A 144,179-nucleotide genomic window follows, 5' to 3' on the forward strand; every position below is an offset into this window, starting at 1 on the left:
GATTTCAGGACCTAGTGCCCCTTCAAACTTTTTTTTTTCCCAACAGAATTTAATGTAAAAATATTTCAGTCACAAATTAATTTTATTAATAATAAAAATGAATAAAGTTAATAAAAAGGTAAATATTACGGGTAAATGAATACAGACTTGTTCACAATTCCATTGTTATGGGAGCAGTAACATGGTGGACGGTGACTTCACTTCCAACAGCCAATGGGCTATCCAGATTTGTTTATAGAGATGTGTCACATCAATGACTGACTTTGTTGGGAGTCAGTCTTCAACCATAAACCCATATGTGCCATTTCACCAGGTATCAAAAAAATTACGAAGCCACCGACAAAAGCAAAGAGCTCCAAACCTAGGAAATACAACACACCCAAAATGTAAGCTTTATTCCCTCAAAAATGACACTTCGTGACATTACTCTGATAAATTGTTTTGCTCTGACACTACCCAAGAAAAATAAAGGTTTCTTTCTACAATGCCAACGACAATAATCTATTGCTAGTGCATGTTTTCAATTGCAGAAAAAGAGGATAAACTCCAGTTTGTTCAGTTTCGGATTGCTCCCACAAGCGCAATCTTCCATGCGTTGGTCCATGGTTTGTTTTGCATGGGCAGCCGTCATGCCGTTTTAACTGCCATACGATACGCATTAAGCTGATGGAAATACAGATATACAGCTGGCTACCACATGGCATCTTTGCAAACTAGGGAGAAGTACATGTACATGTGTCATGGCAGTGTTTAATAAAGATGTTCATGACTTTCCAGTTATTACCATGTGTTTTAATAGTTAAGATAGGAATGGAAAAAAAAAAATGTGTTTGAGCTAATGCAGGGTACCGGTAGGGGTGCGCATTTACAGGTAGTATGGGAATCAGGTACCCGATTGAAAAATAAACCCACACAGGTACCCAGGTACCCGTTAAAGAAACTCAACCGTGAACCCCAAAATTTAAATTTTGGAAATTGCTGTACAGATTCTTCATAAGGGTCTGCACGATAATACTACCACATCGGTAGGTCAATACAGCAAGTTACAAGTGTGTACAGTGAACTCATATTATGAAGCTTGACGGTGTACATGTTTTTTGTAAATTGAATTTCGTAAGCGTCATAAAGGTGAATCTGTTTTGCTTTTCAATGACCATGAAGCCTTGGTTTTCATTATGAAACTTCTCCAAAAATGACATTAGCCTCTGGTAAAAATAAAAATTCAGCTAAAGCTAAGTTTTTAGGGAATTTAAGATGGTAGAGCTCATCAAAAAAATTTAAGTATGAAGATTTTTCTTTTGGATTCTTGCACAGTACAATGTTTGATTTTAGAGGATTCAAAAAAGTTCCCTGGAAAACAAAATCCCGATGTTAATAGGGTTATTAGATGCCGAGTTGGACTTGAGATAAATCAGAAACGGCACCAACCTAGGCAGAGAACAAAATAAACTGGAGGAAATGTTATTTTATTGTAGTGGGCATCATGGAGTTAAAACCTTGCTGATAGCATGATGATACTCAGCAGTTTTTCCATTTTTTTAAAAAAAAATAATTTATTTTTGAAACAGCAGGGACTTTAGTTTCGCAAATACTCAGCTTGAAGGAAACAATCAAATGCAACAAGATGTATGTCTATTTTGGGTAAAACCGCAATGAGCACTAGTCTGGACTCCACTTTCCATTGGTGTTTTTTTGGTGAAAGTATTGACTCAAAAAAAAATCTTCTTTAAGTGGATGTGAAAGGTTGGAGAATGACTCCCAGAGTAGCAATTTGCCTCCAAGCTACGACTGGGTGACTCCAAACGCAGTGAGGTGGTTACGGTTGGAGTGGTGTGAAAATGGGGTTCTGCAGTTCCAATACATGGACACATGTCTGTACTAGGTTGAATCATACAGGAACAAGAAGGGATTCGTCCATGGGTGAATGGTTGTGCAAAAATTAAGGACTTCACACTGGAGATGAAAGTCCTAAATTAAATGGGAATGTACCGCCCTAGTTTTCAGATGCCGCTTCTTTGGTTGTGTACAGTCTACATTGTATGGAGAGTTGAGTACATTTTCAAAGTATTTTCTAACAAACTTGGAAATGTTTCTCTGTCCCAGATCATTTTTGCAATGACTGACCTTCATTGAGATGATAAATGTTGAAAAAAAAAGTGGCGTCAGAATGCAACATTCTTTCCAGTAAGTGCACCGGTAGTTAGCTGAATAGTACTACACGTAATTTACAGCTGTTCTGATGGTACATTTTCAGATAGACCTTAGTCCACTCTGAATACACCAAATTGGTAAAGCATTATAAGTTTATTTACAAATGTATTCAACCCAAATCAGCAAAGTTAAAAATATTTGGTACATTTACATTGTATTTTAAGCTATTTTGAGTACATGAATTTAACTATGTTCAAAACTAAACAATTCACAAAGAACGTGTGCAATACTCATTAAAGAGTTGAGTTTGCTCTACAGCTACAGACTGAATTGTCATAATTATGTGTACTCTATCAAAAGTTAGTTCTCATTTTACAAGCTCAGTGTCAGATGATAAACTGAACTACCGTACATGGGTAATTATTAGAAGTTTTGTAATGTAATTCTAAGTGAGACAGGTGAGTATAAAAAAAACACACAAGAATGTTCAACTGCCATTGTTACAGATATTCAATAGTGTTGCTTTATTCACTTTGCTGGGAAAAAAAAGATGTTCAGCATTCAAAGACATGCTCTAACTACATGTTTCTCTCATTTGAGTGTGCCAAGATTTTTATCCAAAAAATTTCGAGAGTAATTTAACAACTTTTACACGTTTGTAAATTACTTTACAATGCAAGACATAAACATCACCAGACAGAAATACTATTAAAGGAATATACAACATTTGCAAACATCGAAAAATAAAACTACCAAGTTTTTGCGAAATACCTTAATAGGATGTTGGTAAATGACAGTCTAAAGCATCCTGTAAAATTATGGCACCTGGTATACTGTCATTTTCAAGAAAAGTGGTATTTTTGTATCAATTTCCAACGCTGATCGGCGGATCAGCGTTGGAAACAACTGGCTTTTTTTTCAAATACTGGCCCCAATTGACCATTGCACTTGTTTGCAATCGATTACAAACCTATGAACGGGTACGAGCCAGCTAGACTGGTTCCCTGACCTTACAATTCCCCAATGTATGTAAACTGCTCTGTTTCTTCTTATATGGAGTCAGGGAACCAGACTACAGGAAATGATCGTTTTTCTTGGTTTTTATAGCATTTTCGAACCCAAAACCTCCAAAAAGTCAGTGTAACTATATTTGCTTTTTATTTCCAACCCCCCAATTCCATCCATTTCTGAAAATTACAGCAAAAGCAAATGATGTATATTCCCTTTAATTAATATGAGTATTAATCTTGCATGGAAAACATCAGTTCATGGATATTTTTTTTCTTTGAAGGCCAAAAAAAAAAAAAGAGCTAGAGAAAGAATTCAGAATGCCAATTCCATGTGCAACACATTGCTGCAACAAATCACAAGTTGTCAGAAACAGACACACACATGTCAATACTCAATAACGGTGACTACAGAAAACACTTGACAGTAATCAGTCATGATCACAGAGAAGTGAATTCTCCATGCAGGGACAACTACCAGCCAGGTCAATGCAAGAGCAAATCATTAGGACATTACGGTGAGAAGTGCAGGGCACTTTCATATTACACCTTTCGATCCGTTTAGTTGCCAACTTGAACTTTGGTAGTGCAAAAATCTCCTGAAATCATGGTACAAGATTGAGGTTCACCTCCCGGTGTTTATAAAACAAAAACTTGGCAACAACTGGAGCGCAACCCAAAGTCATAATACAGCGCCACGATGAAGGATGACTGGAATTGTGAAAATAAACATCTCAAAGAAGTAACAGCAATCACTGAGTATACATGTAGGCCCTATAAATGCAAGTGACCTTTGTGTACAGGTAGAATATGATCCAAGTTTCCATAAGGCCCCCCCAAAAAAGTCTCCGGTTTCTGGTATGCGCGCGTCGCCGTAGCCATGCGCATTGGCAATATGAAAAAAAAAATTTCAATGTAAGATGATGTCTCAAAACCGCCAAACTCACTGGTTCAACTGGAATCCTGACGTGTTTTGACGTGTTTGTACAATAGATGGGGTAACGATCGAGTATAAGCTTTATGTGGCCTCTCTGGACTCCCATATATTTTGCACTAAATTTAGTCTGGCACCATTTGCAGTCATCAGCCGACATTTGAAGAAAAAAAAAGAAAAAAAAAAAAAAAAGCTGCGCCGCCGCACCACGTTTGGTGCAAGCTCCATACCAGAAACTGGAGACTTTTTTTTGGCCTAATAAGCAGACAACTGTATATTTTGGAAAGCGACAGTAGCTTTCTGTTCCTTGTTCCGTGAGGATCATTCCATGCCAACTATTTTTTGAGAAATTGTAATGTCACCAACTCAGATTTGGATGAAACGTTTTGTGTTAAAATACCTGCGGTTCTTTAAAAAAAATGTATTTACATAGTAGCTTTCTGGTAATGGAACAAGGATGCCTCAAAAGCATCCTATAGTAGCTCGAAAGCCACAGGAAGCCTGTAAGAGAAGACAATGGGAATAAACTACCAGTACAGCTTTAAAGGTGGGAGGAAAACCCCAGAAGAATATTCTGGGGGAACCCACGGGATCAGGTAGGGACTGAAAACCCAATCCAGATGTGGCATGGCAGAAATCGAACCCGGGTCACAGCGGTGGAAAGCGAGGAAAGTAACCAGTGCGCCAACCTGACTTCCCTTAAGAACACACGTGGAATTGTAGCCGCAAACTCTAAATTTAACATGCGTTCACAAGAACCACAGAAGTATGTTGTAAAAAAAAACTCCTACAAAATTTGAGTCAGTGACCTAACAAACTCTACGACAGTTGCCACAGAATGACCCATGAACAATTTTAAGGTCCTCCCCCCCCCCCTTTTTCAGGTAAACAAGTAAAAAGTAATGTGAAATATGTTGAGAAAGGAAGGGGCAGCAATTACCCTCAACAGAGGTATTTTCCCCCATCCCTACCCCCATTCCAACTTTTTTTTTGACATGAGAAAGAAGTTAAAAAAAACAACTTTCAACTGACAAGAATATGCAGACATTTCTCAGCCAAACATTACTGTAGCTCTGTAGACTACATTCAAGCACATCTGTCAGCAAGCATCTCAGCACAATTAAAGTTCCATCATTCCTTGGAGTGTAATTACAATTTATATGTATCAGTTGCACCCTATCTTCAACTTGAGGTCGTAATTAAAAATGAGACATCAAGGCCAGACATTAGGCAAGCATGTGATTGGAATTACAGAAATATTGAACGAGCTTCAAGAGTTAATTCAACGACAATACAAATACATAGCATGTATGTATCATCTACACGTGTACATATAACAAGTGCAAAACATGTCTACAAACAATATACATTTTTTTTCTCTTGTGTGTGCTTTGGCACCTTGTAAAATAATATTTGTTTTAATTGAATTGCTAAATATTTTTATCACTGGATAAAGTATGAGCATTCCTGTGAGACAACACACGCTAAAAGCCTTAACAAGTTAAAACCTAAATAAAGTGACCATTTTCAATTGAGTGTCCTGCTTCTTCATCCAACGGATGCAAAAGATCAATCCTTGGGCAAAACACAAAACTACAACATGTTTGGAAGTCCACAGAGATTGTGGAGTGAAGTGTCCCTTATTAATTCAAAAACAAGCTCGATCGGATCTCGGAAGCTGCAGGCCAACGAATTTGTGTTCATGCATGAGTCACGTAATTGTGCAAAGTAATTTCTGGAAGGAGTAGTGTTTTGAGTAAAAAGAAATCAGGGTATTGACCCCAGTGATCCCATAATGATCTTTGACCCTACATGTAATTTGGTCATGTGAAATGTCCGGGCTGAGCTACTGATACTTTTGACTGTGCAATGTAGTTTCTGGAAGGATCGAGTAGTGTTTTGAGTAAAAAGAAATCAGGGTTTTGACCCCAATGACCACATAATGACCTTTACCCTAGTTTGGTCACGTGACATGTCGGTGCTGGGCTACTGATACTTTTGACAAAGTTTGGTTGAAATCGGTCAAAATAGGAACAATAGACAATATCAGCGTTTGTTACTCAGTTCTAACTAACTAAAGGAGAGACACATGATGATTTGCTGAGCTGCTATACCCTCAGCTAAAAATAGCGCTTTCTTTCACAATTTGTTTAAATTGATCATTTTTTCTGCTGAATGCCTGAGAGGAGCTCAAAGTTTGGCCCTCAATGCAATTTGTCTGAAGCACACTAAAACAAAGTCAAACATCTCAAAACTCCCATTCCATACAACTAAAAAAAAAAAGCCAGCTGTCTAAAGTAGCCCTTTAAAATCTGAAGGTCACAACCAGACTTCAAACAGCATGGCGCAATTTCTTGAAACTTTGACAGTCCTGTTAAATGCAGACCTGTGCATTCTCTCCCAGGGCTCAAAAAGTATGTGGTAGTGAGTTACAGTGTGATGGGATATATACTTGCCATGTTTAGAACGCCCTCTATTGGTGTAAATGAGAAAGTGGCAGGTATATTGTATAAAGTTGGGGGTGTGGGGGAGGGGGGGAGGGGGTTGAGGGGGTGGAAGGGGGCAGCAAATGGCGCCCTTTCTGAAGGCGTGAACTTCCACACAATGCACATGTACATTGTAAATGTATACACTGATAACATGACCTCATGCCTAATGAGGTGACTGCAGGTATGCATTCTTTCAGGTCATCCAGGGGACTAAAATATCATCCTGGATATTTGATGCCCCCTGCGTGTGGCTGCATTCAAGTTGGAACATACTGTATGTACCTGTACATGTTTAGCATAATTATTATAACAAACACCAGTTCACAAATATGTATTATTCTTACAGATGAAGACAAGAGGTTCATCAAGAGTTCCTTAGAGATACTTCAGATCTGGATTAATTTGATCCACCGTAAATAGATGAAATACACAGATGTCCAAAAGATGTCAAACTGTCCCAATGTACATGTACACTCGAGTTACAATGTTCTATCTAGTTCAACCGATGGGACGGTGTGAATTCAAACCTATTAAATGTACAGTGGATAACTCATCAAGATTATTTATTGTTGCTGACAAGTTCAAGCAAGCCTACACACATGTGTGTGCGTCTCTCATGATTCAGAAATGCAATGTTGGCTCTTGGATTACAGATGTCTGCGAATCGTAAATCATGCCCATTTTATAAACCCTGCTCAGCGGAATGACATCTGGGGTGGCAAAAGAGAAATATATTGCTTTCTCCATCCTATCACAGATGGAGAAACTCATGTTGTTTTTGAATGATTGCTGTAGTAAACACAACCAAATGAAAACCAATGGTCTTTGTTTCGGTGCCATAAATTCCACAATTCAGAACATGCAAGTCCAACACCACTGTGTAAACTTGTCCATGTATGGTGATCTTCCGCGGAGACAGTCCCAACATGTCCAAATCCTTCTATTTTCTCTCACTTTCCTTCTGTAGTATAAACACTCCAGCTTCATTCATTCATACTCCCAGCCAGTGAAAACAAACACAGGGTGTTGTGCAGCATCGCCCTAGGTGAATCACAGACACACAGCTGTTGGTTGTGACATACATAGGGAGATTTTTTTTTATCTCCTGCCTGCTGTCTTGTCTGAGTCTCTTCTGCATTTTTGTGGTCAACAGCATTCCTGGACATGAATTCAACCATGTACCGACCATGTCGTTTTTTTTACGTGTTTAGAACTGTAGGCCTACATTTGCTTCAGGTACTTACGTAAAGTTATTTTCCATTTATGACCCTCCAGCTCCAAACCAGCCTCTTGGCCCAATTTCTGAAAACCAGGATTTTGAGCTCATTGGAAAGGACATTAAATAAGCTTTCCAATTATGTGTACAAAATCTAAGTTCCCCGATTTTCGGGCCTCATCATCATCATGTCGGGATCGCCTGGGTTGTGACGACATCACGAGCCAGTCCCTGAGTCCTCTTCCTCCAACTGTCTTGATCAGGCCTCAGAAAGTTATTTAAAAAAATTGTGTCATTAAAGTTCTCCAAATGAACTCCTTAGGAAATTGTGTCATTAAAGTTCTCCAAATGAACTCCTTAGGAAATGCACACATTAAGTTAATTTCAAAGTGAAGTTATTCTACATGTACATTGTAAGTGAAATTATTCTAGTTTCCAATGCCTTAACTTAATCTGAAATTTGAAATTGTTTGCCAGTACAATGTATATGTATTACACTACTTAAGACTGTATCTCAAAATACGGCAAGTTTTCTTGCTGGGGGGTCACATTTTACGACCTGACAGATTTCAAAATTTGATGACATTTCTGTTATATGCCAGCTTGACATTACTACTGGTACCCCCCCCCCCCCCCGACTAGTATTATTGGGCTAAACTCCTAAATATTTCAAGTTCATAGGGGAATGGCTACTAGCCAGAACCAATTCCACGATTCACTGAACTGATTGCAGTAAAGCTCCTTGCTCAAGGACAAAATAGAATTTAAATTGGCCCATGATAACTGTCAGATATCGGCATACCTTTGTGCTTCTTTTTCATGAAGTTCAGAATACTAAGTATATTATTTGTATGAAATTGGTAAGGTGCACAAGAATCCCTCAATCATGAAAAAAGAAGAGCAAATGAAGATCACTGGATTTGGGCCATTGCTGCCAAGTATACACACTCTATTTCTTTGAAAAGATAGTATGTATTTTTGTACAGTATGTTATGCATGTCCTCTCCATGGGCTCCGTGCGCCAACGAAAGAGGGCGCCCTTTTACCTAGCAACGACGTCCCATGGGCGGGACATTTAGCTGGTTAACGCGCACCATTCCTTGTACCGGTACATGTACTTTGTGTGTGACGCACATACACCAGGGGATTTGTACTACATGTATGTACACGCAGAGGTACGGCTGCGCGTCGCGGCAAAATTGCAGTCGGGCAAGATGGCGTCGGTTGGTCACCCCCAACTGTACTTTCTTTGCCAGTGAGGGGGTACTTGTGAATGGAGCGGATACCCATGCAAACTAGTGTCAGGTGATCAGATCATGTCCCAACACAAAGGTTCTTGTGTGTAGACCACAGATCACCATCTACATGTACTCTTCCTACAGTACATAGAGAACATCCATGACAAAACACAATGTTCCTCACGGATGACCCCCAACAAGCACCATTTCCTGCTTTTGTTCATTATGTTAAATCCACCATATAATTTTGTTCACATGAATCATTATTTTGCCAGGGATTTGTTGTTCCCTGCTGAGAGCTTTTCAATGGCCACACAGGTGTGTTTGTCCTCCAAATCATTTCTCACATTTAGAGAGAAACCAACCTTGAGCAGGCTTTTTATTCAATCTGCCAACAACTTGAGCCCCATAAAACCCTGGTTCTTTCACTGAAGCACATTAAATCACTCTACAATCACAGGAGCAAGGACTGCCAGTGGTCACCAAGGTGATTCTTTATGAAAACTTCCAATTGTGGACCACCAATTTGGTGGACAAGGCCCAAATGGTTTGCTTCAATATGATTGCAAGTGAACTGTGAATATGTATCCTGTCTTCAAAATATAAAGTTTTTCTCTGAAAGAAGTGATTGAGGGAGTGTTTTTCTCTGTTTCTGACTATAGTGGAATCCGGCAACCAGAATTAGAAGCTTTTACTGCAGTGGTGTCCCGCTCACTCGCATGCTGCATACGTTATGTTCTTAAAGACGGGGCGCACACGTATTTTGGTATTCCGGGAGTGCGTGCGTACTACCTGAGCGCGACTCGCGCGAGCCTGGTGCCACCGCAGAAAATGGCTGCCGTCGGATTTGTCTATACATGTATTTTACCCAGTGTCCTTAGGAGAATGCTGAACATGGAATATACTTCCATTTTAACCACTCTTGTTTGCATTATTAAGTTCTTTCTCTTTTTTGCAGACAGTATTTTTTTGCCTTTTCATTTTTAAGCGACATCTGACGCAAACATTTCTTTAAAAAAAAGAAGATTTTCTTTACACAGGAGGTGCCTGTTTCGTTGAGTCCCACCCGAGTACTTTGCTCCAACCATCATTAAAAAAAATAAAACATTCAATACATGTACATCTCCTGGATGCAGTACAAAGACAAACTTTGAAAAGAAATTTTGATCAAGAAATCAATGCTAATGTTGGATCACGCATACTACAGTACATGCCAGACTGCATTGGGTCGGTTCATTAGCTTCCAAGATTTCTAACACAGATTGCAATGTGTCATTTCCAATCAGTTGCTAAACTGTGTCAAGTGAATCCAAGCCCATCGCCTCCATTCCACAACCATTACGAACAAGATTGATTCTTGAGCCTGGAGTGGTCAATGTAAATGTTCATGAAGTCTGGTCGTCAGTTTAAAATATCTAGCACGGGGATCTCCACATATGCTTGGAAGTCTTTAAAGTCTCACCAAAATGCTCCGGCTACGATGTTATCAATTGGGGTGAGAGTAGAGTTGAAACTGATGCAGTTCAAAAAGGCAGCACACACTGACTGTTGTATGACCCTCGGCACTGCACGAATTCTGCCTCACTGGTTTTTTTTTCTTCCAAAGTCAGTTGCAGTATTTTTTTTTCAACAAATCATTTAATCTTTTTCGCAGGTTTACTTCATGGGTCTGCATGGAAGTTATAGCATTACAAGTAGGTAGTAATTACCAGAGTTGTAACAAGTCACTGATTTTTGTGACTCGAGTCGAGTTGAGTCATTTGCTCGCAGTGACTCGAGTTGAGTTGAGTCATTTACCCTTAGGGACTCGAGTCGAGTCGAGTCACCAAAAAATTTGACTTGAGTCGAGTCATTGATTCGAGTCATTACAACTCTGGTAATTACAAAGAAAACATCCCCTTACTGACTGACTTTCATGGGTCTACATGGAAACTGTAGCAGAAGGTATGGATAACAAAAAAAATATCCTCCTCTCAAGAGTTTGTTACCTTTCCCTTCTTTATCAGTCAAGTTACTGCCACAAAAAAAAGAGGTTTAAAAAAAAAATTGATATCAGAAAAGATTTCTTGTTTGGAGGAAAGTGTTCTTGTCTTACAATAAATAATTAAAAAACATACTTTCTAGAAACAGAAAGAAAACGATTCTTGAAATGAGAATGTTGCTGGTCTTAAAGGGGTAGCCTACATTCCTCTTTGTAGTTTGTTACCAAGCTTTCTCACTGACTGACTGACTGACTGACTGACTGTCACTTGTACATGTAAATAAGACCTGCTTAAACCACACCTTGCCCCCAAAATTTGACTCAGATGACCGCCTCTGGGTGTGTTCGGGTAGCTCACCCGGATCGACTCGGGTAAAAGCAGACGGATTAGCCAGGACAGTCAGGCTAATCGAACACTCAACCACTGAAAATCACGATCCTCACATGATGTCCATAGCTGAGGCCGTAGCCACTGACAAAACACCTGTTTCAGACTGGGTCTTAGTTTGATATTTACTGCTTTACAGTCAATTGCAAAACTCAACAAAGTTGGGCTGGAATTATAGCCTCTAAAGTCGCAATGAACTCAGTAAATAATTGCCTTTAGAATTCAAATAAAGTATTTTTTGGGTCCACTTGAGATTTCCGCTGTCCGGCCGCCACATTTGTCCGTTTCTTTGAATGAACAATGCATGCGTGTGAAGTACATGTAAATCCACCACTGCCTCTGCTCCACGAGCAGGGTTTGTGGTGGCTGACCCGGGTGAGCCCCGAGAATGACGTCAGAGCTAATCAAACGGCATGGGGCTGACCCGAGTCGGTCAGGTGAGCTACTCAAATGCACTCTGGGACCAGCTTTACTAGGCTTGCCAAAATTATTTCTGGTTTTAGGAAAATCATGAATATTGGCAATAAGTGTTTGGCATGATTGAAATGATAAAAAAGTGATTTCATATTCAATTTAAAGATAATCAAATAAAAACACTGGTACCGGTACCTTACCACACTATCTACTACTAGACAAAATCATACTGGACTGCCATTAGGGTCATATTCCACAAACTTGGGGTCCAATTTTGTGTGTGTTCTTGTTTAATTTGAAGCCAATTTTAATGCAAATTACACACGTCAGGTCTAAACAGGGACACAAACAAATGTTTCACACTTTCAGACCCCAAAATTGATGGAATGACCCCTTACCACAGGGCAGACACACTTCTGTGCAACTTTCACACTTTGATGTCTGAGTGGTACCTGGAAATCTGCAAAAGGTGCGCCAAAACATGACCCCCTGAACCGTCTCCATTTCACTTGACTCTTTCAACCCAGTCAGAGCCGGGATATGTTTGAAGCAAGATAATAAACAAACTGTAGCATGACACGCACATGCATCATTCGAGAAGTCCCAAGTTCAACGGTGAAACACAGGTCCCTGATGAGTGGTTCAATGACAACCAGGAGGGGTAGGGTACCGGTTCATCCAGCCTCCTCTTAGATTTAATACGCTAGGGCTGCGCTGAATATACGAACATTCAAATATTCGATCATCAAACGAATATCCAATTTTTTTTTTTTCTATTCAAATTTTAAAAAAATGTGAGAAATCTTGAGGAGATAATGAAAAATGTGCATGCTGTTGTTTCAATCTTGTAAAAGTTGCCTGGTTCAACCTTAACCACCCCCAACCATTTAAAATCCAACTGCATGTTTTGTTTGATTCTGTTGGAGTGAGAACTAAACTGATTATGCTTTAATACTGGGGGGCATACCACCATAATCAGAGTCCAACAGTTTGGGTGTATGAGTTGTCATATGGTGTTGGATTTTGCAAGAATGAGGGAGGATCCTACATGTAGTATCACTCAAGGGGGTTGGGTAAATGTTTGTCAAATGCCACATTTTTGTCAAAATTTACTTTCGCATTTGATTTGAGAACTTCTATGAGGAATATGAGCTCAAATTTGTGCTTTAAAATCGGTCAAATAGCAAGCAGTTCCATTCGTTCTTCTTCATGTTACCTTGACTCAGAACTTTGTCAAATTTTTGACAACCGCATGAGGATGCAAATCCCAATTGGCGGCTAGTTGAGGCTGATGCATGATCAGCGCATTTCGAATACTCGATCAAGTCCAAGTTGGAATAATCAAAATCAAATCAAATACTACATTTTTCACAAAATGCACAAACTTATAATAACACCCCCTCAATAACTTTTTCCTAGTAGCTTTACCAAGAATAATGACAGCAAATTTTCAACTGGACAAACAAATTTTCAACTGGACAAGATGGAAAATACATGCCTGAAAAAGTATAAAATTTTGTAAACAAGTTGTATTTTTCACATTCGTCTTTGCTCTTCCAGTACATCTTATCATGGAGATATAAGACAAATGATCTTACAACTATTACACTGTCCCCTTTAACCATGGGTGACCTGAAAACCAGTGCACTGTATTAATTGCCTGCTCTTATCATCAGGTCCATTAGATGGAGTCTAGACAAGCACCAGGGGTCAATGACCCACTCACTGGTAATTGATTACAGCAGTGAGGGACCAGTCTAGTGTCTACTGACAACTGTAGCGATACTTCAAAACGAAAGGAGGTCAAGACATTTTTGTTTTTTATTTCAGGATGATGAAAAGGAGAACCAGGGTTTCAATTAATGAACTTCCTCAACTAAATGGTGGGGATTTGTTGGATAACCCATACTTGGACTCCTGGAGTTGCTACCAATGACATTTTCCACACTTCATGTATAATTATACAAATTTCACAAAGGAATAACAAGACTGTTGACACTTTTTAAATGGTTACACCTCTATGTTCCGACACCCCTATGTTCCGACTGCACATATTCCTATTCCTAACCCTAACCCTAACCCTAACCCTAACCGGGAGTAACACAATCTAGGTTGTCGGAACATAGGGGTGTCGGAACATAGAGCAGTCACTTTTTAAATTAATACAAGCATTTGTTTGAATCACCATGAGTCTTCTCCTCTATAAAAATGAGTCTTCTCCTCTCTAAAAAAAGAAAGAAAGCCAATTCTTCCATAATCGGTGGACAGTGACAAGCATAGAACATTGAGGAAGTTTTAGCCTCGTGTTCGGTTTGTTCTGAAAAAGATCAAGAAAGCAAAAACGGCAGTATCAAAACCCTATTATACTTGACCTCAACTTGACCTCATAATTTGCTCATCAACACATTATGGTGAAAATTCACCAGGTCAGCTATCGGATCAATTTTGCACTTTATCAATAAACAGAGTCTACTATGGGCACACAGGATAAATGAGATTACTTCACTTTCAAGTGCCTTTTGATCCAATAATGGCTGCTGTCAAATAGGGGCAGTCTGGAAGCTCTCACTGAGGGCAGTAACACAGATGACCCACAGATTACCAGCCAGTGGGTTGACCAAATTACAGTCAAGTGGAGAGGACTGAGCTATAATCTACCAACTTTTATTTTTCAGTTGCAGCATTGCAGACAGCATGTACCATAGTTGTATGCATGTACACCTCATGTGTATTGCATGACTCAAACTAACTGTAAATTTGTCAAAACTTTGCTGCTTAAAGCAAAAATTTCTTTCAACAATTTCTTTCCATCTTAGCTCCAATTGGGGAGGGGCACTCAAGGCCTGTAACACCTTATTAACCCTGCTAATGCTATGCAAACATACATTCTGTGCAAATCTGTCCTTTCAGTCAAAATCAATCAAGTGACTGTTTTTAACAGTTCAGAGCTCCCAGCCTACACAAAGCAGGATTGACTGGCTGTGACTGTTTATGTAACTTGATACAGCCATGCTTTGACTGTAGGTGATTGATAAGCCAGCTGCGCCTACCACTCGCCTGATTACCGGTATGTCTGTTGACCGAATTTGACTAGTTACATAGCTTACTTGAAATATGATCTGACTGTTGGTGACTAGCCTGTGTAAAAGGCATGGCAGGGGAGAGGATTGATTGTTGACTGTTCAGACATCAGGAGGTTAGAGGAAGTAAAAGAAAAAAGGCCGCATCACTTCCCACCCCAAGCAGATGGGGTCATAGTTAAATCCCAATGAGCATCTCAAATGCAAGCCCATTTTGTTTATAACTGACTAATCTAATTTTCTCATTTAATTAGCCAAATAGGCAAAAGGTGTGGACTACATGTGTACATGTCTATTTTTGGTTACAAAAAGAAAACCAATAAAAATCAAGGTAATACTCTTCTTCCATTAGTCAGAGCATAGAGCAAGGAAGCTTCACGATATTAAAAAAAAAAAGATCACTGTGATGATCCTACATCATACCATGGATGCATGCAAAAAATTCAATATACAAACTGTCCCTGTTTTACATCATTAGTGTAGAAATGTTGAGTGGGATAGATTTAAGTTATCTGGACAAGTGGATGCCAATCAAGTATGGTGCTCCAAATATCGAAGTTCACCTCGTTTCAAACAGGCCAGTCTCCTATCCACAGCAGCAAGGCTAAGAGGTCAGAGTTCAGCAGAGGTTAGAGTTCATGTCAAGTCAGCCCTGTTATGTGGCTGGTAATGGCCTGTCATTTGGGTCTAAACAATGGTCCTGGTCATGTCTTGGTAATGAGTTTTGCCACACTAAATTACTGTTGTCTATCATTTGTACGGTTTGTGTATGCCCTTTGTCCCATTGATCTTTAAATTTGAATCCCTTTTTTAGATTTTTCAAAGCTTAAAGGGGCAATTAGTGCAAAGGAATGACCAACAAAACGTAGAACTGAACTCAAGATTGTCAACTTACCACTTAACGCCCAGATGTGCCGTGCGGAGCCCCAGGTGCAGATATTCTGAAGCCTAACGAGCTAATCATGCATTGAAATGGAAGCTTCACACCGGCAAATGGCCAACTCGCTATGCATGGCAAAACATGAAGTGATTGCTCCTACGTGTGAGTCGTGTGACCAAGAACATGCGCAAGTTCACTGGACGCAGCCCCTGCAATCGAGCAAGCAAGAAAACCACAAGACATTAAACAGGAGAAAATGTCAAGTTGCCGAGAGCATCCTGAATTACAGATGGCTCGTGTTGTGACTAAAACGAAACTAGCATTGCCATAAATCACATTCACCACTGGAAATCCTAAACAGAATTGAGTAAGATTTGAAACTTTGCATGGTGGTAGTGTAAACTAGTGAAGGTTTATGGTAACACCATGTGGAAAATCTCTTTTGAGAAGATGTGTGGTTCTGAAAAGAACCAGTTGGTTGTGAAACTCGGCGTTCCGATCAGTATGCTCTGATCTTCTTCTTCTTACCGCAAACCTTCACTAGAAAACAGGCATGCCTATAGTCAAAACAGACCCGGAAGTCTAACTTAAGAAAATATGTACTCGGTCAGTCAGTCAGTTAGCGACTCAGTCAGTCAGAGGACAAAAGGCTGATCCTTGGATCCACCAAAAATAAAATTTGTTAATAAACTTTCTTGCGTAAGCATGAAACTCAGGCCAAAAAACAAAAATAGTTCTGCTTCTGATTACATGGCATTTGAAAATAGGGTTGGTAGGTAGGGAAATAATTTTTTTTTTTAGGCCAATTTTTTTTGTGTACGATCATATGGAGGCATCTGCGGGTAGTCAAGGGTAAAAGGTAGAAATTGATGGTTTTGGGTGTTTTTTTCTCATTTTTCAAAAAAAAAAATTAGGGTAGGGGCTGTCAGAATAGGGTACCGTAGGTAGGGAAACCGGAAGCAGAACTATTAATTTTTTTGACCTCATCCAAGAAATTCCATTTTACAATTGTACATGACAAAATATATTACACCTAACCCAGCAGCTTACAAAAAATGTATGTAGAAATTGGACATCATTTTAAGAAATAAGAGTATCTAAATTTTGTCTCAAATTTTGCATTTTATTTGTTACGCTCATTAAAATTTAAGACCTGTCAACATTTGACACAATATTAAAATTCAATTTTGAAAGTTGATATCAGGCAGTTGGAAACTACATCTACCGGTACTCATCTGATGAATGTTGTCCATTCAGAAAACATCTGGCCGCTCTTTTGTTTATGGATGGCAAAACAAACATTATACCCAGCCATTCACATTCGGTATAAACATTATTAACTGCGTGGAGCCTTGTTTACATTACAAGTATATCAGCACAGTATTTTTGTCAAGTGATTTTATGAAATACAATGATACATACTTAATTGGCAGCAAATATTTTGATATTGGACAAACATGTAGACAACACTGCATAAAACTAATGACAATGTACACAAGACATAAATTCAGTACTGGTGGTTCAGAAAAACAGAACTTGCATAACATAACTACAAACCCAAAGGCTAGAAAAACATAAGCAATTGTGGCAAATAAATCATGGATCTTGACATTAATTTACGAGCAATTACCGGTATATGATCATAAACTCAGTTTTGTGATCATAATTCTGACCGTCATTATTCATTTGGCCTTTATTTTCTTTAAGAATTCACAATATAATTTAAGAATTCACAATATAAATGCACTTGTCCTGTAGGCATTCTAGTAAAACAACTTACATGTATACCTGGAATGGGATATTCTTTCCAAAAATTCAAATCAAAGTTATAAAGAAATAAATGGAATGACACATACATTGACACATACAAAAGGGTAACCCTAAATTTATAACACACAGAGTAAAAGGAGGACATAGTAAACCAGATGGTTTTTGTTAACAAAAACCTTCTGGTATCAACATTTTACAAAGAACAGCGACAGTACTTTGTATAAATGCAGAACTCATGAAAATGGTGACCTACTTTTCAGTGGCTTGTCGGACACCTATAGTTTTGTGGTGAAAGATACATCCACTCACATAAATCTTGGTAATTTTTTCCATGACAGGTCTTTGAGATTGGCTGTCAGCGAAAGCGGACCTACCGTATTTTGAGAGAGAGCTCATGAATGATTTGGACATGGAACCACGTGTACATGTACATGTCTGTTATCGAAGAAAAATGTATGCACTCAACATTCATGAACTATGGTGCTAATAACATGTTACATACTTGTATATAGGCCTACTTGTTCTGTAGTTGTGGGGACTACACAAGAGTTGTCAATGGTACTATGGGGACCGAAGACACTGTGGGAACAGCAGAAAGTCCCCATAACTCGGTCCTAATTTGCTTAACAATAAACTTCCCCATAACGCAGTGACGGCCGCCTATGTATACCTGTTCTGTAGTTGTGGGGACTTCACAGGAGTTGTCATGCTGTGGGGACAGCAGAAAGGCCCCATAACTAGGTCTTAATTTGCCTAACAATAAACAATTTCCCCATAAAGCTTTGACATGGCAGCCCATGTTTACTTGTTCTGTAGTTGTAGGGAAGTACACCTGAGTTGTCCCATGGGGACTGAAAACAATGTGGGGACAGCAGAAAGTCCAACAATAAAAAACTTCCCCAAAATGCAGTGATGGCTGCCCATGTTTACTTGTTCTATAGTTGCAGGGACTACACACGAGATGTCCCATGGGGACTGAAGACTCTGTGGGGACAGCAGAAAGTACCCATAACTCGGCCCTAATTTGCCTAACAATTAAAAAGTTCCCCACACATGTGCACATTAGCTGGTAAAACGACTCAGCCAAAAAGAAGTTCAAGTTTGGACAGTTGCATTCTTTCACTAGCAAAGTATTACTAGTAGCGGCCCTCAGATGGCAAGCTGCTTCTTTTCACAATCCTACTAATGTATCACCGCTCCTCCCCACCCTGGCTACATTGTCCTGGGGAATTCAGACCACAATCACAGCACACACATGTACATGTATGTCCTCATGTCTGGCCACATTGGGGCAAATCAAGCTAAAAGCTTTTAGCATCAGACAGCTAGAACCGCGAGTGACATTACATGCCATCGAGACAATCTCTTGCCTCTTTTTGTATCTTGGGACATCAAACATCTGTTTCTAGACAGCAATGCATCACAGCATTTGAAGCAGCTCATCTCATATGGGGGGCTGTACTGGTAGTGCCTTAGGATAGCTATTTAATTTTGTTAAATATATTTGACGGTTATTCCCTGTTTGATGATGGTTATTAATGGGAATAATGAGGTGGCCATTAATGGAACGTTCATTGAAATTTTGAATGCGACACATTCCATGGACGGACAGACGTACTGGTATGCATGAACATTGAAGATGCTCTCTCCAGAGCTTCAAAGTTATTTCCGAAATTATTTACGAGGTATTTATGAAAATGTTTTTCGCATACAACACCTCTCACAAATGACTGTCATTCAAAAGTACATTATGTGTCAAGATTACCAAATTTAATGATTCTAAAGTTTTGTGAGGCACTAAAAGTAAAAGTAAAACTTGAAAAAACTTTTTCAACGTTCTATTTTTACAAAATATACAAAATTCGTTGTATTTTTCTCACATCTGGCCTTCAATACTGGAGCCTACCCAAAATAAAATTCTGGCCACCTAAAATAAGAATCACGTCATCCAATAAAGAAAGAACGGTCCAGGACACACCCATAACAATTTCAAAATCTGTCCAAGATTGCTTCTATACATGTAGGCCTATAAAGAGGTTCAAGTATGGCACATACATGTACATGTACATGTACATATCAAAAGGTTGTAATATAAACCCTCCCTTGCCTTAACTTTTTGTCTCAGGATGAGATGCCAAGTGAAAATTTGTGGGTGCTACCGGTACCGGTACTTTTATAGATCCAGAGAACATGTTTATTATCATATCACCACACTTACATGTATCTGAGCCCATGTATATCCAATCAACCAAGGCCGAGAAGACAAATTTAATTACACACTTGCACTCAGGCTGAGCATAGTAGCCAGCATATATCAATCTTTTTTAATTAAAACTTCATCATGTAAATGTGCATGGGCTTGCATGGTATGAAATTAATGACCGCAGATAGTACATGTATATAGCATAAAAAAAAATAATAAACAGGAGCTCCAAAATTTAATTCAAGAGAGTTTGACAGGTGCATACATGTATATGACTTGTATGTTGCCATGCCGTCTTATTGTTGCCATGCCGTCTTATTGAAGGTGTGTTAACTGATGAAAGGAGATTTTTGAGAATGCACTTGATGACTGATGTACTATCTCAATGACACGCAAACTTTTGTGCATCTTTTACATGCGGGGATAAGGAGGTTTGCACTTTTCATCACATATTTTCACTAAAGAGGCCCAAACCATGCAATACCCAACGATGTGTCCCGAACCTGAACACCTGAACAAAAATCAGGGATTGATCATGGCCTATGAGTAAGAGAGATCCCAACAGACATACACACATTCTTCTTGGGGCGGTAACTGGGACATTTCTCAAATGTTTAGACAGTTGTTTGCAAACATTTCAAGCACATGTTGACACTGAGGGACATATCAGTTGGACAGAATCATTCCAAGGATGTCGTCATGTGCATTGGGAATATTCATGGTATTTGTGTTGGATGAACCATCGCAGATTGTAAAAGAAAAAACAAAGGCGAAAATTGGGTTTACTATTACTTGTGTGATGTATGTTGTTTTCAACAACTTGAGCTATTAAAAGTTAAAAGTTTTTTGTTGGATTACTACCGGTAGTCTAACAAACAATGTACTTTATTTTTACATCCTCTAGATTCAAGACAGGCTTCCAATTTAAACAAAAAAGAAAAAAACTTCAGAAAGTTTTCTGCTATGCGTGTACAGTATGTACATGTAGTTACATGTACATGTATTACAGCAAACAATTGTAAAAGTTCTGGAATTACAAAACATGTAACCAAAGAGATACGTAGATGATGAAGGTATTTGTGCCAAAAGGTACCCGGTTCAGGCATAACAATCTTCCATGAATACATGTAAATCTAATCATTTTATAGGTATTTTTCAAATAATGCGGTGCTTATAGCATGTTTTATTATCATTTAAGGTCTCCTAGCACTTCACAATTATTACCCCTGCTCATCAGGCCATGAGACCAGCAGCAGCTCGAAATCAGCACAACACTGGTCTCTAACTTCACAGGTACCTATTTACAATGTAAACATTTACCGCACTCCTAGGTAGAGAGACAATGGTACAGGCATGCAACTGGGAATTTAGAAAAAACGAGTAAAATTCCAAACAACAAAAGATTTTGTACAGTGTTTTTCAATTTGTAATGGCATTCATGAGAAGTAAAAAACGAGGAAATCAGCGGATCCAAGGAAAATTTGCATGACTGATTGTAGTGTCTTGCTCAAGAACACAAGCTCCATGTTCCCTGTCAGGGTTCAAACCCAGGTATCACCACACATGAGTGGAACGCCACAACTACCCGGTACATCATGACCACAGTGCGCCACATGAACAGCTCACCTGGATCATTTGAAAGTCCTTGGTGAATCACCCATAATAAGCACCTCCTCAACCCAAGTGTGGACAGGTTTTGAGAGCGTACCCTTCCGTTGGTGCCACACTGCCCTCAGCTGTCTCACCACACACTACCAACCACAGCCTCTCAGGGCCAGCAATAACCCATCATTCACCGGGGCCATTCACAGAGGGTAACCCAGGGCCAACTTTACCCTCTGGTGCTGACCATCTCATAAATCAGCAGTTATTATTTTTCAAGGGCCTTTCAATTATTGGCCATAACCCGCTGTTGCTATTTGTCCAGGGATTAAAAAGAAGCAAGGTTATGCCTGGGTAGTGGTGGGGACTCTTTCAAACGATCGAAGGCTGTTTTTAGTGGATGTGCATGTTGTCCAATGACACTTGGCAACATGTTTTTAATTAGTTTGAAAAGCTTGTGGATAATGCTGAACACTATGGATGAATCAAGGCATGTGATCACTGCACATGCACAAGGCCCTCTTCAATGGAGAAACCATTGTGCACACCACTGTACAAGGCAAACGCCCCGTGACGGATTGTCTGCACAATAGCTAGCAACATGTGTCCCGCCACTGAAGGGGGTCCTGCATGATGTTTCCTAAGTTTATTGAAACTGAATTACATTTGGTGATGGATCCATGTCCGATTGTCCATTCATTTGTAAAGGACTGAGCTGTAAAGTGGGAAGCATACATAACATGTTACAATGTATAGACCTTTATCATGCTGCCACCATTTCTGTCATGTTCCCTGTATCCAATAACAGTACTGAATGATGATTTTTTTTGTGCAAAAAGGAACCAGACTATTTTTCCTTCCAGCCTCGCTTTAGTTACGTTGATTTACACGTATACATGTAAGGGGAAAAAACGCGATGGCCGCAACATGATAATGGACTATTGTGTCTCACACTGGCTAGATTCCAGCAAAAGCCCGAAGTACATACATGTACCGGCACTTCACAAGTTGTAGACTCAGCAAGCATGAAGCACAAACCAAGACAAATTTACAACCCAACATTAACTGTGATTCTCATGTTGCTTGATTTATTACATGGAACCTGCTGAGGCTGATATCAAACTTGCTGACAAGAACAAATAAATTCCAAAAGCGCTTGCTCCTCAACCTTTCCAATTATTGATGCTTACCGCAAATGCATGTGATAGACTATGTGTATGGCAACCTGGCTGGATTCCCAAGGTCAACATGGAAAACCAGGGGGCATTTCAACTGGGCCATCCATCATTTTTCTGTAAACACTGGTTTCTAGGGGATATGAAGCACGAATCACAGCTTGAAATTCTCTCAATTGAAGAGTTCGACAGATAAGTCTGGGTAGCTGAAAGCAAGATGACCTCATGCCTGGCCCAACACTGCAGAGCGGTACAAGTTTTAAAGATGGTCAAATGAACCAGTTTCCCTTTGCGGTTCATTTTGAAAATTTATAATTAAAAGCCGTATCCTCTCTGAGTGATCCCCATTTGCTGTTTCCCAGGTCTAGTGTAACTTTGGGAATGATCCCTGGCTGTATGGCTTCTTCTTCTACTTCTATGCAGCTACTCATTTACAGCCTTTTCAGCAACTTAACGAGGACTGTGGTGTGCTGTCTCAAATGGTGGACACTTGTGCAGGGTGCTCTGATAAATGTATATACAAAGTTGGTGCAAGTAAAAAGTCAGCTCCTATGATCTAGGCGCTGATGGCTCCCTTGAACTGCTCCACAGTGGGCAGCTCAATGGCATACGGGTTTATGGCTTCTGACTAGCGCCCCTTGAACAAAGATATTGACTAATTGGGGAACCGCCAACATGGTAGGGCTGGATAGCTCAGTTGGTAAGAGCACTCATTGGAACGGTAATCCGGAGGTCGCAGGTTCAAGCCCCACTCCAGTCAATTTCTTTGTTCAACTTTTCAAATTTTAAAGAGTTAAGAGTTTTCAGCTGAAACAATAAGTGCTTAGGACGTGTGGAATTTGTACTAAACTAGCAAAAAGCAAGGTCAAAGTAATGATAGATGACTTGTCCATCATGCTCAATAATGTCAACTAAAAAGGTTTCATAAAACAACGACTAGAGGGTGGAGACGGATCACCTACAAAACAAACCCAAAGATAGACGGCCTGTCTCTGCATGATTCACTTTGTGTAAAACATCTCCTCTTTCATAGGTAAAGTGGGAAGATGCCTTTAAAGTTTACGTGTAATTCCATCACATCCGTTTTCGGAGAGCTCTTTATCAGGCCAAGCTGTGCCCCAGACACAAGAAATATTGGTATCATTATCAAACAGCAATTGCAGTGTGGCAATTTCCCCTGTGGCCTTCTGACACCAGGTACACCTGAGAAAGCTTTTACCAGGGACGTCTTGAAGGATTTACAGGTAAGGAGTGCAACAGGTAGACAGTGGGGTCTCCCACTGAGACACAGCAGGCCTCTGTACTCTTTTTGAGTGTAGTGGCTTAGGGAGGAAGGGTTTCGCCGTCTCTTTGTAAAGTGGATTATCAACACAAACACTCATTGGACAGTTATGGTAACCTCTGATCTTGTCGACAGGTGAATGTGTTACGTCTAGATGATATGGAACATGCAATAACAATGTTCTTGGAATGGCAAATGACAATTTGTAACTGATATGATTCAAGGCCAAAGTACAGAAATTCATGTGCACTTTTCATCAAATTTTTATTTGGCCCATAAGAAAGTTCAACCATTTTGTCAATGGCACGCAAGTGTTCTTCAATTACACAATGTTATTGTTATAAACAAATTATAGTAATGATTATACAACACCTGAATAAATCCCCGTCATCTGATTGGTGGATCGTTGATCACATGTCATTGAATTATTCGTCCCAACACATAGCGCGCGCGCGGCGCGCAGTGCACGGTGCAATGGAAGTTCTATTGCACGGTGAATAGAACTTCCATTGCACGGTGTCACTGCTGCTGGTGGTGGCGCTGTTTTTAATCGAGATAATTTGAATATGATGGTTCTCAACCTGCAGTGTTGAACAGTTTGCATAAATCAAATATGATGAACTTGTCGAACTTTTAGACAGTTTTTAACCTGAATAAATTGGCTATTAAAAGTCAACCAATCAGATGACAAGGATTTATTCAAGTGTTTATTCGCCTCGTGGAATGGAACATTTCATCTGTCACCTCATGAAATTATTCTTGCCATTGCACTCACAAACATTTATTACTTGTATACGTATAGTAACGAATAAAGTCAATTGGACTACAAATTTAGTCATTACCATCAACTAACCATACCGGTACATACAAATTATACGGTAGAGGACTAGAGGAACGATAAAGAAAGGTCTGGTTGTCAGGTCTAGATGCAATTTCCCCACAAGTGGGGTGCATTTACGGAAACCGGGTACCTTATTGAAGTAAAACAAAGGTACCTGGGTTCCCGTAAAAGAAAATCCAAATCCCAGAAGTTGTCTGAAGGGCTTTATAAGATTTGCGGGTTATGCAACTTTCACGAGCGTCATCTAACATGCCTTAAAGGGACACTCGGTCCTGGAACAGCCCAATTGGACTACAAAACGCGCTTTAAATGAGATCATGTTAATCAGAAAGAACATTTAAAAGTAAGATATAAACATCCACACAACTATCCTTTAAAAACTGGGCGTTTTTGTGTTATTCCTGTATTATGCGTGCGAGAACGAATTTCGGGGTCCACTTTTGCGACACCATAAATTCGAGCTGTTTGGATGCTAGTTGTGATTTCATTCGTAAAGTGTTCGCCTTTTGCAGACGTTGAAGAAACCACTTTTTTTGCATTGGTGATTGGTCACCGCTGTTCCCGAGACACACAACGTGTATATCGTACACTGTATGAGAACGACACGAAAAACGTATTCGTACTCCGTCGTGTCCGATGTAAGCAACCAGGGATTTTTCCTCTTTTCTCGGGAACGGTAAGACATTAGGTTGGTTTCCTTTCAACCACATGTTTGAAATAGGATAAGTAAACAATCCAAAACATGAAATTTTGGGGGATTTCAGGACCTAGTACCCCTTTAAAATGCACATAGACGTGAAATTTGTAATGGTCTTTCAAGTAGCCTGGTTTTCATTTTGAAAATTCCCCACAAATGGCATTCAAATTTTTCTTTTACATTGTTTTAAAAGTTAATAAGTAATTTGTAAATTTGGGTATGGGTACCCGATCCCAAAATCTGGAACCTGTTGTTACTGACATTCAGTGGTCCGGTACTCGGGTGGCTGGTTCTGATGCAAATCTATTCCCTACATTATCAAGTAATACCAGAATCACATGTGGCCTACATCAGCACGGGAAAAATTACAATCTACAGGTACCAATAATCCCACAATATTGGTGAGCCAAGTACCTACCTGTCACGCTGTATCACATACCTGGAGCAAAGATCCCTGGAGATATTGGTTTACATATTCAATCTGGCCGACTTCAAAAGCTTCACTAGACCGACCTACAATACACTCTACCTCCCAGGGTAGCCTGTTGAAAAGTGATTCAGTACTGATTACTATGGCCCAGTTTCAATCTAGGTCAGTGGTTTATCTTATTCATGATCGGGAAATAATAAAACAAGATCCCTGGAATAGTCAGATAGTCATGTGCCTCCTATAAACTCAAGACACCTTGGCTCAAATTACATTGAGACACGACATGAAACTTTTGCACGGATCATACTTAAAAGAAAGTTGTCAGTGTTTTGAACTTTGAATGAACTTGAATACCTGGGAAGAGTTCACAGATGAAACTGGGTCTTCACGTAAATCGAATTCATGACGGCAGAGAAAACCAGGTCATCAGGGACATAATTCAAGAGATCTCTGCATGAATTAGAATAATGACTTTAAAACAATTTTAACAAAGTACATAATATTATTAACATACCTTGGACCTTTAGAAAATTGTTGACATCGAGACTTTTGTTGAGATTTCGGACTCCGACCTTCAAAACAAATTTTCCAAAGACCAATAATAAAAGGTTTCAGGCAGAGTGATGCCTGTTATGGGCATCTTGCAAAGACAACTTTAACACTACAGTGTACCTAAAATTTATCTACACGTACTTGAACACCATTTCATTTTTAAGACAGATTTGGACGATAAAATGCTGACTGCAAGAGAACTCACGAATTGGGACCTTTAAGAAAGTTCTACAGAGACTGAACTCGGACCTTTAAGAATATTAAGCCAGGGATTTACCTCCAGACATTTAATTGGGTTTCAGCACAGGTTTGTAGGCTGCCAGAGTGCACCCTTCCCCTCTGCAGCAACCCTAACACCTGTCCATGCTTGAGTGATGTTTAGTTTATGGCTGCCTGGATGACCAGGGGACAATTTCATGGTGCAGCTTAACAGTTAGCAGAAAAGTTGTGCTTACTATAGCAGAAAATTACGATAACCTTAATCCTCCTAGATGCCAACTTTATACACGCTATGCAAAGTTGTCCTTTCAGTCAAAATCAATCAAGTGACTGTTTTCAACAGGTAAGAGCTCCCAGCCTACGCAGAATTGACTGGCTGTGACTGTTTATGTAACTTGATACAGCTACAGTGTCTGTTTTGACTGTAGGTGATTGGTAAGCCAGCTCTGCCAACTTCTTGCCTGCTTTTGTCTGACGACTGAATTTGACCGTAGAATAATTCCTCCATGATTTGACTAGTAACAGTGCTTGCTTAAAATATGATCTGACTGTTGGTGACCAGCCTGTGTAAAAGGCTTGGCAAGGGAAAAATATTGACTTTTTGACTGTCTGTAACTGTTCAAACAGCAGGAGGGTTTGGCACTATAGATTTCAAGGTGTGGATCTGCTAATGGTCGCGCGCACATGGAAATTTCTATTGTAACATTACCGATTTAAGCAACTTTTCCTTCTGATGTAAGCGTGCCTTTTGCTGTTCTTACTGCTTACCGTCTCCATGAAATAGACGAAGGCTCTGTTGCTTAGCAGCGCCATAATTGGGCCCAGGGGCTTATTTTCATGGAGCTGCTATAAGCACAGAAATCTGTTAAATCATTTGCTTAATAGCAAAAACAGGTTACCAACCAAAGTATCAATATATTATTGCTTGATACTGGTTCTCAGCAAATTTTTGATTAGCATATGATCTGCTAACCAAACAATTCTGCTTAAAAAATATTCCCCAAGAAATTTTGCTCCGGCCAAATCTCACGGAAATGCTTAAATCAAACAGAAAATTTTACTAACCAAAATTACAAGTTTGCTGAACAAAAAACTGTGGCTGGTAACCTTGTTTCGCTAAGCAAATAGGCTAATGTCTGTGCTTAGCAAATCTCTGGGCTTCGCTTAACATTGGCGTTTCAATGTCTACGTGTACATCTTACGAGTTAGCGCCGAGGTGTAAGGAACGAGGATTGCATCTGACAGCTCCTCCATCACGGAAGAAACTGGATATAAGGCTGGAGTGCAGCTTAATGCCCCATCAATGACTTGAAAGATAACCAGACATACATCATTCAGGAGGCTCTCTCCAAGTGAGGTCCATTTCTTCGAATTATTCAGACAGGAACGGGAGAACTTCAACATAAAAAGCATTTCTGCCATGAACATTCCTACCAGAATTTGATTACTAATGGGCTACATGTACGACGTTCAGTGTGGGCACAGCAATTACACGTATCATCAGTGACTTGATGTGATGCTCCCAGAAAAGGTCAAAAGGTCTCTCGATGGGACGTTCGAATACAGTCCAATTGCCCAGATGGAAACTTAATGACTGAGGAATAGTTCAGGCCTGCACATGGAGAACCACTAACACTGCATTTAGGAAAGGCTAAACAGACGAGCATGGCAAGAAAGACAATCCCTTAAAAATGTTAAACGCTTGTAAACAAAATCATCAGGTAATTTTCGAATGGAATATCGCTCAGATGAAATTCCTAACTGGACAAGCAACTTCAAGTCACGCAAAGTTGAGTACAGATCCCGCAAGTGATATTTTCGTAGGCGACATGTTCAAAATGGTCTACACACATGCATTAGTACGTGTACAAATATCCTAGTACAATATTAAGCGATCACTGTACAGTGTACACTCACAGGGCCCCCTTCAATGGAGAGCAGCATTGTGCTAGCTATTGTACAGAGCAACTGTTCCAAGATGGATTACTAGAATAATAGATAGCACAATGCTTTCGCCACTGAAGGGGGCTTTCGCCATTGAACTTGGGGCCTCGGTGATAGAAGTGATAGCATGCCGGGAAAGGTCTATACCATGACCAATAATTTTAAAACAATTTTTCAAAGGAGAGGTCATAAAGTTCATGCCTTGCACATCACATCAAGTCATTGCATTTGTCCCTGGCCCTCCCCACTTTGGACCCCACTCCAGAGACTAGTATTCGATCCAGAGGGGGGGGGGGGGGGGTGGTTGGTGAGTTAACCCCCCCTCCCCCCCCCCCCCGACAACTGTCAAAATTTGTATAGATAATGATAACGTACATGTAGGATTTCCTCGTTGCTCCCCATTGAAAATATGGTACGCCCCCCCCCCCCCCCCCCCCATTGCTTTTCGGAGGCCTAAGTGTTCAGAGAAAAAAAAAGGTCTACATTTCAGCACGCCTACCTGCAAAATTTTCTGAATCCACCCCTGCTAGCCCCCCTAAAATTTTGGCTCAACATGTAGAACCGAGCCTGGCCCCTACATATGCCCCAAACATGCCTCAAGCTACATGTACATGTATACATGTATGCATGTGATTTGATGACACACTTTGATCCTGATGAAAAACTGATGACACCCTGATACATACACATCCTAGCCTTTACAGGTTTTCCTACATGTAATGAATATCATCAATTCCCAAGCTAGGGACTGCACAATATACATGTCGCCAGAGGCAGAGGAGATAATGACAGAAGACACTCATTCTTCTCTGTCATTGCAGGCCTTCATTTTTAAGGAGCGCGAGCGCGATCGCGCTCCTACGCGCTCCTCAACACGGTTTCTGGCGCGCGAATAATAGCGCTCCTAGGTAAATTTGTAAGCTTATTGTCGTCTCCAGTTTTTGTCTACATAAAGCCAACAGTAAAATCTTGTCAATCCAAATTTTATATACTTGATTTCTTAACTTGTCATCCCGATGTTTGAACGATTTTGTTGCAAAAAAAATTAACAAAAGTAAGTCGAATACCTGCGTAAAACCACCCATAATCATCGCAAGGATTTTGTAAACATCGGACTTCGCAGTTACTCGAGCGGGTCCAACCCGTACATCATGTACAATGGACACATTAGCCATTTTCTTTTCGTCAACGACATGTAGCACGTTCCATTATGATCAAGGGTACTGGCAGGATCGTCATTCAGACGTGCACCGCCGTTAAGTGAATAAAATGAAATAATAATTACGGTTGAGATCAGTTTATAAATTAGTTTATAAATATTTATAATGTAAAACTAAATAAATAAACCTCCGATGAACTGAAAACACAAAACAATTATGAAATGGATGGGCTGAGCAATTAAAACCACCTACTTTGTAATACCAACACCCCTATTTTCGATAAAATGGACGTGGCCCAAGCACACGTGTTGAGTGTGTGAGCGATGTTGTGCGGCATCTAATACTGTGCAGCCAGACAACAGTGGTTAGGCCTACGTGAAATTACACCGTTTTTCTGGAAGTTGTGATATTCCAAAGGGAGCCAGAGTTTTTGAACGGCATTTTGAATGATCTCCGGTACATCTACAAGAAACTAGCGTTCATTTTTGACAAGTTTGGGTTGGAAATACCTTACGAAAGGTTGAGCTCATTTGTCCCACAACGATAGAGTGCAGAGCGATTTTCCGTGTGTCAACTACCGGGCTATGCCCGCAAGCGCGGCCGGTCAACAGGCCACCCGTGCACGGTGACATTGTTTGTGCGTAGTACCATTGGACATTTTGTAATGGCGTTACTTGTACATTTCTGTGACCTTACTTTCGATCATTTCGATTACTTTCGATCCCGATTTTTTTGTGCCCAAAACCAAATATTCATATAATTATTTTCCTTTTCTATTTTACTAATTTTGAGGATTTATGTGACAAAAAAAGTATTTCTTTGACAGATGTATGACCGGACTTAAATTAATTGGATTTTTTTTTTGGGGGGGGGGGGGGGTTCTATTCATCAATTTGGATATAAATTTAGAACCCCTCAAAAACACGGTTACACCACATGATACATATAAAATGCAAATTTAAACAAAAACAGGTTTTTAGTAAAGTTAGTAAACCAAAATAATTAAACTATTTGATAAAAAAAAATCAATAAATATAAACTGAAATAAACAGTAAACAAAACAAAATTAAAATAAAATAAAGTGAGTATAATAAAAACGAAGTAAAATAGAACAAAATAGAAACACTAAAGAACCACAAGTCAACTCCAATTTGTTTTTCATTTTTATTTCCACATCTGGATGATTCACAAACAAGTAAAACTTAAACCTATTAAATTGACATGGATTAAGCACTCAATTTGTAGTGAACAGTCGCATCTGTTTCTCAGTTCTGATGCAAGTGTGTGTGCATGATATGAAAGGCTTCAGGAAATGATTTGGATTCATTTTTTACTTTGAGCACAAAACATGCAAATCGAGCTCCTCGGACTTTTCTAGGAGAGCAATTTTGGGTGCTCAAATTGAGCTCCCGGATTTCCCAGGAGAGCGATTAACTGAGCTCCACGAATTTCTAAAAATGAAGGCCTGCATTGCCTGGATTGAAACAAAAAAATTGTGATATCCCCACGAGCAGGAATATCATTTGAAGGCACACATGGGATGGGACATTCACATATGTATGAATTACCGTGGGCTGCCAAAATAAAATGGCAGAAGAATGTGCCTCCACACTGTTTTGAAAAAAAAAGAAGTAGAATTTAAAAACTTGTCTGTTACTTTTACTAATCCATTTCAAACCTTCAAACTATTCACGGATGTGCAACTGATTGCAAACAAAATGTGGACCAAAACGATTTTGTAAATTGGAGGCAGTTTTTGAAAAAAGTCAAAAGATGGTCAGCCGACCATTGTTGGAAATCGATATTAAAATTCCACTTTTCTTGAAAATGACAGCACACCAGGTGCCATTGTTTCACAGAATGCTTGAGATAATTATTTACTTAGTCAAGTAAGGTATTTCATAAACTTGGTAATTTTGTTTTTTGATGTTTGCAGATGTTGTATTATTACCTTTGAGAGATTACACCTCTATACCGGTAAATTACCTTGCAGTCAGTGAATTAGAACTGTAGTTTATTAGTAATGTGGAGGTTTTCTGCTACAGTTTTAACAACACGGAGTCGATTCCTACTTGGAATGGTGACTCCTGGACAGAATTGGAATTGATTCCAAAAATGTTGGAGTTGCCTAAGCTTACGTAAGAGCTGAAGAGAAAAGAACAGTTAACTGAAAACTTTTAATTAACAAGATACTGGGTCTCTACGGCTTTAACATAAATCTGCAAAAATATTGCAGACTGTGTTTGCCTCTATAGATGCGACATATTGTCGATGATTCATCACAGAGCCCAGCTACAGGAACAGCTTGCACATTAAATGCTTGAGGCATTATTCTAGGTTTGTAGGCCATGATAGCAAACGCTTTTAGGCACGTCTAGGGTCAACTCCACCGATTCTATAATCTTACATCAACCACAGACGGGACGGGGGGACGGGGCACGTCTGGCGGGATTGAGGGGCACATCGTCCGATGGGACTGGGGGCAGTCTGCGGTCGCAAATACGATGCTCATGATCCCCTTCAGCTGTTGTTACACCCTCGGGGTAATTACTAGCCTATAGTATTGTGAGGTTCTCTGAATATGAAATTCCCCTGGTCTTAAAACTGATTAAATTGAATTGAAAATGAATATGAACATTTCCAGACTGCACTTAACATTCTTTGAATGAGATCACCAATTTGTTGTCAATATGTAAAGAATAGCATTATGTGACGGAGATGACAGCAGTTATATTTCAGGCTGAAATCCAGACTAGTGGGTACTCTGGTGTCATGCGCTTTGGGGGTAGTGTGCGTAACATAATTTTCTTCAAGTCTTTCAATGAAAAGCTGCAGTTTTCAGTGTCATTCGAACAACTGCACGGAAAACAAAGGAGTACAAAATAAGTAACAGTTTTGGGTTTCAGCTTGATGCTACAGAGTTTTGGACTGTTTTCATTTTGTTGTTGTTGAAGATTTGAAGCATTTCCTCATTTTAACACTAGCAGCCGCAGATTAAGGGGGCAGGGGGAAGGACGGAGAGGGGCAGCCAACCCCCTGGGTCTACAAAAAAGCCCCCCCCCCCCCCCCTCCAAATAAAGTAAAAATTACACAGGTGATGATACCCTCTCATATAATAAAGTGCTCAAAATTACCGACATCAGAACTATAATACGTTCAGCATGCTCTCGGGTCTGATGCCCCGAAGGAAGACACCCCCCCCCCCCCAACACACTTGTGGTGTTTTAATGAAAGCAAAAATAGTAAATATCCATTTCGCCATTTTATTCCTGCCTAGGGCAACTCCCAAATGACACTCCCCGTTTTTGTTTTAAAAAGCACAAATAATTTCAATTTAGAACGACCACAAAAGGACCGACCAAATCTTGAGGCTTACCGCACGTGTCTACTGACGCACACAGAAGTCACGAAGTTGAGCTCTGCTTCCCGGCTAGGCTGCGGTCCTTCAAGTTTTAGAATCCAGGGGAAATTGGACACAGCTGATCCCAGCTGGACTCGTCACACCTTGCGAAGAGGGAACTGGGGAACATGAAAAGAAAAACATCATCAGTTGTACAAACAATGAGGTGTTGTAGCAAGCAGGAGGTTGTGTGCTTTAGTGGGGTCCTTGAGGCCTGTTGCCTGCTAGGGTTTGGATTAACTGTCGGTCGGTGTCCACTGTCTAAAGCTTATGAGGTTTTTGACCCTTGGCTTCACCTTACTTTGATTTCGGGGCTCAATTTCATAGAGCTACATGCACTTAACTAGGCGTGTACGACAAGTGCGACTAGTCGACTAGACGCCAAAGCTAAGCATTTGTAGTCACGACTATCAATTTCTAAATAGTTGACTAGCCGTTTTGCCGCAACTAGTCGTTATGCCGCGACAAATGATTCCGCTATGCTGCGACTAGTGGTTGCGCCGCGACTACCGATCTTTGCCCCGCGACTTAGTAGTCGTACCGTGCTACACTGCAATTACGAAGCGACTACACAGTCCTTTAATAGTGCTCGTGTAAATGGTTAATGCAGCACACACCGACAGCCACACAATGTGACTGCACATACATGTACAATGTATGCTCCGTTGTATACATAATGGTACACTTGTAATGAGCAACGTGGTTACACGCAAAGACGTACATGTAGGTAGGCCTGCCTGTACAGAAGCAGTCTTCGAATTTCCAAAGAAAAGAAAAAAAAACGATAATTCCTGGAGAAATTGTGAGAAAATGATCAGAACATTTGTACCCCGTACATTTTCAAAAGACCACTTTCACTTCTTGCCACCAGGCCATTTATGTGCATGCGCACGTACATGTACATTTAAATTTATTAGTAAAAAGGTCTGTTGACCAGAAGTATTCCTGGATTATCGCAACTAGTCGCGACCAACGCCTTAACTTAACAGAAAACATTGCTTAGCCAAATTTATGTGCTGATCAGAAATCAGCCGGGAACCAGTCACATGCCAGTGTATCCTGTTATGACATTTTTGGCTGGTAACCTGTTGTTGCTCAGCAATTAATTTTGTGCTTAGACAATGTATGTGCTCAACAGCTCCATGCGATTGGCGACAGGACATTTTAGGCCCCTCGTTTTGGGGATTCAGAGGGCCTGATTTAGTTCATGGCTCTGCTAACCACAGAATACACGAACGATCGCCATTCTGTGCTAACAACGCTAGCAGAAAAATTCTGCACACAATCCTTGACTACAGGATGTATGCATACGCAGAGCCAAAGTTCCTCGCTAACCTGTAAAATACGCTTACCGAAACCACAGCATTTTCTGCTACAGTAAGCTGAGCCATTGGGCCGTGATCCAACACCTTTTTACAGCTCTGTATTTTATTCGGGAACATCAAATTGTGGTTTGTATAAAACAAAACGTTGTGAGGCTTCATTTAGACTGTAGTACCAGCAATTCTAAATGACAACATGTAAAAAGTACAAAACAACCAAAGACTTTTGCTACCAGCAAGGTCAAACTCGTTTTCTTTTTATCACCCCCATCTTTTATGGACTCTGTGAAAACAGAGAATAGTGAAACAGGGAGAGTCTGGGGAGACCACTGGGAAGATCTCTTGAACACAATTGCTGAAGGTGCCCGACACTCACACAACGTTACGGTTAGGCATGGGCGAGTAGTAGATTTTCCCACTCAAGTACTTGCAGAGAAATTACTGGCAAATAGTCAAGTACTCGCGAGTAGTTTACTTAATTCCCATAAAAACAGAAAAATGGCATAAATAGTTAATACAAAGAAGGAAGTTACTACGAATAAACACGCATGGAAGACAAACCGCATTCGTCAGCACTGAGATATCCTTACTATGCAAAATTTTGGCTGATTTGACTCGAAAATGTATTTGTTGAGAGTGCTATTGGAATCTCAAGGAAACAGATGGAGGTAGTGATTCCTTTATTGTGGAGGACTTATATTATTTTACATTAAGTTTGTAAAAGAGATGGGTGGAAACCGTGCACAGGAGTGTGAGCTCGTATTTCTGTAAAATTCTCATGAAACTGCGCCCTAAAATTGCTCCATTTTGCAACGGAGCGCAAGCATATTTTTTCAATATGGCGATGGGCCACACAGGACTACTTTCCGGGGTGATCATCTTTGGATGGAATTTTCTCCCAAAAGTTATCAGAAACCGGAACAAAAATCGAACACAAAATGAATTTTGAAATAAGCCTCCATTTGATGGGTGTGTCAAACACATCGGAGAGTTGTGAGTATTTTTAATAATTTTTGAAAGTATGCGTAATTATCACTGAAGTCTATGGGAGTCAATTTGCAGGTCTGCACCCATACAGTTGAGCGAAAGGAAAGGTGAGGTATTTCTCTCAGCAGTGATTTATTACCATTTCGCATGTATACATGGATCCACAATAACAACTAGAGGATCACTCAGCAAGGCACAATTCAACTCATGTGTTGTTGCTAGGAGTATGAGTCATGCTAAGACCTAATGGAATTTTTGTAATTAAATTTAATCAATCTGCCAGTGGAAGGAAATCTGCAACCCCACCAGAATTAAAATTCATTCGTCATCTACGTATCATGATGCTATAGATCTGATAATCCTATTAGTAGCAACCATGGATACAATAAATGTGCACATGAGTTCATGTCTATTAAAACAAAAATCATTAAGTACATTTATATCAAATAAATTCACAATGTATAAAATCATGCAGCAGTCATGGAGGTGCCGAGAAACGTCCAGGAGACCAAATTGGTGTGCATTTAGTTGTTGTTAGTGAAGCCACTATCAAATGGAAAAACAAACAAATTGAGGCCAATTAACTTTGAGGTCATTTGGTTTTAAATGTGTCATATCCCAGCTCCTAAATTCTTAAGACTATGCTTAAACATACAGTGGATGATTTACAAAGCAAAGTTCTATCATTGAATTTGCTATAACAGAGGGCGCTGTTTCAATCTACTGGTGCATACTTTTCCTGTACATGTGAAGTACATTGTTGTGCCAAATGTGCTATCATTCTCATACAGGAGGAAATAATAGAGTCTGTTTAAAAAAAAATAATAATTGTGTGATGTTACACTGAATAGTATTTCAATTGGGGAGGGGGAAAAAATTACTACAATCCCCCAAAAACATCTCTTTGTGCTTTCTTTAAAATAATTTGTAAAGCAGCGGACTGGGTGGGTATGGGGCAGGACAGAAGTGGCATTTATAATGGGTAAGACCATTACCAAAAATTATTGGTTGTACCTTTAATGCTTTGGGACAACTTTCCATCTCGCTTTTACTTACAAAAAGACAAAATTTACAAGCTCTCAGGGAAGCTAGGGCATGGGTATAATCTTCAAACCCCAGCCCAAGTAGAAGGCAAGAAGAATACCATCGAAGCAATACACATTTGCCAGACCTATAGAATTTGACTATTTATGATATCAATCTGCTCCAGTCTTAAACATGTTAAAAGACTGTATCTCATGCACTTGCCTTTTCTAAAGTATCTAGTGAGTTTACTGCATGTGCGAGTATGAGGAGAGGACACATGTACATGTACACAGCTTGTAATACGATGCCGGGTGGAATCTCCAGTTAGGTTTAAGGTCTCACATCTTCAACTGTATTGCCCAGAGGTGTTTTGTCTTCACACCAGTTTTAGTGGGTTAATCTGGTTTTACCTAAGCTGATCCTGATTTATGTCAACTATGTAGGCACACTGACATTAAAATAGCCTACGGCTGCCTACATGTACACCAAGTACCAGTAAACACAGGCGTCCCCAAGGAAAGACTTACATTTTCCATGAAGCAACGTCTATCTACCATCAAATTAATAAAACTCCAGTTGCCATTTCATACACCACTGATTATTTCATAGGCTCCTTCCTTCAAATTCATTAAGCAATGCCGTCACTGAATATCATTAACGGCAACACAAACGGGTCTGTAAAAAGTGCAAGAAAATGTCAATATACTTTATACGCAGCAGGAAAAGAGCTTTGTCAAAATTACAAAAGCAGACGTAGATGCGGCAAAATTTCTTTTGATATTTTGGGTTTTTTTGTAGAACTAGCAATTACCAGATGGCAAACTTGACCGCATATGGTTTCTTTTGTCAATCAAGTATGCCAAGTCAAAAGGCAGCTTAAATCACTTATTCTGTAGGCATTTTTAATTTTAAATGGAACTTTAGAAACTTGAGCCGGCCAAAAAGTCCTCCACTATAGAGGACCCAATGGCAATTTTTTTGTTACAAATACATGTAATACGAATAGGAAATTAAGGCCAAAAAAAATACTTCTGCTTCCAATTACATGGCATTTGAAAATAGGGTAGGTAGGTTAGGGATTTTTTTTGAGGGGGGGGGGGCAATATTTGTTTGTGTACTATCATATGGGTAAAATGTAGTAATTGATGGTTTTCAGATTTTTTCCTCATTTTTCCCAAAAAAAAATTAGGGTAGGGGCTGTCAAAATAGGGTAGGTAGGGTAACCGGAAGCAAAACAATTTTTTTTTGGGCTTAAGAGATCTGGTAGCTACTTGGGGGGGGGGGGGGGGGGGTGGGGGCTAAGAGATCTGGTAGACAAGGGTTAAGTTCTAAATGTATTGTTTCAATGCAGCTGAAAATTTAAAAATCAAATTCACAGAATTTAGAGTGGTTTCATGGAACAGAGACACAATTTTATTCAGGGTATGTTTCAGATTCTGTGTCCTCTACATAACTTGAGGATTTTTTTTTTAAATTAGTCATCAATGGGAACCACGATTTTGAATGAAACTGATCCAGCAAATTTATGGAAGAGAAAGACTTGTGAAACACAACCAGAAAATGGCATGAAGTGGGGAGGTTTTTCAGGAGGAAAATATGTGTACAGACTAAGGGAAGAAATACTCTGTGGCTTTTGTATGTTTCAGTTTTGCACAGAGTCTGTGCAAAACTGAAACATACAAAGCGTTAAATCTTTGTATTCTGATTTTTTTCGTTTTTTTTGTTTTTGTTGGGGGGGGGGGGGGTTATAGACATGTTAGTCACGATACCAATCGATTAAAGCTACCGGTATATTGGATAATGGATATGAAACAGACCATGCCACTTGATTTTATTTATTTAAATACATTAACATAAAACTATGAACCAATACATTTATTCAATTTTAGGTTCATTTCTTCCCTATCCATTTGTCACAGATACAGTATACACGTAAATAACCTACTGTACGAAGAAAGTACGCAACGTAAAATGCATGTGATATGACAACACATTGAAAAAAGGTTTTCTAGTTCAATGCTACACAATGTAACTGTACGTATACATATGTACATGTAGACCTACATTTTCCATAAAATGAACATACCTGACTGTTAAACTCACCCAGAGTATCTCACTGCACGGAACGACTCCCAAATTCACGTGTGCACTCGTAAACAAAAATCACACAGTACTTTTCCTAAAAAACAGGTACTCCTGAAATAATGCCGACAGCATGAATGGCAAACACCGGACGCATCTAAATATCACCCTCACAGGATGATTATCAACAACACCCCCTCAGTTAGCATCCGCCGACACCCGTCCTTGTCTCTCCGCTTAGGGCTAAACCTCTCGGATGTTACCAAAGAACCTACGTGGGTATAAGCACGCCGTACGTAGTACATACATCTCATTTAGCTGGGCATCTCCGGGGAGCGTGAATCCTGATTTATGAATGAAATAGTGAGTCACACCCCCCTGAGTCGGGAAGGGTGATAAAGAAGGCGTACGCGCCGTTTTACATAATGGCCAGACTGATCAAGTTGTCTCACTTCCAAATATTCAGGAGACAGAATACTCAACTTGGGAATGATTGGATCAGAATTATTTACACTTGACAAATTACTGATTGCAGTAAATATATGGCCCATGTTTTTTTCAGTTTTCCTGTTTTTCCTCAAAACATGTCCCACTAAATTCTGTTATTTGGTTGACAACTAGTGCACAACATTGCTGTGCATGTATGTACATAGTGATCATGTGAATTTTTACATGAATTTTTTTTTTTAAGATTAACGTATCACTCTCGCGGTTCAATTGATTTTTTTTCTGCAATTTAATTTCTGAAATTAAATACACAATAATTAAATTCCTATTGAAGACTTTTTTTTAAGTAAGTCCAATTCACAAATTACAAAAGGCACATCTACACATAAAATTGTCAATTCTTGCACAGTGAATATATTTGTACATTTACATGCACCGGTACTTAGAATATGATCATGAATTATTTCGCAATTGTGCATTTCATATTGTGATCCATTAAATTATTAAAAACTCTGCCGCATAACTAATCAAGTAATCTACATGTACGCATCAGCAATTTACACACTCAGATATTGCCATCTTAATCTATTGGACGCTATTTTTATATGCACAGCGTGCATATTAATAGATACCCTGCGGCATATATGATCCATTATGGAGGTAATGATGTACATGTAACTATGCATGTGAACAACTGTGTATTTGTACATGTACGATCAATATGGAGTTAAATCAGAACCCAACTTGCAGTAAAGCAGTTGTTATCTGCTCTATTTGACAAATTTATTTAAAAAAAGGATAATGTCACAGAAAATGTATGAATGGACAAAATACATTAATTTTTTTGAAATAAAATTAAACGACAATCTTAATAGTAGGGCCTACACATGACACTACATGTACATGTGGCTCTGAAATGTATCTGGTACCGTGTGTCCGGCATTTCCAATTTTATTTGTTACATACGGATACAGTATGATTTATAAGGCCGTAAAAAAATTATCTGTTTACGTTAACGCCCTAAAAATTATCCAGGTAGGTACATGTAGAGGAAAAAAGTTATTTTGTATTTTTTTTAATATAAATTTGTCTGTTGGTCTTTTGTTCTTAATTTGTTTACTTTTGGATACCTTTAATGGTATACATGTAATTAAAGGGCATATATACAACATTTGCAAACATCGAAAAATAAAACTACCAAGTTGTTACGAAATACCTTACTAGGATGTTGGTAAATGACAGTCTCAAGCATCTTGTAAAATTATGGCACCTGGTGTGAAGTCATTTTCAAGAAAATGGTATTTTTGTAAACATTTCCAACGGTGATCGGCCGACCAGCGTTGGAAAAACCTAACTATTTTTCAACTACTGCTCCAAATTTACCATTCTTTTCAGTCCAAATTTTGTTTGCTATTGGTTACATGTTCATGAACGGGTGCAGGCCAGCTAGACTGGTTCCCTTGCCTTACAATTTTCCATCATCTATAAATTGATCCATTTTATCTTTTGTGGAGTCAGGGATCCAGACTACTTGAACATTTGTGTTTTTCTTGGTTTTTCCAACCTTTTCGAACACCAAACTTCAAAAATGTCAGTGTAAAAATATTTGATCTATTATACTAACCTCTCAAATAGTTCATTTCTGAAAATTACAGCAAAAGCCAATGATGTACATTCCCTTTAACCTGTTTAATTTTTTAACTGTATAATGAACCTGTTTTAGTAGGGGAAGTGGATGGAAATTTTGACTGTCTGTGACTGTTTAAATAGCAGGAGGGTTAATACTTCATATCCACTGATTGCATGTGCACTATTTCATGACAAACCAGAATGAGATTTTCCTGTCAAATGATGTACAGATAGAAACAACTCGTGCAAAACTTTATCTCTGAGAATGTTTAGTCTGACATGGACTTGGATTGACGGGAACATTTTCTGATGTGAGGAATGGTGACTCATCCCCCGTAAATTTCTCTGGAGACGGCTGGAGACTTCGTGATTGGAAAATATATCGTGGTCGTAAATTCAAACGGACAGACCAATTTCCACGTGAAATTATTTACATCAAAAAAAAATGAGTCACTCGGTACGCACGTGTGTGGACGGGTTATAAATCTTGTTTAATATGAGAAAGTTCAGCTGTGCAAACTGCCAAAAATTTTGATCATCATTCAAAAGGCTTAGAATTGATTTTTATGGGGTTTTTTTACTTCTGGACCCTCAACTCGATTGATGTTGATAACATTGCTTTGTGAACCCAATTAATTTTCACAATCAAGCTCTTCAGTGGGAAAACAGCCAGAATTTTTGACAATCGTTTTGTTTGGGTCAAATTGTTGATGCAAACTCTATACACAGAAGAGGAAATAGGGTATATAGGCCTACATTAAAAAAAATATATTCTTCACAGAAGTAGTACCATGCATGTAACTTGATACAAATATGTTAGGCATTCTGGCAACATGAGACAGAACTGGGCAGAGGTCGAAATGAGGGTTTTTAAGTATTAGGAAATAAAATAAAATCTTCCTTGCAATTCGCTCTTTTCACGCTCGGCCATAGGCATGCAGAGCCTCCATCTGGCAACTTTACACAATAAAAATAACCAGTTTAGTAATTCCCCTGTATACACAAGAATCACTGAACCCCGACGCGGGACAATAAAGTTAAATACTAAGAAAAATTGCCTTATAAAGTTTCGAGTTTTTTAGTCGTGAAAATGGAAGATGCCAATTGGTTTTCCTTAGAAACACTTTTATTCCATGATTTTTATACTGCTTCTTTAAATAATGTGTAGAAGATGTCTACTACACATAATTTGAAATATGTAAAATTTGAAAAATTTAAAGTGCATGTGAAATGCTTTTTTTTCCTTCAAAATAATGTTCCATTTTCTATTGGTTCAAAAGGGTATTCCAGATTATCACTGAAGGAAAAACATTTGAAGTTTTAAAATGCCTTTTTTTAAAATATAAAATAAATTAGCATTGGAATGCTTTGGATCTATGACTTTTGTAGAGTTCTGAAGTTTAGGCTCCGCTCAGGTAAATGACATTTTTGAGCACCTTTTCTTGTCTGGTAGTAAAGGGTCAAATTATCCACCTTCAATGTTCAGACAAGTCTTTTTAGCAAAATTAACATTTAAAGGGAAGATACAACATTTGGAAACATCACAAAACGAAATGATCAAATTATCACAAAATACCTTACTGGATTGTTAGGGAATGACAGTCTAAAGCATCCTTTAAAATCGTGGCTCCTGGTGTACTGTCATTTTCAAGAAAAATGGTATTTTTCCAACGCTGGTCAGCCGACCAGCATTGGAGAAAACTGGCTTTTTTCAAAAAGTGTTCCTCTTTTTTCATAATTAGTTATTCCGCGTTTTCTTTGCAATTGATTACACATCTGTGAAGGGGTACAAGCCTGCTAGACTGATTCTCCGACCTTACAATTCCCCAAAGTCTTTAAATTTCTCTGTTTCATCTTAAGTGGGGTCAGGGAACCAGACTACAAGAACATGATTGGTGTTCTTGGTTTTTCCAGCATCTACAAGCCCAAAATGTGAAAAAAGTCATTTTAACAATATTTGCTATAACATACTAATCCTCCAAATCCATTTATTTCTGAAAATTGCAGCAAAAGCAAATGTTGTACATTCCCTTTAAAAAAACCCAATCTATTTAAATTAGCAAATCTCTATGTTCCTCGCACCATGGAGAAAGGAACACAGTCCAACCACACCCACCACACAAACACATTTAAATTTACTAAATGTCCCTAAAATCTCACAAATTGACCGTCCCTCTGGCTTTGAAAAATCAAAGAAAACCCCCCATGTGAATAAATCATGGTCCCAAAGCGCGCATGCAAAAGTCATCATGCGTTTCTTATTGCAAGAAATCTGGAAGACATAATCGATCCCGACAGCGTGGAAAATTGACTCTAATCATTCCATCTGACCCAATGAAGATGATTTTCATCATCATTGAATGCTCCAGAGCACTTGAGTTAACGCAGGAAAATTGGAGAAACAGGTGTCTCAATGGGTTCGCCATCTGTGCTACAAAACAGTTACATGTGTACATATGCATGTACATGTACATGTATTGAGCATGTACATGTACTTTGTACTTTGTACACAGTTGTTTGGACCTGTGCCACTACGGAAAAAAAAGAAAAAAAACGCTTACTGAATTGGGGGGGGGGTGAATGGGGGGGGGGTGAATGGGGGGGGGGGGGATGTAGCAAACCCAGCTTCGGACTTATTGGGAAGCAGGATTATTGCATAATGAAAAAATGAACTTTTCTGGTTTTGTTGAATTCTTTGCAGTAAAAAGAACACTTGACCACCCCCTCATTGCCAACATAATTATTCATTTAATGTCATCAACCTGTACGGATGTTCCTGGTCTTGTGTAACGACTTGTACAGCACATATGTGTGCATTCTAGAGGCTGAAAGGACAGCCATGGCCAAGTTCGGGCAAGGACCATTAGTCGACTAGTGGTTGATTTGTGACGTACCTTACGCCTGCGCACTGATACTATAGCAACGTGCGAACGTCTCTAGTCAAACGCTGGTCAAAATGTCATTGCAAAACGTCTGGATCCTGGCTCCCTGCTGTACGTTATGAATGCGCGCGGCTATGGTTACCAGCGATGCAACCAGCCCCATTAGGTTGGTTCCAAATAGTCGACTAGCGTAGTCAACCATCGTTGACTAGACAGAGTTCGGGCAAGCGTTAGTCGAACAATGGTTAACTATAGTCCTTGCGCGAACTTGCCCCATAGTGAAGATGAAGTGACGATAGTGATTATACCGAACCTTGTTTGAAAGCATACAGTTGATTGGCTGATCAAAGTTGCATTTTTACAACACAATCTCTCAATGGTTGAGAGTGGGAAGGGGAGTAACCATCGGGATAGGCCTAAAAAATGGCATTCTTTCCAGTTCACAAATGTAGGTTTACATACTGAGGCCTACAGTAACTGGCTAGAACATAGAGGCGTCATTTGTTTTTTAAACGCGTGAACATTGTACATATTTGCGATGACAGTGCCAGTGCAGTGGGACTTGTTTAGAGATGAGAAAATGCCACAAACAAGGCCTACTGTTACAGATAAATGCAGTGTTCTTCAACCTGTATACGTACAAGCCGCTGCCAAGCTTTTTTCGCGACTGCTGAGAAGCTAAGAAAGTCGGTGGTTTCAATTTTCATCTGGTGCGATGTCGTGGAAAGCAAGACATGTATGTGGTATACCCACATAGTATACATCGCACACACTGCATGAAAGTACATGCAGACGACCAGTGGGTGAAGCGATTTCAAAAATCTATTGTGATCACGCGACGCTTCATGGGTATTCATGATTTGTACAGATGACATGCACGACAGCCGCAGCAATGGAGGTTTTCTGGAGAATCGCTAGCCCCAATTGTGCGACCTCCGTATTGCTGCGCTGTACGTTCGGCCACATGTGTGGTTTTCCAACCTACTGAAGAGTTTAGTCCAAACACTGGCGCACATTTTGGGGGCACTTTTTTTTTACATACCACTGGCACTGCATACGGTTGTATTCTAGCATGATGTCTCATTTTTTGCCCTCCGGGTAGATTAGGTAATCTTTCTTCACAATTTTCGAAAAATTTAGACATCTTTCTGGAGTTCATTAGTCCTTTAGAGTTTATTTTTCTGATTAACGTCGGTCAGCATCACATATGGAATTTCTGAATCCCCCGGATCAATAGATAAGGACACATAGAGTATGGAGGCGTGAAATAAGCTTCTTTAACGAGGTAAAACGTAACAAAAATCTGGTCAAAATTTCGGGTGGTATTACGTAGAGAATTCTCATCCTGGACATCAGTCGTAATGCAATAAAGACTTTGTCCAACCTGGGCTAACGAATTACCATGATTTTTGGATAACTAGACCTCTGAAGGTACCGAATTTAACGATTTTGTGCTATTTAGCAGTCATACTGTATTACTGTAGCTGGGTTGATTTTCTGCTGACAACATAATTTCGATCTTTAATTAATTTTCGGCTCCCCTAGCAACGGGACGCTCCGCTCACAGGCCGTACGTGGCTCTGTGACTGATATACGGAGGTAGTCCAGTATTTCAGTCACATTTATGGGACTAGGAGTTCATATGCGCCAGTTTCGGACTAAACTCCTCAGTAAATTGGAAAACCAGATGTGTGGCCTAACGTACAGTGCAGCAATACCGAAGCCACACAAGTGGGGCTTGAGTCAGAGAATCGCCATCAAAATAATCCACAAATTTGGTAATCCTAGGACCTCGTTCCTATATAAGGTTAAAAGACTCACTGAAACAGCTGACTAAATGACACTCAAAAGTGACATTAATCTGATATTTCTTGACACATTTGAACAGTTGGCAATGACACCTTCTTGAATATCAGCAGGTTTAATTTTGTGGAAAGAGGGCAGGGCTTTGATTAGCCCCATAAATGTGGCCAATTTACTGGGCCACCTCCGAAAACATAGGCCACACGTCCACATGTACACATTGTCAAATTTTGATTTTCACATTTAGGCTTAGTTTATAGTTTATTTTTGCTTTTAGAAGCATACTCACCCTCGTTAAAAGCTAATCAGAAAGTGCTGCCTTTTTCAGATGTCTATTTTCGTGAAATTTAATGATGGCAAACGTTTTCGTATCAAAATTTCAACATGAAATTTCACGAAAATTAGACATCTGAAAAAGGCAGCACTTTCTGATTAGCCTTTAAAGAGGGTGAGTATGCTTCTAAAGCAAAAATAAGCTATAAACTAAGCCTAAATGTGAAAATCAAAATTTGACAAAGTGCGACATGTTTTTGTACATGGTGGACGTGTGGCCTATGTTTACGGAGGTAGTCCAGTAAATTCAAATTGGCCACATCTGTTTATGGGGCTAGGCTTTGATTTACAAATTTCATATTTTACTCTCTTAGTCTTACTCTTACTCTAGTCCGAGCATGGAGCTATAAACACAACTTTTTATAGCTCCATGGTCCGAGTAACTTGGACCCAACTTATCGCCTTTTTTTAACATTTTGGACATGGTCTGGCCAGACCATGTCCAAAATGTTTTAAAAAGGCGATAAGTTGGGTCCAAGTTACTCGGACTACTCTTACTCTTAGTCTATCTACAACCAAATTTAGCTGTGGAAAGAATGTTGCGACCTGACGCCACTTCAGCGGCTGTGAACAAAGTCTAAGAAGAGTCAAGAAAATTTTCTAGGTATTTTCCTATTTATCATCATTTTTGCAATGAATGACCTTCATTGAGGTTGAGAATGATTTACAAATTAATATTTGAAAAAGCAGCGTCAGGTTGCAACATTCTTTCCCACTAATTACAACTTGTCATGCTTGTCTAAAATATTTTCCCTTATGATTACATCAAATCATGATCTTTGAAATAGAGGCTGAAAATCGCAAACCTTTTCGCTGGCAGGTAAAACGGGATTTTGGAACAGAAATCCAGGCTGTACCGTGTTGATGTTGAACGTGTTCCCACTCAGTCTCATGGTAGCCCGCCCTCTTCGTCAGAGGAGTGAAAGGGACTACTTTGTAAACTTTGTGGAATCAAAGATACTAAATTAACTGAACTTGAGAGGAATTCAATTGAAATAAATGGAAATGTATTCCCTGTAACTTTGGCGGATAGATGGGGAAAAGGGTTATATTTAGGGGACTTTAGATTTCTTGATAGTGCCGCGTTAAAGCCACGCAGGAATATTTGCAATGACCCGATAAACATCGATCTTATAACAGAACCTTGCCAAAATACTGGTATCACGAAATACTATTTAAGCTGTGAAATTATTCCTTCTAAGAACCTTCTATGTATCGTTTGTAACACAGCACATGTACTCTTAACAGTGCCACGAAATTACTTTGATAATGACTGAGCTATGCACGTATTCTTTCCTCATTTTGTTTTTTTTTGGGGGGGAGTTAGGAAATACTCAAGAGTTTTTGGGGGACTTTTTGGGGGGTGCGTGGGTATTCTTTTTGTTAGGAAGTTGTTTTTGTGTTTATTGGGGGGGGGTATCCACCATTATTTCTTTACTATATTATTGTTTAATTCTTTTTTTTTAAATCTGTCCTTTATGTAAAAATGAATATCAACAATGTAGATCATGTCATGTAGATCAATGATAATTATTTTAGGGGGGGGGGGGGCGCCACTGCGTGTATTTCTTGAGTTGTTGGCCTCCATTAGGATTGTATTTGTTGCAAATAAAATCTTGTATTGTTACTTTCATAATAGCTTGATTATTTGACGTTTTTTTTCTGAAATTAAATCTTTTGATACCAAACATCATGACAAATGAGTGTACGAAAATTCATTTTAATGTAACGTTTATTTCTTGAGTTGTTGGCCCCAAATCGAGTTTGGTGGTGGAGATCGAGACCACTATAATAGAGGGCGCGCCACATAAATAGTGGTCTCGGCAACGCATCAACACGGATGCTGCACAAGTGAAAAAAAAAAACAACAACCTCGTTTCCGATGAACTACTCAAGAAATACAAAATGGATTAAATTGAAATTTCGTGAAATTAGTTTTCGCGATGTGTAGCATGAGTAGTTTGAATGGCGTGAGAAACCGTGGAGCTATAAATATAATATGATCGTAACAATCTAGTGTTTTAAACGTTTAAACATCCATGTTGACTTCCATTAGGATTGTATTTGTTGCAAATATAATCCTGTATTGTTACGGTCATAATAGCTTGATTAATTGACGTTTTTTTTATGAAATGAAATCTTTTGATGCCAAACATCATGACAAATGAGTGTATGAAAATTCATTTTAATGTAACGTGTATTTCTTGAGTTATTGGCCCCAAATCGGGTTTTGTGGTGGAGATCGAGACCACTATAACAGAGGGCGCGCCACATAAATAGTGGTCTCAACAACGCATCAATGCGGATGCTGCACAAGTGAACAAAAACAACAACCTCGTTTCCGATGAACTACTCAAGAAATACAAAATGGATTAAATTGAAATTTCGTGCAATTAGTTTTCACGATGTGTGGCATGAGTAGTTAGAATCGCGTGAGAAACCGTGGAGCTACAAATATAATATGATCGTAACAATCTAGTGTTTTAAACGTTAAAAATCCATGTTGACTTCCATTAGGATTGTATTTGTTGCAAATAAAATCTTGTATTGTTACTTTCATAATAGCTTGATTATTTGACGTTTTTTTTCTGAAATTAAATCTTTTGATACCAAACATCATGACAAATGAGTGTACGAAAATTCATTTTAATGTAACGTTTATTTCTTGAGTTGTTGGCCCCAAATCGGGTTAGGTGGTGGAGATCGAGACCACTATAATAGAGGGCGCGCCACATAAATAGTGGTCTTAACAACGCATCAACACGGATGCTGCACAAGTGAAGAAAAAGAACATGCTCGTTTCCGATGAACTACTCAAGAAATACAAAATGGATTAAATTGAAATTTCGTGCAATTAGTTTTCACGATGTGTAGCATAAGTAGTTCGAATGGCGTGAGAAACCGTGGAGCTATAAATACAATATGATCGTAACAATCTAGAGTTTTAAACGTTAAAAATCCATGTTGACTTACATTAGGATTGTATTTGTGGCAATTAAAATCCTGAATTGTTACGGTCATAAAGCTTGATAATTTGACGTTTTTATTTTGAAATGAAATCTTTGATGTCAAACATCGTAACAAATGAGTGTACGAAAATTCATTTGAATATAACGTGTATTCAGTGGCGTAGCCAGGAATGTTTCAGTGGGGGCGCTGGGGGACCTGGAACATTTCATGGGGGGGGGGGGGGGGGGAGCGTCATGTAGATCAATGATAATTCTTTTAGAAACTCAAAATCTCAGGGGGGGGGGCGACTGGGGGGGGGGGCCACAAGATTTCATGGGGGGGGGGGGGCTATCGCCCCCACGCCCCCCTCTTTTGAAACCCGGAAGGCCAGTTCTCTTTATTGTTTTTGATGAATTTACTCTACAAGGTATACATTTTGGACTTTTAGTCTGCCCTTCATGAATATAAAAATATTTAATTAGGTTTAATAGATGATATGTGAACACAACGTTTCGATTTGGAGTACGGTGAAATCTATCGCGATTCTACCGCGATAGGTCAATACAGCGGCGATGCATGGCGATGGCTCTCGTCTCATTGATACAACGCCTACTTGGATTGGTCTGTGTTGCCATCATAGCGCTAACGACATTTCCTATTGGATGAATTTCCATTGTTTTTGGAGATGCATATGTACACATGTGATAATCACTGCCACATATCTTGCAGCATGTACTGGCGCGCGCGACACGCTGCTGCTCTCAGTATATACTGCATAGGGACACATTTACCAGGGGGACACTTTCACCGTTGGGCAGGGGGACAATTTTACCTGGAGGGGGACAAATCTACCTAGGTAAAAGTGTTCCCCTCGGACACATTTACCGGATCACGAGCCGGTAAATGTGTCCGGGGGAACACATTTACCAGGGGGACAGAATTACCTGTCACACCGGCTACGTCGGAGATAAACCAAAGAGCCGAACCGCGGTTTCGAAAACGACCAATGATTTTAGCGCCCTCTATAAAGTTGTACGTCGAGCGAAGGCGCTCTTTTACCAGTTATTTCCCGCGAAACCCGAAGTTTTGGACGGACAGTGGCAGAAAACGTAAGGATTTCTAATCGAATTGTTTTACATGTTCTGTTCGTAAATCAAAACCCTGCCATCTTCATCCCGAGATCTAGAGTAGAACTAGAACTTTAGTCTAGCATGGAACTTAACATCCACACCTGTCACATCATGATCATGAAATCTTTCTGGCGCGGCGATTGTGGACTAGCCCCGGCCATAATGTGGCCAATTTACTAGGGCATTGTACTAGGCATGCTAGGCCTACCTCCGTAATAAAGGCCACACTTCCACCATGTACAAAAACATGTCAAACTTTGTCAAATTTTGAATTTCACATTTAGGCTTAGTTTGTAGTTTATTAAGCATACTCACCCTCTTTATATTATAGGCTATTAAATCAGAAAGTGCTGCCTTTTTCAGATGTTTAATTTTCGTGAAATTTCATGTTGAAATTTTGATACGCAAACGTTAAACGTGTGCAAACAAATTTGGAAATGTTACGAAAAATATACATCTGAAAAAGGCAGCACTTTCTGATTAGCCTATTAAGAGTGTGAGTATGCTTCTAAAGCAAAAATAAACTACAAACAAACTAAGCCTAAATGTGAAAATCAAAATTTGACAAAGTTCGACATGTTTTTGTACATGGTGGAAGAGTGGCCTTTATTTACGGAGGTAGTCCAGTAAATCGGCCACATTCATGGGGCTAGACTAGGCCTAGGCCCTAAGCATGCTAAGTAACAAGTTAGAGGGGCACTAGGCCTAACTTGTTTTACTTGCTTACTTATCCTTTTTCAAACATTTGGTTGAAAGGGACCAACGGAAATCTCACCGTTCCCTGAGAATTTTTTTTAAAAACCTGCCTGTTTACATCGGACACAACGGAGTACGAATACGTTTTTCCTGTTGTTTGCCATGTACAATATACATGTACACGATGTGTGTGTGTCTACCTTGTCTACAGCACTGCTCGCGAGCATCGCTGACCAATCACCAGTGCACAAAATATGGTTTCTTACACATGTTACACGTCCGCAAAAGGCGAACACTTTACTGATGAAATCACAACTAGCAGTACTAGCACCCAAACAGCTTGACTTTTTGGGGTCGCAAAAGTGGACCCCGAAAGTCATTCTCGCATGCATAATTGGTAACGAGCGATGCAACCAGGCCCAGTAGGCTGGTTCCAAATAGTCGACTAGCATAGTCAACCATGGTCGACTAGGCAGAGTTCGGGCTAACTTAAGTTGAACTATGGTTAACCATTGGTCAACAATAGTTCTTGCGCGAACTTGTCCTTTAGTTGCCTGCATTGATTATCCATATGTACCAATGAAATACAATGTGTGCAGGGGTGTGAAATCTCAGCTTTAAAGCTGATTTCAGCTTTTTTTGTTTTGGATTTCAGCTATTTTCCCTCACTTGCTGTGTACAAAAGTATAGGAGATTTCCAAAGTTCAGCTTTTTTTTACACCTTTTTCAGCTGTTTTCAGTTATTTTTGTCAGAGGTCACTCACACCCCTGTGTGTGTGATATTTCTTTGTCTCCTGGCCTTCCAGAGTTAACTATCAGTCGTCAGGATGCAGTCCATATCTCTTGACATGGATGAGGTACATGGGGCCGAGGATGGTTATATCAGTGACGAGGAGTTCCCCCCTCTGGCTGGTGACTTGCCCCCGCTGTCGCCCACGAGAAGCACTGCTGGACACGTGGGAGAAGATGACAATGCCTTAGGCAATTGGGCAGGTAAGTACGGTGTATAAGGATTAATAAAGGGTTGTTCTATAAATTTGGGGTCCACTTTTTGTCACTGTCTTAACCATACCAAACCCTTGAAAATACAAGTGCATGTTTTGGAGAATTTACTAAGTAATTTGTCAAGTTGGTCAGGGTACCTGATCCCATAATCTTGAACCGGTTCCCGACATCAGCGGTCGGGTACTACTCTGGTACCCAGTTCTGATGTACACCCCTGTCGCTTATAAAAAGTTGCAATCATTGTTATTAATGAGCTAAGTTTGCAGACAACAAGCATCTTTGGTCTTTCGTGGGCAACCTCAAGTCATTTTGCATTTAGTTAGAAGTTGTACGACATTAATTTTTTTTTCTTGGATCTTTTAGGAAGCGATGCAGACAAGGAGAACCAGGGAGACAAAAAGCGCCCTCGTAGGCTCGTCAACAGAAAGCCGCAACCCAAACTGGATGCTGTACGGTAAGCCAAAGCGGCCCGATAATTTTCTTGTTTTTGTTTTAATTCTAATTCTTTGAAGAAAATAAAAAGAATCAAAATTCTTTGTTTATCTTCAGTTTGAAGGTGTTCGGGAAAGATTTGTGATACCAAATAAGTGAGTTAAAAACCAAAAAAACAAATATCACTCGGGGGTTTAAGACTGGTTCGTACTTCTTGGATACAAATACGAAACAAAATTCAACACCGGCATGAGACTTTTCAGACGTTTGTCTGAAATCAGACTTTGAAAATCTGAGAGAAAGACATTAGTATAGAAAGATATGTATTTCTCAGACATTTAGTCAATTTTCAGACTTTTTTCAATTAACAATCTCACCCCTGTCAACGTCATGAAGCAGTTTGCAACAAGATTTGGTTCTGAGCAATGTGTTCGACTCTTGCAAATTTACTTTTATGTCAAAATTATGGTTTCATGCCAAATTTCAACTGGCCTTAAAGTAGATGAATCCTTTGTGTTAAACTGAGGGTCAAAACTTGTCGTTTTTTTCCAGGCTGTGCTCGGATAGAGGCCTGCCCACCCTCAGCAAGCACTTTGAGCAGGTCAAGTTCAAGGGCAAAGGTCACGAGGTCGGTGACCTGAACCGCCTGATGTCCACTATGGAGCACTGGGCCCACCGGCTCTTCCCCAAGATGCCGTTTGATGAGGTCATCGAGAGGATCGAGAAGCTGGGGAAAAAGAGACAAGTTCAGGTATGGCTCTGTGTGTTATTTCATGGCAAGAAAAATAAAATAGGTCGGGCTCGTACTTTCAGAAATACTTGATCTGACATCACAAAATGAGCATAAAGTCAGACTTTTTTTAAGAATTCAGATATTTGCATATCTGGATTCTGCAGAACAAGAGCTTTCCAATGGTGTATAACATTTGGGGTACTGAGTTTAGTAAACAGAATTGTTATACCTCTGTCTTGAATACTGTATTTTCATTGGCCTAGAACAATCACGTGTTAATGTTATAAAAAGTCATGGTACACTCTCTGTGGGATATCACGTACATGATATCCCACAGGGAGTGTGCTATGACTTTGTACATATGGTACGTACGGTGTGAAACGCTTATATCGTTGGTACCCACGCTATTTTCACCATGTTTTCACACGAGTGAGAGCAGTGAACTAGCAGACGATCAGCTGTTTCGAGCACGCGACATGCATGTGAGTTAGCGTTTGATTGTCAAGATTGTTGTGTTTACTGCTGTTTGTTTTCGTGATTTTTATATCAAAATCCAAAGAATCCAAGACAGAGGTATTCGCCTCGGGTGCTTTGCGCCCCTCGGGTGTTCAAAACGTCATATCCCACATCACAGCTGTCAACAATTGTTAAATATAGACCGCCAACTAAATTTTGAGAAAGTGGCATTTACAAATCCTGCTGTTGTATTACAGTGAGTTATTGGAATTTCTGTTTGTTTTTGCAAGACCTGCATCAAGAAGATCCGGCTGGACATGCCACTAATGGACGAGGACTACGAGGAACAAGAAGCAGGTCAGGCTAACTTAATTAAAAAGGAATACGAAACAACGCTGATTGATGATTCAGTTCAGAGCGTACTGCATGCATATTACAAAGGCTGCACGCACTATATGCGCTCGCGTTATCTCTGCACGTCACATCACGTACGAACATATTTTTTTCAAGACTATGCAATGCCTCTACGATCTGGAAAGTCTGGACAGCTCATTTTTCACCAAAAATACCTGTTTTTTCGTGTTGGAAAAGGGACAACAGAGGTACGCACATTATAAATTTCAGCAACACGACATCGAAATGTCACTTTTTGAAAGGATTGATTCTACAAAAATAAAGTTCAAAATTGAAAGCACTGATTTAATTGCTTGGAGCAGTTTTCCATAAAAATCTGCCGTGGGTCCCTCCGACGGAGTTCTCAAGTGTTGTCATGAAGGGCCGTCCATCAATTGTTCATGCATTGAGTCCATATTGTTCTTTTCCCTTCTTGTACAGAACCAGAGGGCAGTGATGCCCTAAATGGCCGCGGCGACGACGAAGTCGAGATGGATGCTTTCAGCCAATCAGCTGCTCCACCGTCGCAAACCATGGCAACAGCTGTTGCCGACACTAGTGTAAGTTTGCCTACTAAGTTCAAGGGGAGTCAGGTTTGCTTGTGGTTCTGTCCTCGCCTTCCACCTCTATGGCCAGGGTTTGATTTAATAGACGTTTGTCACCAGTTAACTTTAACCCTCTTGTGCAAATGTACATGCCGTGCCAAGTTGTCCTTTCAGTCAAAATCGATCAAGTGACCGTTTTCAACAGTTAAGAGCTCCCAGCCAACTTAAAGCAGGATTGACTGGCTGTGATTGTTTATGTAACTTGATACATCTGTGCTTTGACTGTAGGTGATTGATAAGCCAGCTTTGCCTACCACTTGCCTGTTTTTGTCTGTTAACTGAATTTGACTAGTCACAGTGCTTGCTTGAAATATGATCCGACTGTTGGTGACTAGCCTGTGTAAAAGGCATGGCAAGGGAAGAAGATTGAGTTTTGGACTGTTCAGATAATTTATATTTTATATGACCAATGTAAACCATTTTTCAGGTAAAAAACAATACACATTTTTTCTCGTGCTGGAGTTGCTTTTTAAACTGATGCGATTCCTTTATGAGAGGGTTTTTATCCTTCAATAATTGACACAGGTCTCGCTATCTGATGAACAAAAGGAGAGAATGGAACGGAACAAGCGTCTGGCCATGGAACGTCGCAAGTCCAAGGGGCCGGCCACTCCGGCCGGCCACCAGGCACCAATCACGGCCGACGAAATCCAGGACCTGGAGAGAGAACACGCCGACGAAGAGGACATGGAAAATGAACTGTGGAACGACATCGCCATGTTTGAGGCTGACCAGAGAAACATCTGGAAAACCTCGCCGGCAGAAACGGCTGCAAAAGAGACTGATTCAGTACAAACGCCTGCCAGTAAGGAAACGACAGGGATAGCAAACAACCCGGCACGGCCAGAAGACGGTCAAAGATTGTCACAAGAAATCATCGACATTGATGCACAGGTCTTGGAGGAAGATACTGAAATTGTTCAAGGAGAAAAGGAAGCTGGATTTGAAGAGGTGATTGATGTAGACAGAGGGGCTGAGGAAGAGAAAACTAATGTGCTGAGGAAAGATTCTAAGGAGGTTGTTGACACGGACGACGAAGACATGGATGAAGAAAGAGGAACGCTGGCTGAGGAGAAGAGAGATGAGATTGTGGAGACTGTCGATGTGGATGCGGAGAACCAAGGAGACAAATTGGATGATGAAGCAAAAGAGGATGGAGAAGGGAACATGAGCTCAGATTTGGTTCTGAAATGGGACTCGGAATCAGCAGACGAGAGTATGATCATTCAGGAACCACAGGAATAAATAAAGTGATGGACAGGACAGGACAGAATGTAATGGGCTCCGTGCACAAGTATCCTCTCAACAGCAAGACAAGAAGAGTTGGGGGAAGACCACTGGGAGAGACTTTTCATGCATAGCCCGACACGTGATTGTGTAGTGAAGGGCCAGTTTTGTTTTGATTTGATAAAATTAGAATCAAGAGGTTTTTTTAATTACTCAAAATAACATTTTCAACTTAAAGCAAACTTCTCTCAATAAAATGACACCTACTTGTAATTTTTGAACAGTTTCTTGGGGTAGAAATTACGATTTTGCTACGCGGTTTTTGGTTGGTTCCGTGCGATTTAGCACGCCTTGCGCGCCCACGGTACATTGCGCGGTAATCGCTATCTTTATTTTCGAGTTGCGTTTTGTCGTTGTCATCGTCATTTTACCAGCAAATTTCCCTCAAAAATTCAAAATCCTACCATTTATCTATGACATACCTGTATGTCATACATATCTTAATGTCGCCAACTAGTTTGGTAGGTCAAATAATTTAAAAGTGGATTTTGCTCCCATATAGGAACCGGGCCCGTAGATACATGATCGTCTACGAGAAGATGCTATGACTTTATGCACTTTCAGAATATATTATCAGCTGTACGTACTTCACGCTGGGTGACAACTGGGCTCTTGAAAATGGCAAAAAGTGCCCCCTCCTGGTCACACACAGAGCCCATAGGTTGCAGAGTTGCCATCCAGGATGAACAGGCTGAAACTTCAGGCAAAATAGATGGGAAAGCTGAGACAGTGTTGGCAGAAAGGGGGAGGGGGGGGGGGAATGCAGTGGAAGTTTTATTAGGAAATGTTGAGGCAACATTAGTAACCCGGCCACTTACCCTATACCCAACTCACTGAAAAGAGAACAAAGCTGCCGAAGCCAAAAATAAGGCTCTGGTTTTTGGTTTGCGCACGCAATTAAAAAGTTGTTTTGAATGTAAGTTGATGTCTCAAAACTGCCAAACTCACTGGTGCTGCTGCATAATTTTAACGTGTTTTTAGATGGGGTTACGATTTGAGTATAAGCTTATATACTTATATCAAGTATAAGTATGTAGCCTCTCTGGGCTCCCATATATTTTGCACTAAATTTAGTCGAGCACCATTTGCAAAAATATATTCTAATAAATGCAATCACCAGTATCGTGCTGAGCAGAACCAAAAAAAATTAACAAAAATTGTGAGTGCTAAATTTCATTTTCATTGCATAGTTTTCAATGTTAATTTACGATTCTGTCACTGACAATGTACAATACATGTTATTGGCAATTGTGTAAGGTGTCCTGAACGTAATCTTTATTTGTGTAAATAAACAGCAACGTCAAGTGTTGAAAAACTCTTTAGCAGATGTGCAACCGCCATTTTCTCACGGTCGTTGACATGACAATAGTTCATCAACTAGAGTTGTTCGCACTTCCACTTTAGTGCACATGCGCTAGGTACGTCACGAACCAACTTCTAGTTAACCAGTAGTCCTTGATCGTACTTGCCACCTGCTGATTTCTCCGGATGTCAGAGTCTAATTTTTTTGGTCTATTTCAGATATATTTTTTGTTATACCACACAAAGTGAAGTTTGCCCTTTGTAGGCATTTTGACACGGTATAAAAGGTACTTGTGACATCAATGATATGCATTATATCAAAGGCAAAAACACCGACTCAATGTGAAGCCATTTAATATTTCTTTAATTTGATATTTGTTTAAGAAGAATAAAAAAAGATGATCCCTGAATTATTTTCTACAATTCGTCGTACTCTCTCCTTCCATGGGCAGGTGTATTGACATATCAAAATACCCACAGCCTTTCGTCCATGCCTTTTTAGGTGTGGTACCCAGAAATATAAATCTTGAAATTTAGTCGCAGACTGCGTCTCAGTTTTTTATTTTTCTCAAATGCAATGAACAAGCAACTGAGAAAATCAACAGCTATGGCCACCCACACTTTTGGACCACACTTGCTCGTTTCCCATTTTCAAAACGATTGGTCACATTCATTGAAATGGCTAGACTGTCTCAGAACTGACTGCAGAACAAGAGACATCTCACTGTCAGAAGCAAGTCGGCTGGCGTCCCACAGAAGTGTTTGGCAGGACATCATGAAGCAGAAGCCATCACGCAGCCTGCTGGTGTGGAAGGCTTAGGTCAAGGTAGTTCGGTCAATCTTGGCCAAGTTCACGCAAGGACTATAGTTGACCAATGGTTAACTAACGTTTGCCCGAACTCTGTCTAGTCGACGGTTGTTGACTACGCTAGTCGACTATTTGGAACCAGCCTTCTGGGGTTGGTTGCTTCGCTGGTAACCAATAGCCGTGCGCATTCATAACGCTAGCAGAGAGCCAGGATCCAGAAGTTTTGCGATGACATTTTGACCAGCGTTTGACTAGAGACGTTCGCACGTCGCTATCAGTGCGCAGGCGTAAGGTACGTCACAAATCAACCACTAGTCGACTAATGGTCCTTGCCCGAACTTGGCCCAAACGTGTGGCAGAAGTGCCAGAATCCACTTCCCATACAGGTGTGTGTGTTATTGCAAGTCGTAGCCAACTAATTCCGACACGGCCTGAGCCCTAGCCGGGCCCAATCTCTTGCAAGCCCATCCCTGCAAACTCCTGCAGAAGACAATACAAGCAGCCGAATCCACTTAATACAGACGTGTGTGATGGTAAGCCGTAGCCAAGTAATTTGGATGCAGTCTTTGCACCTTTCGACTCTACTCCCCATAGATGGGTGTGTTACTGCATGTCATAGCCCCGAAATTTTGGACAAAGCCTTAGCTCGTTTTATCCAGTCTCATCGTCTTGCAAGCCCATCGCTGCAAAGTCGTGCAGTGGAATCCACTTTCCATACATGCATGTGTTACTGCAAACTATAGCCAAATCATTCCAATCCGCTCCCCATAGACAGATGTGTTATTGCAAGTCGTAGCTAATTGATTCTAGCCCAGCCTGAGCCCTAGCCGGGCTCACTCTCTTGCAAGCCCATCTCTGCAAACTCCTGCAGAAGGCAATACAAGCAGCCAAATCCACTTCCCATAGACGTGTGTTACAGCAAGCCGTAGCCAAGTAATTTGGATGCAGTCTTACATCATTCCAGTCTACTCCCCATAGTCGCAGCCAATTATTTATTCTGACCCAGCCTGAGCCCTAGCCCTAGCCGGGCTCACTCTCTTGCAAGCCCATCTCTGCAAACTCCTGTAGCAGACAATACAAGCTCTTATGGCTCTCCGTCTGGCCATACTCCTGCCTGAGCTGACCAATGCTGCTGCCCAGGACATCCGTGGTCTCATACATGTCACCCGGTGGTGTCTCATGCTGCTCTCCCGATATGCTGGTAACCTCCTAATGTGACAAAAACAGAAAGATTAGAAGCACATAAAGACGTTTTTTTAGGTCACACCAATCACAAGTCAAATCAGGTCACATCATAAGTCATCACAAGTTAAATAAGTCGATCTGTTTCAAGTCAAGTGACAAGTTATTCTAATGAATTGTGACAAAAGAATTCTCTGTTATTTTTTACTGAGTTGTGATTTCACTTCAGATTTGACTTGCAATCGACTTGTATTGACTTCTCATTTGACTTACTTTGACTTCTGATTTGATTTATATCGACTTCTGATTTGACTTATTTTGGCTTGTATTTTAACGCAAGATTTGGGTGGCATGGGTGGCATGGGTGGCTAGTGTGTAAAGCGCTCGCCTCTCACCACTGTGGCCCAGGTTCGATTCCCGGTCAGACCATGTGAGTGGAGTTGTTCTTTGATTCTCTCCTGTGCCAAGAGGGTTTTTCTCCGGGCCCTCCGGTTTTCCTCCCTCTGCAAAAATCAACACTTTTGATCTCTGGCTGTGCCCCATGGTCAGACATGGGTCGTATGGTGTCAGCGTAAGACCCCTTTAATTCATGTACATGCCTAATTTGGCTTGCCCACGTCCTTCGCAATTCAGCTTTGCAATTGCGAGTAAGGATGATTAGCCCCCCAAATTATCATAATTTAGTATCATTTGACTAGTGATTGCTTTGAGATTGACTTGTGATTTGACCTGTTTGACTTGTGACTGCCTTGAAATAGACTTGTGATTGAATTAAGATTGACTTATGACTTTTGTTTTGATCATTTTGTGACCTCGGTATCACGATACCAGTCGCCTGGTAAAAAGTGGTATAGTTATAGATTCCTGATGAACTTTGAATTTGGATTTGCACATGCAATCTGATAGAGAATCTGACAGAGAATCCACAATTGAGGAAAACGTCCAAAGGAACTCACCTGTACAATGTCGGTGCGTAGACCATGTCCTTGTTCCATGAGCTGGCTGGCTAGATGTGGCCGTGTGGATATCAACTCAAAGTGGAGAGACTGGGCGTGTGATCTTGAGGATTGCACAGAGATTCGAACCTGGAATAACGACAGAAAAACAATTCAAATTCATTAAAATGTACAATTGCGTGACCACACATGTTTGTGTTACATACAACCATTGTGTACGTGTTCTACATAACCCCTGAGGACCAACACACAAAGTGAGAACAACAGATCCTTTCAGTCCTCAGAATTGGGTCTTTTGTTCAAAACGGTCCTCTGTAGTAGGTTTGTGTGCTAAGTCTGTGGAAGTGTGTTATATTACAGGGACAAAGGGAAACACAAAGCATTGTCCTCGGGAGTATGGTAAAACAAGAGTGTGTACACATTCCTGTGTTCTTGTGTAGTTAAGATATAGTACATTTAAAAATGTTGCCACTTGTGTAAGGGCAGTGCAGTCACTACGTGGACCTGTGAACAAAAGAAGTCCACACAATGCAGGAGCTAATACGACGGTATGTGGACTTGCACGGGTCCACATAATGTTTTCCGCTTTCTGAAAAACAATGTTAGAGGCACTTTGGGGTCAGGATTATGCGTAGCAAAGTGAAGTAGAAAGTGAAGGAAATCAAGGTCAAAAATTCACTTTCAAACAATTTTTTTTGCAGTTCAAGTGACAACGTTTTTAAACATGTTAATTCTTAACTACATGAGAACAAAGGAATAATAATAATAATAACAATAACGGGTTCTTATATAGCACTTTCAACTGAGATCAAAGCGATTTAAATTATTATTACCCCTGATCATTGGGCCAATTAAACATTCCAAATACCATCTCAGCTCCCTGGGGAGTATACAGCTCGATGCAGCCTGTTAGACGCAAGGAAGCTAATTCAATCACAATAACCATCTCTGCCCTCACAGGTACCCATTTACTCCTGGGTGGAGAGAAGCAATGAGTGACAAAGTGCCTTGCCCAAGGGCACACGCATCATGACCCCAGGCTGGACTCGAACCCACAACCTGCAGCTTTACCCGCAGACCACGAATCCAATGCCCTTAACCACGAGGCCACAGCACTCCACTGTCTACTACTACAGCCTGTAATACACACATGTTCTTAAGAAGTAGAGTCAGACAGCAGCAAAGCAAAGGTTAACTATATGCCATTTCAAAGATTTTTTTTTCTTTTGGAAATAATATAATGTAACAGTTAATAAACACAAGTAAGGGAAAGATTTTACATACTGTCACATGGTCAAAGAGACTAAAAGTTGATTGGCTGGTGGCGGTTGTCGCGGTGATCGCATAGGCAGTTCTGGTCACTGAGCCTATAATCAAAGGTGGAAAAAAAATGGCGTTAGTTTTTTACCCGACAGTGGAGGTGTTTGCGGAGGGGGGGGGGGGGGCAGAATCTGTGCCCCTTCACATTTCTTTTTCCATATTCATCACGACGGATGTCTGGCAGAAGGAAAATGCAATCGCTTAAGGATGGAAGCACAGAATATTCATGATAATAGCTTCAAAACTCTTGGCTTTAGTTGAGATAACGCTTTATTTGTTGACTTAACTCCGTCATTGCATTTCTGAGATCGGAAGGGCGTAGGGAATCCCCCATTCACAATGATAAAGTCAATTCAAGGTGAGCATACAGTGAAATCTCGACCAGTCAAAACCCGTTAAATCAGAACCCTTCTAACTCAAAGTAAACACTTATTCCCGTCAATTGTTGTTGAATAGAAAATCCATAGGATAACTCCAAACTCTGCTTAACTCAAAATTGGAGCCAATTCCCCTGAGGTTTGACTTATTGAGATTCCACCGTATCTGCCTTTAATGTACACTAAAACTGTATGAGCACCACAGAGCTATATTAAATTACTAGAGCGCTAACTCCTCATTCTTGCGCGCGGAGATGCTTTGAAGCCGTCCTGGGAGCAGATATTTTGAATTCATGTGTGTGTTTGTAGAGTATAATGAAATTAGATGGCTTGAATTTTGAAAGTGTACTCTAAATGCGTAAGTAGAACGTACGAACAACTTAAGCGCGTCATTACAGTTTAAAAAAAAAGAAGGTTAATCATCTCCAGCGGATACGCACACGCATTGCGCTGTTTGTGTAGAGCAAAATGACACGCTCATTTGCTGATCGAGCGTTTTGGTTTTGGCCGTATCAGCTTCGATAAAGCACCAGTATGGAATACAAACGCAGATATGCAAATAGCCGTACAAAAGCCGTACAAAATTTTGAGTTTTCCATAGGTTTGTGCACAAACATGGATGCGCCCAGCAGGCATCACTTTGTACATGAGTCAGCGCTCTAGTAATTTAATATAGCTTTATGATGAGCATGCATCTACAGATGTTTTCCAACATCAGTCTGAAAGCTAATCGCTAACCTGCTGTCCATGTTGGCTTGCCATCTTCTGAAAGGTCACACACGCGTCCTTCTTTATCCTTCAATGACACAGCTCCCTTTATGCCATACCTCAACAATTAAATAAAGAAAAAAGATAGAGTTAAGGGTTAGATTGTTAAACGTTTTCAGCCATGGGCCTTATGCACAAGCTGGCCATTTTTGTCGTGTTCCCTGAATGTATTTCATAAATTGTGAACTGTTGAATGGGATGGTGCCAGACTATTTATTCACTATAGCCTCACTTTCATTTTTTTTCTAAACGTGACTTAACACATTACAGTATGTTTAATCACAAATTTTAAATTATTGGTCAGAGCAGACTGGTATTAATTTGTAACGTCATTGCTTTCATTTCTCTACACAAGTTCCAAAAATGAAGATTTTATCTCACTCTCAATCCAATATGGCCGACTCGTGAATAAGGCTCATTAGTTTGTTTTTGTCGACTAGACTAGCCCAACAACAGTTGACTACTGTGGGTTGGAGCAAATATTGTCTGTGCATAAAAGCAATTTGGAACATTTGCTTTTTGTGCCATATTTTTTCGTTATTGCTCAAAATCTTAAGAAGAGTGTACAACTAACTTGTGGAAGTTTCAACTCAGTTGAACTATACATATCGAGAAAACAGAGGGAATGTATGCACAATTTTGGGGGTCTTTCGGGGTCTTGTAACTGGATTCCGTTGCTAATGTAAAAAAAACAAAAACGTGCCCAGGGATATAGGTTTCTAAAAACCACCTTCAATTATTTTTTCTTCTTCCGAGTGATACCATTTCAGGCGGAGCAACTTCACAGGGTATTGACCAATCGCCATTTGCGAGTTAGCCACAGCTCCTTAGACAGCCCTATGGAATTTTGTACATTTACGTTTTGTTTGTCTCTGATTTTGCGCATTTCGCGCCATTTTCATATCATGTAATTGGATAATATTTCACAAGCAGCGTTGACGCGATTCTACCGCGATAGGTTAATTGACCTATCGCCATTTGCCAGTTAGCCACGCCCCTTAGACAACCCTATGGAATTTTTGTACACTAAGTTTTGTTTGTCTCAGATTTTGTGCGTTCTGCGTCCATTTGTATATCATGTAATTGGACAATATTTCACAAGGTGCATTGACACGATTCTTAACACGATTCTACTGCGATAGGTCAATTTGGTACCAGTCCTATCTTCACTTTGAGCAAAGATTTTCTTGTTAATCGGTAGGTACGTTTCTGGGTAATGGCAAATTGTCCCTTTGTGCCTTGCTCACAGCTTCTGCCAGTTATGCCACCCTACTCAATCTTTGAAGATACATTCAATAAGAACCAAGAAACAACAGGGGAGGGGGTGGGAGGGGGGCATTCTTACCTTGGGATGAAGATGAGGAAGCCATTGGCCCTGAGACTGTGGACCACGGCATCCACTGTACAACACTCGTCAGTCGTTGGGTCCTTGTCCTTAAAGAACAGTGCCTGAAACAATGCCTGCGAGTCCTGCTGGGCATGCTGGGAAGCCTGCAATGGACCAATCATAATTGAAATTGGGGAGAAGAAGGACCGCGAAACAAAGACATTTTGTTTGAGATTCTTAGGCAGTTAGGAAGAGAATGGACTGCCAAGTCATCGCAAATCTCCTGGTTTCCATGCCGAGGAGAATAAACGGTTGGTCAAGACCGGCTAGCTCGTCTTACACACTTTTCCAGTGTCGCATAAAATTTGGACTCCTATCAAATCCGGTGTCTTTTACCGTTTTATTGGTTGAACGTACACAATCCTCTTGTAGACATGTGCAATTCTGCCAGTGAGTCAGTATTTCATTGTCCTAAATTCACAATACACCGGCACAGCTGCGTTCTGCAAGACATCGCGCAGTACACGCGACGCACGCACCAATATCCATATAAGGAGTTGTTTACGAAAACTTGCGCGAGGGAGATACCATAATATAGCAAGAGGGGTGTTTTGGAGTGAAAAGTTTTGATTTTTTGACCGAAAAGTTTTAGACTGGTTGTAGTCTAGATGCTGAAAATAACCCTCCCCTTCGGCTCGGGTAATTATCAGCATCCAGACTCCAACCAGTCTTAAACAGAGTGTTTAAAACCTGCCAAGCACATATTTATTCCCTTATTATTAAATTACCACACAATATATACCTTACCCTGTGTCTGTTATTGATGTGGCCACACAGCTCCTCTAATGCATTGTTGCTAAGCAACGACAGCCCGTCACCATGATCGTCAGTAATGGCTGCCATTAACAGACGATGCACCTGAATGGTGACAAGGAATGTACGTTAGCTTAAAAACAAATTGTAAAGACTTTGCAAATATTGAATAAAGCACACACATGAGTGGTCCTTTGGATTTGTCTGACTTTTTTGTAAAGTACTACATGTAATATTTTTTTTTTAAATCCCTGCCCAAAAATTCCAGTTTTGATGACCCCCCCCCCCCCCACACACACACAAAACTAGCTTACAAACAGCACTGAATATTAGAGTCATCGAATCAAAGTCTATATACAGGGTGAGTAAAAAAAAAAACCGAAACCCAAATGTCAGGACTACTGTTTTATTGAAGTTCTGCATGTAGCACTTTCAAAATCTAGGATATGAAAGCCCAATTCATCAGCTTTCCTTTAGTAAAAAAATCATGTACTTTTCAAGTTACGGAATTTTTAACACAACCACCATTTTAAGGTTCTGTCCACAGATCACAAAAAAGGTGTGCGTTCTTTCAGCAAAATGAAAACAATTCACACACTTCTTTTCATTTTGTTGAAAGAACACTGATCTTTTTTGTGATCCGTGGACAGAACCTTAAAACGGTGGTTGTGTTTAAAATTCTGTAACTTGAAAAGTACATGAGTGATTTGAATGATTCTTGTACTAAAAGAAAGCTTAAGAATTGGGCTTTCATATCCTACATTTTGAAAGTGCTACATGCAGAACTTTCCTAAAACAATGGTCCCAACATTTGGGTTTCGTTTTTTTATACTCACCTTATACATGTACTTATTTTTTATTTATTTTACTTACAATAATATCAGCATATCTTCTGATGGGTGAGGTGAAATGCGTGTATCTGTCCAGAGCAAGACCTACAGTCAAATTATAACAGTCAGATGTTTATTTATTTATTTAAAAATAAAAGACAATTGTATGCCGAGTTTATCAGAACCACTACTGAAACAGTGGCTCATGCTTCCCGCGTGGCAACTTAATCTACTGGTAAACATAAAGGGAATATACAACATTTGCTTTTGCTGTAGTTTTCAGAAATGGATGGATTGAGGGGGTTAGTATTTTATAGCAAATATTGTTACACTGACTTAATTGAAGTTTTTGGTTCGTAGATGCTGGAGAAACCAAGAAAAACAATCATATTCTTGTAGTCTGGTTCCCTGACCCCCCCCCCCCTTCAGGAGCAATTCATAGATGTCGGGGAATTGTAAGGTCAGGGAACCAGTCTAACTGGCTTGTACCCATTCATAGGTGTGTAATTGATTGCAAACAAAATGCGGACTAACTAAAGATGATACAATGTGAGCAGTATTTGAAACAAAGCCAGTTTTTTCCAATGCTGGTCGGCCGATCAGCATTGGAAATAAATACAAAAATATCACTATTCTTGAAAATGACTGCACACCAGGTGCCATGATTTCACAGGATACTTAAGACTGTAATTCACTAACAGTCCAGTAAGGTATTTCGTGATAATTTTGTAATTAAGTTTTTTTTATGTTTGTAAATGTTGTATATTACTTTTAAAGGGAATCTACATCATTGGCTTTTGCTGTAATTTTCAAAAATGAACTATTTTGAGGGTTTAGTATAACAGATCAAATATTGTTACACTGACATGTTTGAAGTTTTGTGTTCGAAAATGCTGGAAAAACCAAGAAAAACAAAAATGTTCAAGTAGTCTGGTTTCCTGACTCCACTAAAGATGAAATGGATCAATTTATAGGAAATTGTACGGTAATGGAACCAGTCTAACTGGCCTGCACCCGTTCATGAACACCAATAGCAAACAAAATTTGGACTGAAAAAAAAGGGGAAATTTGGAGCAGTAGTTGAAAAATAGTTAGGTTTTTCCAACGGTGGTCGGCCGACCACCGCTGGAAATTTTTACAAAATACCACTTTTCTTGAAAATGACTTCACACCTGGTGCCATAATTTTACAGGATGCTTTAGACTGTCATTTACCAACATCCTAGTAAGGTATTTTGTAAAAAATTGGTAGTTTTGTTTTTCGATGTTTGCAAATGTTGTATATTCCCTTTAAACACAATAACATTTTATGCTAAAAAGTTAAACATTGAAACTAAAAACAAAAGGGCAAGAATGATGAGGGAGCCATACCATAATGGAAGAACTGATCTCTGGGCAGACTACCAGTTGAGAAATACAACGCATTGGACATGGCCTTGGTCGCCAGTGAACGCAGGATCTTATTGTAGACGGGATCCTTGGGGTCAACGCACTTGTCTAGAGAATCGGCAAGTGCCTTGTTGGAACTGAGAGAGGAAAACAACAATGAGTAGAAGACTGAGAAGTTTTCATGATGATGACTGCTGGGACTAAAAATTCACAATGCAATACAGGGTGAGTAAAAAAAGCGGAACCCAAACCCAAAAAACTATATTTCATATTTAACAAAATATGTAGCATCAAAAATAATAATGGCCGGAAACCAATTTCATAAGCTACTCTTAGATGAAAAAATTATCAAAATTGCTCAATCCGTTCAAAGAATATCACCATTTAAACACAATGACCCTAGAACCTCCTTCGATAAAACCTCAGTTTAAAAGTTAAAAAATATTCAACAAAGTTTCGTCTTTTAAAAGGCCCGTCTTTTAAAACAAAAAGTGGATTTTAAAAATCATACTGTTTGCCTATCCAGGGTTGTTAATAAAAATATTGTGTACTTCAGTTGTTGACAGTTGTTGAAGCAAGTATTATGCCATTTTCTTTGTTGTTCCATTTTCTTTGTCATGGCCTAGCGATTAAGAACACCGTACTCATGCTCTGGTGTTTCAGAGGCAACAGTGGCGTGGGTTCGAGCCTGCCGGGTGGACACTTGTGCCCTTGAGCAAGGCACTTAACCATTATTGCTTCGTCCTTCGAATGGGACGTAAAGCCTTAGGTCCTGTGTGTTGTGTAATCCAATGCACGTAAAAGAACCCAGTGACACTTATCGCTAAGAGAAGGGGTTTTCCCCAGTGTTTCTGGTCTCCTGTATAAACTCCCACGCGGAGTATTTAGGAGATGAACCAACCAAGAACAAAGAAAAGAAACGATACTTGGCAAGGCATGGAAGAGAGCCCTACAGACTAACCCTACAGATAGACAACAGCACCTGATCTTACTGCACTGTTCTCCTGCAGTTTGAGGAACAAGTCCAGCCGGAACATAACTCACAAGTGCTCTGGTAAGCCAGGGATCTATCCTACATATTACTAACAACCGTGCCTTGTAAGCAGTGCACTCTGTGCATGTTAAGAAGAGGCAAGGGTCAGAAGATGCTGATTCGAATCCCATACAAGCCTCACTGCTGTAGTTTATGATGTCACGTCCAAAGTACTTGGCTACGGCTTGCAATTACACATGCGCCTATGGAAGCGGCTTCAGCCGCTTCCCATAGACACGTGTCTCACTGCCAAGCCGTAGCCATGTGATTCGGACTAGGCCGCGGCTTCAGCCGCTTCCCACAGACACGTGTGTTACTGCCAAGCCGTAGCCATGTGATTCGGACTAGGCCTTACCTCGTGTCGATGGTGAAGCCCCTTGCCTTAGCACTATCCACCAGATCCTGGAACTGGTCCTGTCTTGGCAAGGGGTGGTGCCTTAGCTGAGTAAACAATAACAACCGACAAACAATCACTTCTAGGATCAAAGTTCAACGTCATGGTTTGACTCCAGATGTTAAAAATGAAGTCCCAAAATCTGACAGCACTGAATTATCTTATTCAGATACAAATTAATCCGATTTTTTTCAAAATACCAAACAAAGCATTGTTTTTTTAGACAGAACAACACAAATGTTTCTCCTGCGATTCACTTTGGATATAAAACAATTTTTTATATGATGGAATTTTGCGTCGGGGTGATGTAAATCAAATTAGGTTTTGCCCTTCACTGACGTATAAGCACTGAATACTCAGTGTGTTACCTCCCGAGTGAAACTTGGAAAAACCGATCCCGTAAGCTCTGTGGTCGAGTGGTAAGACCTCTGCATCACCCCAATGCAAAATTCCATCTCATGAATAGTTTAATGCGGTACCTGATGTTATGTACATCAGATTCAAACCAGACTGATTCCGTTAGCTCGGTGGTCGAGTGGTAAGACGTCTGCGCTAGAGCAAGAGGTCGGGGGTTCGAGTCCCACCCGAGTGATTTTTTCCAACTTTCACTCGGGAGGTAACACGCTGAGTATACAGTGTTTATACGTCGGTGAAGGGCAAAACCTAGTTTGATTTACATCACCCCGACGCAAAATTCGATCTGATGAATAATTTTGTGTTAATGCCATACTTTACAAATGGACCCCAACCCAAACAGATCCTTTTAAAGCCCAGAGAATGTTTGGAGAATTTTGCAGGACTAAAGAAAGTAAATTATAAAGGTAGAATGAATGTGCCACTAACTTCCTGCACAATTGCGGTCGTCTCAAGAATAATTTGGTTTGCAGGAATTATTATCAATACTGACCAGTGAACAGTTGGGGAATGCCTCTGCTATCTTCTTAGCAACCCAGTGATTGGCGAAGATCATGCTCTCCGCTATGGTCTCATGGATCTCCATGGTCTGAAACAGGAAGCCAACAAATATGAATATAAGGCCGCAGTGGTGTGCATGTAGGGGTACCCCAGTGAAGTAAAACACAGGTATATCAAGGTACCCTGTGACTGGCGAAGATCAGGGCACTCCTGTGTGGTCTAGGGGTGGGCAGGGACATTTGCCCCCCCCCCTCGAAACCATTAACAGCAATATTAACAGCAATATGACTTCGCGCCTCTTTTTCTCTCTTTTTCCCCCTTTTTATTCTCTTTCTCTTTTTGGTGTGTGGCTTTTCCGGGGGGGGGGGGGGGGGGGGGGGGACACAAGCACACCCCCTTCCCCCCTCGCATTGCCCAAGACAATTACTAAGAAATTACCCTCACATCATATCTCAATTTTAAGCCATGCCCAGAAGCATCCAGTTTTGACAGAACAACTGAGAAACAGAGAGTACATGTTGTAGAATGGCATATACAAGATTCTAGTGCAGTCTCCATTTGTTGCACTTTGCACGATGTTTAGATGACAGGACCAGCACAGCCCCATTTCATTGAGTCGTTTTCTTAGAAAATTTGTGCACACAGCAAAAAAACAGCCGAGTACCAGTCACAAGCCTGTACATTGCATGACATTTCGGCTGGTAACCTGTTTTTGCTGAGCAACTATTTTCCATGTTTAGCAAGGTTGTGTGCTTAGCAGCGCCATGAAATTTGATCTGTTTTCAAATTTTATTTTTTGAAACACAACCCTACTAGTAATGTTGGACGACCCTGTTGTAAAACATCCCCCAATTACAGCCGCTTACCTGTTTGGGGATGAGGTCTTCAATTTCTTGCTCTTCATTGAGTTCAACTTTGACCTCCACCCCTTCCAGCTGCACGGCCCCGCCCACCACCCTCCGCGCCTTCAGGCTCCTGGCGATGTCCATCAGCTTGTCAATGCACCAACGCAGCTCCCCCAACCTAATATACAGGCAATTCCTACTGCTGTTGAATCTATTCAAAACTCTTCAAAACTCTTCTGGCCACATTCCATATTAAAATGCCCTCTTTATGTTTCGACGCACAGTCACCGGTGTCGTAGCTGAGTCTTTCACAAGTCCCTTCGTGAGTAAGGCTCATTCGAGACGCCGTGCTGAACTCAATTAATTTTACTTTTTTAGTTTGGCTTTGGCAGGGTGATAGCATGGGTTCAGAACCATTTGGCTTGGCTCATTGCGTTCGGCACTGTTGCACCATCCTTTGGCTCGACAGGGCTTCTGCGCTATCGTCGTTCCGAATAGCAGTGGCATGGCACTGTTATAAATGCAGTGCCATTACCGTGCCAAATTCAATTCAATTCGAAGTTGGGGGCAAACATTTGAGGAATGCGCATGCTCACAATATCCTCTCTCGCGTCCGCATCACGGGGAGTGAAATTGGCGCAAATATTTTGAATTTTCATTGAACTGCTCCAACTTGGCCATTCATTCCAGACTCATCAAGGTCAACTACTGAGTTCGGCGTTTAGAGCAGCTGTCGTGCTGTAGACAAGCTATTGCCGCACTTATCTTAATTAAGTTTGACGCAGCAGTGGCACGGCGTCTAGAACGGGCCTAAATCACAAGTCAAAATCCCAACTCCATCGCAAGTAAAATAACAAGTCAATGGCAAGTAGGATCACAAGAAACAGGGGGATGAACCAAAACAAAAGAACGCCTTTTTTGCCACCACAGTTTGCGACTTGGCTTCAGACTGAGGGACTTGCGATTGACCTGCAACTGCGATCTGGCATGAACCTACCGCTTTTCTACTTCGTCCTCGTTCATTCCGGCCAACTCTGGAATGTCGTGCCTCACGTCCTTCCCATCATGCAATGCTTGCGCGGCCTGAAAGAAAACAACAATTGAAGTTTAGTCACTAGATGCTTGTAATCAACGAACACTTTGTAACGAAAGGGTGAGTAAGATTTAAAACTTTGCATGCGGTGGCGGTCTTCAGGAGATGTCTCCTGAAGACGATCAGGGCATGCTGATCGGAACGTCAAGTTTTACAACCCACCGGTTCATTTTTGAGAACCACACATCTTCCCAAAAGAGATTTCTACCTGGTGTTACCGCAAACCTTCACTGATAAAAGGTGAGTTGCTCAAAATCTTAAGTAGGGTGAATAACAACCAATCTGTTGCAGTTTCAGTTCAGAGGCTACTGTACATTTTGAGAAAAGTAAACTGGACTCCTTCACTAACAGACATAACAAAGTGTGCCCGTGGGCACCCTGTTTTGAAACCATCTTCAATGTTCGTTTTCTTCCAAATGATACCATTTCAGGCGGAATAATTTCACAATGTAATTTATCTTCACCTTGAGCAAGATTTCTGTTATAAAGTTGAGGTATTTTTCTAGGTAATTTGGGCGATTCACAATGCAGTGCGCGCACCACCATGAGTTTGCAATGGAGAGTCTTGTTTTCAAGTTTACGGTCGACAAAACACAGCCCAATTGAGTGTCAGTAGACAACTTGAGCTAATTTGTTACAGATTGGGGCATAGCATTCTGCCGCCTTACAAAAACACCATATTGATAAAATGGAAAAGAAAAGGGCAAACATACAATCGAACCATATGCTTACGAAACTACTGACCGGAAAAACTAGCAATTTCAAATGTCCCGCGCTGCAAAGTTGTCGACATCTCCCACAATGCACTGGGAAAAAATAGCTCTCCATGGCAAACTCTTGGTGGCGCACTGCATTGTGAAACGCCCAAATTACACGTTCCTACAAAAAACCTACATGACTTTTTTAAATCACAAGCCCCAAAGAAACATCTTGAACAATGGAAACAAAACTGATTAATGTCCACATTGATTAGAGTATCAAACTGTGTGATATGTCAAAATGAAGACCTCAGTATGTCTTTCTCATCCATTTAGGAATGAAAAAAAAAATGACAATCTGTTCTTTAGACTCATGTATAAAACTCATTACAAAGTTCTGGAACCCTACACTAATTGGCCACAGACCTCATAGAACATCTTGTGGGAGGATCGGATGACGGTGCGGCCGTACCAGACTTTACGGACTTCATACGTCTGAGGGTCCAACTGCCACATGACGCTCATGGCGTAGCGATCCACTCCACCAATCAGAGAGCAGAGATCCGCGCTCAGGATAGTGGGCAGCATGTCGTAACGTCGGTCTGCAAGGTACACTGTCGTGGATCTGCGTGTAAACAGAGCAATGCAGATTCTTTATTGATGCTGTGACCTTTTGAGATCTTTCTTCTTCTTTTTCCCCCAAAATTTGAGATTTATCCTGCAATCTTTTATAACTAATAACAATAATAATAATAATAATACCAGAGTCTTATATAGAGCATCTACCAACAATTAGGAACTCAAGGCACTGGTAATTATGTCTATTTATAAAGACAGGTAAATAAAGTGTATGAGAAATATGAGACTCGTTATGTAGCACCTTTATAAAGGGTATACAAGATACTGCGGCGCAAATTGCAGCCACTGCCAGAAACACCAGGGCAAACCCCTTCTCCTAGCGATAAGTGTTACTGGGTTCTTTAACGTGCATTACACAACACACGGCACCTACGGCTTTACGTCCCATCCGAAGGATGGAGCAATAATGGTAAAGTGCCTTGCTCAAGAGCACAAGGACCATGTTCCCTGTCAGGATTCATACCCATGTACCACGGCACACAAGTCGAACACCGTAACCATTGGACCACAGCCCTTCATATAACAGATCCTTCTAAGCAGGACATTTAATCATCAATCTAAAGTTTATCTTGCAATGAAACCTGTTCAGTTTCACAAACCCTTTCCATGAAATAAATTTACCGATTTCAAGAATAACGATTCTGAAATTCTAAGTAGAAAGAATTGCCATTTGGGTGAAACCTTAAATAAGTTTTTTTTTTATAAGGATTCATATTTCGTCTGGCCAATCCAACTTCAGTGTAATGCAACCACTGAAGTCCAAACGAAAACAACGGGAAGTTGACAGTCTATTCCTGCTGAATAGTATAGGTTTTGCACAAATGTGCACATTTTTTTCGCCAAGATAATTTGAGATGATATTTTGCTCTTAGACCAAAACCACATCCAAACTGTACTACGACTCATTCAGAGTATTGCCAGAAAACTATCTTTCTATAGCTAGATGTTTTGGAAGAGAATTGACCTTACTTAGGGTTGAACAAACTGCAATGGTTATTGCATGTTCCAATGGTAAGTTTTAATGAGCCCTCCATGGATTATCCACTTTGACAAGTTCAAAGAGAAAGATATGCAAATCCCTTTTAGGTTTACCTCTGTTTGGCCTCCAGATCTGTGAGTGAATTGGGTTTGACGAAGTATGAGACATCGGCGATGTGAACACCTAGTTCCAACACCTTACCGTTCTTCAGTTCCCTGCCACAAACAAATACTGATACTTAAACAACATGCCAATATATTAGAACTGGTTTAATATTTCAGACAACCTTAACAACATGAACATTTTTTTCAAATGTCAATTCGTTGTGTTTAATAATCTGTACCCCACAATGGAAATTCGAAAGAAGCGGAAAAAAAAAATGATACAAGTAGCCACAAAAACCAAATTTAAAGCTACTGTCCATCATTTGTAGCTATCCACAAAGTAACTGACATAATGTTGTTAAAAAACATACTTGGTTGACAGATAGCAATGGCACTAAACTCCCTGTGAAATTTTTCTTTCTGGCAAGCTGTCATTTTGAAGAAATCAATGAAAAAAAGGGGTTTCCGTTAGTAGTTTGTTTTTTTTATACGGCGAAGGGCGCAAGCATTGACTATAATGCTATAATTCCTTGGTTCATGGTGCGACATCGCACAGCTCAGTGAGAATGTCTCAGACGCTGAATTCAGGCCCAATTCAAAACATGACTGAGCAACGCTTGATTTGAAATCGAGATCCTAGAATATTGTTTTCTCAAAATATACAGCATTCACTGAGCTGAAACTTCATCAGGTCAGTTGATCAGCACCCTGATTAGATTTGAGCACTTTTGTTGCTTCAAACGAACCTAATGCACAAATTACAAGTGATGGACGCTACCTTTGAGACAAAATGGTTTTACATATATTTCAGAGAAGAAAGCGTAACAATAAGGACAATTTAATGTTTGGGTTTTCCCATTCAACGACAGAGTTAAATAAGTTCTATACACTCGATGCTTTCTGATAGCTAGCAAGAAAAAATTCACAAGCTTATACTCGGGTAGACTCCAACCTATGACCTCCTTACTAGTGCAGCGATCTTAACCACTTGACCATATAACTTGCCAGGTTAGCTAGCTGGTTCAGATCGATATATATGTACTGTTTGCATCACAGGAGATGTAAAGTTAATATTTGGCGTGTTTGAACATTTACCACTGTCCTACCTTATGGACAAAGTATCATCCACGTCTTCACAGCCCTTGGGATCGATGCTGAAGACAAGATGTGTCTGGCGGAGGTCTCGTCGCTGCGATATTTCCTCTTCACTCATTGTCCACGGAGTCTCCTCCGAATTGCTCGGTAATTCTTTCACCTGACAAGACAACGGTTCCATTATTTTATTACACATTTATTCCAATAAGTTACAAATGTAAGTGCCTTAAAAGTTATAAAAGTGAAGTTAATTCCAATTCTACACTGCAGCTTAAACAATCCTTTGACGACAACTTACGGAAGATCTGTTTGTGAGGAGAAAACTTGGAAAATTAAATCCGAGGAAAGCCTTCATGTTCAAGCTACAGTCTATCATTTGCAGCTATCCAAAAAGCAACTGACATAATTATTGTTGAAAAACATACTTGGTTGAAAGATAGTAAGGGGACTAAAGTCCCTGTGAAATTATTCATAGTTGGTACGATGCACACACGCGTGCGGTTGCTAAAATTCGTCGGATCAGTGCGCCACATCGTGTAGCTGCAATCGGCTCAGTGAGAAGCTGAGCTGAAACTTCATCCGCTTAGTTGTTCAGCACCCTTCTTTAGATTTTGAGCACTTTTGTTGCTTCAACCGAACAAAATGCACAAATTACAAATGATGGACTATACCTTTAAGGGTTTACAGAAACAGCAACAGAAAAGAATGGGGAACAGTTCTGAAACAATGAGGAATACACAAGACATAAAGACTTCATTACAGATGAATTCTTTTGGTGCGCCCCAACCCACATAAAACAAACTTTTCTAATTGTAACACCGATCAGCAAATTACCACGTAGACTGCCTGCCCTAATGTCCATGGACAGGCAAAAAACTAATCCCACTTATTTTTGTCTGCAGGGGTGGGTAGGCTATGTACTTTTTGCACCCAAGCATACCTGACCCTCGGAGAACGCCCCAACCGAGATGCTGTTCTCAACCAAGATGGCTGCTATCTCCGTTTCCAGGCTGCCCGTCGGCCCAAGCGACCGCACAAAATGACCGTTGGGATACTGGGAGTCCGTCTCCCACGAGTCAAGCCGCACAACGATTCTGTGAAAATCAATGTTTAAAAAGTATATGGAAACACGGAGCAATAAGCAGTATGGATATATGCATTATAACATGCTTTCAAATCTTGGGTTGGATTCTACAAAAAAGACTGAAAAATGCAAGTTTCATAATTTGGAATCTTTGATAACATTCTGTCATCACATATTTTTTTTCCTGTGATCTGGGCCCAATTTCATGGTGCTGCTAAGCATACGATTGTCTGCTAACAGAAAAAGTAAAAGTAAAGTAAAGTCTGTCGCGAGCCAATGTGGCTCATCAGGCTGACATTTATCTCCGGTTTCAGTAGTGTGAAATAGCTGAGAATATTTCTACTCCCCCTGGATGGGATGCTAGTCCATCGCTCATTACTCCTTAGCTAATGCTGGTACCCATTCATACTCCTGGGTGGAGAGGGGCAAGTGGGGGTGAAGTGGCTTGCCCATGGACACAACATATGACCAGCAGCTGGATTCGAACCCCAGACCCTCTGATCATGAGTCACGAACCCTAACCACTAGGCCACACACTCCCCCCCCCCCTGCTAACAGAGCCTCCGTCTATTTCATGGAGACCGTAAAGCAGTAAGCACAGCAAAAGGAATGCTTACCTCAAAGGAAAAAGTTGTCTAAATTTCTTGTCAAGTAAAAATAAAAATCACCATGCCTGCGCAACCGTTATCACATACACGCCACGACACAGTGCTTAATGGTCAGCACAACTTTCTGCTATAGTTAGTACAACTTATCTGCTAACTGTTAAGCAGCTCCAATAAACTGGGCCCAGCTCTTAGCAAATTTTTACTTGTCCCTGAGGGCCAGCCTAGTGTCCTACCTCACTTACTGACCGACTGTCACTTGTGACATATAGGCCAACAGAGCAATGTTAAATTACTACAGCGCTAACTCCTCATTCTTGAGCGCGGAGACGCTTTGAAGCCATACTGGGCGCAGACATTTTCAATTCATGTGCGTGTTTGTAGAACATAATGAAATTATATGGATTTAATTTTGAAAGTATACTCTAAATGCAACGCGCAAGTAGGCCGTACGCAAACAACTTAAGCGCGTCATTACAGTTTAAAAAGAAAACCATGACGGTTAATCACTCTCCAGTGGATACGCGCACGCATTGCGCTATTTGCGTAGAGCAAAATGACACGCTCATGTGCGCTTCGGTTTTGGGCATATCGGCTTCGATAACGCACCGTACACAATTTGGAGTTTTCCATAGGTTTGTGTACAAACATTGATGCGCCCAGCAGGCATCGCTTTGTACATGAGTCAGCGCTCTAGTAACTGGGTTCTTTGGGGGTCAAGGACCAAATACTACATGTGTTGTGCACACTTGTTTGGAAAGAAAGCATACTCTACAGGTTACTACTAAGTAGTATTTTGTAGCTTTAGGTGAGGTTAGGGTTAATATAGCTCTATGCATAGGCCGCATCCAAATTACTTAGCTACGGCTTGAAATAACACAGGGGTCTATGGGAAGTGGCTCCATCCAAATGACTTGGCTACGGCTTAAAATAACACAGGGGTCTATGGGCAGTGGCTCCATCCAAATGACTTGGCTACGGCTAAAATAACACAAGGGTCTATGGGAAGTGGCTGCATCCACACGACTTGGCTACGGCTTAAAATAACACAGGGGTCTATGGGCAGTGGGTCCATCCAAATGACTTGGCTACGGCTTAAAATAACACAGGGGTCTATGGGAAGTGGCTCCATCCAAATGACTTGGCTATGGCTTAAAATAACACAGGGGTCTATGGGCAGTGGCTCCATCCAAATGACTTGGCTACGACTTAAAATAACACAGGGGTCTATGGGCAGTGGCTCCATCCAAATGACTTGGCTATGGCTTAAAAATAACACAGGGGTCTATGGGCAGTGGGTCCATCCAAATGACTTGGCTATGGCTTAAAATAATGCAGGGGTCTATGGGCAGTGGCTCCATCCAAATGACTTGGCTATGGCTTAAAATAACACAGTGGTCTATGGGCAGTGGCTCCATCCAAATGACTTGGCTACGGCTAAAATAACACAAGGGTCTATGGGAAGTGGCTGCATCCACACGACTTGGCTACGGCTTAAAATAACACAGGGGTCTATGGGCAGTGGCTCCATCCAAATGACTTGGCTACGGCTTAAAATAACACAGGGGTCTATGGGAAGTGGCTCCATCCAAATGGCTTGGCTATGGCTTAAAATAACACAGGGGTCTATGGGCAGTGGCTCCATCCAAATGACTTGGCTACGACTTAAAATAACACAGGGGTCTATGGGCAGTGGCTCCATCCAAATGACTTGGCTATGGCTTAAAAACAACACAGGGGTCTATGGGCAGTGGGTCCATCCAAATGACTTGGCTATGGCTTAAAATAATGCAGGGGTCTATGGGCAGTGGCTCCATCCAAATGACTTGGCTATGGCTTAAAATAACACAGTGGTCTATGGGCAGTGGCTCCATCCAAATGACTTGGTTACGACTTAAAATAAAACAGGGGTCTATGGGCAGTGGCTCCATCCAAATGACTTGGCTATGGCTTAAAAATAACACAGGGGTCTATGGGCAGTGGCTCAATCCACACGACTTGGCTACGGCTTAAAATAACACAGGGGTCTATGGGCAGCGGCTCCATCCAAATGACTTGGCTACGGCTTAAAATAACACAGGGGTCTATGGGAAGTGGCTCCATCCAAATGACTTGGCTACGACTTAAAATAACACAGGGGTCTATGGGCAGTGGCTCCATCCAAATGACTTGGCTATGGCTTAAAATAACACAGGGGTCTATGGGCAGTGGCTCAATCCAAATGACTTGGCTACGACTTAAAATAACACAGGGGTCTATGGGCAGTGGCTCCATCCAAATGAATTGGCTATGGCTTAAAATAACAAAGGGGTCTATGGGCAGTGGCTCCATCCAAATGACTTGGCTATGGCTTAAAATAACACAGGGGTCTATGGGCAGTGGCTCCATCCAATAGACTTGGCTATGGCTTAAAATAACACAGGGGTCTATGGGCAGTGGCTCCATCCAAATGACTTGGCTATGGCTTAAAAATAACACAGGGGTCTATGGGCAGTGGGTCCATCCAAATGACTTGGCTATGGCTTAAAATAATGCAGGGGTCTATGGGCAGTGGCTCCATCCAAATGACTTGGCTATGGCTTAAAATAACACAGTGGTCTATGGGCAGTGGCTCCATCCAAATGACTTGGCTACGACTTAAAATAACACAGGGGTCTATGGGCAGTGGCTCCATCCAAATGACTTGGCTATGGCTTAAAATAACACAGGGATCTATGGGCAGTGGCTCCATCCAAATGACTTGGCTACGACTTAAAATAACACAGGGGTCTATGGACAGTGGCTCCATCCAAATGACTTGGCTATGGCTTAAAATAACACAGGGGTCTATGGGCAGTGGCTCCAACCAAATGACTTGGCTATGGCTTAAAATAACACAGGGGTCTATGGACAGTGGCTCCATCCAAATGACTTGGCTACAACTTAAAATAACACAGGGGTCTATGGACAGTGGCTCCATCCAAATGACTTGGCTATGGCTTAAAAATAACACAGGGGTCTATGGGCAGTGGCTCCATCCAAATGACTTGGCTATGGCTTAAAATAACACAGGGGTCTATGGGCAGTGGCTCCATCCAAATGACTTGGCTACGACTTCAAATAACACAGGGGTCTATGGGCAGTGGCTCCATCCAATTGACTTGGCTATGGCTTAAAATAACACAGGGGTCTATGGGAAGTGGCTCCATCCAAATGACTTGGCTATGGCTTAAAATAACACAGGGGTCTATGGGCAGTGGCTCCATCCAAATGACTTGGCTATGGCTTAAAATAACACAGGGGTCTATGGGCAGTGGCTCCATCCAATTGACTTGGCTATGGCTTAAAATAACACAGGGGTCTATGGGCAGTGGCTCCATCCAAATGACTTGGCTACGACTTAAAATAACACAGGGGTCTATGGGCAGTGGCTCCATCCAAATGACTTGGCTATGGCTTAAAAATAACACAGGGGTCTATGGGCAGTGGCTCCATCCAAATGACTTGGCTATGGCTTAAAATAACACAGGGGTCTATGGGCAGTGGCTCCATCCAAATGACTTGGCTACGACTTAAAATAACACAGGGGTCTATGGACAGTGGCTCCATCCAAATGACTTGGCTATGACTTAAAATAACACAGGGGTCTATGGACAGTGGGTCCATCCAAATGACTTGGCTATGGCTTAAAATAACACAGGGGTCTATGGGCAGTGGCTCCATCCAAATGACTTGGCTATGGCTTAAAATAACACAGGGGTCTATGGGCAGTGGCTCCATCGAAATGACTTTGCTATGACTTAAAATAACACAGGGGTCTATGGACAGTGGCTCCATCCAAATGACTTGGCTACGACTTCAAATAACACAGGGGTCTATGGGCAGTGGCTCCATCCAAATGACTTGGCTACGACTTAAAATAACACAGGAGTCTATGGGCAGTGGCTCCATCCAAATGACTTGGCTATGGCTTAAAATAACACAGGGGTCTATGGGCAGTGGCTCCATCCAAATGACTGGGCTATGGCTTAAAATAACACAGGGGTCTATGGACAGTGGCTCCATCCAAATGACTTGGCTACGACTTAAAATAACACAGTGGTCTATGGGCAGTGGCTCCATCCAAATGACTTGGCTATGGCTTAAAATAACACAGGGGTCTATGGGCAGTGGCTCCATCCAAATGACTTGGCTATGGCTTAAAATAACACAGGGGTCTATGGGCAGTGGCTCCATCCAAATGACTTGGCTATGGCTTAAAATAACACAGGGGTCTATGGGCAGTGGCTCCATCCAAATGACTTGGCTACGACTTAAAATAACACAGGGGTCTATGGACAGTGGCTCCATCCAAATGACTTGGCTACGACTTAAAATAACACAGGGGTCTATGGACAGTGGCTCCATCCAAATGACTTGGCTATGGCTTAAAATAACACAGGGGTCTATGGGCAGTGGCTCCATCCAAATGACTTGGCTATGGCTTAAAATAACACAGGGGTCTATGGGCAGTGGCTCCATCCAAATGACTTGGCTACGACTTAAAATAACACAGGGGTCTGTGGGCAGTGGCTCCATCCAAATGACTTGGCTATGGCTTAAAATAACACAGGGGTCTGTGGGCAGTGGCTCCATCCAAATGACTTGGCTATGGCTTAAAATAACACAGGGGTCTATGGGCAGTGGCTCCATCCAATTGACTTGGCTATGGCTTAAAATAACACAGGGGTCTATGGGCAGTGGCTCCATCCAAATGACTTGGCTACGACTTAAAATAACACAGGGGTCTGTGGGCAGTGGCTCCATCCAAATGACTTGGCTATGGCTTAAAAATAACACAGGGGTCTATGGGCAGTGGGTCCATCCAAATGACTTGGCTATGGCTTAAAATAATGCAGGGGTCTATGGGCAGTGGCTCCATCCAAATGACTTGGCTATGGCTTAAAATAACACAGGGGTCTATGGGCAGTGGCTCCATGCAAATGACTTGGCTATGGCTTAAAATAACACAGGGGTCTGTGGGCAGTGGCTCCATCCAAATGACTTGGCTATGGCTTAAAATAACAGGGGTCTATGGACAGTGGCTCCATCCAAATGACTTGGCTATGGCTTAAAATAACACAGGGGTCTATGGACAGTGGCTCCATCCAAATGACTTGGCTATGGCTTAAAATAACACAGGGGTCTATGGGCAGTGGCTCCATCCAAATGACTTGGCTATGGCTTAAAATAACACAGGGGTCTATGGGCAGTGGCTCCATCCAAATGACTTGGCTATGGCTTACAATAACACAGGGGTCTATGGACAGTGGCTCCATCCAAATGACTTGGCTACGACTTAAAATAACACAGGGGTCTATGGACAGTGGCTCCATCCAAATGACTTGGCTATGACTTAAAATAACACAGGGGTCTATGGACAGTGGCTCCATCCAAATGACTTGGCTATGGCTTAAAATAACACAGGGGTCTGTGGGCAGTGGCTCCATCCAAATGACTTGGCTATGGCTTAAAATAACACAGGGGTCTATGGGCAGTGGCTCCATCCAAATGACTTGGCTATGGCTTAAAATAACAGGGGTCTATGGACAGTGGCTCCATCCAAATGACTTGGCTATGGCTTAAAATAACACAGGGGTCTATGGACAGTGGCTCCATCCAAATGACTTGGCTATGGCTTAAAATAACACAGGGGTCTATGGGCAGTGGCTCCATCCAAATGACTTGGCTATGGCTTAAAATAACACAGGGGTCTATGGGCAGTGACTCCATCCAAATGACTTGGCTATGGCTTACAATAACACAGGGGTCTATGGACAGTGGCTCCATCCAAATGACTTGGCTACGACTTAAAATAACACAGGGGTCTATGGACAGTGGCTCCATCCAAATGACTTGGCTATGACTTAAAATAACACAGGGGTCTATGGACAGTGGCTCCATCCAAATGACTTGGCTATGGCTTAAAATAACACAGGGGTCTGTGGGCAGTGGCTCCATCCAAATGACTTGGCTATGGCTTAAAATAACACAGGGGTCTATGGGCAGTGGCTCCATCCAAATGACTTGGCTATGGCTTAAAATAACACAGGGGTCTATGGACAGTGGCTCCATCCAAATGACTTGGCTATGGCTTAAAATAACACAGGGGTCTATGGGCAGTGGCTCCATCCAAATGACTTGGCTATGGCTTAAAATAACACAGGGGTCTATGGGCAGTGGCTCCATCCAAATGACTTGGCTATGGCTTACAATAACACAGGGGTCTATGGACAGTGGCTCCATCCAAATGACTTGGCTACGACTTAAAATAACACAGGGGTCTATGGACAGTGGCTCCATCCAAATGACTTGGCTATGGCTTAAAATAACACAGGGGTCTATGGGCAGTGGCTCCATCCAAATGACTTGGCTATGGCTTAAAATAACACAGGGGTCTATGGGCAGTGGCTCCATGCAAATGACTTGGCTATGGCTTAAAATAACACAGGGGTCTATGGACAGTGGCTCCATCCAAATGACTTGGCTATGGCTTAAAATAACACAGGGGTCTATGGGCAGTGGCTCCATCCAAATGACTTGGCTACGACTTAAAATAACACAGGGGTCTATGGACAGTGGCTCCATCCAAATGACTTGGCTATGGCTTAAAATAACACAGGGGTCTATGGGCAGTGGCTCCATCCAAATGACTTGGCTATGGCTTAAAATAACACAGGGGTCTATGGGCAGTGGCTCCATCCAAATGACTTGGCTATGGCTTAAAATAACACAGGGGTCTATGGACAGTGGCTCCATCCAAATGACTTGGCTATGGCTTAAAATTACACAGGGGTCTATGGGAAGTGGCTGCATCCACTTCCATAGGTGCGTGTAAATTCTAGCCGTAGCCAAGTAATTTGGACACGGCCTAAGACTGATGACCTCTTTACACTGATTTATTGTCACTTGTGACTTAATCAGGGCCCAAATTCACAGCACTGCTAAACAGCCGACTTTGTGCTTACCCAGCCTCCATCTATTCCATAGGGACCGTTAAGCTGTAAGCACAGGAAAAGCACGCTTAAAACCTAACTCCCTAGGGGCAGTGCAAAATTTATTGAAATTGGAGGATTCAGGACTGTTAGGGCTATCCCCAGAAGAAAACTTTGCTTAAATCAGTGACGTAACAATAGAAATCTCCATGCAAGCGCAACAGTTAGCATGAAATAGTGCTTAAGCAGCAGCATGATTTTCTGCTATAGTAAGCACAACTTTTCTGCTAACTGTTAAGCAGTGCTATGAAATTGGGGCCTGGTCTGGGTTCAGTGTTACTACAGCGCGTCCCAAAATACCTGCAAATTTTTTTGTGAACCTGTAGTGTCGTCGCGGAAACACGTACCGCCTTTATTTTGATACCATTTTTAAAGCTTGGAATCTTAACTTTATCCCTGGCGAGTATTGGTTTGATATTTTTTTAAAACTATTCGTGTTCAAATAAAGGCATGTCGAAAACAAACTCTTTTGAAAAATGAAAATTAACTTTTTGAAAATTAACCCAATACTTACATGGGATAAAATTAAGATTTCAAGCTTTAAAATGATATAAAAATAATGGCGATACGTGTTTCTGCGACGACGCTAGAGCCTCCCCCAAAAAAAATGTATTTTGGGACGCGCTGTAGACTTGCTTAGTATTGGTTGATTATCAACCTATCGCTTGTAGGATGAAATTTGTAGCAGGGAGCTGTAAATTTATTATCTATTTTTGCCCTTCGATGATGTAATAAGCAAATTGTATACTCAGTGCAGATGTCTCAGCCACTCCACCACCAAGCTAGCAATACTCAGCTGGGCGGTTTCGAAACTAGTGTATTAGTGGGTCATGCAATCAATATATAGACCTTTATCATGCTGCCACCACTTCAGTCATGTTCCCTGTATCCAATAACAGTACTGAATGATAATTTGTTTTGTGCTACAAGGAACCAGACAATTTTTCCTTCCAGCTTCGCTTTGGTTACGTTGATTTGAATGGGAAACAATCATGATGGCCGCAACATGATAATGGGCTGTTGTATGATGGGATGACTATCGTTATTAACCTGTCCTCTCGGAGCGCCTCTGCTTGTCTTGTGCTGATGCGTATCTTGGGGATGCGGTAATCCCACGGAATGACGAGGACCTTGCCCGCTCTAGAACCTTGGCTCTGAGAAATATGTCCACAAATTCAAAGTTCACAACTTTCTTTATGAGCTGGCATTTGAATCATTGCTGTCTACAGTTACAATTTTTCTTACAAAGTACAATTCTGATTGTATGGTATTTTAACATGATAAATTTGAATTTAATTGTTAACTTTTGTTAATTTTTGTTAACTGTTATTAAGTTGTTAACTGGTGATGTAACCAGCTTTACTAGGCTGCTTCACAAATACATTCGAAAGTCTCTATAACACTCACCACTATACTTAACATTCTGCTATACCGAACATTCTATTTGGTAGTGGTGTGCATTTTTGGGTACTACGGGAACCGGGCAGTAATAATATAATAATAGTGGGTATTTATAATAATAATAATAATAATAATTTGGGAGGCTAATCATCCTTACTTGCAGCTGGTATGCTGAATTGCGAAGGACGCGGCTACAACGTGGTCGGGCCGCTGGCACGTAAAGGCGCCTATGGCTGCTGGCCACATCGACCCATATATGACCACGGAGCACAGCCTGAGATCGAAAGTGTTTGATTTTTCCGGAGGGAGGAAAACCGGAGGGTCCGGAGAAAAACCCTCGTGGCACAGGAGAGAACCAACGCACAACTCTACTCACATGCGATCCGCGGCCAGGATTCGAACCGTGGTCACCTTGGTGAGAGGCGAGCGCTTTACGCACAAGCCACCCATGCCACAGGTATCCACCAGGACTGGTGCTCAAGGTGCTACATCATTATTACCACTACTCATTGTGCCCATGCAACATTCCAAATACCATCTCAGCTCCCTGGGGAGTATACAGCTCGATGCAGCCTGTTAGGCGCAAGGAAGCTAATTCAATCACAATAACCATCTCTGCCCTCACAGATACCCATTTACTCCTGGGTGGAGAGAAGCAACGAGTGACAAAGTGCCTTGCCCAAGGGCACACGCACCGCGACCCCAGGCTGGACTTGAACCCACTGCCTGCAGATTTACCCACTGACAACGAATCCAATGCCCTTAACCCCAAGGCCACAGCACTCCACAATAGGGTACCCTATTTAAGTAAAACACGGGTACCCAGGTACACGTAAAAGAAACCCAACCAAAATTAAAATTCCGGATTCTGACTTAAGAACTTAGCTTTACAATGTAAACTGCAACTTTCGCAAGCGTCATCTGTCGCACGTTAAAGTGCACACAAACGTGAAATCTGTTTCGGTTTTCCATGTATCCCGGGTTTCATTTTGAAAATTCCCCCAAAATGGCATTCAAAACCTTTCTTTTCATTGTCTAAGAAGTTACTAAGTAATATGTAAAGTTGGTTACGGGTACCCGATCCCATAATCTTGAACCTGTTACTGACATCAGCGTTCTGGTACCCGGGCACCCGGTTCCGATGCACACCCCTACTGTTTGGCTCCCAAATTCAGTGTCCAGTACACCAATCTTTGTTTATATACAGTGAAATCTTGATAAGTCAAACTCTGATAACTCAAAATAACTGTCAAGTCAAACAAAGAATCCATTCCAAAGAATCCAAGACAGAGCATACACTTGCCTCTTGTTCTTCAGGAAAGCTGGCTACGTAATCCCTCCAGTGTCTCTGCAACACACCCACTATGCGTCCGGTGGGCTTGGCGTTGCTCTGATCTACGTCTGATACCTCCGCTGGATCACCTAGACCAATCACACATAACAAATAATGCGCAGTTCAAGCAATGACTGCTTTTCTGTCTTAGCTGCGTTACTTGCCCAGACAGGGTTAATGTTGGATTCGGTTGGTACAACTTTGTAAGTTTACTAGTTTGTAGTCAAATCTTTAACCCTAACTCCCTAGGATGCAACCTCATTCCTGCAAAATCCTCCAACTGCCTACACATAAAAATAGCATACAGCATCAATCCTGCAAAATCCTCCGTCATTTCTTGAATGTGGTCCTTGGAGGGGTGATCATTTTCTCAATCCTGCAAAATTCTCCACCAATCACTGTCAACATGTTGAGGCAGAGCTAGTGACATCACGGAGCAGTGCGGAGGATTTCAGGTATAATCTAGGCCTAAATTTATGCACTGTTGGGCGTAAACAACACAAGGTCTGGCCCAAGACCTTCACACAATGCATCCTCAGTAATCATCCACACATTTTGCCATGTAGCCTCAATCCTGCAAATCCTCCATTTTGCAAAGAGGATTTTGCAGGATTTGGGAAAGTTTGGGTTAATCATATCAAATCAGGCGTCAACTACTAGTCAATTGAAAATCAATTCACAGTTCAATCATAAGTGATTCACAAGTCAAGCATTTGTCAATCACATGTCAAGCACATGTCAAGCACATGTCAAGCACATGTCAAGCACATGTCAAGCACATGTCAAGCACATGTCAAGCACATGTCAAGCACATGTCAAGCAAAGGTCAAATCTTAGTACAAGTCAATTACAATTCACATCACAAGTCCTGTCACAAGTAACACATAATGGGATTACTCAACCTAATAACGTGCCCAGCCGTACTGGCCTTTGCCTCAGCAACAACCTGAGAGTTCCATGTACATTCAAAAGGACAGGGGACAGGGCCTTTTCAGTTTCTCATCCCCGGTGATGGCAATCCTCATCACACAACATCCGCAACATCACTATCTCTAGATCTTGTTTTCAAATGCCTGAGGGCATTTTCTTAGAACTTCACATTCTGTACATCAAAGGGAAACTTACCAGTTGAAGACAAAGAATTGATTTTGCCGATCCACTGTGACCTGGGGAGCAATTCAACAGCTACTTGGTCCCCATGAACAGCCCGATTCCTACATAAACAAAATCTGCTTTTTAACATGTATCCAGAGATGAAACTGGCATATGGCAAAAAAAATCGGAAAATTGGCCGAACAAAAATACCTGTCCGAAATCTGGGCCGCGCTGCAGTTACACACATGCACATGCATGTACAATACACTTCATGCCCAATTTCCAGACACCAACTCCTGCTTTATTTTAGATTCAAACAAAATTTTACGATGATAAAAACAAATGGTCAGTGTTTTCATTGCATAAGACGCCTGAATTACGGTTACAGTAATGGAGTCATCAACAAAGAAATTCACTTCTTACTTGAGAAAGTCGAGGAAAAAGTCAGAAAGACAAGGGCACCGTTCATGGTGCTTCAATCATGTCCATGATTCAACCACACAACTTCACTGTGCCACTTGCATTCGTACGTGGGGAAAAAATCAGGCATTTATCGTCTTTCTCTTCCAACAAATGCCAGTGAGGTGTTTCACTAATAAATGCTCTCTTCGCTATCCTCGAGATAATCATTATGATTTGTAAAGCATTGCATTTTGTACAACTAAATCTGAAACCTCGGAAAATCGCACAACATAATGATTTTATCCACTGGATCGTTCACGAGGCTACCCGTTCCCGACCGGCCATGTGCTATAGCGGACTGTACGGTGCGGTACCATTGCATATCATCTTTGTACATATGCACGCACGTGCGACACAGTGATTTTTTCCTTGTCACCTGTCAATGTTTAACCTTTTGTCCAGCCAGAAAGGGCTCAGATCAGTGTTATGCCTGTGTTTCTACCGTTGCAACATTCCAATAACGACTGGTGCAAGAGATTAAAACTACATTCGCGATAATTTTAACGTGCATTTCCATCGACTTTTCTTCGAAATTATGACTGAAATAAAATGACATTTTGTGGAAAAATCGTTACAAAAATCAAATTTTGAGGGACACATTGTAGGAAACTCAGAAATTTCGTTGTAAAATTCAAAAAGTCGGATTTCTGATTAAAATCAGAAAAATTTCATCTCTAATGTATCTATTCTAACCAAATGGCTCAATGCCCAATTCTGTCTGAGATGTAGGATGGGTTGCCCTATTATCGCGGTACTTATCACGTTTCTCGTTCGGAAGAGAGATTGCCCACTAACCTTCCAGAATTGTCCTGTCTCTTAGGTTGTATAACTCTTCCTTTTTACATTAATATAAAAAAAATCCGACGGTGGTGTGGTTTATTCCGTGTACGATGCCTGTGAAAATAGACATGCTCGGAGTGTGCGAACGTAGGTGGACTCCCTATTATCGCGGCCGTGGTGTTTATAATGATCCCAACTTTTTATTAATATTAATGTTTGACCAAAACATCCCCTGAATAAAGTCTGATATTTTCCCTGTAATGTTCAAGTTGAATAAAGACTATATTTCTACAGGATGATTTCTTAAGACCCTGCCCTTCCCCCGAAAGGAGAACACAAATCCCTGAGGCAAGTCTACTGATCGGCGATTGAGGGCGCCATTCACTTTACACTGTGTGCCGTTTTATTTTCGCTAACGCGCGGTGCCTACTTTGATCCCGTAAAAGTTGTTACGATTGCGCACTGCAAATATCGTCGTTCGACTTCATTTTACATTTGCAGCTGAAGAATGGGAACCAGACAATGGAACTTTCATGGACAGAGCACAATTAAAGATTAATGTTAAATATAAACGGTACCTTTTAGCAGACATGGTGAGGGAATTTTGCAAGTTTTGGAAAAAGTTAATATTTATTAAAATCGTTAAAAGTCCCGAAAGACACAACATTTTTTAATCGTCCTTTTTATACAACTCAGTAGAAAATCCTTGATGACTAGTGAACTGGATAAAAATCGCCACTTGGAGGAGTTTTGGCACTGCAAAAAGAGAAATTTCCCATGCCGCGATAATAGGGATGCCGCGATAATAGGGAGTCTGACTATTCTTCACGATACATTCCAGTTTTGTACTCGTCTACTCTCATACTGGGTCTTAAAACTCACAAAAATATCATCAAAGGATGCACAAGTCTCCAAAATCTCTTGGCTCATTATGGGGGCTTACATGTAACTAGGATTATTGCTGCTCACCTGTTTTTCATTCCAGCTATCAAGATGTCAGAATCCAAATTGATTCCTTTGCTGCCACTGTTTGATGAGATGAAAAAAAATTAGGGGAGTCAGGTTAGCATAGACAGGCATGCAACTGGGAAGTCACCAAAAAAAGAGGAATTCTAATTTTTCCAAGACTTTGTACAGTGTTTTTCTACATGTATTTTCAATGGCACACATTGGAAGTGAAAAAAGAGGAAATCAGCTGATCCGAGGAAAAGTTGCATGCCTGCATAGAGGGGAGTCAGGTTGGCTTGGCAGTACTTTCCACGCCTCCCACCACTGTGACCCGGGTTCGAATCCGCCTGGGCCAATATGTGGACAAGGGACAAGTGCTTCTTACAAATAAACATAGCTAGAGAGGTGTTTCACAAAACATGAAGTAAAATTGTTCAGTAAAATCTTTAAGAAAAATTGAAACCTCTTGTCTTGACTATTTGACCGAAAGGTAATGGAATACATATGCTTGGCTTGGGCCACTATCCGCGTCCAGCAGGCCCCTAGCTGGGTTTTAAAGGTGCTTGTTTAAAGATATAGTCCATCATTTGTAATTTGTGCATTTTGTTCGTTTGAAGCAACAAAAGTGTTCAAAATCTAATGAAGGATACTGAACAACTAACCTGATGAACTTTCAACTAAGCTTCAGCTGTATATTCCGAGAAAAACAGCATTCTAGGATCTCAACTTCAAATCAAAAGTTACTGAATCATGTTTTGAATTGTTTTGAATTGCAGCTATACGCGACGTCGCGCACTGATCCGACGAATTACAGCAACCGCGCGCGCGTGTGCGTCGTGCCAATGTTTGTGCGCGCTTCGCCGAATAACAAAACGAACTACTAATAAAAATTTTCCTACAAGGCCTTCTTTCGTTGATTACTTCAAAATGACAGCTTCCCAGAAAGAATAATTTCACAGGGAGTTTAGTTCCCCTACTATCTTTCAACCAAGTTTGTTTTTCAACAATAATTACGCCAGTTACTTTTCAGATGGCTGCAAATGATGGACTATAGCTTTAAAGCCGGCCAAGCACACGTTTATTCCCTTAATAATGACTGTACCTTCCTCTGGCGACGAATGCCTCGTTCTGTGCATGGTATTTGTTGACTCGCAACATCCCCTCAATGTACAGTCCTGACTTGATGCCTGCCGCTAGCACATCACTCGGTAGGTACTCGGTGTACTCCTTGCAACCACCTGCAGTAATAATCACCACACAGGGTCAGTTTGATCAAGGACCATAGTTGACCGTAGTTTGTCTAATTCTGATCGAATGCACGCTAGTCGACGATGGTTGGACTCGTCGAGTCGACTATTCAGGACCAGCCTAATGCGGCTGGTTATCAATAGCAATTTGTCATAGCATAGTGCAGAGGGGACCAACTATCAACAAAAAAGGTTGAAAAACAATTGTGAGTGCTAAATTTCATTTTCATTGCCTAGTTTTTCCATGCTAGTTTACGGTTCTGTCACTTTTGTCACCCTTGTACGATAATATTGGCAATTATTATTTATATCAGGCTTCCAACAGTAAAAATAAATCAGCGTATTGTATGCTTTCATAAAAAGTTCCCGGATGATTACAATAATAAAGTACCTGGTTGACTGCAATAACATCATTATTGCAGTCATCCAGGCATTTTCGCTGGTTCCCGCTTGATCAAGAGCATAGAAAGTCACAGTTGTCAACCACTCAACAGAGCGTACATGTAGCACGCGCGTACCATCGAACACGGAACACGCCGCGCGCATGCAGCGTGAAGAAGGCCAGCTATGCACGCACTGTTGTCAACAATTACAGTGGCAGCTTCAAAACGTTTGATGTAAACAAAAAAAAGGTGTAATGAAGACAGTGTCTTGAATTGTGCTTCTTGCGGATCAAGTCAGCCTGATATAAATAATAATAATAATATTAATATTGGATTGCTTGTTTTTGGTGGATACAAGAATATATTGCACTCGCTATGACAATATTGCACGAGTCGAAAATATTGTCATAGCTCGTGCAACATATTCTTGTATCCACCTAAAAGCCATCCAATATTATATAATTATGTTAGGTGTCCTTAACTACACAATCGATACAATATACGTGCGCTTTACAAATATAGATACGTGCACTTTACAAATACACATTATTAATATTCTTATTACAAAGCAATAATGTCTCAAAAATATACAAACTTTCAACAAAATCTTATATGGGACAACCAAGACAATTCAGGGGAATCCGCCTCCATCACCTCTTCATCACCTTTGGCACAGGTGTAGAGGTCATTAAAGGTGACGTTTTATTTACTGTTAAAGGGAAAATACAACATTTGCAAACATCAAAAAATAAAACTACCAAATCATTTTGAAATACCTTGCTGGACTGTTAGTGAATGACAGTGTAAAGCATCCTGTAAAATCATGGCACCTGGTATACTGTCATTTTCAAGAAAAGTGGTATTTTTGTATCAATTTTCAACGCTGGTCGGCCGACCAGCGTTGGAAAAAACTGGCTTCTTTTCAAATACTGGCCACAATTGACCATCGCACTTGTTTGCAATCGATTACACACCTATGAACGGGTACAAACCAGCTAGACTGGTTCCCTGACCTTACAATTCCCCAATGTATGTAAACTGCTCTGTTTCTTCTTATATGGAGTCAGGGAACCAGACTACAGGAAAATGATTGTTTTTCTTGGTTTTTATAGCATTTTCGAACCCAAAACCTCAAAAAAGTCAGTGTAACTGCTATTTGCTATATATTTCCAACCCCCCAATTCCATCCATTTCTGAAAATTACAGCAAAAGCAAATGATGTAAATTCCCTTTAAAGAAACATCATTATTTCCCGACACCACATTTTCAGTGGCGTTCAGCCCACGCCTGCACACCAAATGTACATGTATATTATTGATTGCTCACTGCACGGCCATTCAATGTGACGTAATAATTAAGAGGCGGGGAAAAAAAAAACTGGGAAAATTTACCTTTTTTGTTGTCCGTGGTATCAGCCAGTGATGCAGCAAGCGATTCGTAGATGTCATGAGCCTGGGTCAGGGTGGGCCAAAACACCTCCAGATACTGATGAATATTCATGACATGAACACCAATGGTCTCACTTCCATATTTGGCTATTGCCTGAAAAAAAAACAAAAAAAACCCCACCAAAGTTCAATATTGCTTTCATGTTTGAAGGAATGGATCAATGATTTTCATTTTCATATAAGCCTTGTTTTCAAACACCTGAGGGCATTTTCTAGACTGCGCATTCTGAACATGTATCTGGAAATCTGCCATTTTCTTGAAACGTTTCAAAAAATTGGGGGAAAAAAAGAAAGACGTTGAAAAACTTAGCACAGGTTTGCATGCATGCTCGGTTGGGACCAGAACTCAAGATCTAGATTTGTTGTTAAGACCATCACAAGTCTGGCCATAAAGGAAACATGCAGTGGAAATTCAGCTCATCTTGTATTCATGCACATTACTATGTGTTGCAACAATACATACAAGATCTTAATACTTGTTTTCATTGAGAGTGATGAAAGAGTGGTAGTTTTTCAATTATTAGCAAATCCTTTCATCAGTACATGTAAGAGGGTGCTATTTTGCTTTTGTCTCACAAGGTACTCCTTGTCAAAAGTGCAAATGAACAGTACAAAAATTAGTCCTTCAAAATTACCAACAACAGTTTTGAAGAAACATTGTCCACTATATTAATTATTGTCCAAACAAGCTGTTTAACATGATAAACAAGTAAAAATTGGAACTTACTCAAAGAAAACGAAGTGGGATATATATTTGTACACAAAGCTATGGAGACACTACTGTTCTGCCTTGAATGACATCACGCTTTGGCTCATGAATATGGACATTTTTCATTAGCGTAAAAACTAAAATGTTCAAATTTCTCCCTTTTACTGATTACAAAGGAGGTGGAAAGTCATAGTTACATGGCAAGAAAGCTGTTTTAAATGTATTCAGTCATAAAAATCCTATTGTATGTTTCCTTTAAGTAATAGGGAATGGACAATGACCAATACACTGCCTTTGTAACAGCGCATTTGAATTTCGTGTCGCTTTAGACAAGATGGTTTGGGATTGACTTGTAAAGACGTGAACAGACTTGATAAAAACTCAGTCACAATTTCCAATTTCCACATACAGATTCCTATCAGTAGGTTAACGTTAGCAACACTCACTAGAGTTAAAGCCCCCCCAAAAAGTCTCCAGTTTCTGGTCGCGCGCGTAGCCATGCGCGTCGGCAAAATTTAAAAGTTTTTTTTTTTCAATGTTAGATGATGTCTCAAAACCGCCAAACTCACTGGTTTGACTGGAATCCTGCTGCTGCACAAGTTTAATGTGTTTTTAGATGGAGTTACGATCGAGTGTAAGCTTTATGTGGCCTCTCTAGGCTCCCATATATTTTGCACTACATTTAGTCAGGCACCGTTTGCAAACGGTGTTGTAATTTTGCAACTGTGCTTCTGGAAGTCAGACTGAGGGAGCGACGGTCCTGTATCTGGAACCGGCGCAATATGTAAGGGAGCAGACTAGTGACTAGCCTGGCAGCACATGCACGATGTCGATGTCGCTGTATTATCCGACGTTATACAGTTTTCTCTGATTTTTCTCTTGACTATCTTATCCAATATTTTTCAAAAAATGTTCATGTCAGTCAAGATCATAAGTGGGTGCAGAATTCTCAAGCCTTATGGCCTTACTGAGGTCACCTCAAGCTCCACCCTGAAGGATATTTTTGAGAGTTTTAAGGGATCAAAGCGTCATCTGCAACATCAGCCAACATTTGAAGAAAAAAAAAAAGGGCCAAAAAAAAAAAAAACAACGCGTCACCACACCGCTTTTGGGGCAAGCTCCATACCAGAAACCGGAGATTTATATTCCTTGGCCTAAGTGGTGGCTGTCAAGAAATTGTTATTCCACACTCACGTTTTCGTCTTGTGTCAGAAACACAATGGCTTTCTGTCCAGCTAGATGATTGTAATACCACACAGCGCTGTCATACACAACCCTAGAAGCAAGAACAAAAGCTGTTGGAACATACTTTATTAACCCCTTAAGGACGGGGTGTAATGGGGACATTCCTCCACACATAGAGCAAGTGGCCCGCATGACTGCACAGCCTTTGTGTGGTAGCGGACTGCACAAAAGCAGCAGCTGTGGAACTACCCACTAGCCGTGTGCCACGGCATACCACAGCTGGCAACTGCATTCCAATGAGGATTAGCGGCAGAGGCCATGACCGCTTCCCGTGCGCATGGGGTTAAGTGATAAGACAGCTCCAATTCTATTCATTTTCTATTTCAGGGTTCTTATAGTGTGCAATTTATATTCCCCCCACTACAAAAACCCTCAAACACGTCTGTTGTGTGCAAAGGGTCTATAGGTTGATTAGTGATAATAGACCTTTATCATGCTGCAACCATGTCAGTCATGTTCCCTTGTGTCCAATAACAGTTCGGAATGATACTTTTTGTGCAAAAAGGGACCAGACTATTTTTCCTTCCGGCCTCGCTTTGTTTATGTTGATTTGAAAGGGAAACAATCAAGATGGTCGCAACATGATAAGGCCAACAAAAAAAATCTCCGGTTTCTGGTATGGAGCTTGCCCAAAAAGTGGTGCAGGGACGCGGCTTTTTTTTTTTTTACCCGATTTTTTTGCTTCAAATGTCGGCTGATGACTGCAAATGGTGCCCGACTAAAGTTAGTGCAAATATATGGGAGTACAGAGAGGCCACATAAAGCTTATTCTCGACCATAACCCAATCTAAAAACACGTTAAAATTGTGCAGCAGCAGGATTCCAGTTAAACCAGTGAGTTTGGCGGTTTTGAGACATCATCTTTCATTGAAAAAAAAAAACTTTTTCATTTTGCCGATGCGCATGGCTACGGCGACGCGCGCGCATACCAGAAACCAGAGACTTTTTTTTTTGGCCTAATGGTCTATAGACAGATCCTTGGAGCCTTGTCCTTGTTTTGACCATTCACAATGCTGACTGCGCAGCCAAATACATATCCGACACAAAATTAAAATGCTTACAGACAAGGGGCCAATTTCACAGCGTTGCTAAGAACAAAAATTTGCTTAGCACAAAAAAAGTCTGGCTTATAAAAGCAGATTATCAGCCAAAACTCCACGTGATGTATAGTGCTCGTGATTAAAATTCAGCTGTTGTTTGCTTGGCATTAAAAATCACATGGAGTCTTGGCTGATAACCTGCTTTTATAAGCCAGACTTTTTTTGTGCTCAGCAAATGTTTGTGCTTAGCAGCGCGGTGAAATTGGGTCCTGCCCATTTGGAGCTTGCAGTGTGGAACTGGAGAGGTACACGTGTTGCCTGTATGTGCAGTGGGCAGTCTTGCAGTCGAGACTTGTCACGGATCAGACAGTAGTGTTTTACTATACTCCTGAGGACAATGCTTTGTGTTTCCCTTTGTTCCTGTAACATGTGTAATATTACACTCTCCCATAGACTAAGCACACAAACTTACTACAGAGGCCAGTTTCCAACAAGAGACCCAACGCCCAAGGACTGAAAGGATCTGTTGTTCTCCCTTTGTGTGTCGATCCTTGGTGGTTATGTAGAACACGTACACAGGTACATCAAAAGTCCCATGCAAGTCCAGTCACAAGTAACGAAGGGATGCATATTTGAACACGATATCTCTTTGTGACAATTCGGGTGATTCACAATGCAGTGCGCCACCAAGAATTTGCCAAAAGTTTACGGTCGACAAAACATGGCCCAATTGAATGAGTGTCAGTAGACAACTTGAGCTAAATTTGTTATAGATTGGGGCATGGCGTTCTGCCGCCTTACAATAAACACCATACTGATATAAAGAAATATATATATATAAAGGGCAAACAGATACTCGAATCATACGCTTACGAAACTACTGACCGGACAAACGAACAATTTCATATGTCCCGTGCAGTGAATTTGTCGACCATCTCCCACAATGCACTGGGAGAAAATGAACTGTCCGTGGCAAACTCTTGGTGGCGCACTGCATTGTGAATCACCCGAATTCATTTGAATAACTTGTGAGTAGATTTGGGACTTAAGGTTGCAGACCAGTAAATAAATTTCCATAGACCCCAATGATAAGTGCCCCCACTTCAGAAATTCAGAAAAAATACTCACAACTCTCGGAGGTGTTCAAGATGTACATCAAATTAAAGCTCATTTCATCATCGTCATTTTCTGTTCAATTTTCTGGGGGTTAACCAATGACTTTTGGGAGAAAATTCCATCCAAAGATGATAACCCCTAAAAGCAGTCCTGAAGTCCATCGCCATTTTGAAAAATAGAGCCAATTAGGGCCTAATCATCATCCACATTTCACAGAAATATGAGCTCGCAGTGGCTTCCAACCTTCTTTTTTACAAATCATCAAGTTCATGTTCTTCAAAATGCTCTAATACTGAAGAATTAGAGGGCATGCAAATCATGATCGAGATTGTCATCGGTGACACCACAGTTTGTGCATCAACACAGTGTAGCAATCTTGGTGTGATGGTTGACTCTCATCTGGCTATGACTGCCCAAGTTTCGGCGCTCTGTAAAAAATGCAATTTTCATCTACGCCGAGTTAAATACATCAGGAAATATCTCACCACATCTGCAACTCAGCACGTAGTTCAAGCCCTTGTTCTCTCAAATACCGACTACTGCAATTCGCTCCTCTCCAATATTCCGGCATATCTACTAAGAAGACTTCAGAAAATACAAAATTGGGCTGCCCGTATTATCACAAAGACCAACCTCCATGACCACATAACCCCAGTACTCAACGAACTGCACTGGCTCCCCGTTCAGCAACGAATCAAATTCAAAATCCTCCTGATCGTTTGGAAGATCATCAACTCCCAAGGCCCACCTTACCTCTCTAGCCTCATATCATTTTATCAACGTGAGAGTAGACTTAGATCAATCCGTGATCCACTCACCTTGAACACTCCTACCTGCTCTAAATCTGTTGGCCGGGGTTCCTTGGGTTACATTGGCCCCCGCCTTTGGAACAATCTTCCATACAAGATCCAATGTTCTACCTCAGCTGCTACATTCAAGAAATTGCTCAAAACTGAACTGTATCGAGTCTAACTATGTTTCATCTCGACAGCGCCTCGATCTAGTCACTAGGAGTTGTGCGCTATATAAGAACATATTTATTATTATTATTATGATTCGGCCGGGGTAGGCAATTTCGGACCGATTTACTGGCTTGCACCCTTTAATGATTTGTGATGGTGATGTGATGACTTGTGATTTACTTATGATGACTTGTGATTTACTCATGACGACTTGTGATTTACTCATGATGACTTGTGATTTACTCATGATGACTTGTGATTTACTCATGATGACTTGTGATTTACTCATGATGACTTGTGATTTACTCATGACTTCTTGTGATTTACTCATGACGACTTGTGATTTACTCATGACGACTTGTGATTTACTCATGATGACTTGTGATTTACTCATGACGACTTGTGATTTACTCATGACGACTTGTGATTTACTCATGACGACTTGTGATTTACTCATGACGACTTGTGATTTACTCATGACGACTTGTGATTTACTCATGACGACTTGTGATTTACTCATGACGACTTGTGATTTACTCATGACGACTTGTGATTTACTCATGACGACTTGTGATTTACTCATGACGACTTGTGATTTACTCATGATGACTTGTGATTTACTCATGATGACTTGTGATTTACTCATGACGACTTGTGATTTACTCATGATGACTTGTGATTTACTCATGATGACTTGTGATTTACTCATGACGACTTGTTATTTACTCATGATGACTTGTAATTTATTTACGATGACTTGTGACCTATCACAAGTACCTTGAATACAACACGGTCAGTAGGCAGGGCTTAATGGATTGAAAGCTTATATAAACTACCTGACAAGCCAATCTCCATGGCTCTCGCCCGGCTGTCTGGGAGTGTAGGCGTAACGGCAAAACTCGTTGGCGAAGACCGCGCAGTGGTTCCGACCGTCCCTGACCTTGGTCCGTAAGCGTCGGTGAAAGCGACGTCCTTTCTCGTGCAACACCTGCAACAAAATTTCAAATTGACATTCATAAAACCTGTCATCTGTACACTAAAATATTACTCACAAATTTTGAACTTGGAAGAATCAGTTTAGAATATTAATTTTCATACGAGTTTTCAATGGTATTTGGCCCCCATTACGCAATTGACAGCTCCACCCCCTCCCAAAAAAACCACAAAATATATACAACAGATTATATATCAAGATTTTTAAATATCCCCTCCCCTCAAAAAATCAAGAAATAGGTAAATAAAAACATCAAACAAAAAGATACAATAAGTTATAAATATTTCTCCTGATTCTGAACACGTACCAGAAAAAAATTAATATTTTTTGTTCTCCACATTTCTGCATATTATCTCCCAAAACATCGTTCCTTTATCTCTCAAAACATCGTTCGATTATAATTTTATTCTAATAAATACCCGTAACTTGTGTGAAAAAGTGTAAATTTCAATTTGTCTGAAACTAAAATAATCAGGCATGCAACTGGGAATTTAGAAAAAACGAGGAAATTCCAAACCACACAAGACTTTGTACACATGAACAGTTTTTTTCAAGTTGTCATGGCATTCATGACAAGAAAGTAAAAAACGAGGAAATCAGCGGATCCGAGGAAACGTTGCATGCCTGAATAATATCAACTGCAAATTATTCAAGCCTCTTCTTACAACGGGCAGCGACTGAACCTTTTCACACTTACATAGTGAAGCACCGTCTGCATGAAGACGATTCCCGTAAACTCCGGCAACTCCAAAATTTCCAGAAACTCGCCGGTGACGCGACAGTCAGGAATGAGATAATGCGTCACGTCGGCAGGCGTGGTGGAACTTCCAGCTGGGAAAGGGCACAATCCCAGAAAATACCTTGAGTCAGAATTCTGGTCACTTGTGGTCATCTTAGACCTCATCCGGATAAGCAAATACAAATGTACATATCCACCTACAGTAACAACTTAATCCACTCTCCATAGACATGTGTGTAACTGCCAGACATAGCTAAGTAATTGGGACAAGGCTTTATCTACTGTTCATAATGACAAACGTTAATTATTATCGTCGTAAATCAGATTTCATTACTTGAACCGTATACTGACTGGGTCCAATGAACAATATTGACCGGAATGAGATTCAAACTAGTTATCTCTGGAACACAGTACCTTAAAACTAACCACCTAGGCCCTCTCTGCTACGATCCATCCTCTATCCTCCAAAATTGTGCACTTACTTACGTTTGATAGATGTTCAATACCAAGCGCCTCAGTCCTTTAAACTCGTCAAGACAGTCCTGACTCTCAAAATACATTCATCCTCAATCCTTCAAAATCCTCACGTGCTTCCACACCATTCATCCTCAATCCTCCGAAATCCTCATGTTTTTCAAACACCATTCATCCTCAGTTCTCCAAAACCGCCAGGAGGATTTTGGAGGACTGAGGTGGGTTAGGGGCTAATTAGGGCTTAAGATCTTTAATTTACCCTAACCACCCTGAATCCTTCAAAATCCTCTTTGCCAAAGTGGAGGAATTTGGAGGATTGAGGTTACATGGCAAAAGTGCGTTACTGATTTCACAGGATGCACTTTGTCAAGGTCATGGGCCGGACCTTGTGTTGTTTTTTGCTCAGCCATGCATAAATATAGGCCGGTCACTGCCGCAGGATTTTGCAGGATTCAGGCAGTAGTCCACCCCTCCACGGACCATATTCAAGAAATAATGGGGGAATTTGCTGGATCGAGGCTATATGCTATTTTTCCATGAGACCAATTGGAGGATTTTGCCGGATTGAGGCTACATCCTAGCACAAAGGCCTAGGGAGTCAGGGTTAATTAAGATATCCAGTCTAATGTTGTCTCGCTTTTTTTGACTTGTTTGTTTTGTTGTTGTGATTTGATGGCTCACTTTGTCTACATCCAGCCAAGCAGAGTTGACTATTACAAGGTACATCCTCCCTCAAGTAGTGCTCCCTCACCAGCCTCAAGGCACGCCCCTGCCTCGTCTTCACTTGCAGTACCTTGTCTGTTTTCAGCATCTTGCTGCCAAAAAGAGAGGGTAAATGTGTCATGTGAACATTTATGATGGCAGAAAAGAAACTCATGACCTTAAATCACTTTTTTTTCATCATTTATCCTCTTAGTCAATGAAGGTCAGTGGATCTGCGATTTATTTTTGGTAAACACGTCGCCCGTGGACATTGAACCTTCTCTACACATAATTCTGGACACAAGGAATATGCAAACAAAAGTTCGGTTTCCTCAATCAGGTCAAAATGTTTTTAAAAATGTGTTATAATTTTGTTTTCTACAGCAGCAGATGTTTATCTGTCGCGTGTACACAATGGAAAAGTCCAATGAAGCCCTGCAGCGTGTCGCAACCGGAGTTATTACCTGTAACACGTCGCAACACGCGATGTGTCGTATGATCCATTTCACAAAACTTGCGATGTGATGAACGTGTCGTAAGTTCTTTGACAACGGCTTAAAACAAGTCGCAAGTTATGACGTGTCTGGTATAGTAGTCCTTTTCTTAGCAAGTTTTATGCCTTGAAAATTACATAAAGGAGACTATAATACCCAGACAATGTGAAGTTGTAAATGGAAAATGCATTGAACAATTATGAATAAGCCTGGAATGTTGCATTTGAAATTTCAAAGTAGCTGTACAGTCCACCGAGAGCTTGTTTTCCTTTAAAATTGTATCACACATCCACCAGTTTGTTTAATATTTTAACAAATTTTCGGAAGAGATCCGACGACTCTTCGTTGAATACCAGACGACTATTTAATGAATGCTAAATAAATACATATAACAGTCACCGAGTTGTGCTAAAACTTACACCTACATCGAGGAGCACTTACAACGCAATTTGTGAAATGAATCGCATACGTGTTAACTATAATTTTGAAGACAGAGGGAGACCAACAAAGGTCATCGTGCAGTCATATTTTTCGACTTCTGCAGGCCCGGAAGCATCCCCCTGCATTTGTACCTAGTAAGTAGCTGTAAAAAGCAGATTTAAAAAAAAAAATTGCCTGATTTACTGGTAAAGCATTCACTTTCCACATTTTTTTTTTTGGCTGCTGGTTAAAGTTCGTGCATCAAAGGATACGATCCAAGTGAAGTTACATAATTTTATAGGGTGCTATAGAGAGCCGAAAGCGCATCCACGCAGCAATGCGGATAAAGAATGAAGTGGCCCTGTATTCTATAGTTGTACCTTGCCAACTACCGTACTGCTAGTTTGAAAGATCAAATCATTCATTCATTCCTTATTTTTTTTTACCACATCTCATTGTGATCACATAAAACATTACATGACAAGGTATAAATACATAGTTATAAATATTAAGGAATTAATACTGCTTTTACAAAATATATTTACAAAATGTATACACTTGAGCGCATTATTTTCAAATTAGAGATGATGGAAGAGGATCCCCATGCATGTGTATGTTGGAGATAGTGATGATACGAAATCATTTTTTTTTGGAAAGATTCCCAAATCTGACCATCACTAAATTGTCCCTTCAGTGGCGTATGGGCTCCATGCGCCAACAACAGAGGGCGCGTTTTTGTAAGCCTCTTTCGAGAGCTCCGTGGACGGGACACACACTGTACTGTACTGGTTGGCGTGCAAATATGTTCGAGTTCAACGTGGAAGTCTCGCAGTAGTCTGGTTCCCAGACCAAAAGATTCTGACTATTCCCGATGAATCTTAGGTCAGGTAGCTGTCAGTAATACATTGTATAACAAATAATGTCACGTGACTAAAACGGGAGGAATTCCTCATTTTCCCGAAAATGTCCAAATGTTTGCCGAATTCATTTCGCCGACAATCGGATAGCGCCCGAGTATTTCCAAGTTTAATGTAGGCCTAGGTTTTATTAACTGCTAATTGCTTATAAAAAACTTTAAAAATGAGTTGATAATTAATATTCATTGCTTTTTATTTAGAAAACCTGAAGTTCAACAACGATACAAGGGGCAAACTTTTTGCTGCGTCATGTACTATTTTGAATTTGACGACTGTTACTGGCATTTTCAAAAAACTCGGCGTGGTCTTTATTCGGCTCCGCCTGCTAACACTAACAGTGCTTTTTGGGTGCCTAACTTTGATTTGAAGATTCCAGGTCAACATTAGTCAATGTTTTCTTACAGAAATATAAAACTGTATTATCATAACTGTATGATATTATGTAGCTTGAGTTAGATGTTATGAAGCAAGTGATTTATTTGAAAATTGTGATCGGAACATTAAAAGCTATAACTAGTGAAAAACGAAGCTGAGTTTTTAAAAAGGGCCGTCAATGTCGTCATGTTTATTTTAGCCACGGACAAAACAACGGAGGCTGCCTGACCTACAATTTAAACGTGAGTGTCGGGAATAATTGTCAGGTCTGGGAACCAGACTAGTCTCGTAGACTTATCCCCGCCTCCAATAACTTTGGATATATTCGAAATATGCAGTGGATGGACTGGGAACCAGTCTAGGTCACCCCCAACATGCCCAACTCTCCTTTTCTGGCCGTTGATGGGGTACTTGTGCACGGAGTACATAAGTCATCAGGAAGTGATATTAATATGCCCTAAAATTTAAAAAGTCAAATTTAGCAGGGAAAATATTGAAGTATTTACTGAGAAAACAATTAGAAATTTTCAGACCAGTCTCATATGTTTTATAAAAATACAGAGAATTTACAATTTCAATAAATTGTAAAAAAAAGAGTTTATGCCAGAATACGTACGGTTAAGCCAGTGAGTGGCAAGATGGAACAGGTGACTAGCACCTCAACAGAGCCATCCTACCACAGGAAAACCAGATCTCATATTTTGTTTTTTTTTCTTCTAAAAAAAACCCCCCAAAACAAAAAAAAACAGAACAAGAGGGGGTGGGGAATATGATAGGTAGAAAAAAAAGCCAAAGGGGAAAATAAAGAGAAGAAGAAGGAAGAATTAAACAAGAAGGGGGGGGGGGGGGGAGGGGCGGTAAGCGATACTAGAACTGAACACTTTCAAGTGGAAGACTGGCGAGCCGAATAAAAGAAATGGGAATTTATTCAAACCTGCAGCCAGCACAACGACAGTCAGTGGCCAGGTACAAACATTATCGGATTCAAAGCTGCAGTTGAGTTTTGTTTTGTAAAACTCCAAAACTTTAGTCTTGAACGATGGTTTGTGCATACATTGTAGCTTGAGTAACTCCAGCTCTAGTCTAATGCCAGACTGGGACCGTGAGTGCATAAAAACATGCAAAATTACTACTGACGTTTTTTTACTCACCATTAGGCTAATTAATGCCCACACAACACATACATCAAAATGATATAGTAGCAAGCATGTCACCTGCGAAATTTGAGACCTTAACTCCTATTTTAAGGCAAGTTTTTGGCAGTTCAAAAACCATCCACGTCAATCTCCATGCTCTGGAAATGTGTGTGTGATTCCCAATGTATTCTGGGTAGGTGTAGGTAGAGCCTTGCAGCATTGGCCAAGTTCGCGCAAGGACTATAGTTGACCAATGGTTAACTAACGTTTGCCCGAACTCTGTCTAGTCGACGGTGGTTGACTACGCTAGTCGACTATTTGGAACCAGCCTACTGGGGTTGGTTGCTTCGCTGGTAACCAATAGCCGCGCGCATTCATAACGCTAGCAGAGAGCCAGGATCCAGAAATTTTGCGATGACATTTTGACCAGCGTTTGACTAGAGACGTTCGCACGTTGCTATCAGTGCGCAGACGTAAGGTACGTCACAAATCAACCACTAGTCGACTAATGGTCCTTGCCCGAACTTGGCCTTACTTGCTTTTTAATCGATGGCCAAATGAACATAGCGCCCTCTGTTAAAAAATGAAACATTTTGCATTCACTCAGATCAACAAGAGGGCGCTGTTTTATCTACACGATGAAAATGTTATAGCTGAGGAGTCTTTTTGCACAATGCATTGCAGTACACATCAACGTGATGTCTCACGTATGGATTTCGATAACTCTCTGCAAAATTAGAATTAAAAGCTGAATTTTTGGTGATGCAATGCTCACAACAGCAACTTTGCGAGGCAAAAGTTTTGGGGATTAATTTTTTTTGAAGAAACTGTACTAGTAGGCCTACCAGTAAGAAGCTTGCAAATTTGATTCACACTGGTTTTATTATGCAGCACAAACTTTTGCACGCTATGGATACCTTAAGTTTTGGGACTCTCATACCATGGAGAAAGGAACACATGTGTTTCCTTCCTTTCAAACAAGTCTAATGCCTATGCGATTAGACTAGAGCTTGAACAGGCCATGGAGGTAGAATTCCTCCATGAACAGGCCTACTCAGTCAAGCTAGTTTGTGCACAGGGCATGCAGGGACGGTGTTAAGTGATGGCCAGATAATGGAAATCTCGTTAGAAAAGCGTTTTACTGAACTATCACTATGAGAATAAAACTACCGAATGAAAATGTTACCTTACCCATCATCATGACTCTTCAAAAGTCTTCATATAATCATGTAGGCCTATGTCATGATAGAAATAAAGGAAACAGAACGTGTGGGACTAGCCCCATAAATGTGGCCTATTTACTGGACTGCCTCCGTAAACATAGGCCACACATCCACATGTACAAAAATCGTGTCGACGGAGCCAAATTTTGATTTTCACATTTAGGCTTCGTTTGTAGGGTTTTTTTTGCTTTAGAAGCATACTCACCCTCTTTACAGGCTAATCAGAAAGTGCTGCCTTTTTCAGATGTCTAATTTTTGTGAAATTTCATGTTGAAATTTTGATACGCAAACGTGTAAAAATGAATCTGGAAATTTCACGAAAAACATACATCTGAAAAAGGCAGCACTTTCTGATTAGCCTATAAAGAGGGTGAGTATGCTTCTAAAGCAAAAAAACCCTACTAACTAAGCCTAAATGTGAAAATCAAAATTTGGCTCCGTCGACACGATATTTGTACATGTGGATGTGTGGCCTATGTTTACGGAGGCAGTCCAGTAAATAGGCCACATTTATGGGGCTAGTGTGGGACATGCAGACATGGCAGAAGTAACTTGATGGTCGTGACAGCGCCCTCTCGCGGCGGCGCGCGGCGGGTTGTCGCTGCGGCGGGTTCCGGTTAAAGATATAGGCCATCATTTGTAATTTGTGCATTTTGTTCGTTTGAAGCAACAAAAGTGTTCAAAATCTAATGAAGGATATTGAACAACTAGCCTGAGGAAGTTTCAGTTCAGCTTCAGCTGTATATTCCGAGAAAAACAGCATTCTAGGATCTCAATTTCAAATCAAAAGTTGCTGAATCATGTTTTGAATTGTTTTGAATTGCAGCTATACGCGATGTCGCGCACATGATCTGACGAATTATAGCAACCGCGCGCACGTATCTGTATCTGTATCTGTAGCGTACTGCAAGCAAACTCCACTATGGGATATACGGTTGCAGGCGCGTGGTGGCTAGCAGCATCCCTAAACAATTTTGTTAGTAGGCCCCCTTAGTGTTGAAGACAACTGCATCTCATGGAGTCTTGACTTAAAGGACTCCACTGAAGTAGCTTCCCTGACTTCTGGAGGAAGTAGGTTCCACTGAGCTGTTGTTCTTGGTACGAAAGAGTATCTGTAGCAGTCCTTCTTAGATGTAGGGTGAACAAAGGATAATGAAGATGATTTTCTAGTTGACATTTTGTCCCGTTTGGAATCAACTTGGTACTGATCAACATCAATTGCGATTTTGTGGTGAATGGATTTGTAGAGCAAGGTTAGTCTGGATATGATTCTGCGTTCCTCCAATGATTTCCATCCGAGGTGGGTGATCATGGATGAGACACTACTTGTGCGCCTGAAGTCCTTACAGACGAACCTGGCCGCTCTGCGTTGGACAGCTTCAAGTTTATTTTTGTGGTCCTGATGGTATGGATCCCACATGCTGGCGCAATATTCTAACTTGGGTCTGACCAGGGTCTTATATGCAGTTTCTTTAACTTTGGTGGAGCAGCTGAACAGATTCCTGCGCAACAGTCCAAGAACTTTGTTTGCTTTAGTAGTAGAGTTACTTATGTGTTCGGCCCAGTTCAGTTTGTTGTTTAATTCTACTCCCAGGTAGGTGTGATTTGTGACTGTTTGGAGAGAATTGCCGTTTATCTTGTAAGATGACAGAAGAGGTTTCCTTTTGTGGGTCATGTGCATGGCGTAACATTTGGTGACGTTAAATCGCATCTGCCACTTGGACTCCCAGTTACAAAGGGTATCGATGTCGTTTTGTAGTTTCTTGTTGTCTTCTGGAGTTTGAACTTCACGGTATAATATGCAGTCATCTGCCAGAAGTCTCACTTGAGATGAGATTCCTTCCGGAAGGTCGTTGAGATACAAGATGAAGAGTAGCGGTCCAAGCACAGTGCCCTGGGGCACTCCTGATGTCACAGCTATTGAACTAGATGAACTGCCCTCTAAGACTACTTGTTGAGATCTTTTTGTAAGGAAAGTGTTGATCCAGTGGAGTAGAGAGCCAGAGATCCCAACATGTTTCAGCTTTGACAATAATCTCTGATGTGGAACTAGGTCAAACGCTTTGCTGAAATCCATGATGATTACATCGGCTTGCCCTTGGTTATCTAGGATTTTAGCGAGGTCGTTTACGGTCAGGGTGAGTTGGGTTTCACACGATCGGCCTTTGCGGAACCCATGCTGTTCATTGTTGAGAACGTTGTACTGATCAAGGTGACACATGATGTTAGAGTGGATAATATGTTCAAGCAACTTGCAAGGGATGGATGTCAGTGAAATTGGCCTGTAATTTGATGGATCTGAACGGTTTCCTTTTTTGAAGATAGGTGAGACGTTAGCCCTGAGCCAGTCGTCTGGCAGCTCCCCGGTATCAATGGATTTCTGGAAAATTTGTTGTAGGAGTGGAGCGACACTGTCAGCACGTTCCTTCAGGATCGTTGGAAGGATGCCATCAGGGCCTGGTGCTTTCTGTGGTTTTAACTCTTTCAACAGCTTTTTGATGCCAGCAGTTGTGATGGTAATAGAAGACATTTGTTGAAACTTCGGACTGTCAAGGTTTGGGATGTTGTCACAGTTTTCCTTAGTAAAGATAGACTGAAAATGACTGTTTAAGGCATTTGCTTTGTCAATGGGTGTTGTAGCAATACCATTAGCAGTGTTGAGTGTTGAGACACCAGTTGAGCTTTGCCTGAGACTTTTAATGTATCTCCAAAAGGGCTTGGTGTTGTTTGATGTCAAGTTTTCACCTAAATCCAGCAGATGTTCACTACGAGATTTTCTTAAAGTACGGTCTAAGAGGCGGCGCAGCTGTCTGAAGATTTCCCAGTCAGAGGTAGCACCCGTACTTCTGGCTTTATCATAGGCTTTACGCTTACGTCTCATGATGCGTTTGTGCGACTGCTTGAACCAAGGAAGACTGCTGTTGGTACTTGTCATCTTAGTGGGTATGTGTCTTTCCATTGCAGTTGTTAGTGCGTGTTTGAATCCCATCCAGAGTGTGTCTGTAGACTGGGCGGAATAAACTTCTTTGGAGATGGAGTCGGCATATTCATTAATGTCCTCTTTGATTTTATCAAAGTTTCCCTTCTTGAACAAGAATATCTTCCTACGTGGTTTCCTGATTCTTTTGGAAGAAGTAAGAATCTCCACAGACACGATATCGTGGTCGGATATACCAGGCAGGATGTTGACATTCTGGACGAGTGAGGGAATGTTTGTGAAGACCAGATCTAAAATGTACCTGTATGTCGTGCCAATGCTTGCGCGCGCGTCGCCGAATAACAAAACGAACTACTAATTTAAATTTTCCTACGGTGCGTCTTAAGAAGCACCGTTGGAAAGGCCTTCTTTCGTTGATTACTTCAAAATGATAGCTTGCTAGAAAGATTAAATTCACAGGGAGTTTAATCCTCTTACTATCTTTCAACCAAGTATGTTTTTCAACAATAATACGCCAGTTACTTTTTCGTATGGCTGCAAATGATGGACTATAGCTTTAAGTTATCGCCATAGCGTATCATCATTATCTGGGAAGCAAATGTAACCGTGAAAAATGACACACTTGGGGGAACTCGCACAAACTAAGACTCTATTTGGATTAACTAACAAAACTAAACTAAACTCAGGATCTTTGAAGGGAAAAGTCGCGAGGAAATTGAATTAATAGAGACCAGAGACGAATTCTAGATTTCGAACAAAGAAAGGACCAAAAAGAATTTATTCACAAGAACCTTAAACCAAAAACCAGAAACTAAAAGCAAAGAATAAAACCTAAAAACCAAAGACTAAAACCAAAAAACCAACACAGTGTGAATAGTGGATCTTTCAAAGAACACTCAAGCAGGAATAAAATCTGTAAACAAGAAAATGCAAAAAGAGAAAACATATAAGGAAATGATCTAATGAATATTCATGATGCAATAAACAAGTTCTAAGATACAAAGGAAGTGGGAGACACTAATCCCCAAAGTGAAGGATTAGCAAGTAATAAAACAAGTCCAGTGGCACCATCCTATACACAGGCCATGTGAGTTAAATGAGAACAAAGAAATTGCAATGAAAAGCTAAAGTACATGGTGAAGAATTTAAGAAAATCTCTTAATCTAATACTAAGAAAATGTACAAGGAAAACATGAAAATCTAGAATGCAAATGAACTTTCAACCTTTCTTAGTAATAAAACAAGGTCAAAAAAATCTATCCTTAAGTAAAACCAAGGTTAATGAAAATAAACAGAACTAAGAAACTTTTTTCAAAAGAACTTAAAAGAGACCGGTTTCATTGAAAAGACTAAAGCTTCCTTATTACAGTAGGAACAAATCAATCATCATGAAAAGAAGTAAAAAACACTAGTGTCTTAAGTAAAATAATACATGGAAACAAAATGAAATAAAAAGTTGTAAAAGAAAACTTCAAACTGGAGCTTCCTCAAAGATCTAAACTGACCAGAGTCAATTCAAAGCTAACAAACTTTCAAAAGAAAACTGAACTATATTTCTAATAATAATTATACATGATAAATGAAAAGTAGACCATACAAAAGAAAAATCACCAAATGACTCGAGCAGACAGAGCTCAAACAGGACACACCACTCCAGTTAGGAGGAACATAAGATACCAGTATACTATGAAGTTGTCTCTGTTGGTCTGCTAGTCGAACTGAAGTATGGCTTGACCATGTGGCAGCTTTTATAGGGGGAACATGTGGGCTTAAGTAAACAAACAGGGGGAAACACTACCAACAAAGGGGGGGGGGAGATCTTAAGTGAAACTGAAATGGTCTTCTTTTCTAAGGGAAGCTACTCCTATTCAATACACTATACATTACATACATGAAAAATATACAAGATAAATTTGGCCCTGCCACACAAACATTTTGGTTTGCATATACTCTTAACCTTTTTTGGCTTTACTGGCATTAAAACCGTTCATAATCATCGCCATCTTTATGTTGCACCGTGAGGTCGTCGTCATTGTCTTCATATTTAAGGCGATATCTCCCATACACAATTTCGGGTACATTCTTTTATAAATTTCAGGGATTATTAATGAAACCCTATAAAACCCAAATCCACTTGATGCCATTTTCCCCCTACCCCAGAGGACTGTTTTCCGGGTATTGATTTTGAGCCGAAACGACTTACAAGTGAATACTCATTTTCCCTGACCTTTTTATGGGCGGGGAGTCCATTTGGAAATGTTAGCAAAATAAACCGAAAGGAGAGTCATTTATCAAGACTTCTTGCTGCAGATGAAAAATTCGAATTAGAATTACATGTTGAAGCACAATTTTGGACAAACTCTTTAGGGAGCGGGTGCACATTTCATAATTCGGGGGTGGAAAAAGTACAATTTGGTTCTATAAAATTAGAAAACAGAGCTTGAACGTCACTCTATTCTTTGAAGTAAATCCGGCATATCAGTGGGGAAACATTTGGGTGGATTAAAAAAATATTCACATAATTAAGAGAGGGAACAAAAGAAAACAAAAAATGAGTAATTATGGTGTAACAATACAATCTGAATGTCGGTTCAGTTGTCAAAGGATCATTTAGCAATTTGAGATACATTTACAGATGTATATAGTAATGTAATCTTTTATTTCGCTGATTTTGGATCATAAATTGAGCCTTTTATAGGAAAACACTTGTTTCCTACAACATTCGGAAATTTTAGTTTTGCCACTTTTGCGCCTAAAAACAAATGACAAGCTAAAATTTCACAGAAACAATAAAGAAATTTTGTTTTCTGTTCGTATGCAAGATGTTCCCCCTTTTTGTGAAAACAATTGTGACACTCCCCCAAAGGGCAACCCAAAAAAAGTTTATGATTTAACTTGTAAGCATTCTGTCCACCCGTACCCCCATTCACTATAATGAATGGGAAAAACCGCACCAAGATTACTTCTTACATCTATTTTTTCTGTTAATACCATTTGCCCCCACTTATATAAAATGTGGTTCACTTCAGTCACTCTCAAACCTATTTACAAATGCAGTTTCATCTATATAGGGTAATATTCAGGGGCGGATCCAGGAATTTTTGCAGGGGGGGAGGGTTCACCAGCAAAAAAATCTCAAATATAGACAGTTTTTTTCAATGAAATCAATTGGGGGAGGGGGGGACTCGTACCGTACTTCCAATGGGGGCGCTATTCAAATCCAACGATTATTAACACTACATTGCAGAATACTGCACAAATATCCCCTAACCAAGCTGCCTCTGTCCGTATTTTGTGCACAGGCGCACATTATTAACAGTATAATTGTGTTGGGTGTCAGAGCGGGGGGACTGGGGGGGGGGTCGCATAACTATCAATTGATTTACATGAATCGCAAAACATGAGTCGCAAAATTTTGACACTTGTTTTTTTCCACCAGCAAGCTAGGTATTCCGTGCTGTCACGTGAGCGGTTCGCTCGTACCCCCGCCCTGCAAACAGGACGTTGGGATATGCTGATGAATTCACGCTCTGATTGGATAGATTTTGCGCGACCTGTGACCTGCAAGTTTGTAAATCATTGTACATGTAGTAACTAAATCATACGTTTTAACACAATTAAAATGGACTTATTGATCATATCTATTTTGTACACTGTTTAAATGTCAAATGTACATCTGACACAGTGGAGCTGGGGCTGCCCAGATTGATTGCATTTTCTATGCCCTGATAGATGAAATAATAATAGAAATATACTTGAGCCTTTTCTCACGTTTCAAGTAAATTTGCAATTGTTATCACATTCATTATTGTTTTAACAGTATGTGTACCAATTTGTTTTGTAATATGTGTACCAATTTGTTTTGTAACTGTGGCCATACAACACAGTTGATCTGTGGTGATGTCAACGCCTTGTCCAGAGTCTGACAAGTGATTTTGTTTGGACAAGAAGGTACACTGAAAATGTCACAAATTTAAAAAGACATTAGACTTGGACTCAAGGCTTCTACACTAGCGTTCTGACTGACTCCCCAACTGACTGACTCTCCGACTGACCGACTCCCCGACTGACTCCCCAAGAGACATGATGATTTGTTGATCTGCTATCCCGCAGCTCGCAGCTATAATGCTGATTTTGTTTCAATCTTTTTTAAAACGATTGCTAGCCACCCCCACACCAATTACTGTCCCCAGGTGACCTTGCACGCAATGAAGATTGTGAAAATTTGAATTCAGTTACAAATTGAATCTCAGCAGTAGCTAGGGAGGTCGGCGCAATGGGGTCGATCTACATTTGTATCTATTTGCGTGCGAAAGTGTGTTTCAAACTGGCGCAGTTTAACCTTTTTTTTGAAACTGGAACAGTTTCTCTGATGAGATGATTACAGAGAGAAATGATGGATCTTTCCAATGATATATTTGTTTTGGATGATCGCCATATTCGAAATTGTGAAATCTGCTGTTGAAAACGATGTTTATTTCTGGGAAGTTGTGATCGCACTCGCCCTGGGAGCGGCCATCTTGTTTTTAGCTCGTGACATTCACTCACGTTTTGTGGCGAGATTTGCCGAGATTTCGTCGAACAAAAATAGAAATGACATCATAATAGGTTAATGCCAAAGAAAATCTCTTTCGACTCATACCAAGAAGAGGTACGCTCGATTTTTTTTGCCTTCCGATTTTGGAGATTTTTTTCCGACGAAATAAAGGTACAGATTGTCATGATTTTTGGGCCGAAAAATCTCACATGAGGAGTTCATGAGAGACTAAAAAAAGGGGTAGTTTCTGAAAGGGTGGAATTTCAGGAGTTCGTGTGACTGTTTGTTTTTATGTTTCCCATGACGCTTTTTGACGCTGGGAGGTTTTGTAGTCGGGGTGCCTTCAGCAAGGTGATTAAAATATGGCGCACGGCGGTGTCACAATGGCTGCCTATTTTGTCCTCTATGCTTTATGCATGCATGAAGCAATAATATTTCAGTGCTGTGATTACTGGGGTAAATGTTGGTGGATTGCTTTATTGGGGAAATTTACATTATACAAATATAGAATTCTGCTAAAAAATTAATTCTGAATATTTTCCAAAGTTGAACTAAATTTGCATTAAACGTGTTAAAATTAGCTTATTTTTGTCTTTGCTTTTTTTACCCTAGGCTTCTAGTTCCTGAATATGTTTAGTCCAGAGTCTAACCAGACTGTTCTGAGTATAATGTATAATGAAGAACAAGATTCATTGGGTTTTTTTTATTAGTTTTGAATATGCATCTCTGCACAAGGCCTAAAAAAAGGGGACAAAATAAATATAAAGTTAATTCCCACTGGAACCTACATATTGGAGAAATGTTGTCTGTCATCAAATACTTCCATACTTTAAAGATATACTTTTGCTAAGTTAAAAACCCTCTTTTTTGGCCGTATAATACTTTCATCACACAGCTTGGTGAATGTTAATGCAAGGTTTCCATGCATTTCTATTTTAGGTCCCTGGATTCCCATCCTAGTTCAACCCAACCTCAAATATGACAGCTCCGAGGAAATTTACACATACCAGCTATTAAAGGACTACCATAAAGAGGACCTGAGAATACAAATTTAGGATAATATGATCTCATCTAAATGAACTTGAAAATGTTTTCCAAACCTTTCTCAAATATTTTGAGGTGATTTTTATTTTATATTTTTTTTATTTTACACCCCGCACCATGCCGACAGAATAATTAGGGTTGGACATGCCCCTTTAAGGGACCATAACTTCACCATACTTTAAGATATAAACTTATAATTGGTACCATTAGATTTCTTTTTGGAAGCTCTTTCCAATGATACCAAGTTTGTAATATTTGGACCAAAAAACCCCAAAAGTGCCGACCACCCTCTAGGACTGAAATTTTGCTCAGTTTTCTTAGTTTATGTGACTACAATAATAATATCTTCAACAAGGCAAATAGTAGTTTGTTGGACGAACATTGAACATATCATGGTAAATCAATTCGTGAGATATTAGTTAGAGGCCGCGGGTGCTCTTTCACGAATCTATATATTAAAAGGGGATAAATAGAATCTATACGTATTAAAAAAAAACCCGGTTGTTTCACTTGCCTTCTTGCTTTAACAGTTTTAGACCAAATTTAAAAATACATAACATTGTTACTTGTTGAGGTGGGGGATGGCCTTAAAAGGCCCCACCCACGATCTGCCAGTGCACGGAAGGATGAACACTATTAAAGGCCTTATTAATGACATTATGATTTTACTCAGTAAACATACTAAAAACTATTTGCTTTACGTCCCTTGTCAATGGTTACAACAGAACCAGTAGTCTGGTTCCCAGACCAAACGATTCTGACTATTCCTGATGAATCTTAGGTCCGGTAGCCTCCGGTAATACATTGTATTACAATTTACGTCACGTGACCAAAACGGGAGGAATTCCTCCTTTTTCCGAAAATTTCCGAAGTTTGCCGAATTCGTTTCGTCGACAATCGGATAGCGCCCGAGTATTTCCGAGTATTAATATAGGTTTAATTAACTGCTAATTGCTTACTATTATTTTGTTTTTAAAATGAGTTGATAATTAATATTCATTGCTTTCATTTAGAAAACTTGAAATTCAACGACGATTTTGCGCATCAAATATACTTGGATTGTATGGGCGAACTTTTTGCTGCGTCATGTACAATTTTGAATTTGACGACCGTTACCGAGATTTTCCAAAACTCGGTCTTCATTCGGTCTGCCTGCTAACAGTGCTATTTTGGGTGCCTAATTTTGAAGATTCCAGATCAACATTAGTCAATGTTATCTTACAGAAACATCAAACTGTATTATCATAACTGTATGATATTACGAAGCAAGTGATTTATTCAAAAATTTGATCTGAATATTAATGCTAAAAGTGATAAAAAGAAATCGGAAACGTAGCCGAGCTTTGAAAAATGGCCATCGGTGTTCTCATGTCTGCTACCCTCTCTCGGCTTGCAGTCTCTGATGACTAACGCGAGTTTCCCTTGTTTTTCCAACTCTTTCAGTATGGTGTGTTCCTTAGTAAAACTGTGCTTCCTGTTGCGGGCAAAGTTGAATCTGACATCGTCGAAATAATGATACTTGACTGCTCGACCCTCCAGGTCTTTGTAAAACGGGTAGAATCCGAAGAGAGTGATTTTCGAGCAGAACGTCCGAGCGACTGCGTACATGTCTAATCCAAGTGTGGCTGTTCGATGTAGACCCCATGCCCTGCAAGGAGGGGAATTGAAGTGGTGGGGTGGGGGAGCAGAAATTACATTAGTTATGAGCTGTCCAAAGAGACATCGAACGAAAAAAATCGGCCCACGATAAGTACTCAATTAATTAATTTCAGTTTTTGAATTAGGAGCGTCCCGCTCCCTGGCAGTTCTGGAGCCAGAATAGACCTAGCGTGCGCATGTTTCCGAGTCTGAATAATAATCTCAACACCACACATACACAATTTTGTATTCACAGTAAACAGTGTCGTACTGCACCAGGCGAATACAAAATGCGTGAATTCCTACTTGTAAACAATCATTTTAGTCGGTCTACGTTACTAGATGTGATTATTTATAGTAGGCCTATTTCGCTCAAACCTTTCCTAACTGGAGCACACCATTGGTGCAATGCTAAAATTAACTTATAAACCACTTTTTACAACTGTATAAAGGCCTGCAAATGCAAACAAGTAGTTTTATTCGTAACAGGACATTATATTCCTTAAAATTTCTTTCGGAAAAGACAATCGAAATTTCGAAAAAGTCTATACCGGCTTTAAGAGTGTTGAATCTGCCCTTGAATGCTCTCAAACTGAAGCTTCAATTTGTACTTCTTGAACGGAAGCCATTATGCTTCAGCCTTCTTGCGCTGGTAATTTCCAACTACACGGCCAACGCTTGCACTATATAGGTCTACATGTATTTGGTCATTTTGCCAACTTATCCTGACCATGGCGTCTACTAATCATAATAGCGTCTACTGATCATGATGGTTCTCAATACAATCAGCTACTATAGTTTGATCTCGTGAAATTCCGGCAATGCAGGAGCCACCCTCTTCGGAGGCTTTCGTTCCTCGGCAAGGTTCGCGTTCCAGGCAGGCGCGACCGGGTCGTCATCCAGCTACTTCCTATATAACCTTAGCTTGCTAAAATGTTCGTTCTCTTGGTGTTCATACAGACAGCCACTCCTCCTCGCCAAGAAAGACAGCAATGGTTGACCTCGAGCTTACTCGTCTTGGTATAAGTGTTGCAGCTCTCAGCGAAACCTTGCCTACTGGCCGTGGTTCTATTCGACAGGAAAATGTCGCCTTCTTCTGGAGCGGTTACGCAGATGATGCGAGGCATATGCATGGAACAGGCTTCGCAGTTCGGAACTCCCTACTCCCTTGCATTTAGCAACCTGTTGTCATCTCTCCCCGCCTCATGTCTTTGCGTATGCGTCTCAGCACGCTTTACAATTTCATACCACAGGACCTAAAAGATGCAAACATCGTAACCCTTCCACAAAAACAAAGGTAGCCGACAAAACTGCAATACTTACAGGGGCATCTCATCTGTGTTTAGCTTGGAAGGTCTTTGCCCGATAGCTGGTACCTTGGCTACAGCTATAGGTCATCTCCAACAGAATCCTCCCCAAAGTCAGTGTGGCTTTCGCCCATCCCGCTCCACTATATTGACATGGTGCTCTCCTTGAGGCAACTTCAGGAGAAGTGTGTTGAACAACGGAGACCTTTGTACATGGTCTTCGTCGACTTAACTAAGGTGTTCGACAACGTGAGTCGTGCAGGCCTGTTTTCCATCCTAAGGCGCTTGGGCTGCCCAGATAGGCTATTATCTATCCTGATGTGTTTTCATGGTGACATGTACGCCACAGTCCAGGTCAACGGCACAAGATCTGCTAAAATTGAAGTCTGTTGGGGCGTCAAGTAGGGGTTTATGCTGGCGCCTCCCCTGTTTGGGATCTCTTCTCGATCAGCCCTGCTATACACTCTGCATTTCCTGAACCATTCTGGTATCTTGCTTCACACTCCCGTCCCGTCTCCGTACCAGGACGAAGGTTGGGCATGTTCTCATCCGCAGATGAGCTTCAAGATCTCTGCAACTCATTTGCCAGTGCTTGCTCGGAGTTTGGCATGAAAACCAGCCTTGGCAAGACAGAGGTGTTATCACAAGGCCCAGGTCTCCCACCCATGATCACCATCAATGGCACACCTCTGAGCGTGTCAACAAATTTCAGTATCTGTATTCCACAGTTACCATCACCACCTTGGATGCCGAACTTGACTCCCGAATAGGTAGGGGTGCAACCACCTTTGGCCGAATCTGTGCTCGCCTTTGGGACAACCGGGTTCTCTCCATCAAGCTGAAGATCCGCATCTACGTGTCCTGTGTGCTGAGTGGAGTGTGCTACTCTACTGTTGTAAGTCATGGCCGAACCACCGCCGCCAGGAACGTCGCCAGGAACGCCTTCCATTTCCGCTGCCTGCGTTCAATTCGTGGAATCTCCTGGCAAGACCGAGTCTCAAACCCTGCCATTGTTAAGCTCACGGGAGTCAACGACATGTTCACAATGCTGTCAGCTCGCCGCCTTCGTTGGTCTGGTCATGTCTGTATAGACAGAAAGATAGTCGACAGCCAAAGGACACCTTCTCCGGGGAGATGGTTCCTCGCCACCGTGGTCGTCCAAAACTCCGTTACAAGGATGTCCTAAAGCGTGATCTGCGAACTTTCCAAATTCTAGTTAGCCCCTTGCAGACCGTGGTGCAGGACCGCACTCGTTGGCGATCCGCTGTCCATCTGGGCCACTCTGCTTCGTCTGTTGCATTATATTGCTGATTGCGAGAATCGTCGTGCGGCTAGACACCGAGCTACACCGTCTTATTCTACAGGATAGGCCACTGCTGCCACTGCTGTCTGACCATGATGGGAAAAGTGACTGAGGCACAATGACTTTCCGATATGATTATGCACAGTCGGTTTAACCTATTTTATTGATATCATTTCGCTCAAAACTCCTAGTATGTAGTATATAGCTTCCCCCTTTCCAATTATTTTTTTTCTATCAATATTCAACATTTTGTTTTTCCTTCGTTCTCATTATCTTTGTGTTTCATCAGCTTGGTTTATAATATGACTTTTCTATGTAACATTCGTTTGTTTGTGTTTGTTTATCTGTCTGTCTGATCCTGTTTTTGTTCTTGTTATGTTTCAGCTGTACAATAATTGTCCAGGTTGTTCCACTTACAAGCTTTGGTTTACGTCAAAAAAACGTGTACTCTCCTATCTTACTCTTTCTTTTACTTTACTTTTTTTTCACCATTATTTAATGAATTAGCTCCAAAGTATTATTTTGTTACTCGTGGTAATTACCTATACAATTTCTTTAAACTTTCATATTACTGTATTGTACTTTATATTATCTCACTTTAAATGTCTACTGAATAAAATGAATAAAATATCGACATACACAGATCACTTTGTTTTTTCTTTGACTTTACTTACTTTTCGACATGGATACCTTTCCAGCTGAAAGCAAACCGAATACCCGTGAATCCGTTCTTTCTGATTCCATCGATTATAGATCGATACTTCCCACAATCGTCACAATGAGTACCAGGTCGATACAAATGTTTCGGGTACCACAAAATTCGAATGTTCGAAGTTCGAATACGGTCAAGAAATTGAGCCCGTATCTTTAGATTTTCAGTAGTGTTTGTGTTTCCCATGGCACGACCGTATTTACGCAACAGAGTCCAGTTGATAACACTTAAACTGGTCGCCTTGCCGACGTCAACTTCGTAGCCTTTTATCAGCGCCCCATTGGCGCGGATAACAAAGTCATGTGAGTCGATGAAATCCCCGCAACTGCTGTTGTTTAAGATACCGCTGTTACCGACCACAGCGCAGCTTGTCTGCCGTGGGATGAGCTCTACTCCAGGGAAATGTTCCTCCAAGTTACATCGCTCCACCTCAAGCACTAAGGATTCATTAGAGGCGTTGCTTGCACTTGTTACACGGACAACTGGATAATGATATTGGTTGAAGGCCATGTTTTCAGTTGGTGTATCGTTCTTGTAGACGAAGACGGCCAAATCCAGGGGGACGCAAATATCACCTGCAGATCTGTCAATGAAGAAAGAAAGAAAAGCTTTGGATTCCTTCGTCTCAAATCGAGGGAAACCACCGTTAAGTCCACACATTTTTTTCAAGCAGACTGAAGGTTATGGACCATGCAAACAACGCACGTTCACAATAGAAATGTCCAACGCACTAAAACAAATGACAAAAACCCCTATAATCTGTGTTTTACATACAGCGCCCATCTTCACAGCTAAACAACTAAGACGAATCAGAGTGCTAAATGCATGTAACTGAAATCTGAGCTTTTGAAGTAAACTTAGAATTGACATTTCGAGCCGATAATGTGGAACGAAATTAAAGGATCGTTCTAGGGAATTTGTTTGATAAACGTGTTATTTGTTACCGGGAAAACATATAGATGAAATTTGCAAAACCTAGCCAGCATACATTCATGTTGCTGCAGTTTTTCATAATGAGTTATAAATTCACACACTCTAGCTCAGGGGCGAAAATCCGGGGGGGGGGGGGAGGGGTATATATCTCCCCACTTTCTGACCGGGGGAATGGGCTTTTTAATCATTCACCCACTTTTCCATGATGAGAAAAAAAATGCGTATTTCGAGGTATTTCTCGAACATCCCAACTTGCAAAATGTATTCAATAGCATTGACAAGTGGAGACAGAAAGTACGAAAGGTTTTAAAATGCGCAGTTAATAAATTTCACGGGGTGTTTAGTACCAGTATATACGGTCTTTTACCCAAGAAAGCGTTTTGATAATAATTTGCTATATTATAGCATAATTATATACTACACAACAAGCCACAACTTGTCATTATTCACGTTATAATTCATAAAAATAGCTGTTCCTTCTGTGTATTGTACTTGTAGTCAGTGTTGCAGTACTCATACTCCGTACTCGTACTCGAGTACTACTCGAGTCCTTTGTTTAGAGTACTCGTACTCGAATGTCAAAGTACTCGAACACAAAATAACGGTACTCGTACTCGGGCAGCAAAGTAATCGTACTCGACATGTCGAAATTGTACTCGATCATCAAAGTACTCGTACTTGAATAGCAGTACTTGAAAACAAAATGGTATATTATTTTATCGATACTTTCAGTTTGAAATGGTTGATTGGCGGAGAAATCGAAGTTTACTGATATTCCTCTGTGCACGTCCAGACAAACACATTTAATTAACAGCTAGCCATGAGTGGGTCTGTATATCGGTCTGACTGGGCCTGGGCCAATTACGCACAATGAACCATTTGCCGAATGGCCGTATTCGGAAATAGAAGTACCCGTACTCGTACTCGTACTCGGAATAAAAGTACTCGTACTTGTACTCGTACTCTACTCAGAAGGACTTGTATTCGTACTCGGAAGTACTCGTACTCGTACTCGGAGACCTGTACTTGTACTCGCAAGTACAAGTACTCGTACTCGGTAACCTAAGTACTCGGCAGTACTCGGTACTCGGAAAAAAAAGTACTCGACTACTGCTGAGTGCTGAAGCATGACGACGCCAAAAGGAAATTTTGTCTTTTCATATCTGGTGAGCAAATCTTGGGTTATTGAATACCGTTTGCAGTAGCGCTCCAAAATGGCGATTTTCACAAAACCTTAAAAAGTGTATTTTCATATTTTTGCCTTTGTTTTAAGTAATAACATGTATAATTGAAAGCGTTCCTGAATGTAGCACATTTTCACAAATTAAATCGCACTGTGTACCACTGTTAGACCAGTGGATGAGTAGTAGGTCGTATAGTCCCCCACATCCTGCTAGGCCCCGCCCATTCCCCCGTGCCACCGAATTCAGATCTTGTAATTTTGCATAACGAAAAAGATGTAAATAAATAATTTGCAAGTGAACACTTTAGAAATCACCCCCCCCCCACTCCGGGGCATTGCTTGGGGTGGGGGGGGGGGGGGTTGACCTCCCACTTATAACTTGGCTTTGTCGGCAAAATCATTGCCACGTCGGCAAAAATCTTGTGTTTGCCGGCATAATTTTAAGCCGCAATGGATAATAATGCCCCATAATTGTGTCCAACGCCTCTGATTGAAGAGCACCATTAGTAAAATGATGTCCAGTCCTCCCCGCCCCGCTATGCCCCGCCCCTCCCATTGCCACCAAATTCAGATTTTTTCTAAATGTATGTGCCTAAATAGATATCAATTTGCAAAATATCAACAGCCGTCTCCAACCCCCCTCCCCACCACCCTCCCCCTTCTCCAGTGCTCATATGAGCAACTCCCCCCGTACCCCCCCCCCCCCCCCACCCAAAGAATTCTACACGAAGAATTATTGATAAGGTTGCATATATTGCCATGGGGAAAATCCACATTATTTATATGCACTACGCAGGTGTGTTTCAACTTAAAATGCCTTTAAGGCCAAAAACAAAAAGTCTCCGGTTTCTGGTATGGAGCTTGCCCCAAAAGTGGTGCGGCGACGCGGCTTTTTTTTTTTTTTACCTGTTTTTTTTTTTTTTTTTTTTGGCTTCAAATTTCGGCTGATGACTGCAAATGGTGCCCAACTAAACTTAGTACAAATATATGGGAGTCCAGCGAGGCCAAATAAAGCTTATTCTCGACCATGACCCCATCTAAAAACACGTTAAAATTGTGCAGCAGCAGGATTCCAGTCAAACCAGTGAGTTTGGCGGTTTTGAGACATCATCTTGTATTGAAAAAAAAACTTTTTCATTTTGCCGACGCGCATTGCTGCGGCGACGCGCGCGCATACCAGAAACCGGAGCCTTTTTTTTTGGCCTAAGGGGCCATTCAGAATTTTCAATGTTTTAAAATTTCGATCTTTTTTCCAAATTGTGGGTGGGTGGGTCAAGCTACATAATTGAAAATCGAAATTCACTTTCCATGGAAAAAAAGATAAAAAAAAAAACAAAGAAAGAAAGATCTTTTGACTTGCCTGAACTACGCGCAAGCGTTCCGATATCGCGATGCGTGTTTCTTTTCCAACTTCGTCCCCTGTATGTACTGTCAGTGGCGTAGCCAGGATTTTTTCAGTGGGGGGGCGCTGGGGGGGGGGGGGAGGGGGGGATGGAACATTTCATGGGGGGGGGGGCGTCATGTTGATCAATGATACTTTTTTTAGAAACTCAAAATCTCAGTGGGGGAGGCGACTGGGGGGGGGGCGACAAGGTTTCATGGGGGAGGGGGCTACGCCACTGCAGGTCATACAGTTAAAGTTTATGTAAACTTGTATGAAAAGTCAAAGAAAAGTAACTCCCATGATCTATTTGACACCAAGTTTGTGTTAACTTGCCGGTAACGCCCTAAATTATCCAGACAAATATGTTTATTTTGTAACATTTGATGTTCGTCTGTCGGTCTTCTATGCTGTTATGTTTACTTTTAGGTATCTTCAATGGAACTATGTTTAATTAACCTGTTCATTCATATTCTAGAAAATTGATAAAAATGTACAATATTACTATATGCAATTTTGAGGGAAATGGGCAAAATACTGCATAAATAATTTCACTTGATCATATTCATAATACACAAACCGACAATTTTCATTTTCAGACCCACAACGAGGTTAACACGAGTTAACACTGGGCTTCTTGTGAGGAGTTGTGCTGGGAATCCACCATTACATAAATTCCCATAGGCACCAAAGATAATTACCCCAATTTAAACAAATCGGGGAACATACTCTGAACCCTCACAGGTGATCAAAACATACATTAAATGAAAGCTGAATTAATCCTCTTCACGTTTTTGGAAATCTTTTTTTTTTGGGGGGGGGGGTTTGACCTATGACTTTTAGGTGATTTTTCCCTCCAACGATGATCACCCCATCGCCATTTTGAAGAAAAAAAAAAAAAAAGATTCCTTCCACTCCATATCAATATAGATTCCATTCAAATGTTTTGTTCAGAAATCCAAATTCAGGAACATGGACCCTTCACTTCTACAAATACAGACCCTCAAGTGCAGGGGCCAAAATTCTTTATTATTACAGATAAACTAGTATACAAATCGTGATTTGGATGGATTAGGTCGCGCCTATTTGGGCTGCCTCTCATATGTACTGCGATCGGGAAATCTCCAGCGTAATAAAGACTTGAAGAAACTTTATTTGATTTATATGATTCAATTATTTTATTTTAAATCTTAAAACATAAAATAAAAGCTAAAAGTTGGACAGGCTGCCACGGATATGTAAAAGTAAAAAAAAAACAATTGTCATCAGACATTTATCAAAACCCCTGCCAATAAAACAGATTTAAAAATCCATTCATAAAAATTAAAGTACTATTGAAAAGTAAATTGTACAAATCATACGAGACATGACGAGACATGACGAGACGAGACAAGACGGGGAGATGAGACAAGACTCGGCAAAAAAAATCATAGAGTGAAACACTGGACAAGCTAGACAGATACAAAAATATAAAAACGAACTAATAAATAAATACTCTTACAACCCAACAAACAAACAAACAAACAAAACAAACAACCAGACTCAATAACGGGAATGAATGACAAACGGGCTAAAAAGATTATTACAAACAAAACAAAACAAAACCGAGAAACAAAAGCAATCCCATTCCCCAGAGAGAAAAAAGCAAACCATAAACAAACCATAAAAACAAACAACCTAGTTGACATACATACGTCTACACTCACATTAAATACACACACTAAAGAAACAACAAGAAAATACCCGGGAACAAAATGAAATAAGACACAATTTTACATTGACGATAAAATAAATATGACTGCAATAATTCCTCCCTCAGTTTTAAAAGAAAAGATTTACAACCTTCCATGGTTAAAACTTTTTCTAATTTTGACACCGTGACTTCGGAGAACATCAATGAGACAATTAAACAGTTCTCTTCTCTTGTAATCCATGTGTCTATCAGTTCTAAGTTTCAAGTGGTGAAACGTTAAAGGCTGTGCGACGGAACTGCCCTGCAATTCATTCCTGAAATTATTGTTGCATTCCCTATTAGTTCATTAACTTTATATTAGAATCAACATTATTATCTATGATAACGAATTTGGCGAAAAACAGAGCTTTCACTCAGTGACTTTACTGGTTTATTTAACTTCGTGGGGATTCCTCCAACGTCAGGCTTTTCCTTGGTTTCAACACCGGTGTCGGAGTCTCACAACACTAACTGGGGGAACCAAGTATGCCAAAGATTCTAGCTGAACCGAGTGGGCACGGTACGAGCTTTCGCTTCGCAGAGACGGCCGGACTGAAGCGGGAGCGGACCGCTACAGTGACGGGGAAGCAACAGCTGGACGGGGCCAGCGAGTGTACTGGATCACACTATAGTTCGAGCCATGGTGTGCATGGTCAACCGGGGCCAGTAGCGTAACCAGGAATTTTTCAGTGGGGGGGGGGGGGGGGGGGGGGGGGGGGGGGGGGGGGGGGGGGGGTATAACGCACATATAGTTGCCAAATATGGCACTAACAAGTTTGAGGTCAGCAATTTCGTCTTTAAAAATCTGGGTACGTCGGGCTACTGTACACACAATTGTCCTGGAAACAACAGTACCAAAGTACAGAAAGTCGTACGCAAGAGCTCCTTAGCAAGTATCGCTGACGCCATTATGATTCCAAAATTTCTCACTGTGTCACACAGTGAAATAACTAAACAGCGTCGTTGTATTGTGAACACATAAAAGCATTCCAGTCGTGTTCTTGCACACTTTCTGCAAGTCCGTGTCGACATAGATATCCTTCAACCACTGCCCCTGCTTTGCATAACAAGTGCACGTGAATGAACGATTCGACTTTTATTCAAAGAAATTTTTATGTAGGTCACCAGACTCTATTCAGTAAAGTCCCCGTCAAATCCACGTGCATACGCACAGCTACACCATCGTACAGTGTGGCAGGGACACCAACAAGTAACACAACAACTAAAATGTTTTTAAAAAATTGATAAATATTCTGATTGAATTTCGTTAAAAGATACTTGTTGGTGAGATATCACATATTCTAGCCAACTGATAAAAATGTACAATATTACAATATGCAAATTTTAGGGAAATGGGCAAAATACTGCATAAATAATTTCACTTGATCATATTCATAATACACAAACCGACAATTTCATTTTCAGACCCACAACGAGAAATATTGTTAACACTGGGCTTCTTGTGAGGAGTTGTGCTGGGAATCCACCATTACATAAATTCCCATAGGCACCAAAGATAAATACCCCAATTTAAACAAATCGGGGAACATACTCTGAACCCTCACAGGTGATCAAAACATACATTAAATGAAAGCTGAATTAATCCTCTTCAGGTTTTTGGAAATCTTTTTTTTTGGGGGGGGGGGGTTGACCTATGACTTTTAGGTGATTTTTCCCTCCAACGATGATCACCCCATCGCCATTTTGAAGAAAAAAAAAAAAAAAAAAGATTCCTTCCACTCCATATCAATATAGATTCCATTCAAATGTTTTGTTCAGAAATCCAAATTCAGGAACATGGACCCTTCACTTCTACAAATACAGACCCTCAAGTGCAGGGGCCAAAATGCTTTATTATTACAGATAAACTAGTATACAAATCGTAATTTGGCCGGATTAGGTCGCGCCTATTTGGGCTGCCTCTCATATGTAGTGCGATCGGGAAATCTCCAGCGTAATAAAGACTTGAAGAAACTTTATTTGATTTATTTGATTCAATTATTTTATTTTAAATCTTAAAACATAAAATAAAAGCTTAAAGTTGGACAGGCTGCCACGGATATGTAAAAGTAAAAAAAAAACAATTGTCATCAGACATTTATCCAAACCCCTGCCAATAAAACAGATTTAAAATTCAATTTATAAAAATTAAAGTACTATTGAAAAGTAAATTGTACAAATCATACGAGACGAGACATGACGAGACATGACGAGACGAGACAAGACGGGGAGATGAGACAAGACTCGGCAAAAAAAATCATAGAGTGAAACACTGGACAAGCTAGACAGATACAAAAATATAAAAACGAACTAATAAATAAATACTCTTACAACCCAACAAACAAACAAACAAACAAAACAAACAACCAGACTCAATAACGGGAATGAATGACAAACGGGCTAAAAAGATTATTACAAACAAACAAAACAAAACCGAGAAACAAAAGCAATCCCATTCCCCAGAGAGAAAAAAGCAAACCATAAAAACAAACAACCTAGTTGACATACATACGTCTACACTCACATTAAATACACACACTAAAGAAACAACAAGAAAATACCCGGGAACAAAATGAAATAAGACACAATTTTACATTGACGATAAAATAAATATGACTGCAATAATTCCTCCCTCAGTTTTAAAAGAAAAGATTTACAACCTTCCATAGTTAAAACTTTTTCTAATTTTGACACCGTGACTTCGGAGAACATCAATGAGACAATTAAACAGTTCTCTTCTCTTGTAATCCATGTGTCTATCAGTTCTAAGTTTCAAGTGGTGAAACGTTAAAGGCTGTGCGACGGAACTGCCCTGTAATTCATTCCTGAAATTATTGTTGCATTCCCTATTAGTTCATTAACTTTATATTAGAATCAACATTATTATCTATGATAACAAATTTGGCGAAAAACAGAGCTTTCACTCAGTGACTTTACTGGTTTATTTAACTTCGTGGGGATTCCTCCAACGTCAGGCTTTTCCTTGGTTTCAACACCGGTGTCGGAGTCTCACAACACTAACTGGGGGAACCAAGTATGCCAAAGATTCTAGCTGAACCGAGTGGGCACGGTACGAGCTTTCGCTTCGCAGAGACGGCCGGACTGAAGCGGGAGCAGACCGCTACAGTGACGGGGAAGCAACAGCTGGACGGGGCCAGCGAGTGTACCGGATTACACTATAGTTCGAGCCATGGTGTGCATGGTCAACCGGGGCCAGTGGCGTAGCCAGGAATTTTTCAGTGGGGGGGGGGGGGGGGGGGGGGGCGCTGGGGGGTATAACGCACATATAGTTGCCAAATATGGCACTAACAAGTTTGAGGTCGGCAATTTCGTCTTTAAAAATCTGGGTACGTCGGGTTACTGTACACACAATTGTCCTGGAAACAACAGTACCAAAGTACAGAAAGTCGTACGCAAGAGCTCCCCAGCAAGAATCGCTGACGCCATTATGATTCCAAAATTTCTCACTGTGTCACACAGTGAAATAACTAAACAGCGTCGTTGTATTGTGAACACATAAAAGCATTCAAGTCTTGTTCTTGCACACTTTCTGCAAGTCCGAGTCGACATAGATATCCTTCAACCACTGCCCCTGCTTTGCATAACAGGTGCACGTGAATGAACGATTCGACTTTTATTCAAAGACATTTTTATGTAGGTCACCAGACTCTATTCAGTAAAGTCCCCGTCAAATCCACGTGCATACGCACAGCTACACCATCGTACAGTGTGGCAGGGACACCAACAAGTAACACAACAACTAAAATGTTTTTAAAAAATTGATAAATATTCTGATTGAATTTCGTTAAAAGATACTTGTTGGTGAGGTATCACATATTCTAGCCAATTGATAAAAATGTACGATATTACAATATGCAATTTTGAGGGAAATGGGCAAAATACTGCATAAATAATTTCACTTGATCATATTCATAATACACAAACCGACAATTTTCATTTTCAGACCCACAACGAGAATAATGTTAACACTGGGCTTATTGTGAGGAGTTGTGCTGGGAATCCACCATTACATAAATTCCCATTGGCACCAAAGATAAATACCCCAATTTAAACAAATCGGGGAACATACTCTGAACCCTCACAGGTGATCAAAACATACATTAAATGAAAGCTGAATTAATCCTCTTTACCTTTTTGGAAATCTTTTTTTTTCGCGGGGGGGGGGGGTGGGTTGACCTATGACTTTTAGGTGATTTTTCCCTCCAACGATGATCACCCCATCGCCATTTTGAAAACAAAACAAAAACAAACAGATTCCTTCCACTCCATATCAATATAGATTCCATTCAAATGTTTTGTTCAGAAATCCAAATTCAGGAACATGGACCCTTCACTTCTACAAATACAGACCCTCAAGTGCAGGGGCCAAAATTCTTTATTATTACAGATAAACTAGTATACAAATCGTAATTTGGATGGATTAGGTCGCGCCTATTTGGGCTGCCTCTCATATGTACTGCGATCGGGAAATCTCCAGCGTAATAAAGACTTGAAGAAACTTTATTTGATTTATTTGATTCAATTATTTTATTTTAAATCTTAAAACAGGAAATAAAAGCTAAAAGTTGGACAGGCTGACACGGATATGTAAAAGTAAAAAAAAAACAATTGTCATCAGACATTTATCCCAACCCCTGCCAATAAAACAGATTTAAAATTCCATTCAAAAAAATTAAAGTACTATTGAAAAGTAAATTGTACAAATCATACGAGACGAGACATGATGAGACATGACGAGATGAGACAAGACGGGGAGATGAGACAAGACTCGGCAAAAAAATCATAGAGTGAAACATTGGACAAGCCAGACAGATACAAAAATATAAAAACGAACTAATAAATAAATACTCTTACAACCCAACAAACAAACAAATAAACAAAACTAGAGTTTCGCGTTTGTTGAGTTACAAACGCAGAGTGGTCGGGCGGACAGCCTTTTCACTATACACTGCCCAGTTAAGTTAGGAATATATGTGTATGTAGAAAAAAAGGATCACGAAATTAAATCCCTTCAAGTACAATCAATGTTTCAAAAAGGTTTCTTTAACGGTGTGATAAATTTCAGTAAACATTCTATGTGCACAAAAAAGTTATTTCTGGTTTGATGACGTCATCAGTCAAAAACGGTTAGTGAATACTGATAAAGTTCGGAAAGGATAATTTTTCATCGTAAAGTAAAATAACGTATGAAAATATGGGAAATATATACTGTTTGTATTAATATCACCTAACTTCCGGTTTGATGACGTATTGATAACACCTAACTTCCGGTTTGATGACGTCACAGCATTAGAGATCCAAAGGTGAACATTGTAATGGATATCATTATTTGGACTTCGAAGATATGACAGGGATCAAATGATATAATTGAATTAAAACTATGATCCTTTTCAAATTCTCCATAAAGTAACTTCCAGTCTGATGACGTCATCAATTTGAAACCTTGCCAAGTTATCTGTGGTTAATCAGAGAATATCAAGGGGCGATTTGGTAAAATTTGGAAGGATGGTTTTACAATTAAAGAAGGAAACCTCTATTTTATGTGCCGATAGGGGGCACCCTTTCGGATGTTGACGTCATCACACTGTTTTTTTGCGTCTTGCATTCCTCACTAAACACTTTCATAATATATATGTCTGTAGTAAAATGCTTCCGCTTTTGAGTTATATTCAGTTTTTATTGCACTTTCGGTAACACTGGAAGTAAAGGTCAAGCGGTTTTGTGTCTGGGAACACAAAATGTTTCTCACGGCATAGTCTACAACCTCACGAAAAAACGAACACGATACTCTATTTAGTTCAAAAGATATAACGCAAACTATTTTATCAAAATTTGCCCTTAAATCGCTTGTAATTTGATACCTGATGACGTCATGATGACGTAACAAAATTTATAACATCTTCATAACATGGTAATGTCAAGAAATCTCTCCAGGCAGCCATTTACACTGCCGTCAGTACCGCCAGACCAAATTGGCAAACTGTTCGGTGCCGACACAGAGTAATCGAGGATGTTTTTTGAAGGGAAAAGTCAGTCCGATAGTTTGTCAAATCCTGCTGACACACAGAAGGAAGCTTACCTTCCCGCTGATCCCCTGTGGGTGATTTTTTTGTCCGAAACCGAAGCGCTTGGTTTTTTGTCTTTGAAGTTTGTTGGTTCTTATCTAAGTTGGCATTGCACCTACATTCATCTGCTCAGATTAATTGAGTGAACCTGGTTTTAAAAATTGGGTCAAACTGCAAATAGCCACGGCGATGTCCCATACCAACCATTATTTCTTCAGTACCTAATTTAAGTAATTTCACGTGCAGTGCCTTTGATGTCTTGGGTCCAATCTGGACAAAATCTATATCATGAGAAACTGCCATATTTTTTTTTCAAGAAAGATCTGGATTTGCGGAAAGTTTTGCTTAAGTGTTGGGAGGAGCTTGTTTCAGAAGTTATGCTATAAAACTCTTGTGACACTAGGGTAGATTGCAAGGAATATTTTTAAATAGGTCACTCTCTGAAATTGAACTTCTGGCCCCATATGTTCCGGCGTTTTATGGAATTCCTCATAATAGCTTCTATTTTCAGGGGCCTCTGGACACCATTAAAACAATTTCAGTACTGATCCCTAGATTTTGCAACATGATGTACAAGTTCAATATAAGGCAATTATTATTCATTGCCGCTATAAAAAGTGCAGCACCAGCCCAGGAATGAGGCGATCGGGGGGGCTACATTTGCAAAAAACAATAATGAATGGGTATACTGCAGTAATTGGGAGATTTGTTGTGTTCTTTGAGACACCGGAATTTAATGTTCCAGGCTAATTTGTGCGGGGGTCGGTTATTGCTCCAAGTTAATTGAAATTTACCGGTGGCATCATTTGGCATTGTCACGCATGTGGTAATGGGGCGTCATACATGTAGTAGTGACAATGTCCAATTGCATGTATTACTTTTATGTGACATCTGTGAAGGCTCTCAGGCATGACTTCACGCTGTTGTGTGCCTTTACTTTGTAGAGAGCATTGTGATAACTTAATTGGCAGGCAGTGGGCAGTGAAGTGTTTTAAACAAAGACGAAGGAGCTTCCTTAGTTTTCAGGTTTTTTTCTCCAATATAATTGGAGAAAATATATGGTGATTTGGTAAAATTGGAACCCAAGTTCTTCAGATTAAAGAAAACAAACACAATTTGTTGTGCCACTAGGGGGCGCCCTTTCGGATTATGACGTCATCACACTTTTTTTTGTGACTTGCATTTCTCACTAAACACTTGCATAATATATGTCTGTAGTAAAATGCTTCCGCTTTTCCGTTATGTTCAGTTTTCATTGCACTTCCGGTAACACCGGAAGTAAAGGTCAAGCGGTTTTGTGTCCGGGAACAAGAAATGTTTCTCACGGCATAGTCTACAACCTCACGAACAAACGAACACGATACTCTATTTAGTTCAAAAGATATAGCACAAACTGTTTTGTCAAAATTTGCCCTTAAATGGTTTGTAATTTGATACCTGATGACGTCATGATGACATAACAAAATTTATAACATCTTTGTAACATGGTACAATTTCACACTAGGTTTTATGTTCAGACCGTGAACCGTTCGGAAGAAATTTTGCTTTGTTTTGATTTCAGGCTAATGTCTTCATTTTGAATTCGCCTAACTTTGACCTTCCGGTTGACCCGGAAATAAAGGTCAAGCGAGTTCACGTACACAACAAAAAATGTTTATCAATTAATTGTCTATTTTGATTACAAGGTAGGAACATGATTGATTATGTTGTTCAAGAGTTATAGGTGAAAGAAGTTCGTCATTTTTTCAACGAAAATCGCTTGTAATTTGACACCCGATGACGTCATCATGACGTCAGAGTAATATGCACCACTAGGGATGAGGGTCAATTTATGTTGAAAGTTACATGTTCATACCATATACCGTTTAGGAGAAAACCCGCGGAGAAGTATTGTCCGGAAAAAAAAAAGGAAAGAAAGAAGATTTATGAGAACAATTCCAGACAGTGGTCGGGTTGTGCCCGACCACTCAAAAACTAACAATCTAGTTGACAGACATACATACGTCCACACTCACATTAAATACACACACTAAAGAAACAACAAGAAAATACCCGGAAACAAAATGAAATAAGACACAATTTTACATTGACGATAAAATAAATTTGACTGCAATAATTCCTCCCTCAGTTTTAAAAAAAAAGATTCACAACCTTCCATAGTTAAACCTTTTTCTAATTTTAACACGGTGACTTCGGAGAACATCAATGAGGCAATTGAACAGTTCTCTTCTCTTGTAATCCATGTGTTTATCAGTTTTAAGTTTCAAGTGGTGAAACGTTGAAGGCTGTGCGACGGAACTGCCCTGCAATTCATTGAGTGGTCGGGCACAACCCGACCACTCTTTGGATCTGTTACGATTAATCTTTCTTTCTTTCTTTCTTTGAGTGGTCGGGCACAACCCGACCACTCTTTGGATCTGTTACGATTAATCTTTCTTTCTTTCTTTCTTTCTTTTTTTTCCGGACAATACTTCTCCGCGGGTTTTCTCTTAAACGGTATATGGTATGAACTTGTAACTTTCAATATATATCGACCCTCATCTGAAGTGGTGCATATTACTCTGACGTCATGATTACGTCATCGGGTGTCAAATTACAAGTGATTTTATCTGAAAAAGTGACCAATTACTTTCACCTATAACTCTTGAACTAAACAATCAATGATGTTTGTATTCTGTAATCAGATAGACCATTAATCGCTTAACAGTTTTTATAGTGTACGTGAACTCGCTTGACCTTTACTTCCGGGTCTACCGGAAGGTCAAAGTTAGGTGAATTCAAAATGAAGACGTTAGCCTGACATCAAAACAAAGCAACATTTCTTCCGAACGGTTCACGGTATGATCACAAAACCTTGTGTGAACTTGTACCATGTTACGAAGATGTTGTACATTTTGTTACGTCATCATGACGTAATCAGGTATCAAATTACAAGCGATTTAAGGGCAAACTTTGACAAAATAGTTTGCGTTATATCTTTTGAACTAAATAGAGTATCGTGTTCGTTTTTTCGTGAGGTTGTAGACTATGCCGTGAGAAACATTTCATGTTCCCGGACGCAAAACCGCTTGACCTTTACTTCCGGTGTTACCGGAAGTGCAATAAAAACTGAATATAACTCAAAAGCGGAAGCATTTCACTACAGACATATATAATATGAAAGTGTATAGTGAGGAATGCAAGACGCAAAAAACAGTGTGATGACGTCATAATCCGAAAGGGCGCCCCCTATCGGCACATAAAATATAGTTTCCCTTCTGTAATTGTAAAACTATCCGTCCAAATTTTACCAAATCGCCCCTTGACATTCTCTGATTAATCACAGATAAGGTGGCAAGGTTTCAAATTCATGACGTCACCAGACCGGAAGTTACTTTAAGGAGAATTCGAAAATGATCAAAGTTTAAATTTATTTCTATCATTTGATCCCTGTCATATCTTCGAAGTCCAAATAATGATATCCATTACAATGTTCACCTTTGGATCTCTAATACTGTGACGTCATCAAACCGGAAGTTAGGTGTTATAAATACGTCGTCAAACCGGAAGTTAGGTGATATTAATACAAACAATTATATTTCCCATATTTTCATACGTTATTTAATTTTAGAATGACAAATTATCCTCTCCGAACTTTATCAGTATTCACTAACCATTTTTGAATGATGACGTCATCAAACTAGAAATAACTTTTTGTGCACATAGAATGTTTACTGAAGTTTATCACACCGTTAAAGATACCTTTTTGAAACATTGATTGTACTTGACGAGATTTAATTTCGTGATCCTTTTTTCTACATATATTCCTAACTTAACTGGGCAGTGTATAATGAGAAGGCTGTCCGCCCGACCACTCTGCGTTTGTAACTCAACAAACGCGAAACTCTAGTTCTTTCTTTCTTTCTTTCTTTTTTTTTTTCCGGACAATACTTCTCCGCGGGTTTTCTCTTAAACGGTATATGGTATGAACTTGTAACTTTCAATATATATCGACCCTCATCTGAAGTGGTGCATATTACTCTGACGTCATGATTACGTCATCGGGTGTCAAATTACAAGTGATTTTATCTGAAAAAGTGGCCAATTACTTTCACTTATAACTCTTGAACTAAACAATCAATGATGTTTGTATTCTGTAATCAGATAGACCATTAATCGCTTAACAGTTTTTGTAGTGTACGTGAACTCGCTTGACCTTTACTTCCGGGTCTACCGGAAGGTCAAAGTTAGGTGAATTCAAAATGAAGACGTTAGCCTGACATCAAAACAAAGCAGCATTTCTTCCGAACGGTTCACGGTATGATCACAAAACCTTGTGTGAACTTGTACCATGTTACGAAGATGTTGTACATTTTGTTACGTCATCATGACGTAATCAGGTATCAAATTACAAGCGATTTAAGGGCAAACTTTGACAAAATAGTTTGCGTTATATCTTTTGAACTAAATAGAGTATCGTGTTCGTTTTTTTCGTGAGGTTGTAGACTATGCCGTGAGAAACATTTCATGTTCCCGGACGCAAAACCGCTTGACCTTTACTTCCGGTGTTACCGGAAGTGCAATAAAAACTGAATATAACTCAAAAGCGGAAGCATTTCACTACAGACATATATATTATGAAAGTGTATAGTGAGGCATGCAAGACGCAAAAAACAGTGTGATGACGTCATCATCCGAAAGGTCGCCCCTATCGGCACATAAAATATAGTTTCCCTTCTTTAATTGTAAAACTATCCATCTAAATTTTACCAAATCGCCCCTTGACATTGTCTGATTAACCACAGATAAGGTGGCAAGGTTTCAAATTCATGACGTCATCAGACCGGAAGTTACTTTAAGGAGAATTCGAAAATGATCAAAGTTTAAATGTATTTCTATCATTTGATCCCTGTCATATCTTCGAAGTCCAAATAATGATATCCATTGCAATGTTCACTTTTGGATCTCTAATGATGTGACGTCATCAAACCGGAAGTTAGGTGTTATAAATACGTCGTCAAACCGGAAGTTAGGTGATATTAATACAAACAATTATATTTCCCACATTTTCATACGTTATTTAATTTTAAAATGACAAATTATCCTCTCCGAACTTTATCAGTATTCACTAACCATTTTTGACTGATGACGTCATCAAACTAGAAATAACTTTTTGTGCACATAGAATGTTTACTGAAGTTTATCACACCGTTAAAGATACCTTTTTGAAACATTGATTGTACTTGAAGGGATTTAATTTCGTGATCCTTTTTTCTACATATATTCCTAACTTAACTGGGCAGTGTATAATGAGAAGGCTGTCCGCCCGACCACTCTGCGTTTGTAACTCAACAAACGCGAAACTCTAGTTCCTGAAATTATTGTTGCATTCCCTATTAGTTCATTAACTTTATATTAGAATCAACATTATTATCTATGATAACGAATTTGGTGGGAAACAGAGCTTTCACTCAGTGACTTTACTGGTTTATTTAACTTCGTGGGGATTCCTCCAACGTCAGGCTTTTCCTTGGTTTCAACACCGGTGTCGGAGTCTCACAACACTAACTGGGGGAACCAAGTATGCCAAAGATTCTAGCTGAACCGAGTGGGCACGGTACGAGCTTTCGCTTCGCAGAGACGGCCGGACTGAAGCGGGAGCGGACCGCTACAGTGACGGGGAAGCAACAGCTGGACGGGGCCAGCGAGTGTACCGGATCACACTATAGTTCGAGCCATGGTGTGCATGGTCAACCGGGGCCAGTGGCGTAAACATGAATTTTTCAGGGGGCGCTGGGGGGGGGGGGGGGGGGGGCTGTAACATTTCATGGGGGGGGGGTCATGTAGATCAATGATAATTTTTTTAGAAACTCAAAATCTCAGTGGGGGGGGGGGGCCGACGGGGGGGGGGGGCGACAAGGTTTCGTGGGGGGGGGGGGCTTTATTACCTGATGTTTTCTTTCGCTCGTACCCCCCGCCCTGCAAACAGGGCGGGGGGGGGGGGGGGTACGAGCGAATGTTTTTCTCAGCTACCTCACGTGACAGGCACAACCTCGTATGTCACATGTCATCCACCTCATCCAAAAAACGACAAAACCACGGTCATCTTTGTGGCTTCCAAAACTGCAACCTGTCATTCCCAACAGCATATCAGCTGGCAAAACACAAAAAACTGAAGGTCACCAGTGCAAACGAGGAAGACCGACAACTTCACGCCGTCACTGAACTAGACACACATGTAGGCTACATGGTGTTCAAGTACATGTACATGTATCGTTTCGGTTTTGCGGTAACACCATGTGGTAATAACTACTGCTTAGAAGATATTAGTTCTGAGAAGAACTTGTCCTGCTTATTATCAACTTGCTAAGTAGTTTTTGTTCTGTTTAGAACAGTCGTGCTGTAAGTTCTAAAAGAACTTGTCTTTGGTCTCAACGTTTCGACTAGCCTGCTCTAGTCATCGTCAGTCTCTTAAAACAGTGTGATGACGTCATCATCCGAAAGGTCGCCCCCTATCGGCACATAAAATATAGTTTCCCTTCTTTAATTGTAAAACTATCCATCTAAATTTTACCAAATCGCCCCTTGACATTGTCTGATTAACCACAGATAAGGTGGCAAGGTTTCAAATTCATGACGTCATCAGACCGGAAGTTACTTTAAGGAGAATTCGAAAATGATCAAAGTTTAAATGTATTACTATCATTTGATCCCTGTCATATCTTCGAAGTCCAAATAATGATAGCCATTGCAATGTTCACTTTTGGATCTCTAATGATGTGACGTCATCAAACCGGAAGTTAGGTGTTATAAATACGTCGTCAAACCGGAAGTTAGGTGATATTAATACAAACAATTATATTTCCCACATTTTCATACGTTATTTAATTTTAAAATGACAAATTATCCTCTCCGAACTTTATCAGTATTCACTAACCATTTTTGACTGATGACGTCATCAAACTAGAAATAACTTTTTGTGCACATAGAATGTTTACTGAAGTTTATCACACTGTTAAAGATACCTTTTTGAAACATTGATTGTACTTGAAGGGATTTAATTTCGTGATCCTTTTTTCTACATATATTCCTAACTTAACTGGGCAGTGTATAATGAGAAGGCTGTCCGCCCGACCACTCTGCGTTTGTAACTCAACAAACGCGAAACTCTAGTTCCTGAAATTATTGTTGCATTCCCTATTAGTTCATTAACTTTATATTAGAATCAACATTATTATCTATGATAACGAATTTGGTGGGAAACAGAGCTTTCACTCAGTGACTTTACTGGTTTATTTAACTTCGTGGGGATTCCTCCAACGTCAGGCTTTTCCTTGGTTTCAACACCGGTGTCGGAGTCTCACAACACTAACTGGGGGAACCAAGTATGCCAAAGATTCTAGCTGAACCGAGTGGGCACGGTACGAGCTTTCGCTTCGCAGAGACGGCCGGACTGAAGCGGGAGCGGACCGCTACAGTGACAGGGAAGCAACAGCTGGACGGAACCAGCGAGTGTACCGGATCACACTATAGTTCGAGCCATGGTGTGCATGGTCAACCGGGGCCAGTGGCGTAAACATGAATTTTTCAGGGGGGGCTGGGGGGGCTGGAACATTTCATGGGGGGGGGGGGGGTCATGTAGATCAATGATAATTTTTTTAGAAACTCAAAATCTCAGTGGGGGGGGGGGCGACGGGGGGGGGGCGACAAGGTTTCGTGGGGGGGGGCTTTATTAACCTGATGTTTTCTTTCGCTCGTACCCCCCGCCCTGCAAACAGGGCGGGGGGGGGGGGGTACGAGCGAATGTTTTTCTCAGCTACCTCATGTGACAGGCACAACCTCGTATGTCACATGTCATCCACCTCATCCAGAAAACGACAAAACCACGGTCATCTTTGTGGCTTCCAAAACTGCAACCTGTCATTCCCAACAGCATATCAGCTGGCAAAACACAAGAAAACTGAAGGTCACCAGTGCAAACGAGGAAGACCGACAACTTCACGCCGTCACTGAACTAGACACACATGTAGGCTACATGGCGTTCAAGTACATGTACATGTATCGTTTCGGTTTTGCGGTAACACCATGTGGTAATAACTACTGCTTAGAAGATATTAGTTCTGAGAAGAACTTGTCCTGCTTATTATCAACTTGCTAAGTAGTTTTTGTTCTGTTTAGAACAGTCCTGCTGTAAGTTCTAAAAGAACTTGTCTTTGGTCTCAACGTACAGCAGGACTGTTCTAAACAGAACAAAAACTACTTAGCAAGTTGATAATAAGCAGGACAAGTTCTTCTCAGAACTAATATCTTCTAAGCAGTAGTTATTACCACATGGTGTTACCGCAAAACCGAAACGATACCGATACCCCACCATGCAAAGCCTCAAATCTTATACATGTACATGCAAGTGCATGTACATGTACATGTTCAGTTTTTTATTAATCGAAATTAGGGGTGGGTGCGTGGGTCAAAATAATTTGGAAAAACAGTCGAAATTTTAAAACATTTAACATTCTGAATGGCCCCTTAACCAATGCTTTTTTGAGGAAAAGATGGTGGTGTACTCATTGCCTGCCTTTATTGCGATGTCACATAAAAAAAAAAAAATTGGTTTCGTTTTTTTTTTTTGGGGGGGGGGCCATGGCCCCCTCCCCCCCCCCCTTGGATCCGCCCTTGCCCAAACAACGCCGGGGGGTGGTGCAGGGGAGGCTGTGAAAAGTGTTCACATGCAAATTATTTATTTACATTTTGGGGGGTTATGCATTTTAGACAAGAGCTGAATTCGGTGGCACGGGGAGTGTGATTCTGTTTGTAAAAATGTCCTAGATTCTGGCACTCTTCTAATTATACATGTTATTACTCACAACAAAGGGAAAAAACCTGGAAATACACTTTTTAAGGTTGCATTACCTTGCATTTTCGCTTGATGACCTTTGAAAATAACGATTTTTGAGCATGGACAAGTATTTCCTCGAAATGGCTCTTCAAAGTCATTTCGTGTAAATACTTCATATTAATGTCCACACTTTTGTATACTTTGTGGGATGAGAGGACTTGGGGAGTAAGTGATCAAAATAGAATTTATAAATCAATATTTTTCCCGTTGACATGGTAACGGGCCATTATGTGTTTTGGCCATTTGGGGCCAAATTTGAGCCTACAAAAAGTCATTTTTCGCGTTATTTCTTCCGCCAAGGAAGTCATGTTTTCATCGGATTTGGTTAGTTTGTTGGTTGGTTGGTTTGTCTGTTAACAAGATAACTCCAAGGGGGGGGGGTATGATGGACACATGCATGCATACATGCACACCTTACATAACTATATTCCTTTACAGTCGCATATTATACATTACTATTATATTATTTTGTTCTTCTCTTATTAAATTCGTTTGTCCTTGTCTTCTTCTTGTTGTGTCAATGTTTCATCATCTAGAAGATGTATTTATGTGTTTTACATGAATTCCAGGCGCCTCTGTAGACATTTCCATGACATTCAAGATAACCTGTCCACTCTGACTCATTCCTTCTCCATTAATGGGTTTACAGAGACATGGTTTAAAAATCTCCTCCTCCATACACTCTAAAAAATAATGGGTAAAACACTGTTGGGCAATACAATTTTACCCAACATTGGTTTGAAACTACCCAATTTGGGTACAAATTTGCCAACTATTGGGAAAAAATTGCCCAAGAGTTTAACCTGTTGATATGTTGACCAACGTTTGTCTACATATCAACCCATTTAGCCCAACGTGTTTACAGTGTACAAAACAATGCCTGATTACAAACTTGTGCATTTATCTTGTTCAAATAAAATTGGAGGGGGAGCAACCATGTTTATCAGTTGTTCTCTGAGATTCCGTATTATAGATGATCTTATGCTACCTTCTGATGACTATGAGTGTGTGTTCATCGAAATTGAACGCAACTGTTCTCGTAATCTGATTGCTGTAAATATCTACAGGGCTCCTGGAACCAATCTCGATAACTTTCAACGATCTTTTGGTTCTTGTCTTAATTCCATATTTTCAGAGAAGAAACTGTGTTACGTAATGGGATATTTCAATCTGGATCTCGTGAAATGCCCAGAACATCTGCCCACAGACGACTTTGTAAATTCATTTTGCTCTTATGATTTTCGTATATTGATAGACCTACTCGTATAACCCCTCGATACTAGCACCGCCCTCATTGACACGATACTATAACAAACAACGATCAAACAAAGTGATATCCTTGCCGGTATACTCAATACAGACATCTCTGATCATTTACCTCTGTTTTAAATCACTCCTTGTCTTTCTCTTGATTCCCACTCTGTGTCTAGGACCTACATCACTAGAGATATTAATAATAGCAGTCTCTGCTCTTTCATTGCATGGATTGGACAGAGGTTTTTCAGTGCTAAAGCCCATAAACTGGTTCGGAAATAACATCCCAGCAACAGCACCCTCAATTGTGTGGAAAAGCATTGAAAATTGTAATTGTCTAAAGAAGTGCACTTTTCGATAAAAAAAGTAGAATGTTGCGCAAAATAGGTTCCTCGGAAAAAATCATCGCATGAGCCCTTTAGGCCCAAAAAGTCTCCTGTTTCTGGTATGGAGCTTGCCCCAAAAGTGGTGCGGCGATGCGGCTTTTTTTTTACCGGTTTTTTTTTCTTCAAATGTCGGCTGATGACTGCAAATGGTGCCCGACTAAAGTTAGTGCACATATATATGGGAGTCCAGAGAGGCCACATAAAGCTTATACTCGATCGTAACACCATCTAAAAACACGTGAAAAGTGTGCAGCAGCAGGATTCCAGTCAAACCAGTGAGTTTGGCGGTTTTGAGACATCATCTTACATTGAAAAAAAAAAACTCCGACGCGCATAGCTACGGCGACGCACGCGCATACCAGAAACCGGAGACTTTTTTTGGCCTTATAGTGAGGTACCTTAGTGGAAAAATCGTGACACAGTGGACAAAAGCACAATTTTTTCACCAAAGCATCTCCATGGTATACCTTTTCGAAAAAAAAGACGGACGCAAAAAATTGGATGATGGGAAGGGCATGTCATTATGACGTCATCAGCTAATTATTAAGTTCGAGAGAAAAGTTCAAATTCTATGCCAAAAGAGTTTTTGTAATTGATTATTAGTATCATAAATATGTTTAAACTTGTTCCAAAGATAAGCGGAAAAGTGAGGCATCTTATAGCGAGCTACATTAGTAACAAAAATGCTAAGGATCGTTACATGGTATTTAAAAGCACGATTTTTTTCACCAAAGCTTTGCCAATGTGTTACAATCAAAAATAGGGTAGGATGCAAAAAATCAGATGACAGGAAGGGTACTTATGACGTAATAATGACGTCACAATATACTACCGAGCTCGTACAGTAATTAATTGTAGAAAATAAGGTCGTGAAGCGTTGTGATGAGATTCCAAGTAATTAATTTGACATTTTGAGGGTCAGGGAATTGAAGAGTGATATAATCAGGGACATTTAAGTAACAATAAGCTGATTTGCTGTTGCAGTGACGTCACTATTTTCAAATTTTCTTGAAAAATCTAAGCATTTTTGATTATGGACAAAAGTGCTACAATGACGGTATTTGTCACGCAGAAAATACATTGTGTGAAATTGTGCGGCTCCTTGAATTTGGTCTTTTACCACATCCATTTTGATGGTTTTGACCATTTACTATAGCTGGAAGACGTAACATTCTTATACGTGTTGTATATTACGGGTAATGAGGTATGGGTTAGGAGCCAGACAGAAAGGAAAGTGGTAACCTGAAATAGATTAACAGAGTGGCCGGAAATGGTGATGGTACGTCTTTTAACAATGTATTACAAACGGGGGCCGCCCGATAGTCCGAAGGTCCAATAGTCCGAAGGTTCTTTAGTCCGAAGGTTCGATACTTCAAATGCACACAATTTCCATAATGATGCAATAGTCCGAAGGTTCATTAATCCGAAGGTTCATCAGTCTGAAGGTTTATTTATCCGAAGGTTCGATAGTCCGAATTTAGAATAAGGTTAATCAGTCCGAAGGTTCAATAGTCCGAAACGAAAATAACAAGCCCGCGGGAACAAGGGGTGCTGTGGGTGCTTCAGCACCCCCAACTTTTTGGATTGGGGTGCTGAAATATGCTTCAGCACCCCCTACTCCCGGGCAAAAATATGTTCCAGCCAGCAGTGTTCTACGACGTTGAAATTGCGCCGCTGCGCTATACATTATGCTTGCTCTAAAAATATCTCCTTCGTTTTGTTCGTTTCTAGTTTTGCCGCGGCTAAGTGCGGCGCTTCGAACGTCTAGCACAAAGTAACAGTGTAAAATATCAGGAGGAGGTATTTTCTAAATTTTCAGGCAGTGCAGAATCGATATTTCTCTCAATGTATCTAAAATCATGACATGTCTATGATATTTCCGCCATGATGGAAGCTTTGACCCGAAAAAAATAACCTCGGCCATGACAATGGTGGCAAAGTTGATTATGCTTGCCACGATTTTTTTCATTGGATCTTTCAATAGGGGCAAAGTTCATACCTTTCCCCTGAAGGTTTTTCTTTTCATTTAAAAGTTTCATTGACGTTGCTAGCATTCTGTACTCAACATTAACAAATATCAAGGTTCACACACATCCCAACCTAATAGGAGTGGGACGGGCTTCCATTGAAACTAGTTCCAGTGTAGTTTCGTTTTAATAAAAAAAAGCTATTCATGTGTTACCCTTTGCAAGTTTTTTCTCATAAAAACTCAGTAGACCGATAAATCCTTGCCTAGCCCCAAACTTGCCACCTACCGATCATAAACATAAAGATGCATTTGGTCTGTTAGTCTTTTATATTTGCCATTCCCTGTAACAAACAAATAACACTGCAAAAATATCAAGAGCTACATCGTTTATAGGCCTATGTGAATATTTTTATGAACAGAAATTCACCCGCTTCCAGTGGACCCATTTTGTTTTAACTTGAACCACAAAACACCCTTTCGGGTTTTATAAGTTGAAGTATATACTTCAGTATATTGTGGCGTCCGTGCCGGTCGGCCGCCAGAGGGCACCAGCGCGGTTCCACGGTGGAGCCGCGCAGTGGAGCCCCTGGTGGCCAGCCGCGGGGAGGCCCGTTCTTCCGGGCGGCGCATGCGCAGTAGTGTTGTTGGGGCCTCGTTGTTGAGGATAATAGTTGTGTTTGGCAGTGTAATTTCCATACGGAATAAACAGCCTAGAGCCAGCAGAAACGTGAATACCTGTGTGAAAGTTCTCCTTTTGTCTGTGTGTGACGAATCCCAGAATCGTTCTACGCTACATTGGTGGCAGCGGTGGCACGCAGAAGGCGGAAAAACAGGTATTTTTTCAGAGATTTTCTGCAATGAAATCAGGAGATCACGGAAGTCTGGCACCCAACTCGCCACACGGCGAGGAGGCAGGCTGGAGTGCGGGCTCACGGAGTGGGGGCCCGTCTAGTGGAGCGGCCGGTAGTGCTTTCGTCACGGTGGACGAGTTGGAATTCTTCTTGCGGGATAGTCCGGGGAGTTTTGGTGGGAAGACAGGGGAAACAAAGGGGTTTCTGGGACAGGATTTGCTCCTGAGGGAGGATGGGGGGAATGGTAACGTGGAATTTCGGGACTTTGGCGGGGGGTTAAGTCATTGCAGTATGTCTACCCCTGGGGGGGGGGCATGCTCATTACCATAAATTATCAATGACTGGTACCCTGTCCCACAAGGGGCCGCCCCGTGCTGTAGATAATGGTGCAACATACAGTTCGTTCCACTTGGAGCGATCCTGATTTGTGCTGTCCGATGCAGCGTGGGCGAGGCTTCGTCGGGACATACCCCAGTTTGCTGGTAATAACACAGTACATGCCAGGTCCCACGAGGGGTCGCCCCGTGCTGTAGACGATGGCGCAACAGACGGTTCGTTCCACTCGGAGCGATTCCAAGCTGTGCTGGTTGATGCAGCAGGGGCGGGTTTTCGTCCTGGGGCAACCCACAACCCCTACGCTCATGAAAATAGTGCTAGGCCCCACATGGAAGCACCACTCGGTGCTTACATGGATACGACTGGTGCAGCCTCCCATTCGGGGCGCCCCCAGGCTGGATTTGCCCATATACCGGGGGCGGGAAACCGTCCGAGCGCGCCTCAGGCGGAACGACCGGGAGTGGATCTCCCCCAGCAGTACGTTCGTCCCCACTATCGCAGTATGGCGAGTCCTGACCTCCACTCGGAGCAGGCTCGCACTGCACGACTCTATGGGACGGGACCAGTGGACTTGCTCCGCGCACGAGTCAATGGGGTGGAGCACGTGGAGTTGCTCCGCACACGAGTCAATGGACGGGAGCCCGTAGAGTTGCTCCGCACACGATTCAATGAGGCGGAGCCGACAGAGTTGCTCCGCACGGGAGTTTATGGGGCGGAGCCGACAGAGTTGCTCCGCACACGGGTCTATGGAGTGGAGCCCGTGGAGTTGCTCCGCGCACAAGTCAATGGACGGGAGCCCGTAGAGTTGCTCCGCACACAAGTGAATGGGGCGGAGCCGACGGAGTTGCTCCGCACGGGAGTCTATGGGGCAGAGCCGACAGAGTTGCTCCGCGCACGAGTCAATGAAGTGGAGCCTGTGGAGTTGCTCCGCACACGGGTCAATGGAGTGGAGCCCGTGGAGTTGCTCCGCGCACAAGTCAATGGACGGGGCCCGTAGAGTTGCTCCGCACATGAGTCAATGGGGCGGAGCCGATGGAGTTGCTCCACACGGGAGTCTATGGGGCAGAGCCGACAGAGTTGCTCCGCGCACGAGTCAATGGAGTGGAGCCCCTGGAGTTGCTCCGCACATGAGTCAATGGACGGGAGCCCGCAGAGTTGCTCCGCACACAAGTCAATGGACGGGAGCCCGTAGAGTTGCTCCTTGGAGCGGAGCCGGCAGGGGTGCTCCGCATGGACGTCTATGTCGCAGAGCC

At 40.8% G+C, this 144,179-nt stretch overlaps 3 protein-coding genes and 2 long non-coding RNA genes across 8 annotated transcripts; 1 reads left to right on the forward strand and 4 right to left on the reverse strand.

The window, feature by feature from the left end:
- Positions 1 to 26,333: 26,333 nt before the first annotated feature.
- On the reverse strand, positions 26,334 to 46,493 carry LOC119746422. Its single transcript, XR_005273745.1, has 3 exons — positions 46,371 to 46,493; positions 33,030 to 33,172; positions 26,334 to 26,350 (listed from the first exon to the last, which is right to left on the reverse strand). It is a non-coding gene; the product is annotated as an uncharacterized LOC119746422 (long non-coding RNA).
- Positions 46,494 to 49,515: 3,022 nt separating this feature from the next.
- LOC119744787 (TIMELESS-interacting protein-like) lies at positions 49,516 to 55,498 on the forward strand. The gene is made up of 7 exons (XM_038220923.1): positions 49,516 to 49,622; positions 51,146 to 51,332; positions 51,708 to 51,798; positions 52,329 to 52,527; positions 53,256 to 53,322; positions 53,800 to 53,918; positions 54,489 to 55,498. The coding sequence occupies exons 2-7, from the start codon at positions 51,167 to 51,169 to the stop codon at positions 55,206 to 55,208; spliced, it is 1,362 nt and encodes a 453-aa protein (XP_038076851.1). The 5' UTR covers positions 49,516 to 49,622; positions 51,146 to 51,166; the 3' UTR covers positions 55,209 to 55,498.
- A 2,824-nt stretch (positions 55,499 to 58,322) lies between these two features.
- On the reverse strand, positions 58,323 to 105,040 carry LOC119744788 (DIS3-like exonuclease 1). Of its 4 annotated transcripts, XM_038220925.1 has the most exons (28): positions 104,992 to 105,040; positions 104,430 to 104,514; positions 99,876 to 100,009; positions 98,679 to 98,812; positions 97,824 to 97,975; positions 93,819 to 93,900; positions 91,859 to 92,009; positions 89,940 to 90,075; positions 88,859 to 88,915; positions 86,678 to 86,766; positions 85,523 to 85,641; positions 83,869 to 83,972; positions 75,057 to 75,210; positions 74,128 to 74,276; positions 73,031 to 73,132; positions 71,726 to 71,924; positions 70,506 to 70,591; positions 69,530 to 69,686; positions 68,656 to 68,751; positions 67,710 to 67,795; positions 66,304 to 66,458; positions 64,977 to 65,038; positions 64,098 to 64,208; positions 63,309 to 63,454; positions 61,934 to 62,022; positions 60,783 to 60,865; positions 59,499 to 59,627; positions 58,323 to 58,569 (listed from the first exon to the last, which is right to left on the reverse strand). In XM_038220925.1, exons 3-28 carry the CDS (start codon positions 100,003 to 100,005, stop codon positions 58,381 to 58,383), a joined length of 3,147 nt encoding a protein of 1,048 aa, XP_038076853.1. In that variant the 5' UTR covers positions 100,006 to 100,009; positions 104,430 to 104,514; positions 104,992 to 105,040; the 3' UTR covers positions 58,323 to 58,380. The 4 variants fall into 4 exon arrangements, with proteins under 4 accessions (XP_038076853.1, XP_038076854.1, XP_038076855.1 ...); XM_038220926.1 differs by lacking the exon at positions 104,992 to 105,040 and having other exon boundaries at positions 104,425 to 104,508; XM_038220927.1 differs by lacking the exons at positions 104,430 to 104,514; positions 104,992 to 105,040 and adding an exon at positions 103,254 to 103,272.
- A 3,100-nt stretch (positions 105,041 to 108,140) lies between these two features.
- On the reverse strand, positions 108,141 to 109,100 carry LOC119744486. Its single transcript, XR_005273570.1, has 2 exons — positions 109,011 to 109,100; positions 108,141 to 108,312 (listed from the first exon to the last, which is right to left on the reverse strand). It is a non-coding gene; the product is annotated as an uncharacterized LOC119744486 (long non-coding RNA).
- Positions 109,101 to 114,189: 5,089 nt separating this feature from the next.
- On the reverse strand, positions 114,190 to 119,077 carry LOC119745136 (CMP-N-acetylneuraminate-poly-alpha-2,8-sialyltransferase-like). Its single transcript, XM_038221360.1, has 3 exons — positions 119,070 to 119,077; positions 117,903 to 118,523; positions 114,190 to 114,628 (listed from the first exon to the last, which is right to left on the reverse strand). The coding sequence occupies exons 1-3, from the start codon at positions 119,075 to 119,077 to the stop codon at positions 114,259 to 114,261; spliced, it is 999 nt and encodes a 332-aa protein (XP_038077288.1). The 3' UTR covers positions 114,190 to 114,258.
- Between the last annotated feature and the right edge of the window lie 25,102 nt (positions 119,078 to 144,179).

This window comes from Patiria miniata, unplaced genomic scaffold (genome assembly GCF_015706575.1).
Source record: "Patiria miniata isolate m_02_andy unplaced genomic scaffold, ASM1570657v1 HiC_scaffold_7, whole genome shotgun sequence".
NCBI classification, from domain to species: domain Eukaryota; kingdom Metazoa; phylum Echinodermata; class Asteroidea; order Valvatida; family Asterinidae; genus Patiria; species Patiria miniata.

Bases quoted from the DNA above. Each gene is read 5' to 3' on its own strand.
- LOC119745136 (XM_038221360.1), bottom strand. The intron at 114,629-117,902 runs GTAAGTAAAGTC...CCCTCCTTGCAG, and splicing joins AAAGGTATCCATGTCGAAAA to GGCATGGGGTCTACATCGAA.
- LOC119744787 (XM_038220923.1), top strand. From the start codon at position 51,167: ATGCAGTCCATATCTCTTGACATGGATGAGGTACATGGGGCCGAGGAT. The intron at 51,799-52,328 runs GTAAGCCAAAGC...GTTTTTTTCCAG, and splicing joins CCCAAACTGGATGCTGTACG to GCTGTGCTCGGATAGAGGCC. The intron at 52,528-53,255 runs GTATGGCTCTGT...TGTTTTTGCAAG, and splicing joins GGAAAAAGAGACAAGTTCAG to ACCTGCATCAAGAAGATCCG.
- LOC119744788 (XM_038220924.1), bottom strand. From the start codon at position 101,378: ATGCGCTCAAGTGTATACATTTT. The intron at 71,925-73,030 runs GTAAACCTAAAA...GTTTACACGCAG, and splicing joins GATCTGGAGGCCAAACAGAG to ATCCACGACAGTGTACCTTG. The intron at 70,592-71,725 runs GTCTGTGGCCAA...GTTTTCTTTCAG, and splicing joins CCCACAAGATGTTCTATGAG to GCCGCGCAAGCATTGCATGA.